At 42.0% G+C, this 144,179-nt stretch overlaps 2 protein-coding genes and 1 long non-coding RNA gene across 65 annotated transcripts; 2 read left to right on the top strand and 1 right to left on the bottom strand.

The window, feature by feature from the left end:
• Positions 1–9,744: 9,744 nt before the first annotated feature.
• Positions 9,745–24,495, bottom strand: LOC118372737 (macrophage mannose receptor 1-like). Of its 50 annotated transcripts, none has more exons than XM_052520267.1 (11): positions 24,007–24,495; positions 23,692–23,936; positions 23,587–23,656; positions 23,377–23,481; positions 23,027–23,201; positions 22,292–22,816; positions 21,890–22,256; positions 20,223–20,600; positions 19,488–19,856; positions 18,945–19,301; positions 9,745–15,065 (listed from the first exon to the last, which is right to left on the bottom strand). In XM_052520267.1, exons 7-11 carry the CDS (start codon positions 21,924–21,926, stop codon positions 15,058–15,060), a joined length of 1,149 nt encoding a protein of 382 aa, XP_052376227.1. In that variant the 5' UTR covers positions 21,927–22,256; positions 22,292–22,816; positions 23,027–23,201; positions 23,377–23,481; positions 23,587–23,656; positions 23,692–23,936; positions 24,007–24,495; the 3' UTR covers positions 9,745–15,057. The 50 variants fall into 50 exon arrangements, with proteins under 50 accessions (XP_052376227.1, XP_052376207.1, XP_052376203.1 ...); XM_052520247.1 differs by having other exon boundaries at positions 22,292–22,396; positions 22,502–22,816; positions 23,027–23,411; positions 23,482–23,621; XM_052520243.1 differs by having other exon boundaries at positions 23,027–23,131; positions 23,167–23,411; positions 23,482–23,621.
• A 19,293-nt stretch (positions 24,496–43,788) lies between these two features.
• On the top strand, positions 43,789–75,809 carry ufm1 (ubiquitin-fold modifier 1). The gene is made up of 6 exons (XM_052520344.1): positions 43,789–43,895; positions 43,998–44,054; positions 44,734–44,791; positions 54,736–54,775; positions 55,889–55,921; positions 75,116–75,809. Coding segments are annotated over exons 1-6 (306 nt in total). The 5' UTR covers positions 43,789–43,893; the 3' UTR covers positions 75,232–75,809.
• Positions 75,810–98,733: 22,924 nt separating this feature from the next.
• LOC127930632 (uncharacterized) lies at positions 98,734–100,758 on the top strand. 14 transcript variants are annotated; one of them, XR_008138539.1, is made up of 6 exons: positions 98,944–99,073; positions 99,333–99,397; positions 99,463–99,590; positions 99,786–99,888; positions 100,088–100,282; positions 100,417–100,758. It is a non-coding gene; the product is annotated as an uncharacterized LOC127930632 (long non-coding RNA). The 14 variants fall into 14 exon arrangements; XR_008138541.1 differs by lacking the exon at positions 99,333–99,397 and adding an exon at positions 99,139–99,203; XR_008138546.1 differs by lacking the exon at positions 99,463–99,590 and having other exon boundaries at positions 99,725–99,888.
• Positions 100,759–144,179: the final 43,421 nt, after the last annotated feature.

Genomic DNA, 144,179 nt, shown 5'->3' with positions numbered 1-144,179 from the left:
ATTGTCCCCAGCACAAGGTGCAACTGCGTAACGATCATGCTGTTAAATCATCTACTCGAAATACCGCACTTGTCAGGTGGATGGATTATCTTTACAACGGATGAACACTAACAACGATGTAAACACAATATTTGAGTGAAATAATCATTTTTGTGCTAAGGGATCATTTCTGGGATCTTTAATTTCAGCTCATGAAACATTGGACCAACACTTTACATGTTGCATTTTGTTCAGTGTATTATATTGACAAGTTGAGTGAGAGCTCTAACAATGGAAAAACATAAACATGCCAAATTTGGAAAGCAGGTAGGAAGAGACGAGATCAGATGCGACTATTTTATCCAATAAGGTTAGCAGATGCGTCTATTTTAGCCAATTAGAGGGCAGATGCGCGGCTCTTCCTGTCTGCAACAGTTCAAAACCTAGATGCCTCGCTGGCTGAAGAGACACTAAGATTTAGAAGCAAAGCAAATAGCATAAACATTCATATAACAAGTAAAATACACAGACAGCCCACAACTTCACCTTTAACAGGTTAATTAGCATTATTTAGTATTAATGCAAGGTTTTATTGTAATAGGTCTATAGTACATTGTTGTGTCTTTGGCTATGCCGGATTAAGTGATATGACATGCTATTCTATAAAATCCTTTCTCTGTAATTAATATTACCTGATTGAGCTAATCATGTAAATGTAATTAACTAGAGAGTCGGGGCACCACAAAATAATATTTATAGAGCTGTTATCTTCTGAATAAACTCTTAAAGACCTAGCAATATTTTACATTAATAGCAGTCAATATTAATCGTCACCTTATTTCAGTCTCATCTGAAAGTTGTAAATTCTTGGTTATCTTCACGAACCCTGGCTAACAAAATTGGGTTTAATTATTTATTTACTAAATACCTAACTAATCACACAGAATTACATATACACAGAATGAATCATACGTTGATTACAAATGAACAGATATGACAGCTGGTTATACAAAGAAAAGGGGGTTGGGTTTGAGTGAAAGAGCGGGAAGACTGAAGAACAAAGGGAGAAGCCATGCTATCGTAAATACAGTATCTTATGCATTCTAAATTACCGCCCCATCTGGAAAAGGAAAATGCAATAAATATTTACTCTGAGCTGCGCTTCAGTAGGTTGATGGTAGATGGAAGGCCGTGTTGCCCAACAGAGTCCTTTGAAGAATGTCTCTGGTGGTCAATTGAATACGTTGTAGTAACGTCGTTGTGTGATAGACGGGACACTGTCTGTTCCTTCCTAACCCTCGTTTGCATCTGCTGTTGCGAACTCAACGGCTAGGAGGTATCACTTCTGTAGTGAATAAGAGTTCAAAGTTCATACCATTCACAACCAAAGCTCACGCTGAGGTTGGCTTCGTTCTGTAGTTATTATCTGAACCATTCTGACATCGGCTCATTATCCTAATGTACCCGGAACAGTTGACATGTTAGTCCTTTTATCGTATGGACCGTCGTCCTCACATCCTCGGAACAGGAGGTTACATTTTTGTCAAGGCTTTATATAGTGGAGGGAGAATGGTGTGTTTTCATAGTTTACAGCCCATGTCTCTTCACAGGGGCGGGCCACTGATTGAGCAGAGCCCTAACCTTATGAAAACCCAAATCTCGCATTTGGAAGCTAAAATTACATCCTACATCCTTTTCACCAATAATTTTATATTCAAACATTTCAATTGAACAACAATTCCATGTGAATCCGATAACTCTGATGTGTAGACTTTCCACTGTAGAGTTTGTCATCTTATCATTGATGAGAATGTCTCAGATGACAACCGAACTGACATCATATTCATTAAGTACCAACGCATATGTTCAACTGGCTGGATTACCAGAATATGGTTAATTTCCCCCCACCTTCTGAGTATAGTTCATTTCCCCCCACCTCCCCCCACCAGATTACAATTCCTATGGCTTCCACTAGATGTGAAGAGTCATTGTTCAAGATTTCAGGCTTGTTTGATGTCTCAATGTACTAATTACTGGATTGTGTTGTTCTTTATGGTGATGTAGAGTCTACAGGTACAAACCTCGATGAGCAGCCTTTGTACAATACACTAATGTACATTTACAGTAAGTGGTTTGTAAGGATGGTCAGTTATTACTGCACAGTAAGTGGTTTGTAAGGATGGTCAGTTATTACTGCACAGTAAGTGGTTTGTAAGGATGGTCAGTTATTACTGCACAGTAAGTGGTTTGTAAGGATGGTCAGTTATTACTGCACAGTAAGTATTTGTTTTCCATGTTATTTGATAAAAAACTACAACAACAAAAAAATTAACGTGGATGTTTTGGGTCTTTGCACCTTTGATGTACAATTTGAGGACAGGGTTTTGTTCTTTCTAGATTCCATTAGAATGATGATCTCATTGTGTGATACTCATTTGGAGGATAAGTTACCTTTTATTATTTGTAGTGGTGGAAAGTCTATATTTAACTAATCGATTGTTATGTTCCCCAGCTAGACAACCAAATAATGTCACTCAAACAGAAGGGGGAACTAACAAAGACACTGACAAACACCAAAATGAAACCATTTTAGAGACAATGAAAGACACTCCTTTTTTATTTATTTATTTTATTTAAACTTTATTTAACCAGGTCGGCCAGTTGAGAACACCTTTATTTAACCAGGTCGGCCAGTTGAGACCAAGTTCTCATTTACGACTGCGACCTGGCCAAGATAAAGAAAAGCAGTGCGACAGAGTTACACAAACAAACGTAAAGTCAATAACACAATAAAAAAAAATCTATGTACAGTGTCTGCAAATGTAGAAGAGTAGGGAGGTAGGAAACAAACAGGCCATAGAGGTGAAATAATTACAATTTAGCATTAAAACTGGAGTGATAGATGTGCAGATGATGATGTGCAAGTAGAGATACTGGGGAGCAAAAGAGCAAGAAGATAAGTAACAATATGGGGATGAGGTAGTTGGGTGGGCTACTTACAGATTGGCTGTGTACAGGTACAGTGATTGGTAAGCTGCTCTGACAGCTGATGCTTAAAGTTAGAGAGGGAGATATGAGTCTCCAGCTTCAGTGATTTTTGTAATTCGTTCCAGTCATTGGCAGCAGAGAAATGGAAGGAAAGGTGGCCAAAGGCAGTGTTGGCTTTGGGGATGACCAGTGAAATACATTTGCTGGAGCGGATGCTACAGTTGGTGTTGCTATGGTGACCAGTGAGCTGAGATAAGGTGGGGTTTTACCTAGCAAAGACTTGGAGATGACCTGGAAGCAGTGGGTTTGACAACGAATATGTAGCGAGGGCCAGCCAACTAGAGCATACAGGTCGCAGTGTTGGACACCTCACCCACCTTTAACTGATGTTCTACCTGTGGGAACCTCACCACCTTTAACTGATGTTCTACCTGTGGACACCTCAACACCTTTAACTGATTTTCTACCTGTGGACACCTCACCCACCTTTAACTGATGTTCTACCTGTGGACACCTCACCACCTTTAACTGATGTTCTACCTGTGGACACCTTTAACTGATGTTCTACCTGTGGACACCTCACCACCTTTAACTGATGTTCTACCTGTGGACACCTCACCACCTTTAACTGATGTTCTACCTGTGGACACCTTTAACTGATGTTCTACCTGTGGACACCTCACCACCTTTAACTGATGTTCTACCTGTGGACACCTTTAACTGATGTTCTACCTGTGGACACCTCACCACCTTTAACTGATGTTCTACCTGTGGACACCTCACCACCTTTAACTGATGTTCTACCTGTGGACACCTTTAACTGATGTTCTACCTGTGGACACCTCACCATCTTTAACTGATGTTCTACCTGTGGACACCTCACCATCTTTAACTGATGTTTTACCTGTGGACACCTCACCATCTTTAACTGATGTTTTACCTGTGGACACCTCACCATCTTTAACTGATGTTTTACCTGTGGACACCTCACCATCTTTAACTGATGTTTTACCTGTGGACACCTCACCACCTTTAACTGATGTTCTAGCAGTTATATTTATATTTTTATCTTTAGCATCTGCAGCCTCATGTTGTCAATTTGTAAATGACATTTTTCGATGTGTTTCTCTAAGTAGACCTCGTACAGTTGTTTCACAGGGAGCTATAGGAACACAAAATAAATGACTGAATTTTACAGTGCCAGGTCTAGTTTGTTTCATTGTAAGTCATGGGCCAATGCTGAACAACATCTTACTGAGGTAAGTTGTGTTGTGGAGGTGGATGGACCCTCTTCCTCATTGTAATTTTCCGCATTGCTCTGTTAGAGAAAAAGGTGGGAGTTTTATGATACAACACTAACATCAACGGTTAGATGTTATTTTTTAAGGTGTAAACCTCAATAGGTCTGTATCTTCTCTCTCTGTGGCAGCTGACACGGTGTCTTCCTCCTGTAATGAAAATAACACATTTGTCGTATGAAGCGGACCAATGCGCAGCGTGGTATGGATGCATTCCTTTTATTGAATGACGGAAAACTCGACGTAAACTGAACAGGCTAACAAAACAACAAATGACCGTGACTGCTAATGAAACATCGTGCTAACATGCAACTAGACATAGACAATCACCCACAACCCACAATGACAAAACAGGCTACGTAAATATGGTTCCCATACAGAGACAACGACTAACACCTGCCTCTGATTGAGAACCATATCAGGCCAAACACAGAAACAGACAAACTAGACATCCAACATAAATTGCCCACCCAGCTCACGTCCTGACCAACACTAAAACAAGGAAAACACAAAAGAACTATGGTCAGAACGTGACAATTGTGGTGTTCTACTCTAACCCATTATGAAAAATATGTGGAGTATTAATGAACTTTTTTGGGAGTGGGTTCCGCTGTCGGGATCAAATCAGCGGAAATTTCAAGAGCGCCATGTATAGTTTTTGATAAAACTCAAACTTTCATTAAAACACAAATTCAAGGTACTGAATTAAAGCTACACTCGTTGTGAATCTATCCACCAATTCAGATTTGTAAAATGCTTTTCGGTGAAAGCATGAGAAGCTATTATCTGATAGCATGCACCCCCAAAGTACTGCAACGCCACTTAAAAGGACAGATTTTGCGGTAGCCGGCGCTACCCAAAACGCAGAAATAAAATATAAAACATTCATTACCTTTGACGAGCTTCTTTCTTGGTAGTCCTAGATGTCCCATAAACATCACTATTGGGTCTTTTTTTCGATTAAATCGGTCCATATATAGCCTAGATATCGATCTATGAAGACTGTGTAATCAAGGAAAAAACTGAGTTTGATAACGCAACGTCATTTTTTGAAATTAAAAAAGTTGACGATAAACTTTCACAAAACACTTCGAAATACTTTTGAAATGCAACTTTAGGTATTAGTAAACGTTAATAATCTATCAAAATGATCACGGGGCGATGTATATTCAATAGCTCCACGTCCTGATATCATGTCCAAATATTTCTCAACCAAAACATCCTGTCGGAGACCGGAAGAAATGCGCTGCCTCGTGTCCGTTTGACCAAGAAACAAATCCTAGGCAAATGACAAGACTGTTGACATGGTGTGGAAGCTGTAGGTATTGCAACCTCGGCCTCATTTAATGTGGTTCCCATTCAACAATAGGGTCAAGTGGCGCATGGATATATTTTCCCATTTTCAGTGATCAGATTTTCCTGCGCTTTTCAATGAAACGCACATACTGTTATAGTCACAGCCGTGATTTCACCAGTTTTAGAAACGTCAGAGTGTTTTCTATCCACACATACTAATCATATGCATATACTATATTCCTGGCATGAGTAGCAGGACACTGAAATGTTGCGCGATTTTTAACAAAAAGCTGCGAAAATGCGCATGATCCTTATTAAGAGTGCTTGGAGGTCTGTTTTGGCAGAAGGCTCTACAATATAGATTACATCATCAGTATCTGGTAAAAGATGAAGATTAGACATTTAACTTATAACTTTACCCAGAAAAGTCCCCCACCTAATCTGAACTTTGTTTTTACAACAGTGTCCACGCCACATTAAACATTTCAAATATATAACTGAGTCACCTTCAAATAGATGTGGAAACATACAAGACTAACGGGCACAGAGACAGGAAACACAGGGATAAATATACTGGGGAAAACAAGTGACACCTGGAGGGGGTGGAGACAATAACGAGGACAGGTGATACTGATCAGGGTGTGACAATCACATGTTGAATGTAGCCACTGAATACTGTTTAATAAGGTAGCTTGCAATGTAATTATGTTTGAAGTATATTTTTATATTTCAACTTCAGTTGCTGCCAAGTACTTTTTGTGCCTGTTGGGCTGCACCTGCGTAGATATTAAACATGCGCATGCGGGCACACACACACACACACTATATACATATTGAATAAGTGGAACACTCGAGATTAAACATTTCATTATTTTCAATGACTCAGCAATTTTCTGCTACGCCAGCTCAAGTTCTTTTGCTGCTGCTACTGTATTACCTTTTTTCTTAAATATAAACTCATTTTCTGCATATACATTCATGAATATGTTTAACTCCACTGGGGAGAAGTAGGAGGTTGGAGACCCTTTTTCTCCTGTTTCCATGATGAATTATGTTATCTGTGTTCCATTGATGAGGGCTTTTTATCTCCTGTTTCCATGATGAATCATGTTATCTGTGTTCCATTGATGAGGGCTTTTCATCTCCTGTTTCCATGATGAATTATGTTATCTGTGTTCCATTGATGAGGGCTTTTTATCTCCTGTTTCCATGATGAATCATGTCATCTGTGTTCCATTGATGAGGGCTTTTCATCTCCTGTTTCCATGATGAATTATGTTATCTGTGTTCCATTGATGAGGGCTTTTTATCTCCTGTTGCCATGATGAATCATGTTATCTGTGTTCCATTGATGAGGGCTTTTCATCTCCTGTTTCCATGATGAATTATGTTATCTGTGTTCCATTGATGAGGGCTTTTCATCTCCTGTTTCCATGATGAATTATGTTATCTGTGTTCCATTGATGAGGGCTTTTTATCTCCTGTTTCCATGATGAATTATGTTATCTGTGTTCCATTGATCAGGGCTTTTTATCTCCTGTTGCCATGATGAATCATGTCATCTGTGTTCCATTGATGAGGGCTTTTTATCTCCTGTTTCCATGATGAATTATGTTATCTGTGTTCCATTGATGAGGGCTTTTCATCTCCTGTTTCCATGATGAATTATGTTATCTGTGTTCCATTGATGAGGGCTTTTTATCTCCTGTTTCCATGATGAATTATGTTATCTGTGTTCCATTGATGAGGGCTTTTTATCTCCTGTTGCCATGATGAATCATGTTATCTGTGTTCCATTGATGAGGGCTTTTTATCTCCTGTTGCCATGATGAATCATGTCATCTATGTTCCATTGATGAGGGCTTTTTATCTCCTGTTGCCATGATGAACTATGTTATCTGTGTTCCATTGATGAGGGCTTTTTATCTCCTGTTGCCATAATGAATCATGTTATCTGTGTTCCATTGATGAGGGCTTTTTATCTCCTGTTTCCATGATGAATCATGTTATCTGTGTTCCATTGATGAGGGCTTTTTATCTCCTGTTGCCATAATGAATCATGTTATCTGTGTTCCATTGATGAGGGCTTTTTATCTTCTCGTGCACCTGCTTTACTCAGGGTTAACTTAATTCGGGGTTAACTTAATTTGGGTTTAACTTTACTCAGGGCTAACTTTACTTGGGTTTAACTTTACTCAGGGTTAACTTAACTTGGGTTTAACTTTACTCAGGGTTAACTTAACTTGGGTTTAACTTTACTCAGGGTTAACTTTACTCAGGGTTAACTTAACTTGGGTTTAACTTTACTCAGGGTTAACTTAACTTGGGTTTAACTTTACTCAGGGTTAACTTTACTCAGGGTTAACTTAACTTGGGTTTAACTTTACTCAGGGTTAACTTTACTCAGGGTTAATTGAACTAATTGTTTTCACTTGTTCTGAAACCGAAAACTCTTGAGTTTGACAGCTCAGAGTTAGTCAACCCAGAGTTCAGGTTTAAACATCATGTACAAAACATCATCACATCATGTACAAAACAGTGTTCCTATTGACTCACTGATGATCTGAGGTCAGGTCTGTCATGTCTTTACTATCATTAAATTGAAGATTGGTATTACGTGATCAAACTGATTAATCATGTAACTGTAATTAACTAGGAAGTCGTGGCACCAAGGAAAATATGACAAAGATTACAAAGTTATAATTTCCCAATATAACCTTTCAGATATTTTCATATCTGATCAATAGTCTTCTGATTAATGAATTATTTATTTTACCTCACGTTAGTCTAATTCCAAACGTTGTTAATTTGCTTTTACGAACCCAGTCTTCACTATGAGTCAACCATACACCAATTGTCTTAAATAATTGATTTATTACGAAATAAATGCATAAACAAAACAACAAAGTAAATATGGCTACAAGAAATGATAGGAGAATGTGCCCTAGTGGGCTAAACCGGCATTGCGGCTTGGTGGACAAAAAGGGAAGTGGGGGTCGACTAAGAAGTCACTACAGAGTTAATAATTACAACAATTGAAATGCTAAGCCTTTGCACATGAACGCTCACTCATTCGGGAACAATTGCAATCAATATATATATTTACGATCAGTGTGTCGTGATGATCTCTGGTGAGAAGTTTGTTTCTTTTGTAGAATTGTCCGTCTCTCTCTGTGTCGTGGTTATAGTGGATAGTTCAGAGTGACATTCAATAATGTTGTTGTAGGATGGATGTTTCGGCGGTTGTCGTTCTTCGCTTTCAATGATACCGAATTCCTGGCTGCAGACTAGTAATTAATATCAAAGACTTGTTCTTATTCTGTCGGTATCGATAGTCTAAGAGTTTAACCACGTGGTTAAAAGATTCAGCAATGTTCTGCAACCTTAGTCCTCCTGTGATTGAGAGAAACATGGTCTACCGAGAATTTCTCAAAGTTGAGTTTTATTCGGAATTGCAGAAAAGGGGCTGTCCCAGGATGCCTGACCCTAACTGGGCTCATTGGCGGTCCTCTGATTTAGTTCAACTCAAAAAACAAATTGGAGTTTCCTTCATTAGTCCACATTACACAATTTTACAAACAGTATCATCCTCACTCATTCACCTTATACAACAATTAGATGTAAACCTCATATCTGAGGCTATTATATAAACAGCGTTATGGTAATGTAGCCACACCGTCTCCCATGAGCTTCCCCAAGTTGTACCAACCGGACCAGTTCGTAGCTGGATTCTTCACCGATCTTTTATACCTTCTCCGGGAACGTAAATGTTGTTCAGACCTCAAGTTCTGTGATGTGGAAGAAATTCCTTTGTTCACTATGAAACTTCACTCTATCTCAATACTGTGTGGCCATGAGAGAGGGTCTTCCCTCGGAACTTACGACCTCACTCTGACCACAGCAGTCTGGTTGTAGAAGCAGAGAGTGGGGGATGGTGCTCGCTGTACCCAAAGAGGGCAACGTCATGACAGGTCTAACACTACGTATACAACAGTAGACAGCATTCCTACTGACTTACTGATGATCTGAGGTCAGGTCTAACACTATGTATACAACAGTAGACAGTGTTCCTATTGACTTACTGATGATCTGAGATCAGGTCTAACATCCTAATCAAAATCCTTTCTATTCTTTCCGCTGTTTCTTGAAATAAGTATAAAACAAAAAACTAAACAAACTAGAGGTCTTTTCATAACTTTATTGATTTTTTTTGTACAGTGTAAAGGATGGATGTACCATAGTCAAATAGTTAAAGGGGAAATCTGCAGTTCAACCAATAACAAAGTGTAAACCCCACCACTGTTTTTGGGAAAATCTTTAGGATGGGGCTACAGAAATGTAACCACTCTCCAATTAACAGACATAACAACATATAAAAGGACAGACAGATGTCAACATTATAGTTTAAAGAATGTTTCTGAGACTATACAGGATGACTAACCATGATATCAACATTATAGTTTAAACTATGTTTCTGAGACTATACAGGATGACTAACCATGATATCAACATTATAGTTTAAACTATGTTTCTGAGACTATACAGGATGACTAACCATCATATCAACATTATAGTCTAAACTATGTTTCTGAGACTATACAGGATGACCATCCATCATATCAACATTATAGTTTAAACTATGTTTCTGAGACTATACAGGATGACCATCCATGATATCAACATTATAGTTTAAACTATGTTTCTGAGACTATACAGGATGACCATCTATGATATCAACATTATAGTTTAAACTATGTTTCTGAGACTATACAGGATGACCATCTATGATATCAACATTATAGTTTATACTATGTTTCTGAGACTAAACAGGATGACCATCTATGATATCAACATTATAGTTTAAACTATGTTTCTGAGACTATACAGGATGACTAACCATGATATCAACATTATAGTTTAAACTATGTTTCCGAGACTATACAGGATGACCATCTATGTTATCAACATTATAGTTTATACTACGATTCTGAGACTATACAGGATGACTATCTCTGATATCAACATTATAGTTTAAACTATGTTTCTGAGACTATACAGGATGACCATCCATGATATCAACATTATAGTTTATACTATGATTCTGAGACTATACAGGATGACTATCTCTGATATCAACATTATAGTTTATACTATGTTTTTGAGACTAAACCGTGTTTGTTTACAATTACATTGTTTACAAACACTGGATTAAAAAAAGTTAACATTTTGGGTTCTGATGGGAAATGACAGTTGAACTAAAATCATGAGGCATTTATAAGTTATAATCTTCAAGAATCAATGGGTACATTATTTTAAATCCTAAAATGGAATTCCAGATCACAGATTGCCCCTTTACATGAAGACCACCACCAGCACCAGAACAGATACTGTCATTTAAATGTTACACACTAGTATCATAGAGAAATAACATGTGTACAATATATTTAACACAACTTAAATCACTCAAAAGATCTTAAAACATTTCTGTAATGGAATATAATTAACGGTCGAGATAAAATAATGAATAATGAATAAGTGAAATAGACTCTGGAAACAGTAACAGCAAGTTGTAATAGAAAATAACTAAATCAACTGAATGTTTAGAACAACTAAAATTTCCCCTTTAACATTCATTAACATCAACAAGTATAGTAAATATGGAACCAACAACAGTGTGGTGGGATACAGCTCTATGTTTTATATCCAGTGAGTTCTATGTAGCTCTGTTTTATTTCCAGAGAGCTCTATGTAGCTCTATGTTTTATTTCCAGTGAGCTCTATGTAGCTCTGTTTTATTTCCAGTGAGCTCTATGTAGTTCTATGTTTTATTTCCAGTGAGCTCTATGTAGCTCCATGTTTTATTTCAAGTGAGTTCTATGTAGCTCTATGTTTTATTTCCAGTGAGCTCTATGTAGCTCTATGTTTTATTTCCAGTGAGCTCTATGTAGCTCTATGTTTTATTTCCAGTGAGTTCTATGTAACTCTATGTAGCTCTATGTTTTATATCCAGAGAGTTCTATGTAACTCTATGTAGCTCTATGTTTTATTTCCAGTGAGTTCTATGTTTTATATCCAGAGAGCTCTATGTAGCTCTATGTTTTATTTCCAGAGAGCTCTATGTAGCTCTATGTTTTATTTCCAGTGAGTTCTATGTAGCTCTATGTTTTATTTCCAGTGAGCTCTATGTAGCTCTATGTTTTATTTCCAGTGAGTTCTATGTTTTATTTCCAGTGAGCTCTATGTAGCTCTATGTTTTATTTCCAGTGAGTTCTATGTAGCTCTATGTTTTATTTCCAGTGAGCTCTATGTAGCTCTATGTTTTATTTCCAGTGAGTTCTATGTTTTATTTCCAGTGAGTTCTATGTTTTATTTCCAGTGAGTTCTAAATAGCTCTATGTTTTATTTCCAGTGAGCTGTAAATAGCTCTATGTTTTATTTCCAGTGAGCTCTAAATAGCTCTATGTTTTATTTCCAGTGAGCTCTACATAGCTCTATGTTTTATTTCCAGTGAGCTCTAAATAGCTCTATGTTTTATTTCCAGTGAGCTCTATGTTTTATTTCCAGTGAGTTCTATATAGCTCTATGTTTTATTTCCAGTGAGTTCTATGTTTTATTTCCAGTGAGTTCTATGTAGCTCTATGTTTTATTTCCAGTGAGTTCTATGTTTTATTTCCAGTGAGTTCTAAATAGCTCTATGTTTTATTTCCAGTGAGCTCTATGTAGCTCTATGTTTTATTTCCAGTGAGTTCTATGTTTTATTTCCAGTGAGTTATATGTAGCTTTATGTTTTATTTCCAGTGAGTTCTATGTTTTATTTCCAGTGAGTTCTAAATAGCTCTATGTTTTATTTCCAGTGAGTTCTATGTTTTATTTCCAGTGAGTTCTATGTAGCTCTATGTTTTATTTCCAGTGAGTTCTATGTTTTATTTCCAGTGAGTTCTAAATAGCTCTATGTTTTATTTCCAGTGAGCTCTAAATAGCTCTATGTTTTATTTCCAGTGAGCTCTACATAGCTCTATGTTTTATTTCCAGTGAGCTCTAAATAGCTCTATGTTTTATTTCCAGTGAGCTCTATATAGCTCTATGTTTTATTTCCAGTGAGCTCTAAATAGCTCTGTTTTATTTCCAGTGAGCTCTATATAGCTCTATGTTTTATTTCCAGTGAGCTCTAAATAGCTCTATGTTTTATTTCCAGTGAGCTCTATATAGCTCTATGTTTTATTTCCAGTGAGCTCTATATAGCTCTATGTTTTATTTCCTTTGAGCTCTATGTAGCTCTATGATTTATTTCCAGTGAGCTCTAAATAGCTCTATGTTTTATTTCCAGTGAGCTCTATATAGCTCTATGTTTTATTTCCAGTGAGCTCTATATAGCTCTATGTTTTATTTCCAGTGAGCTCTAAATAGCTCTATGTTTTATTTCCAGTGAGCTCTATATAGCTCTATGTTTTATTTCCTTTGAGCTCTATGTAGCTCTATGATTTATTTCCAGTGAGCTCTAAATAGCTCTATGTTTTATTTCCTTTGAGCTCTATGTAGCTCTATGATTTATTTCCAGTGAGTTCTAAATAGCTCTATGATTTATTTCCAGTGAGCTCTATATAGCTCTATGTTTTATTTCCTTTGAGCTCTATGTAGCTCTATGATTTATTTCCAGTGAGCTCTAAATAGCTCTATGTTTTATTTCCAGTGAGCTCTAAATAGCTCTATGTTTTATTTCCAGTGAGCTCTATGTAGCTCTATGTTTTATTTCCAGTGAGCTCTATGTAGCTCTATGTTTTATTTCCAGTGAGCTCTAAATAGCTCTATGATTTATTTCCAGTGAGCTCTATATAGCTCTATGTTTTATTTCCTTTGAGCTCTATGTAGCTCTATGATTTATTTCCAGTGAGCTCTAAATAGCTCTATGTTTTAGTTCCAGTGAGCTCTATATAGCTCTATGTTTTAGTTCCAGTGAGCTCTATGTAGCTCTATGATTTATTTCCTTTGAGCGCCAACAGTATCGGGGCAGTGACACTATGTTTGTTTTTCTGGCTCTGTACTCCAGCATTTTGGATCTTTAATAATACAATGAGTATGAGGTTAAAGTCCAGACAGTCAGTAATTTCATCCATATCGGGTTAATCGTTTAGAAATGACAGCACTTTTTGAACATAGTCCCCATTTTAGTGGACCAAAAGTATTGGGAGAAATTCACTTCAATATGTACTAAAATAGTCAAAAGCTAAATATTTGGTCCAATATTCCTAACATGCAATGAAAATGTTGGAGTACAGAGCCAAAACTACTAAACATTTGTTACTGTCCCAATACTTTTTGGAGCTCACTGTAAACAAATACAAATATTTATTTAAAATAATGAGTATCCGTCACCTTGTATGATGTACATCTGAGTACATCTGGAACATTCTGGCCTGTAGGGTTCAGCTGGTCTACAGAGCAGGGTCTGGAACAATGTATTGGGCTGTAGGGTTCAGCTGGTCTACAGAGCAGGGTCTGGAACAATGTGTTGGGCTGTAGGGTTCAGCTGGTCTACAGAGCAGGGTCTGGAACAATGTGTTGGACTGTAGGGTTCAGCTGGTCTACAGAGCAGGGTATGGAACAATGTGTTGGGCTGTAGGGTTCAGCTGGTCTACAGAGCAGGGTCTGGAACAATGTGTTGGGCTGTAGGGTTCAGCTGGTCTACAGAGCAGGGTCTGGAACAATGTGTTGGGCTGTAGGGTTCAGCTGGTCTACAGAGCAGGGTCTGGAACAATGTGTTGGGCTGTAGGGTTCAGCTGGTCTACAGAGCAGGGTCTGGAACAATGTGTTGGGCTGTAGGGTTCAGCTGGTCTACAGAGCAGGGTCTGGAACAATGGGTTGGGCTGTAGGGTATAGCTGGTCTACAGAGCAGGGTCTGGAACAATGGGTTGGGCTGTAGGGTTCAGCTGGTCTACAGAGCAGGGTTTGGAACATTCTGGACTGTAGGGTTCAGCTGGTCTACAGAGCAGGGTCTGGAACAATGGGTTGGGCTGTAGGGTTCAGCTGGTCTACAGAGCAGGGTCTGGAACAATGGGTTGGGCTGTAGGGTTCTGCTGGTCTACAGAGCAGGGTCTGGAACAATGTATTGGGCTGTAGTGTTCAGCTGGTCTACTGAGCAGGGTCTGGAACAATGTGTTGGGCTGTAGGGTTCAGCTGGTCTACAGAGCAGGGTCTGGAACATTCTGAACTGTAGGGTTCAGCTGGTCTACAGAGCAGGATCTGTAACAATGTGTTGAGCTGTTGGGTTCAGCTGGTCTACAGAGATTGGTCTGGAACAATGTGCTGGGCTGTTGGGTTTAGCTGGTCTACAGAGCAGGATCTGTAACAATGTGTTGAGCTGTTGGGTTCAGCTGGTCTACAGAGATTGGTCTGGAACAATGTGCTGGGCTGTTGGGTTTAGCTGTTCTACAGAGCAGTTTATGGAACAATGTGTTGGACTGTACGGTTCAGCTGGTCCAGAGAACAGGCTCTGGTCCTAGTAATCTGGATTAGAGAACAAAGGATATAATACTGTAAAAGAATATCATGAAAAACATTTAATATGAGAGAGAACATCAGAAAATACATTTCAGGAGAGCTTGAGAGAGCTTGAGTGAGAGAGAGAGAGAGAGAGAGAGAGAGAGAGAGAGAGAGAGAGAGAGAGAGAGACTGTAAAATTTCCTTACAGACTCACATTAAGCATCTCCAATCCAAAATTACATCTAGAATCAGCTTCCTATTTTGCAACAAAGCATCCTTCACTTATGCTGCCAAACATACCCTCGTAAAACTGACTATCCTTCCGATCCTTGACTTTGGCGATGTCATTTACAAAATAGCCCCCAACACTCTACTCAGCAAATTGGACACAGTCTATCACAGTGCCATCCGTTTGTTTAACCAAAGCCCCAGATACTACCCACCACTGCGACCTGTATGCTCTCGTTGGCTGGCCCTCGCTTCATATTGGTCGCCAAACCCACTGGCTCCAGGTCATCTATACATCTTTGCTAGGTAACATCCCACCTTATCTCAGCTCACTGGTCACCATATCATCACCCACCTGTAGCACGCACTCCAGCAGATATAATTCACAGCTCACCCCTAAAGCCAATTCCTCCTTTGGACCCCTTTCCTTTCAGTTCTCTGCTGCCAATGACTGGAACGAACTGCAAACATCTATGAAGCTGGAGTCTCATATCTGCCTCACTAACTTTAACTTCTTAAGCCTAGGGGGCAGTATTCGGAAGTTCGGATGACTGACATGCCCAAAGTTAACTGTCTGTTACTCAGGCCAGAAGCTAGAAAGATATGCATATAATTGGCCAGATATGCCAGATATGCATATAATTGGTAGTATTGGATAGACTGTGACACTGTGAAGTTTCTAAAACTCTTAAAATAATATCTGTGTGTGTGTGTGTGTGTGTGTCTGTGAGAACTTATACGGCAGGCGAAAACCAGAGGAGAAATCCATCCAGAATTTTTTTTTTCAGGTCACCACCCCTTGAAATGCTTGTCTATGGTATATTCAAAGGAAGTCCTCACAGATTGCAGTTCCTATGGCTTCCACTAGATGTCAACAGTCTTTAGAAAAGGTTTCAGGCTTGAAGAATTCGCTCAAATGTGTAGTTTTCAAGGTGGCTCTCATTTGGATTGTAGTCTTGAGGCGCGTGTGGATGAGGGCACGCACCTCGTTATTTATCTCCGCTATTGAACACACTGTTCTCCGTCTTAAATTGTATCATTTATTTACATATCAGGGTACCTGAGGATTGATTAGAAACGTTGTTTGACTTGTTTGGATGGAGTTTATCGGTAACTTTTGGGATTCCTTTGTCTGCATGTTGAACGAGTGAACGAGTGGAACGGGATTACTGAATCAAACACGACAACTAAACTGACTTTTTTGGGGTATCAAGAAGGACTTTATCGAGCAAAACAACCATTTGTTGTGTAGCTGGGACCCTTAGGATAATAAAAAGAGGAATATCTTCAAAGGTAAGTGATTTTTCTTATCGCTATTTCTGACTTTTGTGACGCCTCTGCTGGTTTGATGCTTTTGTATGCAGGGCGCTGTCCTCAGATAATCACATGGTATGCTTTCGCCCCGAAGCCTTTTGAAATCTGACAAAGTGGCCGGATTAACAAGAAGTTAAGATTTTAAATGATGTAAGACACTTGTATTTTCATGAATGTTGAATAGTATGATTTTTGTATTTTGAATTTCGCGCGCTGCAGTTTCACCGGATGTTGTTGAGATGGGCACCCCATCTATCCCAAATTAAGCACCACACGTCAGAGCAGCTCACAGATCGCTGCACCTGTACATAGCCCATCTGTAAAAAGCCCATCCAACTACCTCATCCCCATACTGTTATTTATTTTGCTCCTTCACACCTCAGTATCTTTATTTGCACACTCATCTTCTGCACATCTATCACATTGTAATTATTTTGCCACTATTGCCTATTTAATGCCTTACCTCCCTTATCCTAACTCATTTGCACACTTTTTCTACTGTATTATTGGCTGTGAGTTTGTTTATTCCATGTGTAACTCTGTGTTGTTGTTTGTGTCGCACTACTTTGCTTTTTTTCATAGTTGTGATGTCTTCACTATTATTCTACAATGTAGAAAATAGTAACAATAAAGAAAAACCCTTGAATGATTAGGTGTGTCCAAACTTCTGTACTGTAGATCTTCTGCACAGATTCTGTCAGACCTGGGCCCTGACAGGAGTGGAGGAGGAGAGGAGGAGAGGAGAGGAGTGGAGGAGGAAGTGTTAAACTCTGACAGACCTGGGACCTGACAGACCTGGGACCTGACAGACCTGGGACCTGACAGACCTGGGCCCTGACAGACCTGGGACCTGACAGACCTGGGACCTGACAGACCTGGGACCTGACAGACCTGGGACCTGACAGACCTGGGCCCTGACAGACCTGGGCCCTGACAGACCTGGGCCCTGACAGACCTGGGACCTGACAGACCTGGGACCTGACAGACCTGGGCCCTGACAGACCTGGGACCTGACAGACCTGGGACCTGACAGACCTGGGTACCTGACAGACCTGGGTACCTGACAGACCTGGGCCCTGACAGACCTGGGCCCTGACAGACCTGGGACCTGACAGTAAATCTCAGTAAGACAAAAATAATATTATTCTAATAAAGGTCCAGTTGTCAGGACCACAAATACAAATTCTATCTAGACACCGTTGCACGAGCGCACAAAAAAACTATACATACCTCGGCCTTAACATCAGCGCAACAGGTGACTTCTATAAATCTGTGAATGATACCAAGTAGGGCCCTCTACGTCATCAAAAGGAACATAAACTTCGACATCCCAATTAGGATCTGGCTAAAAATATTAGAATCAGTTATAGAACCCTTTTGCCCTTTATGCTTGTGAGGTCTGGGGTCCGCTCACCAACCAGGAATTCACTAAATGGAACAAACACCAAATTGAGACTTTGCATGTAGAATTATGCAATATCACTCTCAGTGTACAACGTAGAACAAAGCCATCACCAACAGATGGTAAGAGTCCCCTAAGTCCCCTTCTTTTACAAGCACAAAAAGACCCCACAGAGCCCCAGGACACAATTAGACCCAACCAAATTGTGAGAAAACAAGAAGATAGACCTGGGCCCTTGACACATTGGAAAGAATTTACCAAAAAACAGAGCGAACAAGAATGCTATTTGACCCTAAACAGAGAGCAGACCGTGGCAGAATTCCTGACCACGATGACTGACCCATTATTAACGAAAGCTTTGATTATGTACAGACTCAGTGAGCGTAGCCTTGCTATTGAGACTGTGCAGACTGCCCACAAAATGAGGTGGAAACTGAGCTGCACTTCCTGACCTCCTGTCAAATGAATGACCATATCAGTGACACATGTTTGCATCAGATTACACAGACCCACATTATTAAAATACATTTTAATAAACTCTCACATCTACTGGGTGAAATACCACAGTGTGCCATCAAATCAGCAACATTTGTGACCTGTTGCACAAAAGAAAAGGGCAACTAATAAAGAACAAACACCATTGAAAATACAACCCATATTTATGTTTATTATGATTTTTGTACTTTAACTATTTGCACATTGTTGCAACACTGTACAAAAACGCCAGGGTAGTGGGTTCGATTCCCGGGACCACCCATACGTAGAATGTATGCACACATGACTGACTGTAAGTCGCTTTGGATAAAAGCGTCTGCTAAATGGCATATATTATTATTATTATGATAATATGACATCTGTTCTTCTATTCCACTGAAACTTTTGTGAGTGTAATATTGAGAGAGAGAGAGAGAGAGAGAGACAGATATTCAACACATCAAAACAAAGAGATCAAATCTCACCAGTACTGTTGCTGCAGATGAAGTTGAATCTCTCAGTCTCAGACTTGCCGACCCACTGTCCCCCGTCTCTCTGTATGGCCCCTGTGTTCTCACACTGCTCCTTAATGGTGTTGTAGCCCTCCCCGACAGCCCAGTTGTGGTAGCAGGACTCTTCTCCATTCACCCAGAACCAGATGTCCAGGGTGCAGGTGTACCTCAGGCCCAGCCAGACGAAGGGAGTGGAGGCCTTCTTGGCTCTCTGTTGAACCCAGTGCTGGATGTTCTGGTTGTGGGCAGACACCAGCTCCATGTCCAGTTGTCTGCAGTGCCACAGGGCTTCTGACCACGTCTTGTTCTCTGAGACCAGGACCAGTTCATCTGGAGGAAGAAGAGGGGGGACAGAAACTCACGCTAAGAAAAATAAGGAAAAGTAATGTTATTCAGTCAACATTCACCCCAATCTCCACCCAATACCCAAAATGTTCAGTCCCTCTCATCAATACTTTACAGTAATATTGATTGTTAAATGTAGATCTGTATTGAGGATTTATTTCGGCAGCTCACCATCGTAGCAAATAAAGGGTTGTTCGTGAGTACATCCTTTATCGTTCCATTTTCCAGACAATTTTACTTCTCCACAGAAATATCCTTCCTTTCCCATACCTGCCCCATTCGGCTCGTTTGAATCCCAGTTTCTGTAGGAGGAGCCACTCTGGTCGGACCACCTCCAGACACCAAGAGGTTTATGCAGGCCAATCCACGCTCTGTATGTTGGATTGTTGTCATGTGTTAGTGTGATAGTCTTTATGGCCTGCATCTCTGTTGTGTTCCTCACACTGGCCAGGTCTGTGTGTTTCTCCCGACAGTAGCTCTGAGCATCACTCCAAGTCTTAGATTCATTGATGTGAATGTACTTATTGGTCGCATTTTTGTCTATTTGAAGAAAAAAAAATCTATATATAATATAAACAAATACAGAATGAATGTTTGTAAATAAACTCAATAAATTCAATCATATCTGAATCTCTTATCTGAATAAAACAATGTGGTATTGCAGGTGCTGCAGTGACGCCTCTAAGCCACTGCATCTCAGTGCAAGAGGCATCACTACAGTCCCTGGTTCGAATACAGGCTGCATTACATCCGGTCGTGATGGGGAGTCCTATAGGGCGGCACACAATTGGCCCAGCGTTGTCCAGGGTAGGCCGTCATTGTAAATAAGAATTTGTTCTGAACTGACTTGCCTATTTAGGTAAAGGTTAAATTAAAAAGGGAAAATAAATGGACATGGGAACTCACCATAGCAGACGAAATTCCAAGTCGTGTTACAGTTGTTATTAAACCAAGACCCATTTTGCATCATACACACACATACATCTTTGCTGTTGGGATCAATATTTGTTTGTCCTTGGGCCCAAAACCCCTCCACCTCTAACTCTCTGTTTCCCAGAGACCACCTCCAGATGTCCATGATGTTGTATAGTCCTATCCAGGCTGATTCTATCCAACCAGCTGCTGATACTGTGTTATTGAGCTTCTTCATATCTGCCATGTCGTCATCTATGGTGACCAGGTCAGTGTAGTTCTGTCTGCAGAAACTCTGAGCTTCAGTCCAGGTCTTTATCAAGTTCACAAAGTGGAACTGATGAGGGAGGGATGAGGGGAGGATGGACAGCCCTGTGGAGAACAAACCAACACTATGAGGGGAGGATGGACAGCCCTGTGGAGAACAAACCAACACTATGAGGGTAGGATGGACAGCCCTGTGGAGAACAAACCAACACTATGAGGGGAGGATGGACAGCCCTGTGGAGAACAAACCAACACTATGAGGGGAGGATGGACAGCCCTGTGGAGAACAAACCAACACTATGAGGGTAGGATGGACAGCCCTGTGGAGAACAAACCAACATTATGAGAGGAGGATGGACAGCCCTGTGGAGAACAAACCAACATTATGAGAGGAGGATGGACAGCCCTGTGGAGAACAAACCAACATTATGAGAGGAGGATGGACAGCCCTGTGGAGAACAAACCAAACCATCAACATTATGAGGGAGGATGGACAGCCCTGTGGAGAACAAACCAACATTATGAGGGGAGGATGGACAGCCCTGTGGAGAACAAACCAACATTATGGAGGGGAGGATGGACAGCCCTGTGGAGAACAAACCAACATTATGAGGGGAGGATGGACTGTGGAGAACCAACCCATTGATGGAGAACAAACCAACATTATGAGAGGAGGATGGACAGCCCCGTGGAGAACAAACCAACATTATGAGAGGAGGATGGACAGCCCTGTGGAGAACAAACCAACATTATGAGGGGAGGATGGACAGCCCTGTGGAGAACAAACCAACATTATGAGGGGAGGATGGACAGCCCTGTGGAGAACAAACCATCATTATGAGAGGAGGATGGACAGCCCTGTGGAGAACAAACCAACATTATGAGGGGAGGATGGACAGTCCTGTGGAGAACAAACCAACATTATGAGGGGAGGATGGACAGCCCTGTGGAGAACAAACCAACATTATGAGAGGAGGATGGACAGCCCCGTGGAGAACAAACCAACATTATGAGGGGAGGATGGACAGCCCTGTGGAGAACAAACCAACATTATGGGAGGAGGATGGACAGCCCTGTGGAGAACAAACCAACATTATGGGAGGAGGATGGACAGCCCCACTGGTATACCTAATAAACTGTTCACTGGTATACCTAATAAACTGGCCACTGGTATACCTAATAAACTGACCACTGGTATACCTAATAAACTGGCCACTGGTATGTATATAATATTGCTGTCAATTCTGCACACAGTTCTCCAGTTAGGGTTCAGCACACACGGACAAACATTCAGAGACGCAAACACACACAGGCGCGCACACACACACACACACACACATACACACACACGAGCACACACACACATGGAAGCAGACACAGAAATAAACACCAACCTGAGAACAACAGGATGAGGAACAGAGATTGGTCCATCCCTGGAGATTGGAGAGGAAAACCTATTGGATTCACACAATCCACAACAAGGCTATTAACCTAAAGTTGGCCACATCTGCTGTTTAGAGAGATCAAATATACTCAGTTTTCATATCTGAAATAACCAGTTGGGGGGGAATTCACCATCGTTTAAAATTACATTTTGTGTTTCCATTTCACTTAAAACATAATTGTTCTCCTGAATAATTGCTTTATACACATTTACAGTAAACATTTATTAGAAAGATATATAGACATAATATAATATACAATATATATTTATGATATATAATCTCACTCTGTTGAAGTAAACACAGAGGACTCTGTTACCTGCTGTTGATGGTGTTGTTGAAGGACTCTGTTACCTGCTGTTGATGGTGTTGTTGAATCACTCTGTTACCTGCTGTTGATGGTGTTGTTGAAGGACTCTGTTACCTGCTGTTGATGGTGTTGTTGAAGGACTCTGTTACCTGCTGTTGATGGTGTTGTTGAAGGACTCTGTTACCTGATGTTGATGGTGTTGTTGAAGGACTCTGTTACCTGCTGTTGATGGTGTTGTTGAAGGACTCTGTTACCTGATGTTGATGGTGTTGTTGAAGGACTCTGTTACCTGATGTTGATGGTGTTGTTGAATCACTCTGTTACCTGCTGTTGATGGTGTTGTTGAAGGACTCTGTTACCTGCTGTTGATGGTGTTGTTGAAGGACTCTGTTACCTGCTGTTGATGGTGTTGTTGAAGGACTCTGTTACCTGCTGTTGATGGTGTTGTTGAAGGACTCTGTTACCTGCTGTTGATGGTGTTGTTGAATCACTCTGTTACCTGATGTTGATGGTGTTGTTGAAGGACTCTGTTACCTGCTGTTGATGGTGTTGTTGAATCACTCTGTTACCTGCTGTTGATGGTGTTGTTGAAGGACTCTGTTACCTGATGTTGATGGTGTTGTTGAAGGACTCTGTTACCTGATGTTGATGGTGTTGTTGAAGGACTCTGTTACCTGATGTTGATGGTGTTGTTGAATCACTCTGTTACCTGATGTTGATGGTGTTGTTGAATCACTCTGTTACCTGATGTTGATGGTGTTGTTGAAGGACTCTGTTACCTGCTGTTGATGGTGTTGTTGAATCACTCTGTTACCTGATGTTGATGGTGTTGTTGAAGGACTCTGTTACCTGATGTTGATGGTGTTGTTGAAGGACTCTGTTACCTGATGTTGATGGTGTTGTTGAATCACTCTGTTACCTGATGTTGATGGTGTTGTTGAAGGACTCTGTTACCTGCTGTTGATGGTGTTGTTGAAGGACTCTGTTACCTGCTGTTGATGGTGTTGTTGAAGGACTCTGTTACCTGCTGTTGATGGTGTTGTTGAAGGACTCTGTTACCTGATGTTGATGGTGTTGTTGAATCACTCTGTTACCTGCTGTTGATGGTGTTGTTGAATCACTCTGTTACCTGATGTTGATGGTGTTGTTGAAGGACTCTGTTACCTGATGTTGATGGTGTTGTTGAAGGACTCTGTTACCTGCTGTTGATGGTGTTGTTGAAGGACTCTGTTACCTGCTGTTGATGGTGTTGTTGAATCACTCTGTTACCTGCTGTTGATGGTGTTGTTGAATCACTCTGTTACCTGATGTTGATGGTGTTGTTGAAGGACTCTGTTACCTGATGTTGATGGTGTTGTTGAATCACTCTGTTACCTGCTGTTGATGGTGTTGTTGAATCACTCTGTTACCTGATGTTGATGGTGTTGTTGAATCACTCTGTTACCTGATGTTGATGGTGTTGTTGAAGGACTCTGTTACCTGCTGTTGATGGTGTTGTTGAAGGACTCTGTTACCTGCTGTTGATGGTGTTGTTGAAGGACTCTGTTACCTGATGTTGATGGTGTTGTTGAAGGACTCTGTTACCTGCTGTTGATGGTGTTGTTGAATCACTCTGTTACCTGATGTTGATGGTGTTGTTGAAGGACTCTGTTACCTGCTGTTGATGGTGTTGTTGAATCACTCTGTTACCTGATGTTGATGGTGTTGTTGAAGGACTCTGTTACCTGATGTTGATGGTGTTGTTGAAGGACTCTGTTACCTGCTGTTGATGGTGTTGTTGAATCACTCTGTTACCTGATGTTGATGGTGTTGTTGAAGGACTCTGTTACCTGATGTTGATGGTGTTGTTGAATCACTCTGTTACCTGCTGTTGATGGTGTTGTTGAAGGACTCTGTTACCTGCTGTTGATGGTGTTGTTGAATCACTCTGTTACCTGCTGTTGATGGTGTTGTTGAAGGACTCTGTTACCTGCTGTTGATGGTGTTGTTGAAGGACTCTGTTACCTGCTGTTGATGGTGTTGTTGAAGGACTCTGTTACCTGCTGTTGATGGTGTTGTTGAAGGACTCTGTTACCTGCTGTTGATGGTGTTGTTGAAGGACTCTGTTACCTGCTGTTGATGGTGTTGTTTGTCGTGGTTGTTGTCAGCTGTCCCTCTCCCTCTGAGTAGCTCTGTCTTCTCTGAGACAGGTGTGTTATACATGTCACTTAACCCCTCCTCCTTCACTTACTCCTTATCTTCATGATGTCACTAAACCCCTCCTCCTTCACTTACTCCTTATCTTCATGATGTCACTAAACCCCTCCTCCTTCACTTACTCCTTATCTTCATGATGTCACTTAACCCCTCCTCCTTCACTTACTCCTTATCTTCATGATGTCACTAAACCCCTCCTCCTTCACTTACTCCTTATCTTCATGATGTCACTAAACCCCTCCTCCTTCACTTACTCCTTATCTTCATGATGTCACTAAACCCCTCCTCCTTCACTTACTCCTTATCTTCATGTTGTCACTAAACCCCTCCTCCTTATCTTCATGATGTCACTAAACCCCTCCTCCTTATCTTCATGATGTCACTATGTTTAATGTAGGTTTGGTGTCAGAGGAACATGCAAAATAAGAATGTGAGGTTTATTATCTTGTTGTCATACACTGTGTACATACACACACACACACACACACACACACACACACACACACACACACACACACACACACACACACACACACACACACACACACACACACACACACACACACACACACACACACACACATCAAGTAATCAAATTAACTATGTAACCGCCAGGACATGGTGACGCTAACAGAACCATATAAGATCCTGTAATGACTAGCAGGCAAATGGGAGACAGACACAAAGCTGAACTTTCACCCCACATATATTTTAAGTTTGTGGGGTGAAAGTTTAAGTTTCAACAAAAAAAGAAACGTCCTCTCACTGTCAACTGCGTTTATTTTCAGCAAACTTAACGTGTAAATATTTGTACGAACATAACAAGATTCAATAACTGAGACATAAACTGAACAAGTTCCACAAACAAACAAACAAAAATGGAATAACCTGTCCCTGAACAAAGGGGGGGGGGGGTCAAGATCAAAAGTAACAGTCAGTATATTGTGTGGCCACCAGCTGCATTAAGTACTGCAGTGCAGGAAAAAGAGACCATATGCAACGTAAAGCCAGCAGGACTGCAGAGCCGTTCTCCTGGTGGCCTACTGTATACGAATATAGATGCATCCCAAAAGTAGCATCCTATTCCCTATGTAGTGCACTATTTTAGATCAGAGGCCTATGGCACCCCATTCCCTATTTAGTGCACTACTTTAGACCAGAGTCCTATGGCACCCCATTCCCTATTTAGTGCACTATTTTAGACCAGAGCCCTATGGAACCCTATTCACTATTTAGTGCACTACTTTAGACCAGAGCCCTATGGCACCCTATTCACTATATTTAGTGCACTACTTTAGACCAGAGGCCCTATGGAACCCTATTCACTATTTAGTGCACTACTTTAGACCAGAGGCCCAATGGAACCCTATTCACTATTTAGTGCACTACTTTTGACCAGAGGGATTAGAGAATAGGGTGTTATTTGGGACGAAGGGTATCAGTCAAAGCCTTTTTAAAGTTATTCTTGGCTTGTTATTCGTGCTGCTTGTGTGTGTCTGTGTGTGTGTGTTTGTGTGTGTGTGTATGTGTATATGTGTGTGTGTGTCAAACTTTATTTGTCACATGCGCCGAATACAACAAGTGTAGACTAAACCGTGAAATGCTTTACTTACAGGCCCTTAATAACCAACCATCTCATTCTTTTCAAAGATAAATAACATACATTTTCTTAAACTATGTCAATCAGTTAGTTTTTTTGTTGTTGTTGCTAACGTAAGTGAAATGGTCGTTCCAGTTTAAATGGCTTGGGTACTCTACTCACAAGGTTCCTCACCCTGGCAGGCATTCTAAATGCAAGCTTGATTCCAATAGGAATTACACCTTTTGCAAGCCAGTATAAGGTGATTTACAGATAGGGTTGCAAAATGTTGGCAACTTCGCCATAATTCCCAGGGTTTTTCAAGAAGTCCAGGTTGGAAGATTCTTTGGAAATGGGAGGGAAGAAGCAGGAAACCTGGAATCCTTCAACCGGGATATCTGGGAATTTGGAGAAAGTAACCAGAATTTTGAGGGTTATTATAATATAGTAGTTAAAAATGGCACATGCTATTGCATAATACCATTGTTTCAAACTGTATAGACTTCCTAGTATAAAAAATATAATATAAGCTCTTATTACACTGAAAGTGTTCATTTCCTTGACACTGACAAAGTACCTCGTCAAATCAAATCAAAATGTATTTGTCACATGCGCCGAATACAACAAGTGTAGACCTTAGCGTGAAATGCTTTACTTATTAAAAGCCCTAAACCAACAGTGCAGTTCAAGCACTAAGAACAGTGTTAATATAATACTGAAAAGTGTGGGCTCATGTACACACTGGCCCAGTGTTAATATAACACTGTCTGTGTTGATACACAGAATTCGCTGTGTAGGAGCCACTCCAAACTGACGGCTGACAGCGGGAAAGCTGCTTCTGACCACTAGTGTATGTAACGTTGTGTTATTGAAACATGTCATCGTGAACTGAATCAATAACATGTTGTCGCGAACTGAATCAATAACATGTCAATATGAACTGAATCAATAACATGTTGTCGCGAACTGAATCAATAACATGTTGTCGCGAACTAAATCAATAACATGACAATATGAACTGAATCAATAACATGTCGTCGTGAACTGAATCAATAACATGTCAATATGAACTGAATCAATAAATGTTATGAACTGAATCAATAACATGTTGTCGCGAACTAAATCAATAACATGTCAATATGAACTGAATCAATAACATGACATTATGAACTAAATCAATAACATGACATCGTGAACTGAATCAATAACATGTCAATATGAACTGAATCAATAACATGTTGTCGCGAACTGAATCAATAACATGACAATATGAACTGAATCAATAACATGTCGTCGTGAACTGAATCAATAACATGTCAATATGAACTGAATCAATAACATGTCAATATGAACTGAATCAATAACATGTCAATATGAACTGAATCAATAACATGTCAATATGAACTGAATCAATAACATGACATTATGAACTGAATCAATAACATGTCATCGTGAACTGAATCAATAACATGTCAATATGAACTGAATCAATAACATGTCAATATGAACTAAATTAATAACATGTCAATATGAACTGAATCAATAACATGTCGTCATGAACTGAATCAATAACATGACATTATGAACTGAATCAATAACATGACATTATGAACTGAATCAATAACATGACATTATGAACTGAATCAATAACATGTCATTATGAACTGAATCAATAATGAATGAAACATCACAGCGAATATTAGACGTAATTCCTTTGATTTGTGTCTGATGAACCCTTATGGGAATTATGAACCCTTATGAACCCTTATGAACTCTTATGAACCCTTATGAACCCTTATGAACTCTTATGAACCCTTATGAACCCTTATCCAATATTGGACCCAGCTTATTTCACTTGGGTTGTGACTTTGAAGTGGAATGGAGTCCAACTGTAAATCAGAGGACGGGCTGATTGTAATGTCTGGAACAGAGTCACTGGAATGGCATCAAAACACACCGTTTCCATGTGACCACTAACTCCATTCACACTAACTCCATTCACACTAACTCCATTCACACTAACTCCATTCACACTAACTCCATTCACACTAACTCCATTCACACTAACTCCATTCACACTAACTCCATTCACACTAACTCCATTCACACTAACTCCATTCACACTAACTCCATTCACACTAACTCCATTCACACTAACTCCATTCACACTAACTCCATTCACACTAACTCCATTCACACTAACTCCATTCACACTAACTCCATTCACACTAACTCCATTCACACTAACTCCATTCACACTAACTCCATTCACACTAACTCCATTCACACTAACTCCATTCACACTAACTCCATTCACACTAACTCCATTCCAGCCTTTCCTATGAGGCGTCCTGCCCACCAGCCTCTTCTGGAACGGAGGGAACACATGTCTTACGACCAGCTCCTACAACACAATCAATCACTTATACGGTATGGGGTTAACAGGAACATTAGAACACGTGTCTTACAACACAATCAGCAACTTATACGGTATGGGGTTAACAGGAACATTAGAACACGTGTCTTACAACACAATCAATCACTTATACGGTATGGGGTTAACAGGAACATTAGAACACGTGTCTTACAACACAATCAATCACTTATACGGTATGGGGTTAACAGGAACATTAGAACACGTGTCTTACAACACAATCAATCACTTATACGGTATGGGGTTAACAGGAACATTAGAACACGTGTCTTACAACACAATCAATCACTTATACGGTATGGGGTTAACAGGAACATTAGAACACGTGTCTTACAACACAATCAATCACATACACGGTATGGGGTTAACAGGAACATTAGAACACGTGTCTTACAACACAATCAATCACTTATACGGTATGGGGTTAACAGGAACATTAGAACACGTGTCTTACAACACAATCAATCACTTATACGGTATGGGGTTAACAGGAACATTAGAACACGTGTCTTACAACACAATCAATCACATACACGGTATGGGGTTAACAGGAACATTAGGGCCCATATGTAGGCCTATCGCCTCAAAGTAGGAATGCTGATCAGTTTTGCAGATTATAATGAATGGAGAGGGGGGGGCTGATCTTGGATCAGCACTCCTACTCTGAGACCCTTTGTGAATGCAGGCCCAGACCTATGGAGCTGGAGGGTATTTGATGGTGGTCTTGAGATACAGATGATAACACACAGATTACAAGAAAAAAAACACACTTCAACCGACCGTGTGCTGGAAAAAAAAACCTTGATTGTGCCAACGACACACAATCACCTTTTGATGTTACACAAAACACTCTCTCTCTATCTTTGCATAATTTCCACTGCCTGCTTGTTTGATGTGTATTCAACAGGGCTATAGTTGATATTTGAATATGAGGCCATGCAAACCTGCCCTACTCTAGGAAAAGCTACAGGTAACAACAGTGTGTATTTGCCTGTGTTGTTAGATAACTTTAGCTCCTCGTGCAGAACTGTTTCTAGGTCCACTGGTAACAATAACATACTGTAATACAATCCCTATTTTCAATCATTTATAGCATGTGTGTTTCAAAGGAATGGAAGAGTGTCGCACTCTGTGAACCGAATGGAACTGGTGCTGGTTCTCTGTGTTCTAGAATGTCTCTCCAATGGCATGGTAACTCTGAGAGGCTGTGACAAGGCTGTTTCTCACCACCCACACACACTCTCTCTCTCTCTCTCTCTCTCTCTCTCTCTCTCTCTCTCTCTCTCTCTCTCCTCTCTCTCTCTCTCTCTCTCTCTCTCTCTCTCCAAAGTGATGGTCCACTCATCTCCTCCCTGCGTACTGTACGTGCTTGTGCATGCTTGTGTGGGGGGCAGTGCTGAATCATTATCATGAGTCTGCTCCCACTCCCTGCATGTCTCTCTCTCTCTCTCTCTCTCTCTCTCTCTCTCTCGCTCTCTCTCTCACCTCTCTCTGTACTGTCTCCAACAATCTCACTCTCTAGGTCTACCTCACACATACTCTCAAATAGATTGCCATACCAATCACAATCCCTATGGGCGATTCCATACCTGCGTAGGCGGAAAATACATTTAGTATCTCAGATTGTTCTGGTAATTCTCACATAGGAATTTCATCTGTGATTGTGATTCATTTACTATCATCCTAAATGGAAACGTAGAATTATTTTGACACTGTGAACTATTTTAGCCACCCTAATCATAGACTGTTCCCTCTGCTACTGCACGGCAAGTGGTACTGGAGCGCCAAGTCCAGGTCCAGAAGGCTTCTTAACAGTTTCTACCCCCAAGCCATAAGACTGCTGCATTTGCATTGCACCCCCCCTCATTGTTTTACGTTAATGCTACTCGCTGTTTATTATCTATGCATAGTCACTTCACCCCTACCTACAGTTGAAGTCGGAAGTTTACATACACTTAGGTTGGAGTCATTTAAACTTGTTTTTCAACCACTCCACACATTTCTTGTTAACAAACTATAGTTTTGGCAAGTCGGTTAGGACATGACACAAGTAATTCTTCCAACAATTGTTTACAGATTATTTCACTTAGAATTCCCTTTATCACAATTCCAGTGGGTCAGAAGTTAACATACACCAAGTTGACTGTGTCTTTAAACAGCTTGGAAAATTATATTAAATGATGTCATGGCTTTAGAAGCTTCTGATAGGCTAGTTGACATCATTTGAGTTGATTGGAGGTGTACCTGTGGATGTATTTCAAGGCCGACCTTGAAACTCAATGCCTCTTTGCTTGACATCATGGAAAAATCTAAAGAAATCGAGATGTTTGGCCCAAGTTAAAGTATTTAAAGGCAATGCTACCAAATACTGATTGAGTGTATGTAAACTTCCGACCCACTGGGAATGTGATGAAAAAAACAAAAACTGAAATAAATCATTCTCTATACCATTATTCTGACATATCACATTGTTAAAATAAAGTGGTGATCCTAACTGACCTAAGACAGGGAATTTTTACGAGGATTAAATGTCAGGAATTGTGAAAAACTGAGTTTAAATGTATTTGGCTGAGGTGTATATAGACTTCCGACTTCGACTGTACATGTGAATATTACCTCAATGACCTTGACTAACCTGTACCCCTCATATTGACTTTGTACCGGTACCCCCTGTATATAGCCTCATTAATGTTATTTTATTGTACTTAAAAAAAAAAAACGTTTGTTTATTTAACTACTTTCTTAAAACACTGTAGTGTTTAGTAAGTAAGCATTTGATGGTAAAGTCTACACGCTCTGGATAAGAGCGTCTGCTAAATGACTTAAATGTAAATGTAAATGTACACCTGTTGTATTCAGCTCTTTTGTCAAATAATATTTGATTCATATTACGCTAATTTCCCTATGATGGACAGAACATGTGACTGTCATAAGCGCCAAACTGTAATGACTGTCAGCTTGTTATTTTCAGACCACGGTGGCTAGAAAACAAATCCTGCGCTCCTCTCATAAATACCTTTCAGCCTCACATTTATGAATTTGAGGGTTAAGCTATCATTCAAATGAAAGCCAACGACCCCTATCGCTATCGAGGTGGTGATTGGTTGAAATGATCCATTAAAAAAAAACGTTGTTTCATTTTCCATATTGGCAATTTACCAAAATGATTTTCTCACAGAGATACATACTGAAGAAAAATATAAAACGCAACATGCAACAATTTTCAACGATTTTACTAAGTTACAGTTCATATAAGGTAATCAGTTATTTGAAATACATTCATTAGGCCCTAATCTATGGATTTCTCATTACTGGGCAGGGCATCAGTTTCATCAGTTTTCCGGGTGGTTGGTCTCAGATGATGCTGCAGACGAAGAAGCCGGATGTGGTGGTCCTGGGTTGGCATGGTTACACGTGGTCTGTGTTTGTGAGGTCGGTTGGAAGTACTGCCAGATTCCTCAAAAATGATGTTGGAGGTGGCTTACGGTAGAGAAATTAACATAGAATTCTCTGACAACAGCTCTGGTGGACATTATTTTAGTCAGCATGCCAATTGCACACTTCCTCAAAACATGAGACATCTGTGGCATTGTGTTGTGTGACAAAACTGCACATTTTAGAGTGGCCTTTCATTGTCCCCAGCATAAGGTGCACCTGTGTAATGATGATGCTGTTTAATCTGCTTCTTGCTATACCACACCTGTCAGGTGGATGGATTATCTTGGAAAATGAGAAATGCTCACTAACAGGGATGTAAACAAATGTGTGCACAACATTTAAGAGAAATAAGCTTTTTGTGCATACAGTGCCTTCTGAATGTATTCACTCCCTTGGCATTTTTCCTATTTTGTTGCATTACAACCTGTAATTGAAATAGATTTTTATTTGGATTTAATGTAATGGACATACTAAAAAATTGTCAAAATTGGTGAAATGTAATATGAAAAAAATATATGTGTTTAAAAAAAAAACAGAAAAGTGGTGTGTGCATATAAACTCACCCCTCTTTGCTATGAAGCCCCTAAATAAGATCTGGTGCAACCAATTACCTCCAGAAGTCACATAATTAGTTAAATAAAGTTCACCTGTGTGCAATCTAAGTAGCACATGATCTGTCACATGATCTCAGTATATATACACATGTTCTGAAAGGCCCCAGAGTCTGCAACACCACTAAGCAAGTGGTACCATGAAGACCAAGGAGCTCTCCAAACAGGTCAGGGACAAAGTTGTGGAGAAGTACAGATCAGGGTTGGGTTGTAAAATATAATAAACTTTAACATTCCACGGAGCACCGATAAATCCATTATTAAAAAAATGGAAAACGGAGGGCATTAATCAGGGAGGCAACAAAGAGACCAAAGATAACCCTGAAGGAGCTGCAAAGCTCCACAGCGGAGATTGGAATATCTTGTTCATAGGACCACTTTAAGCCGTACACTCCACAGAGCTGGGCTTTACGGAAGAGTGGCCAGAAAAAAAGCCATTGCTTAAAGGAAAAAAATAAGCAAACACGTTTGGTGTTCGCCAAAAGGCATGTGGGAGACTCCCCAAACATATGGAATAAGGTACTCTGGTCAGATGAGACTAAACGTGAGCTTTTTGGCCATCAAGGAAACACTATATTTGGCGCAAACCCAACACCTCTCATCACCCTGAGAACACCATCCCCCACAGTGAAGCATGTTGGATGTTTTTCATCGGCAGGGACTGTGAAATTGGTCAGAATTGAAGAAATGATGGATAGCACTAAATAGAGGGAAATTCCTGAGGGAAACCTGTTTCAGTCTTCCAGAAATGTGAGACTGGGACAGAGGTTTACCTTCCAGGAGGACAATAACCATAAGCGTACTACTAAAGCAACACTTGAGTGGTTTTAAGGGGAAACATTTAAATGTCTTGGAATGGCCTTGTCAAAGCCCAGACCTCAATACAGCTGTAATTGATGCAAAAGGTGGCTCTACAAAGTATTGCCTTTGGGGGGTGGGTGAATCGTTATGCACGCTCAAGTACTTTTGTCTTATTTCTTGTTTGTTTCACAATAACAAATATTTTGCGTCTTCAAAGTGGTAAGTTGTGGAAATCAAATGATACAAACCCACCAAAAATCTATTTTAATTCCAGGTTGTAAGGCAACAAAATGGGAAAAATGCCAAGGGGGGGTGAATACTTTCGTAAGCCGCTTTATTGAACATTTCTGGGATCTTTTATTTCAACTCATGAAAAATGTGACCAACACATTACACGTTGAGTTTATATTTTTGTTCAGTATGCGTTGATAAATGGCTATGACAGGTTGTCATCTATCGACAGACACATGTATTATAGTATACACAAGTTCATTGAGGTTTGTCTGTTAGAGAATCTCAAACAGTAGGTGTCGCAACGGTTATGCTTCCAATTGCATTGATTTCAATACATTATTGATGCGAGTGATTTAATTTGCTCGAGCTATTGATTACAGTAGAATAATCATATTCAGTCATGAGTGACCGCTTGGTAAATAGTACTGCATGTTCAGTTTAGAAGGTACAAATTTCGCAAAATTACAAGTAGTCAGAACACAAGTGTGACTTGTGTTGTGAGTAACTTTTCTCTATTGGTCTTTAAATATCACCACATATTTCAGCATATTTATTATGAATTTGGACATCTGAAACAAGTGTGTTGTGAGTAACTTTTCTCTATTGGTCTATAAAATATCACCACTTATTTCAGCATATGAATTATGAATTTGGACATCTGAAACTCGGCTTTTGACACTCGGCCATGAATCAAAAAGCCATGACTGTAACGGCGTTCTTCGTTTGTAGAAAGAGAGTCGGACCGAAATGCAGCGTGGTAGTTACTCATGTCTTTAATAAACGAAGAGCGATACATGAAATAACTTAATACAAAAGCAAAACAACAAACGGAACGTGAACCTAATTACAGCCTATCTGGTGAACACTACACAGAGACAGGAACAATCACCCACGAAATACAAAGTGAAACCCCGGCTACCTAAATACGGTTCCCCATCAGAGACAACAAGAATCACCTGACTCTGATTGAGAACCGCCTCAGGCAGCCAAGCCTATACTAGACACACCCCTAATCAACCACAATCCCAATGCCTACAAAAACCCCAATACGACAATACAATAACCCCATGTCACACCCTGGCCTGAACAAATAATAAAGAAAACACAAAATACTAAGACCAAGGCGTGACAATGACAACAGGAAGCAGCAATAGTATAATTTTTAATTGATGTTTTAGGAATATATATATAGTCCTTTTAACATTTTTTAATAATAATAATAATAATATATGCCATTTAGCAGACGCTTTTATCCAAAGCGACTTACAGTCATGTGTGCATACATTCTACGTATGGGTGGTCCCGGGAATCGAACCCACTATCCTGGCGTTACAAGCGACATGCTCTACCAACTATTTTATCTGGAAAAAACGTGCTATGATTGATTGATTTGGATGATACTAGTGTTTGTCCATGCTATTGTTTAGAACAATACTCAACAAATACATCACATTTACAGACTGGGCTGGACTCTGCTCATTCTAAAGTTCTGATACATGTTATGAGCACCACCAATACAGTGAATGGGAAAATGGATCCAAAGGGAGCTGCATCTGCTGGTGATTTGCTGAATGTGCAATTATAAAAGAGGGCTGTGATTGGTTATTGACCTATAATGTCATATAATTAAGAGTATATTGCTTAAAAATAAGCTCAAGCAAAAATGGTAGTTTTGAGATATTAATGTTTTATTGTGAATTATATTAATATTTTATAATTTTATTATGAATTATATTAATATTTTATAATTATATTATTATTATATTAATATTTTTTTATGATTAATAAATTAATGTGAAAAATAGTATTTCATATTCTAGCGTGTGCACATATATAGGAGTACCCATATCGGGAAGAAATTATATCTACTTTCGCCACCGATGACACCAAGATGTTGTCTGTATCACGTCTGGTTCACAGGTCATAGGGTCTTACAGAAGGCATGTACAGGTCTGGTTCACAGGTCATAGGGTCTTACAGAAGGCATGTACAGGTCTGGTTCACAGGTCATAGGGTCGTACAGAAGGCATGTACAGGTCTGGTTCACAGGTCATAGGGTCGTACAGAAGGCATGTACAGGTCTGGTTCACAGGTCATAGGGTCTTGCAGAAGGCATGTACAGGTCTGGTTCACAGGTCATAGGGTCGTACAGAAGGCATGTATAGGTCTGGTTCACAGGTCATAGGGTCTTACAGAAGGCATGTACAGGTCTGGTTCACAGGTCATAGGGTCTTACAGAAGGCATGTACAGGTCTGGTTCACAGGTCATAGGGTCTTGCAGAAGGCATGTACAGGTCTGGTTCACAGGTCATAGGGTCTTGCAGAAGGCATGTACAGGTCTGGTTCACAGGTCATAGGGTCTTACAGAAGGCATGTACAGGTCTGGTTCACAGGTCATAGGGTCTTACAGAAGGCATGTACAGGTCTGGTTCACAGGTCATAGGGTCTTACAGAAGGCATGTACAGGTCTGGTTCACAGGTCATAGGGTCTTACAGAAGGCATGTACAGGTCTAAAACAAGACTGAAAGGGTCACTTTAATCATGATCTTCGATAACAACAACAACAACAACAACAACTAAACGTGTGTGATACAGATGTTTATGTGTAGGTAATTTCCAAAACAATCTGAGATATCAAAAATATTTGCTGCCTCTGCTGGCCTGCAATCGCCCTGACATAGCACTTGAAAAGAAAACATCCACTTGTTCATGCCCTTTCATGGCAGGAAAAAATATATGTTAAAACGTGTTCTGTTCTTTCACAATGCATACATGCTTGTTTTGCATTTCGGCTATTGAAGTTATTTTGAACATATCAGTGAAATAACCAGGCCTGTTCTCAACTTCACTGCAATGGGTTTTCAACATACTGCATCACTGTAAGGGGTTTTCAACATACTGCATCACTGGAAGGAGTTTTCAACCTACTGCATCACTGCAATGGGTTTTCAACATACTGCATCACTGTAAGGAGTTCTCAACCTACTGCATCACTGTAAGGAGTTCTCAACCTACTGCATCACTGTAAGGAGTTCTCAACATACTGCATCACTGTAAGGGGTTTTCAACATACTGCATCACTGTAAGGGGTTTTCAACCTACTGCATCACTGTAAGGAGTTCTCAACCTACTGCATCACTGTAAGGAGTTCTCAACCTACTGCATCACTGTAAGGGGTTTTCAACATACTGCATCACTGTAAGGGGTTTTCAACATACTGCATCACTGGAAGGAGTTTTCAACCTACTGCATCACTGCAATGGGTTTTCAACATACTGCATCACTGTAAGGAGTTCTCAACCTACTGCATCACTGTAAGGAGTTCTCAACCTACTGCATCACTGTAAGGAGTTCTCAACCTACTGCATCACTGGAAGGAGTTTTCAACCTAATGCATCACTGTAAGGAGTTCTCAACCTAATGCATCACTGTAAGGTGTTCTCAACCTACTGCATCACTGTAAGGAGTTCTCAACCTACTGCATCACTGTAAGGAGTTCTCAACCTACTGCATCACTGTAAGGGGTTTTCTACCTACTGCATCACTGTAAGGGGTTTTCAACATTCTGCATCACTGTAAGGGGTTTTCAACATACTGCATCACTGTAAGGAGTTCTCAACCTACTGCATCACTGCAATGGGTTTTCAACATACTGCATCACTGTAAGGGGTTTTCAACCTACTGCATCACTGTAAGGAGTTCTCAACCTACTGCATCACTGTAAGGAGTTCTCAACCTACTGCATCACTGTAAGGAGTTCTCAACCTACTGCATCACTGGAAGGAGTTTTCAACCTAATGCATCACTGTAAGGAGTTCTCAACCTAATGCATCACTGTAAGGTGTTCTCAACCTACTGCATCACTGTAAGGGCCCTGTTCTCAGCCTACTGCTTCACTGTAAGGGCCCTATTCTCAACCTACTGCGTGACTGTAAGGGCCCTGTTCTCAGCCTACTGCTTCACTGTAAGGGCCCTATTCTCAGCCTACTGCTTCACTGTAAGGGCCCTATTCTCAACCTACTGCTTCACTGCAAGGGCCCTATTCTCAACCTACTGCTTCACTGCAAGGGCCCTATTCTCAGCCTACTGCTTCACTGTAAGGGCCCTATTCTCAACCTACTGCTTCACTGCAAGGGCCCTATTCTCAACCTACTGCTTCACTGTAACGGTCCTATTCTCAACCTACTGCTTCATTGTAAGGAGTTCTCAACCTACTGCATCACTGTAAGGAGTTCTCAACCTACTGCATCATTGTAAGGAGTTCTCAACCTACTGCTTCACTAGAAGGGCCCTATTCTCAACCTACTGCTTCACTGTAAGGGCCCTATTCTCAGCCTACTGCCTCACTGCAAGGGCCCTATTCTCCACCTACTGCTTCATTGTATAAGGAGTTCTCAACCTACTGCACCACTGTAAGGAGTTCTCAACCTACTGCATCATTGTAAGGAGTTCTCAACCTACTGCTTCACTGCAAGGGCCCTATTCTCAACCTACTGCTTTACTGTAAGGACCCTATTCTCAACCTACTGCTTCACTGTAAGGGCCCTATTCTCAACCTACTGCTTCACTGTAAGGGCCCTATTCTCAGCCTACTGCTTCACTGCAAGGGCCCTATTCTGAACCTTCTGCTTCACTGTAAGGGCCCTATTCTCAAACTACTGCTTCACTGTATGGGCCCTATTCTCAACCTACTGCTTCACTGCAAGGGCCCTATTCTCAACCTACTGCTTCACTGTAAGGGCCCTATTCTCAGCCTACTGCTTCACTGTAAGGGCCCTGTTCTCAGCCTACTGCTTCACTGTAAGGGCCCTATTCTCAACCTTCTGCTTCACTGTAAGGGCCCTATTCTCAACCTACTGCTTCACTGGAAGGGCCCTATTCTCAGCCTACTGCTTCACTGCAAGGGCCCTATTCTCAACCTACTGCTTCATTGTAAGGAGTTCTCAACCTACTGCATCACTGTAAGGAGTTCTCAACCTACTGCATCATTGTAAGGAGTTCTCAACCTACTGCTTCACTGTAAGGGCCCTATTCTCAACCTACTGCTTCACTGTAAGGGCCCTGTTCTCAACCTACTGTAAGGGCCCTGTTCTCAGCCTACTGCTTCACTGTAAGGGCCCTATTCTCAACCTACTGCTTCACTGTAAGGGCCCTATTCTCAGCCTACTGCTTCACTGTAAGGGCCCTATTCTCAACCTACTGCTTCACTGTAAGGGCCCTATTCTCAACCTACTGCTTCACTGTAAGGAGTTCTCAACCTACTGCATCATTGTAAGGAGTTCTCAACCTACTGCTTCACTGTAAGGGCCCTATTCTCAACCTACTGCTTCACTGTAAGGGCCCTGTTCTCAACCTACTGTAAGGGCCCTGTTCTCAGCCTACTGCTTCACTGTAAGGGCCCTATTCTCAACCTACTGCTTCACTGTAAGGGCCCTATTCTCAGCCTACTGCTTCACTGTAAGGGCCCTATTCTCAACCTACTGCTTCACTGTAAGGGCCCTATTCTCAACCTACTGCTTCACTGTAAGGGCCCTATTCTCAGCCTCCTGCTTCACTGTAAGGGCCCTGTTCTCAGCCTACTGCTTCACTGCAAGGGACCTATTCTCAACCTACTGCATCACTGTAAGGATTTCTCAACCTACTGCTTCACTGCAAGGGCCCTATTCTCAACCTACTGCTTCACTGTAAGGATTTCTCAGCCTACTGCTTCACTGCAAGGGCCCTATTCTCAGCCTCCTGCTTAACTGTAAGGGCCCTGTTCTCAGCCTACTGCTTAACTGTAAGGGCCCTGTTCTCAGCCTACTGCTTCACTGTAAGGGCCCTATTCTCAACCTACTGCTTCACTGTAAGGGCCCTATTCTCAAACTACTGCTTCACTGTAAGGGCCCTATTCTCAGCCTACTGCTTCACTGTAAGGGCCCTGTTCTCAACCTACTGCATCACTGACCATGCACACAGTATTCCGGATAGTAGCTCATATCCCGCTTAAGGTCTTACTCGGGATAGGCTGTTTACATGCACCTTTGATATCCCACTCATGAGTATCCCTGTAACCATGAATAAACAGACTTTTCCTCATTTAAATTCATATGGGTTAAATGGAATAGTAACTGAAATATGGACACTGAGCGTAGGCCTATATTCTATCACCTGTAACGTAATATAATATAAATTCCTGTACAATTTTATATTTCTTTCAGTTCAATTATACAACACATGTTCATTTTGTCTCTGGAACAGGAGTGGAGAAATATGATTTCTTTAGAAAATGTGAATGTGCGTGTAATGTGTTATCTTTTGACACTGTTAAGCAGGCAGACAGTATTTCAACCACATAAAATAATACACCCAAAACTCCCCGAAGTCTTATCAGAAATAGGTTTCGACATTTTCATAGTCTTTCATTTACTTAAAACCGGTCAAACTGATAACATTTGAACATTTTTGCACATCAAAAATCTTTCCACTGTTTTTGGAGTCAATGAGTTTTCTCCCGCGGGTCCCTAAACGAAACAGACAACATTACCAGTGTTAACTAGATTACTAATAATTATTACGCATTCATTCTAACACTGTAAGACACTGTTCTGGTGAGCACTACTTTACTGAATAATGACTTTATTTAGTCTTATGAGGCAACAAGTTATGGCAGAAGAGAAGCTGCAGGGACAGCAACCCAAGGGGGGGGGGCCAACCCAGACAGGAAGATCACGTCAGTGACTCAACCCACTCAAGTGACGCATCCCTCCTAGGGACGACATGGCAGAGCACCAGCAAGCCAGTGACTCAGCCCCTGTAATAGGGTTAGAGGCAGAGAATCCCAGTGGAGAGAGGGGAACCGGCCAGACAGAGATAGCAATGGCGGTTCGTTGCTCCAGTGCCTTTCCGTTCACCTTCACACCCCTGGGCCAGACGACACTCAATCATTGGACCTACTGAAGTGATGAGGCTTCAATAAAGACTTAAAGGTTGAGACCGAGTCTGCGTCTCTCAAATGGGTCGGCAGAACCATTCCATAAAAATACAGGAGAAAGCCCTGCCTCCAGCTGTTTCCAAAGAAGTTCTAGGGACAGTAAAGAGCGTCTTGTGACCGTAGCGTACGTGTGGGTATGTACGGCAGGACTATTTTCTGGGTCAAGGTTTGGCTTTTTCAAGAGAGGCTTTATTGCTGCCACTTTTAGTAAGTTTGGTACACATCCGGTGGATAGAGAGACGTTTATTATGTTCAACATAGGAGGGCCAAGCACAGGAAGCAGCTCTTTCAGTAGTTTAGTTGGAATAGGGTCCAGTATGCAGCTTGAAGGTTTAGAGGCCATGATTATTTTCAGAAATATGTCAAGAGATATAGTACTAAAACACGTGTCTCCCTTAATCCTAGGTCCTGGCAGAGTTGTGCAGACTCAGGACAACTGAGCTTTGGAGGAATACGCAGATTTAAAAGAGGAGTCCGTAATTTGCTTTCTAATGATCATGATCTTTTCCTCAAAAAAGTTCATGAATTTATCACTGCTGAAGTGAAAGCCATCCTCTCTTGGGGAATGCTGCTTATTAGTTAGCTTTGCGACAGTATCAAAAATACATTTGGGATTGTTCTTATTTTCCTCAATTAAGTTGTAAAAATAGGATGGTCGATCAGCAGTGAGGGCTCTTCGATACGGCACGGTACTGTCTTTCCAAGCTAGTCGGAAGACTTCCAGTTTGGTGTAGCAGCAGTAAGAGCTCTTAGATACGACACGGTACTGTCTTCCCAAGCTAGTCGGAAGACTTCCAGTTTGGTGTAGCAGCAGTAAGAGCTCTTAGATACGACACGGTACTGTCTTTCCAAGCTAGTCGGAAGACTTCCAGTTTGGTATGGCGCCATTTCCGTTTCAATTTTCTGGAAGCTTGCTTCAGAGCTCGGGTATTTTCTGTGTACCAGGGAGCAAGTTTCTAAAAACAAATGTTTTTTGCTTTTAGGGGTGCGACTGCATCTAGGGTATTGCGCGAGGTTTAAATTGAGTTCCTCAATTAGGTGGTTAACTGATTTTTGTACTCTGACATCCTTGGGTAGATGACGGGGATCTAGGAATCTTTGGGTTGTCTGAGAATTTATAGCACGACATTTGATGATCCTTGGTTTGGGTCTGAGCAGATTATTTGTTGCGATTGCAAACGTAATAAAATGGTGGTCCGATAGTCCAGGATTATGAGGAAAAACATTAAGATCCACAACATTTGTTCCACGGGACAAAACTAGGTCCAGAGTATGACTGGGGCAGTGAGTAGGTCCAGAGACATGTTGGACAAACCCACTGAGTCCATGATGGTTCTAAAAGCCTTTTGGAGTGGGTCTGTGGACTTTTACATGTGGATATTAAAGTCACCAACAATTAGAATATAATCTGCCATGACTACAAGGTCTAATAGGAATTCAGGGAACTCAGTGAGAAATGCTGTATACTGCCCAGGAGGCCTGTAAACAGTAGCTATAAAAAGAGATTGAGTAGGTTGCATAGATTTCATGACTAGAAGTTCAAAAGACGAAAATATTATGTTTTTTTGGAAATTAAAATTTGCTATCGTAAATGTTAGCAACACCTCCTCGGGACGCTCGGGGGATATGGTCACTAGTGTAACCAAGAAGTAAGGCCTCATTTAACACAGTAAATTCATCAGGCTTAAGCCATGTTTCAGTCAGGCCAATCACATCAAGATTATGATCAGTGATTAGGTCATTGACTATAACTGCCTTGGAAGTGAGGGTTCTAACATTAAGTAGCCTTTATTCCAGTGAGATTGCTAAAATGAACACCGCCATGTTTAGTTTTGCCCAACCTAGGTCGAGGCACAGATGGGGATAGCTGAGCTGACTACACTGACTGTGCTAGTGGCACACTGTGCTAGTGAACTCCACTAAGCTGTCAGGCTGGCTAACAGTCTATGTTCGTAGATGAGATGAGAGCACCCCTCATGCTAGGATGGAGTTCGTCAGGCCAGGACTGGTCCTGTTTGTGGATGTCCCAGAAAGAGGGCCAATTATCTACACATTCTATTGTTTGGGAGTGTCAGAAAACAGTTTTCAACCAGCGATTGAGATGTGAGACTCTGCTGTAGACCTCATCACTCATCACTTCCCCTAACTGGTATAAACCCTAAACGACTGACAAAAACATTTTCCTCAAAGTATTTTATTTATTTATTAAGAGTACTGATGTTACTGTCCCCTCTACAACAACAAAAACTTATTTTAAATACATGTAATTTTGTCCTTCAAACATTTAAATGAAATAGTGTAGAATTCCATTCTTTCCTATAGAGGACTGCTCCTAGTGGGGAGAGACAACATGGCCGCCCGGTGGCTTCAATGCCTCTCAATTGCCAATACACAGCATCAGCTATCCAGGGTTTACATACATCATTGGTTAGAGACACCTGCACTACATAGTGCACTACTTGTTATGGGCCCTGGTCAAATACTGCCTATTGCACTGACCAATCTGCACTATCTGCACTGACCTATCTGCACTGACCTATCTGCACTGACCTATCTGCACTGACCTATCTGCACTGACCTATCTGCACTGACCTATCTGCACTGTCCTATCTGCTCCAGAGAGCAAACCTCAGCACATTGTAGAGGAAAAGGCTATTGGGGATTTTTTGATCAATTAATCAATAACCTCAAATGAATGAGAGCAAGGGAATGTACAGCACCTTCTGAACGTATTCTCACCACTTAAGGGGGTATAGTGTGTAACAGGCCAGTGACACAACATCTCAATCTAATCTATTTTAAATTCAGGCTGTTAACAACAAAATGTGGAAAAGGTTAAGGGGGTGTGAATACTTTATGAATGCACTGTACATTCTGACCTTACAAATGCATGAGATGACTTTATACATGCATGAGAGCAAAGCAACATACATTCTGCAAATCACTGCACACTTTACTTCTAGTGTAATGTCATGGAAAAAAGTTATCGCTACCCTACATTTTCTGTATATAGTGATGGTATATTAATAGTTGATTCTTCAAACAAATAAATCATCAGTCACTTGGGCTTTGTCGTTCTACAAATGTACAAATAGGTGTGCGCATGTGGTCGTATGTTACGGTAAATTGACAAGCACTCTGTCAAAGACGCCTATCTTTTAATAGCACAACTTTTTCTGTTTTGTTACTTGTTCCAAGACTGTACTATTCAAATAAATTAATGGAACACAATTTCTTAAGTATTTCTATTAAAAAAAAACATTTAACTCATTCGGCGAGGCTGTTAAAACCTTATCGAACTGATGACGTGTCCACGGAGTCCTTCTGACTTCCGGGTCTACGTTAACGGTGTGGAGTACAGACCACAGTCACCAAGAAAATGTAAGTTTACCTCTCATTCTGTCCTATAATACACATTTAATAAATTACTATTATTTAGCAAAAAAGCAGTGTGATGATAACTGTGTTTGTTTCCTCCTTCAGGTCTAAAGTCACGTTTAAAATCACTCTGACGTCGGATCCCCGGCTCCCCTACAAAGTGTAAGTGACAGATCAGCATTAACGTTAGCTAAAAAAAAAATCAATGAATACTGACGCTTACCGTCACACCCATGCATGTAGCTTCATTATATTCGTCTGCAGCTAGCTAAGTATTGAAGCTATCTAGCTACTAGTAGAAGCTAATTGCAAGATGCTAGCTGGCTAGCTGCTACCTCTTGGAAGCATGTTGTTCCTTTGAACCATAACACAGCTGTCACTGGCCAGCAAGTTAGTTAGCGTGCCAATTCACTATGACGGTAGTCAGTTTTGCCGATGCGTTCGTTGTTGCCATTAGCACTGTCATTTGCTTAGGATCTTGGCATACCATAAACCTCTTGCAATGTGTTTGCAGACATTTCCAAATAACGTTTAATGACAACATTGCTTAACTAGCTAGCCTATGTGTTCCAGGCGTTGAGCCAGTTTACCACACGTCACCACTTACCTCGATGACTGGCTGTTTTTGCACTTTATGAAATGTGACGTCGAAGTTGAACAATCACCACAGAACAGGGACTCTGCAGCGCCACAGCAAATTGGCCCATGAAGCCTTTCCTTACTGATTACACGAGGAAGATAAAGGGGAGGGAGAGGAAAGGAAGTATTGAAGGGGGGGTCGTTCCATGGAGAGCAGAGAGTTGGAGTGATGTATAAAATAGATGTGTATTTCTTGTTTCAGACTCAGCGTCCCAGAGAGCACGCCGTTTACAGCCGTGTTGAAGTTTGCAGCGGAGGAGGTTAGTTCATCTCATACTGGGTATTGCAACAACACAAAATACTAGTAGTTGGCTATAATACAACAAGTCAAGTGAAGGCATTTTTAAGGGGTCACAACCCACTTTACAAGATGTAGCCCCCCAAAAAAAGAGGAACAAAAGCACAGAGTATGGATATGAGGATTGAGTCTCTCTTCAGTCTCCTTTCATACATTGAGTCTCTTCAGTCTCCTTTCTACATGTGAGGGATGAGTCTCTTCAGTCTCCTTTCTACATGTATGGATGTAAGGGTTGAGTCTCTTCAGTCACTCATACATGTATGGATGTGAGTGCTTTCTGGGGATGAGTCTCTTCAGTCACTCATACATGTATGGATGTGAGGGATGAGTCTCTTCAGTCACTCATACATGTATGGATGTGAGGGATGAGTCTCTTCAGTCACTCATACATGTATGGATGTGAGGGATGAGTCTCTTCAGTCTCCTTTCTACATGTATGGATGTGAGGGATGAGTCTCTTCAGTCTCCTTTCTACATGTATGGATGTGAGGGATGAGTCTCTTCAGTCTCCTTTCTACATGTATGGATGTGAGGGATGAGTCTCTTCAGTCTCCTTTCTACATGTATGGATGTGAGGGATGAGTCTCTTCAGTCTCCTTTCTACATGTATGGATGTGAGGGATGAGTCTCTTCAGTCTCCTTTCTACATGTATGGATGTGAGGGATGAGTCTCTTCAGTCTCCTTTCTACATGTATGGATGTGAGGGATGAGTCTCCTCAGTCTCGCATACATGTATGGCATAGCAATGATATAATACTAGAGTTGGCTACAGCACATAGGCTTTGCTGTAGGCTTTGCCTACAGTATGGAGTCCTCCTCTGTTGCATGGTGACTATCAAAGATTAGATACAGCACCTCTAGTAAGGGTAAGGCTAGAGTCTCTCCTCAGTCTCCTCTCTTACATGTACGACATCGCAACAATACACGATATACCATATAGATAGCAGGCTTGAGCATTTCCTCTCTGTTTAGCCTGGTCCCATCCTGCCTGCTTCCGTAGCTGGAGCTGTCATTCCACATGATATTAAGTCAATGACCTATTTCTAGTAGATGGTAAGCTGGGAGAGGACCATCGTTTATAATACCGATCAGACCTCCTTGAATCAATGGATCCCTTTCCTTTTAATATTTAGATTTATGAATGCAACCTATTACAATTAATCATCATCCAAATAATGGACAGAGTGAATTAGCCTAGAGATGAAATGAGACAGACGGGTAATGCTTTGAGGGTAGAGCAGTAATTCATTTGTATCTTTCCTACCCTCCCTCTTCAACCCCATTGTCCATTCCCAGCTACATAATGCGTTTCTCTTTCTCTCCTCATTCTCCTGCTCATCTGTGATTGATTTAGAATGCAAGTGCTGCTCTGTGCTCGCTTAGCCATCCTTATCTCCCTGACTTCAGACTAGTGGCATCTCCTCTGTCTCTCTGTGTGACAATAACAGGGGCATTCTCTTGAGATGTGTTCCTCTGTAACCCCATAGAAAACTCATGAGGCTCCTCATGATTCAAGCAGACGTGAGTGATGGCTGTTTCTGCTGCTATATGCTTTGTCCTCTTTATGCAAAGTAGAATCCTCACAGAGACAATTATGTTTTTGATCAATTAATCAATAACCTCAAAAATGAATGAGAGCAAGGGAATGTACAGCACCTTCTGAACGTATTCCACATAGCCTGGTTCCTCTCTAGGTTTCTTCCTAGGTTTTGGCCTTTCTAGGGAGTTTTTCCTAGCCACCGTGCTTCTACACCTGCATTGCTTGCTGTTTGGGGTTTTAGGCTGGGTTTCGGCACTTTGAGATATCAGCTGATGTACGAAGGGCTATATAAATAAAATTTGATTTGATTTGTCCTTAGAATGTTGAGGCTGATTTTGATGGTTGACAGCAGAGTAATTTTCTTTGCTCTCCTGCGAACAAAATCTCAATTATTAGTATTTTTGCCTTCAGGCTGTTTCTCATAGATAGCGGAATCTTTCATTAATGATTAGCTTCCCCTCCCTTCCCCCTTGATGACTTTGTGTGTGTGTGTGTGTGTGCGTGTGTGTGTGTGTGTGTGTGTGCGCCACCACCGTTTCCTTTTAGGAAAATGTAGGGCCGGACATTTGACCGGAAACATTTTAATTAATCAGACATTTGAGAAATGTACTGTACCCATATGCATTAGGTGTGTAACCTGATTAGGGTGTCCACCCACTGTGATCTGAATGACTAGAAATGACATCTAGAAGAAGGTAATTCGTCTTAACAGAACATTCAAGTCGAGGATGCAACGGCGTGTGGTCCTTAACGAATTCCGATGAAACGCACTTTGATGATGTTTTAGAAAAACTATCAACATTTACTTTTCCACAGCCAACAAGACGAGTATAACGAACAGCAAAACCACTCAACTATGTCAGTCTACTATTCCTCCATGCTAGAAAGTTGACCTATTCTGTTTTGTCAGCTTGTCATTCTGTGCGGAAAAAAATCAATTGCCTATTCCAAACTGACTCTGGGACAGTTGCAGGATGAAAGATCCCAAATTCATTCAACCAGTACATAAAAAAAAAAAAACTTTTAGCTTAAACATTTGATAAACTATTATTTCTTCACATTATAAGCACTGCAATGAGCACATGGCAAATGTTTGTTCCATAATGCAATTAGCCGGAAAAGAGTTGTTACAAGTACATTGCAAATGAGAGCTGTTTCATGTGACAGAGATGAACATATCCATTCCACATTTAGAAAGGGGGGAGATGTAAAGATGCATCAACTAGCATGGGATGCTAATACGACAAGGGTTATCACCAACTAGCATGGGATGCTAATATGACAAGGGTTATCACCAACTAGCATGGGATGCTAATATGACTAGGATTATCAACAACGAGCATGGGATGCTAATATGACTAGGATTATATGACTATGGGATTATCACCAACTAGCATGGGATGCTAATATGACTAGGATTATCACCAACTAGCATGGGATGCTAATATGACTAGGATTATCACCATCTTGTTCCCTTAAGGTATGTAAGAGTTGAGGTCTCCTTTCATACTAGCATGGGATGCTAATATGACTAGGATTATCATCAACTAGCATGGGATGCTAATATGACTAGGATTATCATCAACTAGCATGGGATGCTAATATGACTAAGGATTATCACCAACTAGCATGGGATGCTAATATGACTAGGATTATCACCAACTAGCATGGGATGCTAATATGACTAGGATTATCAACTAGCATGGGATGCTAATATGACTAGGATTATCATCAACTAGCATGGGATGCTAATATGACTAGGTTATCACCAACTAGCATGGGATGCTAATATGACTAGGGTAATCAACAACTAGCATGGGATGCTAATATGACTAGGATTATCACCAACTAGCATGGGATGCTAATATGACTAGGATTATCACCAACTAGCATGGGATGCTAATATGACTAGGATTATCATCAACTAGCATGGGATGCTAATATGACTAGGATTATCACCAACTAGCATGGGATGCTAATATGACTAACATTATCATCAACTAGCATGGGATGCTAATATGACTAGGATTATCATCAACTAGCATGGGATGCTAATATGACTAGGATTATCACCAACTAGCATGGGATGCTAATATGACTAGGATTATCATCAACTAGCATGGGATGCTAATATGACTAGGGTTATCACCAACTAGCATGGGATGCTAATATGACTATGATTATCATCAACTAGCATGGGATGCTAATATGACTAGGATTATCACCAACTAGCATGGGATGCTAATATGACTAGGATTATCACCAACTAGCATGGGATGCTAATATGACTAGGATTATCACCAACTAGCATGGGATGCTAATATGACTAGGATTATCATCAACTAGCATGGGATGCTAATATGACAAGGGTTATCACCAACTAGCATGGGATGCTAATATGACTAGGGTTATCACCAACTAGCATGGGATGCTAATATGACTAGGATTATCATCAACTAGCATGGGATGCTAATATGACTAGGATTATCACCAACTAGCATGGGATGCTAATATGACTAGGATTATCACCAACTAGCATGGGATGCTAATATGACTAGGATTATCACCAACTAGCATGGGATGCTAATATGGGTTTTGAAAACCAATAGATAATAGAACATGAGAGAAAAAGGCTACTAGTTTCAATGGCATAATGGAGGTCTTTATAAAAAATAATTGACTCCACGTTTATAGAAACAGATTTTGTCTAGGCTACTTTGAAGCAAGGTAAGACTTGCCTTATAATACGAAGTGAAATGTTCAGGTTTCACATCACATTGTACGGTGTGACACTTGCACTTGAACGGAAAGCCCACTTCAATGACCAGTTTTATAAGTAAAAATATATATATTTTTTTCAATCATGGCCATCAGAACTGTTTTTAACACGCAATTAGAATTTAGAATTGTTGCACAATTTATTCGGGCTTCTAAAATAATGTTTCATGCCAGCAGCAACAGGAACTGCAGCAGCAGCTCTCTCACAGTCTGACATATTTTCATCTTAAACTCTGTATCGGTATGCTTTACACTTTTTATAAAGAAGAATCATAACAACTAACGAAAAATACACACACCACTTTATTTCCACCAAATGATGTAAATGAACCCGTAGACCGATATGCATGACCGACCGGTCGACTGTATTTACACCGACTGGTATTTTCATCAATTAATAATAATAATAAATCATTTTTAAGCGTTATTTTTTTTTGCAATGGACTTGGTGCGTCCTTTTGTTTTATTTACCAAAACTTCGCTAGAAAACAAAACCCGAAGTGCCCAGTTAGGAGAACTCAATAGAACAGATTAGACATTCCTCTGGAACATTCAGTGTTTTTCACAGTTTTTACATTTTATTAGGACAAATCCTTTAATCTCTACTGCAGTTACAGAGCGTGAAGATGATCCTCCGTCATTTTCTCTCTGTGTCGAAGCTCAGCAGCCTCCCTGATAACTAGTGATGCGCGGGGTTGACTCATGACCAGCAGGCCCTGCGGTTTTATCCGCAGGACGGGCAGGTTCAGGGTTGAATAATGGGAAAATAATGCGGCAATAAATATGTCAATGTGCAATTCATATCTATAGGCTACATTTGAGGTTTTTCTTTCATAATTTGTATTTGTTGTTGCTTTAGTTTTCGGCCTAACTGTAGGCAACACAGCAAATCATTTTGGGAACATTTTACATCAATCCACTGAGGCAAAAAGGGACAATTTCAGAGTTTTTTTAATTCAGTAAGAAAAGGAAAAAAAATATGTGAAATGTAGAGTTGAAAATAAAGACAAGGGAGGGCCAGAACAGTAGTCTAATGTTTGGGAAAGATTTGGTGAAAGTAGTGAAACTGGTTGATTGCAGTGTGCCGGCTCTATTATGTATAAAGATGTGTGAGGCGCTATACAAATTCCACAGTCACATGACGGGGGACTTCAAAATGGCCCGTCAAGGGAACTATACTGTTCAGATGCGTTAAATGTAATAGTAGCCTGTCTGGACACTGACTGTAGATCTATAACCTCTTACATAGCCAATATACTATTAACTCCTGCTCTATGCTATTAAGCATTTCTTGCAGTAAAATGATACACCGAATGTACATTTTGACTCCGGAATAGTAGTGGAGAACTGATTTCTTTCAGCATCTTGTGAGAATGACTGCTTGGTTAGGGACCGTCTGTAAAGGTGCTGTCTTTATTAGTACTTAGTACTTCAACCACACAAAATATGCATCCAAGCCGAACTGAAATCATATTAAAAAAATATATGTTGAGTCTTTTGAACAGCTTTTAATTTCCTTTAAAAACCTTTCAAACTGATCTCACTTCAACATTTTTGCACAGAAAATCTTTCCCATTCTTTTTAGTTATTGCATTTTATTCCCCCCGGTCCCTAAACATCTTTGCTGTGTGAGAGAAGCAGAGATGAATGAGAAAACAAATTTGACCAATGTCAACTAGATTGAAGTGTTAATTCTATAGATTTATGACATTATTCTGGTGAGCAAGGATTTGTTTATTCCTCTGGGGCAACATATAATGACAGAAGAGAAGCTGCATGTATCTAATTATGGACAGGTTGACAAACAAATAGCCTACCAAAATGTGGGACATTATAAGCACCATCTCATCACACATACAGAGTTGTGGCAGTGCATGTCTCTCTCTCCCTGTGAGCCCAACTCCCCTCTCTCCCTGTGGGCCCAACTCCGCTCTCTCCCTGTGGGCCCAACTCCCCTCTCTCCCTGTGGGCCCAACTCCCCTCTCTCCCTGTGGGCCCAACTCCCCTCTCTCCCTGTGGGCCCAACTCCCCTCTCTCCCTGTGGGCCCAACTCCCCTCTCTCCCTGTGGGCCCAACTCCCCTCTCTCCCTGTGGGCCCAACTCCCCTCTCTCCCTGTGGGCCCAACTCCCCTCTCTCCCTGTGGGCCCAACTCCCCTCTCTCCCTGTGGCCTGCCCAACTCCCCTCTCTCCCTCTGGGCCCAACTCCCCTCTCTCCCCGTGAGCCTGTAAACCCAAGTCCCCTCTCTTTGAGTCCCCTCTCCCCTGCCTGTAAACCCTCCCCTCTCTCTGGGTCCCTCTCTCCCCGTGAGCCTGTAAACCCTCCCCCTCTCTGAGCCCCCGTGAGCCTGTAAACCCAAGTCCCCTCTCTCCCCCCGTGAGCCTGTAAACCCAAGTCCCCTCTCTCCCCGTGAGCCTGTAAACCCAAGTCCCCTCTCTCCCCGTGAGCCTGTAAACCCAAGTCCCCTCTCTCCCCGTGAGCCTGTAAAAACGTGAGCCTGTAAAAGTCCCCTCTCTCCCCGTGAGCCTGTAAACCCAAGTGAGCCCCCAAGTCCCCTCTCCCCGTGAGCCTGTAAACCCAAGTCCCCTCTCTCCCCGTGAGCCTGTAAACCCAAGTCCCCTCTCTCCCCGTGAGCCTGTAAACCCAAGTCCCTCTCTCCCCGTGAGCCTGTAAACCCAAGTCCCCTCTCTCCCCGTGAGCCTGTAAACCCAAGTCCCTCTCTCCCCGTGAGCCTGTAAACCCAAGTCCCCTCTCTCCCCGTGAGCCTGTAAACCCAAGTCCCCTCTCTCCCCGTGAGCCTGTAAACCCAAGTCCCCTCTCTCCCCCCGTGAGCCTGTAAACCCAAGTCCCCTCTCTCCCCGTGAGCCTGTAAACCCAAGTCCCCTCTCTCCCCGTGAGCCTGTAAACCCAAGTCCCCTCTCTCCCCGTGAGCCTGTAAACCCAAGTCCCCTCTCTCCCCGTGTAAACCCAAGCCTGTAAACCCAAGTCCCCTCTCTCCCCGTGAGCCTGTGAGCCTGTAAACCCAAGTCCCCTCTCTCCCCGTGAGCCTGTAAACCCAAGTCCCCTCTCTCCCCCCGTAAACCCAAGCCTGTAAACCCAAGTCCCCCCCTCCCTCTCCCCGTGAGCCTGTAAACCCAAGTCCCCTCTCTCCCCGTGAGCCTGTAAACCCAAGTCCCCTCTCTCCCCGTGAGCCTGTAAACCCAAGTCCCCTCTCTCCCCGTGAGCCTGTAAACCCAAGTCCCCTCTCTCCCCGTGAGCCTGTAAACCCAAGTGAGCCCCCTCTCTCCCCGTGAGCCTGTAAACCCAAGTAAACCCCCCTCTCTCCCCGTGAGCCTGTAAACCCAAGCCTGTAAACCCAAGTCCCCTCTCTCCCCGTGGGCCGGGCCTGTAAACCCAAGTCCCCTCTCTCCCCGTGTAAACCCAAGAGCCTGTAAACCCAAGTAAACCCCCCTCTCTCCCCGTGAGCCTGTAAACCCAAGTCCCCTCTCTCCCCGTGGGCCTGTAAACCCAAGTCCCCTCTCTCCCCGTGAGCCTGTAAACCCAAGTCCCCTCTCTCCCCGTGAGCCTGTAAACCCAAGTCCCCTCTCTCCCCGTGAGCCTGTAAACCCAAGTCCCCTCTCTCCCCGTGAGCCTGTAAACCCAAGTCCCCTCTCTCCCCGTGAGCCTGTAAACCCAAGTCCCCTCTCTCCCCGTGAGCCTGTAAACCCAAGTCCCTCTCTCCCGTGAGCCTGTAAACCCAAGTCCCCTCTCTCCCCGTGGGCCTGTAAACCCAAGTCCCCTCTCTCCCCGTGAGCCTGTAAACCCAAGTCCCCTCTCTCCCCGTGAGCCTGTAAACCCAAGTCAAGTCCCCTCTCTCCCCGTGGGCCTGTAAACCCAAGTCCCCAAGTCCCCTCTCTCCCCGTGAGCCTGTAAACCCAAGTCCCCTCTCTCCCCGTGAGCCTGTAAACCCAAGTCCCCAAGTCTCTCCCCGTGAGCCTGTAAACCCAAGTCCCCTCTCTCCCCGTGTAAACCCAAGTCCCCTCTCTCCCCTGTAAACCCAAGTCCCCTCTCTCCCCGTGAGCCTGTAAACCCAAGTCCCCTCTCTCCCCGTGCCCAAGCCTGTAAACCCAAGTCCCCTCTCTCCCCGTGGGCCTGTAAACCCAAGTCCCCTCTCTCCCCGTGGGCCTGTAAACCCAAGTCCCCTCTCTCCCCGTGGGCCTGTAAACCCAAGTCCCCTCTCTCCCCGTGGGCCTGTAAACCCAAGTCCCCTCTCTCCCCGTGGGCCTGTAAACCCAAGTCCCCTCTCTCCCCGTGGGCCTGTAAACCCAAGTCCCCTCTCTCCCCGTGGGCCTGTAAACCCAAGTCCCCTCTCTCCCCGTGGGCCTGTAAACCCAAGTCCCCTCTCTCCCCGTGGGCCTGTAAACCCAAGTCCCCTCTCTCCCCGTGGGCCCAAGTCCCCTCTCTCCCCGTGGGCCCAAGTCCCCTCTCTCCCCGTGGGCCCAAGTCCCCTCTCTCCCCGTGGGCCCAAGTCCCCTCTCTCCCCGTGGGCCCAACTCCCCTCTCTCCCCGCCCAAGTCCCCCCTCTCTCCCCGTGGCCTCCCCGCCCAACTCCCCGTGGGCCCAAGTCCCCCTCTCCCCGTGGGCCCAAGTCCCCTCTCTCCCCGTGCCCAAGGTGGGCCCAAGTCCCCTCTCTCCCCCAAGTCCCCTCCGTGGGCCCAAGTCCCCCCCGTGCCCAAGTCCCCTCTCTCCCCGTGGGCCCAAGTCCCCTCTCTCCCCGTGGGCCCAAGTCCCTCTCTAAAGTCCCCCAAGTCCCCTCTCTCCCCTCTCTCCTCTGGGCCCAACTCCCCTCTCTCCCCGTGGGCCTGTAAACCCAAGTCCCCTCTCTCCCCGTGGGCCTGTAAACCCAAGTCCCCTCTCTCCCCGTGGGCCTGTAAACCCAAGTCCCCTCTCTCCCCGTGAGCCTGTAAACCCAAGTCCCCTCTCTCCCCGTGAGCCTGTAAACCCAAGTCCCCTCTCTCCCTCTGGGCCCAACTCCCCTCTCTCCCTGTGAGCCCAACTCCCCTCTCCCCCTGTGGGCCCAAGTCCCCTCCCTCTCCCCGTGAGCCTGTAAACCCAAGTCCCCTCTCTCCCCGTGAGCCTGTAAACCCAAGTCCCCTCTCTCCCCGTGAGCCTGTAAACCCAAGTCCCCCTCTCTCCCCGTGAGCCTGTAAACCCAACTCCCTGGGCCTCTCCCTCCCCGTGGGCAAGTCCCCTCTCTCCCCTGGGCCCAAGTCCCCTCTCTCCCCGTGGGCCTGTAAACCCAACTCCCCTCTCTCCCCGTGGGCCTGTAAACCCAACTCTCCTCTCACCTGGCTGTCCTTCGGGGTTTTCAAACCTCTTCACAGGGACCCGTAGACATTTCACACATTTGTTGTAGCCCTGAAATAGTTCACCTGATTCACCTTAGTCATGAGGTTGAGGATGAGTTGACAAGTTGAATCAGGTGGGCTCGGTCTGGAATAGATCAAATGCATGGAACGGTTGGGGGTCACAGAGGAGAGGTCTGAACACCCCTGGACTACTGAGAGGCAGGTGTATAGCATGATCATTCTGTCTGTTTCCTCTCACAGTTCAAAGTACCAGCAGCCACCAGTGCCATCATTACTAACGGTGAGTCTGTTACATTGTGTCAGTATAATTAGAAACAACAGGTGATTCTGTTACATTGTGTCGGTCTTATTAGAAACAGGTGATTCTGTTACATTGTGTCGGTCTTATTAGAAACAGGTGATTCTGTTCCATTGTGTCAGTGGGTCCCATAATGCCTGGCGAAAACCAAACACTGCCTTCCACATTAAGAACCTCATACCAACGGTCAAGCATGGTGGTGGTAGTGTGATGGTTTGGGGATGCTTTGCTGCCTCAGGACCTGGACGACTTGCCTTAATAGAACGAACCATGGAATTCTGCTCTATTAGGTCATTCTAAAGGAGAATGTCAGGCCTAAAGGCCCTAACTCCCTATCCATCTATGAGCTGAAGCTGAAACACAGCTGGGTCATGCAGCAATACAAGTATCTAAAACACACAATCAAGTCCACATGAAAATTGTTAAAAATAAACAAATTTGAAGTTCTGGCTTGGCCTAATCAAAGTCCAGACCTAATCTCAATTGAGATGTTGTGGCAGGACTTGAAACGGGCAGTTCAGGCTTGAAAACCCACAATTGTTGCTGAGTTAAAGCAGTTCTGTAAGGAAGAGGGGGCCAAAATTCCTCCACAGCGAAGTGAGAGACTGATCAACAACTACAGGAAGTGGTTGGTTGGAGTCATTGCAGCTAAAGGTGGCACAACCAGTTATTGAGTGTAAAGGGGCAATCATTTTGTTCACACAGGGGATTTGGGTGTTTGTAAACTTGGGTTACCTTTAATCTAAGATGTGGTTTTGGTTGAAGATCTGATAACATTCAGGATCAATAATATGTAAAAGTAGAGAAAATCAGAAAAGGGGGGGCTGTGCTTTTTCTGTATCTGTAATATCTCTGACAAAAAAAAGGTCCTTGAAAAAGATGTCTGTCTATGTAACACATACTGTTAAATGTGGTTGTTTTTGTTGTCTAGTGCAGCAGTGTTACCATGTGACAGTCTTACTCATCAGAACCCCCCTCTCTCTCAACCACTCTTTTTTTGCATGTTTTAATTCTTAGTTTTATTTATTCATGTTTTGGTGTTTTATTGATTCATGTATTGCTATTTATGCTAATCCCTGTTCTCACTCATGACAGACGGTATCGGCATCAACCCAGCTCAGACAGCAGGTGAGTCTTCCGTCTTCTCGTCCACATTGATGACAACAATAACTTGATTTATAAAACTGTTTGTTACAAGGTGGGATTAAAATGGTTTTAATTGTAATTTTTTTTTGTCAACAATCTACACATAATACTTTAATGTCAAAGTGGAAGAAAAATCCTAATTTTTTTAAATAAAAGATTTATGAAAAATTAAACACTAATATATTTTTTAATTACATAAGTATTCAACCCCAAGTCAATACATGTTACAATCACCTTAGGCAGCGATTACAGCTGAGAGTCTTTCTGGGTAAGTCTCTAAGAGCTTTGCACACTTGGATTGTACAATATTATTTTTCTAATTCTTCAAGTTGGTTGTTTTAAATGTTTTATTTAACTTTTATTTGACAGGGAGTCGATGCTGAGACCAAGGTCTCTTTATTTAGACAGGGAGTCGATGCTGAGACCAAGGTCTCTTTATTTAGACAGGGAGTCGATGCTGAGACCAAGGTGTCTTTATTTAGACAGGGAGTCGATGCTGAGACCAAGGTGTCTTTATTTAGACAGGGAGTCGATGCTGAGACCAAGGTGTCTTTATTTAGACAGGGAGTCGATGCTGAGACCAAGGTGTCTTTATTTAGACAGGGAGTCGATGCTGAGACCAAGGTGTCTTTATTTAGACAGGGAGTTGATGCTGAGACCAAGGTGTCTTTATTTAGACAGGGAGTCGATGCTGAGACCAAGGTGTCTTTATTTAGACAGGGAGTCGATGCTGTGACCAAGGTGTCTTTATTTAGACAGGGAGTCGATGCTGAGACCAAGGTGTCTTTATTTAGACAGGGAGTCGATGCTGAGACCAAGGTGTCTTTATTTAGACAGGGAGTTGATGCTGAGACCAAGGTGTCTTTATTTAGACAGACATGGGAGGTGTCGATGCGATGCTGAGACCAAGGTGTCTTTATTTAGACAGGGAGTCGATGCTGTGACCAAGGTGTCTTTATTTAGACAGGGAGTCGAAGCTGAGACCAAGGTGTCTTTATTTAGACGGAGTCGATGCTGAGACCAAGGTGTCTTTATTTAGACAGGGAGTTGATGCTGAGACCAAGGTGTCTTTTCCAGATTAGCCCTATGAAGTACCACAATACACATCAACATACCATAAACACATTCATACACACATTTAAATGTTATTATACACAATACACGGAAAGCAAAACACAGACATAAAACAGACACATTCTTCAGTAAAAAGTTTCCCTAACAACCATCTGAAATGCCCTAGAGTCACCAATTGCTCCAATTTTAAAGTACATTGCGCAAAGAAACAAAAGGCTTATATCTACCTAACGTTCTAGACACCAAAGGCGTCTCCAGAGTTAACCAACCCTGTGAGTCGGAAGCTTGTGGAGCAGGGCTTTGTAAACAAAACAGTGTAATGATGTGACTTCAGAGGTCCAGCCAACCTTTTGGTAAAGAATACAGTGATGAGTAATTAAAAGTTTACCAACACCTGCATTGCTTGCTGTTTGGGGGTTTTAGACTGGGTTTCTGTACAGCGCTTTGTGACATCAGCTGATGTAAGAAGGGCTTTATAAATACATTTGATTTGATTGATTTCCTTTGATAAAGCAAAGGGTGCTATGAAAAATGGCATCCAGGGGTTTAAGAGTAGAAGCAGCTGCACTTTGTCGTTTAGTATCACCATAATTGAGAACCGGTAGAAAGGTTGACTGCGCAATCTGCTTCCTGCTGACGACAGAGACTATCTGTTTCTGTAAAAAAAAAAAAAACACTTTTTAAATCTTAGTTTCTTAACACGCTTAGTCGTAGGTTGTTTTTTTAAATTGATTTTTTTACGATAAATCATTGTCAATCCAAATACCAAGGTGTAAGTATTCAGGGAATCGTTCTATTTCTAGAACTATCCGATGAGCGAAGATGTCATCCATCTGAGACACGTTTTAAATCAGTAAGGACTTCCTGCACAACTGCAAAATCTGACTGTTTCCTTGTGACAGCCAGGACAGCAGTTGGGGAAACACATTTTTACTCCTGAAACATATGGCCATGAAAGGGGTTGAAGGAGTTGAATACTTTTCTCAATACATTTCAGGTTTTCATTAAAAAAAAAAGTTTTTTTAATGAATTTCCCAATGTTTAGAAAACGTAATTCTACTTTGACATAATGGGGTATTGCATTAGTATCATACAGTCTGTTTTATCCCTGGTCTACAATCTAAATAACGCAACAAAATGTGCAGAAAGTCAACGGTTGTGAATACCTTGAAGCCACTGTATGATACTAATGCACATACCCAGATAACAACAACAACAACCGTGGATACATACCTTCTGTTGGTAACAGGGCTTTATGGCAGTAGAGGACTGTGGTGGATACCAGATCGTTATTTGAATAGAGGACTGTGGTGGATACCAGATCGTTATTTTAATAGAGGACTGTGGTGGATACCAGATCGTTATTTTAATAGAGGACTGTGGTGGATACCAGATCGTTATTTTAATAGAGGACTGTGGTGGATACCAGATCGTTATTTTAATAGAGGACTGTGGTGGATACCAGATCGTTATTTTAATAGAGGACTGTGGTGGATACCAGATCGTTATTTTAATAGAGGACTGTGGTGGATACCAGATCGTTATTTTAATAGAGGACTGTGTGGTACCAGATCGTTATTTTAATAGAGGAGATCGTTATTTTAATAGAGGACTGTGGTGGATACCAGATCGTTATTTGAATAGAGGACTGTGGTGGATACCAGATCGTTATTTGAATAGAGGACTGTGGTGGATACCAGATCGTTATTTTAATAGAGGACTGTGGTGGATACCAGATCGTTATTTTAATAGAGGACTGTGGTGGATACCAGATCGTTATTTTAATAGAGGACTGTGGTGGATACCAGATCGTTATTTTAATAGAGGACTGTGGTAGATACCAGATCGTTATTTTAATAGAGGACTGTGGTGGATACCAGATCGTTATTTTAATAGAGGACTGTGGTGGATACCAGATCGTTATTTTAATAGAGGACTGTGGTAGATACCAGATCGTTATTTTAATAGAGGACTGTGGTAGATACCAGATCGTTATTTTAATAGAGGACTGTGGTAGATACCAGATCGTTATTTTAATAGAGGACTGTAGAGGACTGTGGTGGATACCAGATCGTTATTTTAATAGAGGAGATCGTTATTTTAATAGAGGACTGGATACCAGATCGTAGGAGATACCAGATCGTTATTTTAATAGAGGACTGTGGTGGATACCAGATCGTTATTTTAATAGAGGACTGTGGTGGATACCAGATCGTTATTTTAATAGAGGACTGTGGTAGATACCAGATCGTTATTTTAATAGAGGACTGTGGCCGATACCTTATGTTGGTACCGAGGCTTTGTCAATATCAAATGTAATTTTTGTACATGCGGCGAAGACAGCAGGTGTTGACCTTACCGTGGAAGGCTTACTGACGAGCCCTTAACCAACAGTGCAGTTTCAAGAAAATAAAGCTAGTTGAGGGTACAGGTTAGTTGAGGTAATTTGTACATGTAGGTAGGGGTAAAGTGACTGTAGGGGTACAGGTTAGTCTGGGTAATATGTAGATGTAGGTAGGGGTAAAGTGACTATGGGGGTACAGGGCAGTCTGGGTAATATGTAGGTAGGGGTACAGTGACTATGGGGGTACAGGGCAGTCTGTGTAATATGTAGATGTAGGTAGGGGTACAGTGACTATGGGGGTACAGGGCAGTCTGGGTAATATGTAGATGTAGGTAGGGGTACAATGACTATGGGGGTACAGGGCAGTCTGGGTAATATGTACATGTAGGTAGGGGTAAAGTGACTATGGGGGTACAGGTTAGTCTGGGTAATATGTAGATGAAGGTAGGGGTACAGTGACTATGCATAGATAAGAAACAGCAAGTAGCAGCAGTGTAAAAACAATGGTCGTGGTGGTGGGGGGGTCAATGCAAATAGTCCGGACTGTGGTTGATAACCTTCTGTTGATACCAGGGTCATTATGTAAATAGAGGACTGTGGTTGATGCCATCTGTTGATACCAGGGTCGTTATGTAAATATTGATAATAACAGAATAGACCCAACGTAAGCTTGTATGTAAATGTGGTTTATTATATTTCTTCATGGATATTGATGTGATGCTCCAAGGAGGCATACTAACACATTATTATGTGAGTATGAAGTCCAGTCTTACCCTAACCAGATACTTCTGCATCGCAAATGACGACACACATTTACATTTAAGTCATTTAGCAGACGCTCTTATCCAGAGCGACTTACACACTATTCCCTATATATGGTGCACTACTTTCGATCAGAGCCCTATGAGCAGTGATCAGAAGTAGTGCACTATATGGGGAATAGGGTGCTATTTTGGGACACCGTGTTGTCATAATAATGAATAGTGTTATTTTAGTTACAACCTATTCCTGGTTGTATTATTCTCGATCTATGCTAATATTTTTCTAATCTCAAATCTCATTCGTCTCTGCTTTGTTTTTATAGAATACCACAGTATGAGTCATAATACCCATAAAACCTAGCGGTCAAACAAGGATTTTTTTTTTTTTTTCACCATAAATGTTTTTCGCATATGGGATTTTTAGAAACACTTAACAGAAGGGCTGTGATTCGTCTAGGCTTCACCCTAACGTGATGTTTTGGTCACCGTGTAAATCTCTCTAGGACTAGGTGACTTTTATCTATATATTCACCTGTATTTACCCCCTCCCCAAACATGTAATACTAACTAGCTGCTAATGTGACTATCATAAAGACCTACAAATGATCTGGATGAGACTGCCGAATCATGGCCTTAGGTAATAATCTCGATTAACGATCTAATGTTACCTATGGACGAGATAATAAGACGGTACTGAAAACCATAGAAAAGTATGACAGCTCTGGGAAACCAGGCCTGGTACTCATAGCTGACTTTGAAAAGGCTTTTAACCCCTTGTGTTCATGTTTTTTGTTATTCAATTTTTGTAAAAATACATAGTACTTAGATGTTGACTTAGAGCAATATAGACACTATATATACGTGGTTAATATAGACACTATACATGGTTAATATAGACGGTATACATGGTTAATATAGACAGTATACGTGGTTAATATAGACGGTATACATGGTTAATATAGATGGTATACGTGGTTAATATAGACGGTATACGTGGTTAATATAGACGGTATATGTGGTTAATATAGACGGTATACGTGGTTAATATAGACGGTATACGTGGTTAATATAGACGGTATACGTGGTTAATATAGACGGTATACGTGGTTAATATAGACGGTATACGTGGTTAATATAGACGGTATACGTGGTTAATATAGACGGTATACGTGGTTAATATAGACGGTATACGTGGTTAATATAGACGGTATACGTGGTTAATATAGACGGTATACGTGGTTAATATAGACGGTATACGTGGTTAATATAGACGGTATACGTGGTTAATATAGACGGTATACGTGGTTAATATAGACAGTATACGTGGTTAATATAGACGGTATACGTGGGTATACGGTATACGTGGTTAATATAGACGGTATACGTGGTTAATATAGACGGTATACGTGGTTAATATAGACGGTATACGTGGTTAATATAGACGGTATACGTGGTTAATATAGACGGTATACGTGGTTAATATAGACGGTATACGTGGTTAATATAGACGGGTTAATATAGACGGTATACGTGGTTAATATAGACGGTATACGTGGTTAATATAGACGGTATACGTGGTTAATATAGACGGTATACGTGGTTAATATAGACGGTATACGTGGTTAATATAGTATACGTGGGTATAGACGTGGTTAATATAGACGGTATACGTGGTTAATATAGACGGTATACGTGGTTAATATAGACGGTATACGTGGTTAATATAGACGGTATACGTGGTTAATATAGACGGTATACGTGGTTAATATAGACGTGGTATAGACGTGGTTAATATAGACGGTATACGTGGTTAATATAGACGGTATACATGGTTAATATAGACAGCATGGTTAATATAGACAGTATACATGGTTAATTTTTAATTTTTACTTCACCTTTATTTAACCAGGTAGGCAAGTTGAGAACTCATTTACAACTGAGACCTGGCCAAGAATAAAGCAAAGCAGTTCGACACAAACAACAACAGAGTTACACATGGAGTAAAACAAACACAGTCAATAATACAGTAGAAAAATAAGTCTATATACAATGTGAGCAAGTGAGGTGAGATAAAAAAAGGCCATGGTGGTGAAGTAAATACAATATAGAAAGTAAAACACTGGAATGGTTGATTGGCAGTGGAAGAATGTGCAAAGTAGAGATAGAAATAATGGGGTGCAAAGGAGCAAAATAAATAAATACAGTAGGGAAAGAGGTAGCTGTTTGGGATAAATTATAGATGGGCTATGTACAGGTGCAGTAATCTGTGAGCTGCTCTGACAGCTGGTACTTAAAGCTAGTGAGGGAGGTAAGTGTTTCCAGTTTCAGAGATTTTGTAGTTCGTTCTAGTCATTGGCATTTTGGGGGTGACCAGAGAAATATACCTGCTGAAGCGCGTGCTACAGGTGGGTGCTGCTATGATGACCAGTGAGCTGAGATAAGGGGAGACTTTACCTAGCAGGGTCTTGTAGATGACCTGGAGCCAGTGGGTTTGGCGACGAGTATGATGCGAGGGCCAGCCAACGAGAGGGCACAGGTCTGTTTTTGATTTGACACACTGAACTCGATCAGAGAAGTAGTTGGTGAACCAGGCGAGGCAATCATTTGAGAATCCAAGGCTATCAAATCTGCCGATGAGGATGTGGAGATTGACAGAGTAGAAAGCCTTGGCCAGATCAATGAACACAGCTGCACAGTATTGTTTCTTGTCGATGGCGGTTAAGATATCGTTTAGGACCTTGAGCGTGGCTGAGGTGCACCCATGACCAGCTCTGAAACCAGATTGCATAGCGGAGAAGGTGCGGTGGAATTCGAAATGGTCAGTTTTTTTGTTGACTTGGCATCTTTTTGTTGACTTGGCTTTCGAAGACCTTAGAAAGGCAGGGTAGGACAGATATAGGTCTGTAGCAGTTTGGGTCAATTGTCCCTCCCTTTGAAGAGGGGTATGACCGCAGCTGCTTTCCAATCATTGGGAATCTCAGATGACACGAAAGAGGTTGAACAGGCTAGTAATAGGGGTGGCAACAATTTTGGCAGATAGAAAGAAAGGGTTCAGATTGTCTAGCCCGGCTGATTTGTAGTGGTCCAGATTTTGCAGCTCTTTCAGGACATCAGCTGACTGGATTTGGGAGAAGGAGAAATGGGGAAGGCTTGAGCGAGTTTCTGTGGGGGGTGCAGTGCTGTTGACCGGGCTAGGGGTAGCCATGTGGAAAGCATGGCCAGCCGTAGAAAAATGCTTATTGAAATTCTCAATTATAGTGGATTTATCGGTGGTGACAGTGTTTCCTATCCTTAGTGCAGTGGGCAGCTGGGAGGAGGTGTTCTTATTCTCCATGGACTTTACAGTGTCCCAGAACGTTTTAGAGTTTGTGTTGCAGGAAGCAAAATTCTGCTTGAAAAAGCTAACCTTGGCTTTTCTAACTGCCTGTGTATATTGGTTTCTAGCTTCCCTGAAAAGTTGCATATCACGGGGGCTGTTCGATGCTAATGCAGAACGCCATAGGATGTTTTTGTGTTGGTTAAGGGCAGTCGGGTCTGGAGAGAACCAAGGGCGATATCTGTTCCTGGTTCTAAATTTCTTGAATGGGGCATGCTTATTTAAGATATTGAGGAAGGCATTTAAAAAAAATAACCAGGCATCCTCTACTGATGGGATGAGGTCAATATCCTTCCAAGATACCCGGGCCAGGTCGATTAGAAAGGCCTGCTCGCTGAAGTTTTTCAGGGAGCGTTTTAGATCGTTTGACCTCTTACCCATTACGTATGCAGGCAGTGATTGCTGAGATCTTGGTTGAAAACAGCAGAGTTGTATTTCGAGGGCAAATTGGTTAGGATGATATGAGGGTGCCCGTGTTTACGGCTTTGGGGTGGTACCTGGTAGTGTCATTTGATAATTTGTGTGAGATTGAGGGCATCAAGCTTAGATTGTAGGATGGCTGGGGTGATTTGCTGCAAGAGAGACTGGTGTACTTCACAAAATAGATGGAATCATGAGAAGGAAAATTATGTGGATATATTGAAGCAACATCTCAAGACATCAGTTAAAGCTTGGTTGCAAGTTAAAGCTTGGTTGCAAATTGGTCTTCCAAATGGACAATGACCCCAAGCGTACTTCCAAAGTTGTGGCAAAATGGCTTAAGGACAACAAAGTCAAGGTATTGGAGTGGCCATCACAAACCCCTGACCTCAATCCTATAGAACATTTGTGGGCAGAACTGAAAAATCGTGTGCGAGCAAGGAGGCCTACAAACCTGACTCAGTTACACCAGCTCTGTCAGGAGGATGGGCCAAAATTCACCCAACTTAATGTGGGAAGCTTGTGGAAGGCTACCTGAGACGTTTGGCCCAAGTTAAAGTATTTAAAGGCAATGCTAACAAATAGTAATTGAATGTATGTATACTTCTGACCCACTGGGAATGTGATGAAAGAAATAAAAGCTGAAATAAATCATTCTCTACTATTATTCTGACATTTCACATTCTTAAAATAAAGTGGTCATCCTAACTGACCGACAACAGTGAATTTTTACTATGATTAAATGTCAGGAATTGTCAGAAACTGAGTTGAAATGTAGTTGGCTCAGGTGTATGTAAACTTCTGACTTCAACTGTACGTGGTTAATATAGACAGTATTCATGGTTAATATCTGTCCTTTACCTCTGCTAGATTATTTTTTATTTTTTATCAAATGTGATTTTTGTAAACAAATAATCAATTGTAGTCAAGACATGGATGGATTTAAATCATGTTTATCTTGACCAAATATCAATGAAACAAGGTTTTCATCACTTTGTTTTTTGCTTTGAACTGAACACATTTTACATACAGCGTTTTATGCAAATGAAAACAAATTAAGGTCGGTGTACACACCACATGAGGGACAGAGTTTTACTGTCTGTGTCGCAATGTATTTGCATGTATTTCTTTGGTCCACACACATCGTTGCGCCTCTTCTTGACGCTACCGGCTGCAATCTAGAATGATGAAAACACTTTGTTCAGGAATTTGACTAGCATCTCACTCACATATATAGTTACAGCAGGCCAAGGTAGGAGATTCAGACACACACACACACATGCAACAACATCACACTTTCGGTATTGGAGTTGTTGGTTCTGTGGGTCAGGTGCACGGGAGTCCAGCATCATCCTGAATCCTCCTCACGATGGCTGCAGAAGCTGGGGTCTTTGGGATATGACACCTCCTCTGGATTTGAGGTCTTACCAATGTTTTGCCCATCTCCTCGAGAAAGATCCATCTCCTCTGGAGCTTCCCTCTGTTCCAATCTGGGTTCAACGCCATCCAGATGACAAACGTGTTGTACGCCGAGATGTCCAAGATGTTGAAGAATATCACAAGATGCCAGCGTAGGGTTCTTCTTTGGCAGCTGTAGTCAGTCACCAGCTTGTCTAAATTGTCCACCCCTCCTTTTGTGATGTCCATTGTGATTTAATTTGTTTTAATGTTCCTGGCCACAGATTCTCCCATCCCTATACAGCGTGGTCATGAGTACCCCCATTTGTGCCTTTCTTTGGCACGTAGGACACTGGGGACGTGTCGGCCGTGAACACAAACTTAGAGGAATTGAAAGGCCTGTTCCGTGTATTCAGCTGAGGTGGGAGCTCTGGCTTGTTGTTTTTTTTCTTACTGTTCCTACCATTGTCAGCTTCCTCTTGAGGAGCTCCTGTCCCAGCTTGTGCGAAATAAAAAAGTTAAAATGTGATGTGGCCACAGAGTCCCTGTGTCACGTCCAGAACAACCCGTATCCCTTGGTTCTTCTCAGGGGCTCCTCCATCTGGCTTCCCTGTATACACTTGCAAGTTCCACACATATGATGAAGCAGCATCACAGGCAGCCCAGATCTTGTTTCCATATTTTGTAGGTTTAGACTGTATGTACTGTCTGAATGGGCAGCAGCCCCTATATGGCATAAGCTGCTCATCAACAGTAACGTTGGGCCCAGGGATGTAAAACAGGGGCAGACGGTCCACCCACATGTTCCACGCTGACCTGATTGCAGCTAGCTTGTCTCTCTGCACTGACCCAATTGCAGCTAGCTGGTCTCTCTGCACTGACCCGATTGCAGCTAGCTTGTCTCTCTGCACTGACCCGATAGCAGCTAGCTTGTCTCTCTGCACTGACCCGATTGCAGCTAGCTTGTCTCTCTGCACTGACCCGATTGCAGCTAGCTTGTCTCTCTGCACTGACCCGATTGCAGCTAGCTTGTCTCTCTGCACTGACCCGATTGCAGCTAGCTTGTCTCTCTGCACTGACCCGATTGCAGCTAGCTTGTCTCTCTGCACTGACCCGATTGCAGCTAGCTTGTCTCTCTGCACTGACCCGATTGCAGCTAGCTTGTCTCTCTGCACTGACCCGATTGCAGCTAGCTTGTCTCTCTGCACTGACCCGATTGCAGCTAGCTTGTCTCTCTGCACTGACCCGATTGCAGCTAGCTTGTCTCTCTGCACTGACCCGATTGCAGCTAGCTTGTCTCTCTGCACTGACCCGATTGCAGCTAGCTTGTCTCTCTGCACTGACCCGATTGCAGCTAGCTTGTCTCTCTGCACTGACCCGATTGCAGCTAGCTTGTCTCTCTGCACTGACCCGATTGCAGCTAGCTTGTCTCTCTGCACTGACCCGATTGCAGCTAGCTTGTCTCTCTGCACTGACCCGATTGCAGCTAGCTTGTCTCTCTGCACTGACCCGATAGCAGCTAGCTTGTCTCTCTGCACTGACCCGATAGCAGCTAGCTTGTCTCTCTGCACTGACCCGATAGCAGCTAGCTTGTCTCTCTGCACTGACCCGATAGCAGCTAGCTTGTCTCTCTGCACTGACCCGATAGCAGCTAGCTTGTCTCTCTGCACTGACCCGATAGCAGCTAGCTTGTCTCTCTGCACTGACCCGATAGCAGCTAGCTCGTCTCTCTGCACTGACCCGATAGCAGCTAGCTCGTCTCTCTGCACTGACCCGATTGCAGCTAGCTTGTCTCTCTGCACTGACCCGATTGCAGCTAGCTTGTCTCTCTGCACTGACCCGATTGCAGCTAGCTCGTCTCTCTGCACTGACCCGATTGCAGCTAGCTTGTCTCTCTGCACTGACCCGATTGCAGCTAGCTTGTCTCTCTGCACTGACCCGATTGCAGCTAGCTTGTCTCTCTGCACTGACCCGATTGCAGCTAGCTTGTCTCTCTGCACTGACCCGATAGCAGCTAGCTTGTCTCTCTGCACTGACCCGATAGCAGCTAGCTTGTCTCTCTGCACTGACCCGATAGCAGCTAGCTGGTCTCTCTGCCACCGAGCTGGTCTGGTGTCTCGGTTATCGAAGCGGATAATCCTGGAAATAACGTGGTGTTCCAGAGACGTTGTTGCACTGAAAAGTTTTCTGCCAGTTTCTGCATCCCACAGGGATTCTGTGGATTCCCCCATTGGACCTGAAAACACCAGCAAGGATAAGAACCCCAAAGTATGCATGTAAATGAGTTTGGTCCATCTCCTTCCATCTCTCCAAAAACACTTCTTCCCTCCAAATTAGTGCAGTACAGAATTGTTTTCTGGATGGTGTCTGGGATGAACGGTTGAAAAGAAGACTATGTCCTGCACATGAGTAACCACCATCTGCGCTGTCCCTGGTTGCATCCTTATCACATTGGCAGCCATGCTGGGTGGCTCATTCCTTGGGCAAGAAGACCATTCAATTCCACCATTTTTTTACATCCATATTTCTCCTCCGGCTGCTGCTGAGCTGGTTGCTGATGGGCTGGTCCTAGATCTGGCTGAGGGTCAATCTTACCTTCTTCCAACTCACTGTCAGACTCCGAATTGACAGACATCATATTCTGAAAATTCTTCATCTTCCAAAGTGGAAGACGCTTCTTCCAAACCAGCTTCTCTCTCTGCAAAAAAAAAACATTTTCTAAGGCCCTCTGAGCAGAGATTATGTTTGCCATACTGATTGAATGTGGTAAGGAACCACACATGCAAAGCTATTTATTTGCAATTTGGCTTCGGTAGTAGAGTGTAAAAATAAAATAAAAAATCTGTATTTTCCCACAACTTATTGTAATCACATTGTGCAGGTTCCCGCAAGACATTGTGTAGTTCTACACAATACAACGGGTAAAGATTGCGAGAAAAGTTGGACAGACCAGTTCTTGGTGATATGTTGAAACAGCAGGCCCAGGGAGGAGGAACACCGAGTGAAGGCACACAGCAAAAAAAATGTTGGTTTCATTTTTACTTATTTTCACATACACACACACTTTTCCTCACTTTTATTAACCGGGTCGAGTGGACCCGAGCACCACATATGTAATATAAATGTGTAGGGGGTGCACAATGAAAATGGCTCATTTTCTGTGAAAAACATGTAAAATAACACAAGGCCAATTAGTCTTCGCGAACATTTGAAATGGGTCCCACAGACCCGGACATCACACAAGGGTTACAGTACGACTGGAATTGATATAAAAATGCCAGGAATATTTCAATTTTGGAGAATCTCTTGTAAAATATGAAATAATAACAACATCTCAAAGTATTAAACCCTCAAGTGGAGTAAAACAAGGTTGTCCACTATCGGCATATTTATTTATAATGGCCATCGAAATGTTCTCTATTAAAATCAGATCCAACCATTTTCAAAGGGCTAGAAATCTAGAAGTGTATGCTGATGATTTATGTTTTCTTTTAAATCCACAATGTGGATCCCTCCACAGCCTCATAGATGATCTAGATAGATATATGTATATGGGGGATACAACCATCCCAGCTCTGCAGATTTTGCAGAATCATTAGATCATATGTTTTGGTACTGTCCAGATGTGGCTTGGTTTTGATTGCAGGTTCAGGAATTATCTGCACCAATTACCTGGAGGTAACTCTGCAAATAGCACTGCTGGGTGATTTTGAAAAAGTCATAGTCAATCAATTGATACTGTAAATGTGTATCTTTTTCATTTGGAGTCTGTAGAAACTGAGAATAGAAAAGTTTAGAATGGTTGTGAAACATCATAGCACAATTGAACAAATATTTTCAAGTAGAAATCAAAACTGGTGTTCAGAGGTTGAATGTAGCTGAAGGGTGGCATTTAAAACAAGATATAAATGTGAAGTATACTGTCTGTAAAATGGATATGCGGTCAGAACTTTTGTGACACAGCAAATTTGGAAAATATGGCAAATTGAAATAAACTATTTTAAAAACGAATCATAAATAATAATAAATCAGTGACTTCAGACAACCTCATTCTAAAATTCATTAAATTGTATCGTTCCCTCAATCTACACACAAAACCCCACAATGACAAAGCAAAAACAGTTTTTTATAAACTTTTACTAAGTTATTACAAAGAAAAAAATGAAATCATATTTACATAAGTATTCAGACCCATCAGACTCAGTACTTGTCCTGAAGCCACTGCTGCATTGTCTTGGCTGTGTGCTTAGGGTCGTTGTCCTATTGGAAGGTGAACCTTCGCCCCAGTCTGAGGTCCTGAGTAGGTTTTCATCAAGGATCTACTTTGCTCCTTTCATCTTTCCCTCGATCCTGACTAGTCTCCCAGTCCCTGCTGCTGAAAAACATCCCACAGCATGATGCTAACACCACCATGCTTCACCATAAGGATGGTGCCAGGTTTCCTCCAGACAACACGCTTGGAATTCCGGCCAAAGTGGTCTCTTAGTTTCATCAGACCAGAGAATCTTGTTTCTCATGGTCCGAGAGTCTTTAGGTGTATTTTGTGTGTATATATATATTTTGTGTATATTATAAACTCCAAGCAAGCAGTCATGTGCCTTTTACTGAGGAGTAGCTTCTGTCTGTCCAATCTACCATAAAGGCCTGATTTTGTGGAGTGTTGCAGAGATGGTTGTCCTTCTGGACAACTTCTTCTCCCATTTCCACAGAGGAATGTCAGAGTGACCATTGGGTTCTTGGTCACCTCCCTGACCATGGCCCTTTAAGCTGTCTGGGAACGGGGTTCCGTTCCGCTAACAGCCAATGAAATTGCAGCGCGCCAAATACAAATTAACAGAAATCTCATACATCAAATTTCTCAAAAAAACAAGTATTAGTATTAGCCACAGTGTCTGATTTCAAAAATGCTTTACAGCGAAAGCTCCACAAATGATTGTTCGGTCACCACTAAGTCACAGAAAAACCCAGCCATTTTCCAGCCAAAGAGAGGAGTCACAAAAAGCACAAATAGAGATTAAATTAATCACTAACCTTTGATGATCTTCATCAGATGACACCCATAGGACTTCATGTTACACAATAGATGTATGTTTTGTTCGATAAAGTGCATATTTATATCCAAAAAATCTCATTTTACATTGGCGTGTTACGTTCAGTAATGTTTTGCTTCCAAAACATGCAGTGATTTTGCAGAGAGCCACATCAATTCACAGAAATATTAATTTTAAATGTTGATAAATTCAAGTGTTATACATGGAACTTTATCTAAACTTCACCTTAATGCAACCGCTGTGTCAGATTTCAAAATTTTACGGAGCTCAGAGCCCAAACCAGCCAAAATAAATCTCTGCCATGTTGCGGATATTAATTTACCTTTGATGATCTTCATCAGAATGTCCTGTAATCACCGTGCCCTGTACTCACCATCTGCTGTAATCACTGTGTCCTGTACTCACCATCTGCTGTAATCACTGTGCCCTGTACTCACCATCTGCTGTAATCACTGTGCCCTGTACTCACCATCTGCTGTAATCACTGTGCCCTGTAATCACCGTGCCCTGTAGTCACCGTGCCCTGTAGTCACCATCTGCTGTAATCACCGTGCCCTGTAGTCACTGTGCCCTGTAGTCACTGTGCCCTGTAGTCACTGTGCCCTGTACTCACCATCTGCTGTAATCACCGTGCCCTGTAGTCACCGTGCCCTGTAGTCACCGTGCCCTGTAGTCACCATCTGCTGTAATCACCGTGCCCTGTAGTCACTGTGCCCTGTAGTCACTGTGCCCTGTACTCACCATCTGCTGTAATCACTGTGCCCTGTAATCACCGTGCCCTGTAATCACCGTGCCCTGTAATCACCGTGCCCTGTAATCACCGTGCCCTGTAATCACTGTGCCCTGTACTCATCATCTGCTGTAATCACTGTGTCCTGTAATCACTGTGCCCTGTAATCACTGTGCCCTGTAATCACTGTGCCCTGTACTCACCATCTGCTGTAATCACTGTGCCCTGTACTCACCATCTGCTGTAATCACTGTGCCCTGTAATCACCGTGCCCTGTAGTCACCGTGCCCTGTAGTCACCGTGCCCTGTAGTCACCATCTGCTGTAATCACTGTGCCATGTAATCACCGTGCCCTGTAATCACTGTGCCATCTGCCCTGTAATCACTGTGCCCTGTACTCACCATCTGCTGTAATCACTGTGCCCTGTACTCACCCCTGTAATCACCGTGCCCTGTAATCACCGTGCCCTGTAATCACCGTGCCCTGTAATCACCGTGCCCTGTAATCACCGTGCCCTGTAATCACCGTGCCCTGTAATCACCGTGCCCTGTAATCACCGTGCCCTGTAATCACCGTGCCCTGTAATCACCGTGCCCTGTAATCACTGTGCCCTGTAGTCACCGTGCCCTGTAGTCACCATCTGCCCTGTAATCACTGTGCCCTGTAAGTCACCATCTGCTGTAATCACATCTGCTGTAATCACTGTGCCCTGTAATCACCATCTGCTGTAATCACTGTGCCCTGTAATCACCGTGCCCTGTAGTCACTGTGCCCTGTAGTCACTGTGCCCTGTAATCACTGTGCCCTGTAATCACTGTGCCCTGTAATCACTGTGCCCTGTAGTCACCGTGCCCTGTAGTCACCGTGCCCTGTAATCACTGTGCCCTGTAGTCACCGTGCCCTGTACTCACCATCTGCTGTAATCACCGTGCCCTGTAATCACTGTGCCCTGTAATCACTGTGCCCTGTACTCACCATCTGCTGTAATCACTGTGCCCTGTACTCACCATCTGCTGTAATCACTGTGCCCTGTAATCACCGTGCCCTGTAGTCACCGTGCCCTGTAGTCACCATCTGCTGTAATCACTGTGCCATGTAATCACCGTGCCCTGTAATCACCATCTGCTGTAATCACCGTGCCCTGTAATCACTGTGCCCTGTAATCACTGTGCCCTGTACTCACCATCTGCTGTAATCACTGTGCCCTGTACTCACCATCTGCTGTAATCACTGTGCCCTGTAATCACCGTGCCCTGTAGTCACCGTGCCCTGTAGTCACCATCTGCTGTAATCACTGTGCCATGTAATCACCGTGCCCTGTAATCACTGTGCCCTGTAATCACTGTGCCCTGTAATCACCGTGCCCTGTAATCACCGTGCCCTGTAATCACCGTGCCCTGTAATCACTGTGCCCTGTAATCACCGTGCCCTGTAATCACCGTGCCCTGTAATCACCGTGCCCTGTAATCACTGTGCCCTGTAATCACTGTGCCCTGTACTCACTGTGCCCTGTAATCACTGTGCCCTGTAATCACTGTGCCCTGTAATCACTGTGCCCTGTAATCACCGTGCCCTGTAATCACTGTGCCCTGTAATCACTGTGCCCTGTACTCACCATCTGCTGTAATCACTGTGCCCTGTAATCACTGTGCCCTGTAATCACTGTGCCCTGTAATCACTGTGCCCTGTAATCACTGTGCCCTGTAATCACTGTGCCCTGTACTCACCATCTGCTGTAATCACTGTGCCCTGTAATCACTGTGCCCTGTAATCACTGTGCCCTGTAATCACTGTGCCCTGTAATCACTGTGCCCTGTACTCACTGTGCCCTGTAATCACTGTGCCCTGTACTCACCATCTGCTGTAATCACCGTGCCCTGTAGTCACCGTGCCCTGTAGTCACCGTGCCCTGTAGTCACCGTGCCCTGTAGTCACCGTGCCCTGTAGTCACCGTGCCCTGTAGTCACCGTGCCCTGTAGTCACCGTGCCCTGTAGTCACCGTGCCCTGTAGTCACTGTGCCCTGTAGTCACCGTGCCCTGTACTCACCATCTGCTGTAATCACTGTACCCTGTAAACACTGTGCCCTGTAAACACTGTGCCCTGTAATCATCGTGCCCTGTAATCATGTGCCCTGTAATCACTGTGCCCTGTAATCACTGTGCCCTGTAGTCACTGTGCCCTGTAGTCACTGTGCCCTGTAGTCACTGTGCCCTGTAGTCACTGTGCCCTGTACTCACCATCTGCTGTAGTCACCGTGCGCTGTAGTCACCGTGCGCTGTAGTCACCGTGCCCTGTACTCACCATCTGCTGTAGTCACCGTGCGCTGTAGTCACCGTGCGCTGTAGTCACCGTGCCCTGTACTCACCATCTGCTGTAATCACTGTGCCCTGTAATCACTGTGCCCTGTAATCACTGTGCCCTGTACTCACCATCTGCTGTAATCACTGTGCCCTGTACTCAACATCTGCTGTAATCACTGTGCCCTGTACTCACCATCTGATGTAATCACTGTGCCCTGTACTCACCATCTGATGTAATCACTGTGCCCTGTACTCACCATCTGCTGTAATCACTGTGCCCTGTAATCACCGTGCCCTATAGTCACCGTCTGCTGTAATCATTGTGCCCTGTACTCACCGTGCCCTGTAGTCACCGTGCCCTGTAGTCACCGTGCCCTGTAGTCACCGTGCGGCCCTGTAGTCACCGTGCGGCCCTGTAGTCACCGTGCGGCCCTGTAGTCACCGTGCGGCCCTGTAGTCACCGTGCGGCCCTGTAGTCACCGTGCGGCCCTGTAGTCACCGTGCGGCCCTGTAGTCACCGTGCGGCCCTGTAGTCACCGTGCGGCCCTGTAGTCACCGTGCGGCCCTGTAGTCACCGTGCGGCGCTGTAGTCACCGTGCGGCGCTGTAGTCACCGTGCGGCGCTGTAGTCACCGTGCGGCGCTGTAGTCACCGTGACCTGTAGTCACCGTGACCTGTAGTCACTGTGCGTTCCCCTTAAGTCTTCCGTATTGTTATGCTAATGTTTTGCCTCTGGCTAGTTGTTAGTAGTATAGGTTAACGTTGTTAGTAGTATAGGTTAACGTTGTTAGTAGTATAGGTTAACGTTGTTAGTAGTATAGGTTAACGTTGTTAGTAGTATAGGTTAACGTTGTTAGTAGTATAGGTTAACGTTGTTAGTAGTATAGGTTAACGTTGTTAGTAGTATAGGTTAACGTTGTTAGTAGTATAGGTTAACGTTGTTAGTAGTATAGGTTAACGTTGTTAGTAGTATAGGTTAACGTTGTTAGTAGTATAGGTTAACGTTGTTAGTAGTATAGGTTAACGTTGTTAGTAGTATAGGTTAACGTTGTTAGTAGTATAGGTTAACGTTGTTAGTAGTATAGGTTAACGTTGTTAGTAGTATAGGTTAACGTTGTTAGTAGTATAGGTTAACGTTGTTAGTAGTATAGGTTAACGTTGTTAGTAGTATAGGTTAACGTTGTTAGTAGTATAGGTTAGCGTTGTTAGTAGTATAGGTTAACGTTGTTAGTAGTATAGGTTAGCGTTGTTAGTAGTATAGGTTAGCGTTGTTAGTAGTATAGGTTAGCGTTGTTAGTAGTATAGGTTAACGTTGTTAGTAGTATAGGTTAACGTTGTTAGTAGTATAGGTTAACGTTGTTAGTAGTATAGGTTAACGTTGTTAGTAGTATAGGTTAACGTTAACCTATACTTCTATCTGTCAGTACTTGAACACTAGTCTCTGGGATGTTACTACTTGACATATTTTACAACATTTGCTGTGTTTAGTAGCTCAATCTATCAGTTCGTCTTATTTATCTCCTGGAGGTGTCTGTGGATTGGTGATGTGAGTTTTTATAGCGCTAGAGAAATGCCTAGGAAAGACTCTGACAAGGTAAATACTGCAGTAGCGATACTATCAACTGTTTTCAGGGGGGGGGTCTCTTTATCGAGAACGTTTTGTTTTCTTCTATTCTCTGACGTTAGACAATTTATGTTGCTGCTGTTGTTGTTTTCCCCAGGGAATGTGTTCCTGAAGCACGGTTCAGAGTTGCGCATCATTCCCAGAGACAGAGTGGGAGGAAGGGGAGTAGGAACAGACCGGTCTTCCTCATCCTCCTCCTTGAAGACCCAATGACTCAAACACACAAACACCGGCTGAATCATGTTTCACTTCTGACCTGCGGAACACTCAGTGTGTTTGTATATATTTTCTAGACCTGAAATGACCACACACACACACACACACACACACACACACACACACACACACACACACACACACACACACACACACACACACACACACACACACACACAAAGAGACAGCAGCAGATTTATTCTGTCTATCCTGTCTGCACTCTCCAAATGCAACGTCACCCCAGGCTGTCCATAGATACTCTCACACTGAAGTAATTGATGACACACACACACTCTGGCGGCTTCAAGAGAAGGACTTGGCGGAAGCTTAGCAGACAATGTGCTTGTGAAAAGTTGTAGTTTTGTGTACCTATTTTAGTTGTAATGGTAAATGGCTAATATATCTGCCTCTTTTTTTTTTTGCGAACGAAATCTGTGGACATATTTAGAGGATGTATGTACTTACTTTTTGAAGAGGATTAATTAATGAATGTTTGTACTACACCTTCAAATGATTTAGCATGCTTTCAGAGAGCATTGTTATATCACTCGTTTAATAAATGATGCTTGTTTCAAGGAAGCTGTCTGTTTTTAGGTGGTCTCGTCTAGCATCCTTTTCCAGAGACGAATACTGTCCAAGCGAGCATCCATAACTTTTACAATGCAGATCTTTCTGGAATATATTAATGTATTGCATTTCCCATTCGAGCCGAGATTTTGTTAGTGCCATTATTTCAAGTCTGGTTTGGGGTGGTTAAGGAAAACCGTGATGGTTTTTTTCAATATTCTCTGGACATGGGTTTTTTCTGTCTTGTACCCTCCAGAATTGACTTGCCAAGTTAAATAAAATAAAAAATATAAAAAATAAATAAATTGTATTGTCATAAACTGAACATGGAGCTCTGCTGCCGTCTGTCTGATTCCAACAGTACTGCTGGATGTCATTCAGTACAGCAGGCAACACTGGCATGTCGTATAGCAGAGCCTAACGGTTAAAATATCATTAGGCCAGTAACTGAACGGTCGCTGGTTCGAATCCCCGGGGAAAGACACCTAACCCTAATTGCTACTGTACTTGGCTCTGGATAAGAGCATCAGATAAAATGACTCGGAACAGGGGAGAAAAATATAACATTCATGAAAATCAACTAAGGTCTCAAAATTCCCTGGTTGGAAGATTCACAGAATCATCAGGGAATAAGCAGGAGAACCAGAATCCGATAAACAGGATTTCTGGAGAATCAGAGAATTTTGTGGTCCTTCTGTAGCTCAGTTGGTAGAGCATGGCGCTTGTAACGCCAGGGTAGTGGGTTCGATTCCCGGGACCACCCATACGTAGAATGTATGCACACATGACTGTAAGTCGCTTTGGATAAAAGCGTCTGCTAAATGGCATTTATTATTATTATTATTATTTGTGAAAGTTAATGGAATTTTTGCAAACCTAGCATTATCCAAATACACTACACACTGGGATGTAATGCATTGTGTCCCATCAACCAAAAACTGAACTCGTGCATCACGTCAACCAGCAACTAACATCCTCAGGACCGATTACTGCCAGAGAGAGGGAGAGGGAGGGAGGGTGCACATGGAAGAGATTAACCTGCAACTGATACACAGTAGGTACTGATGGTGAAAATGAAGATTCCGAATCAGACTAGTGCCAAGGCGTTAGAAAGAGCTACTGTATCATGGGCCCTGCAATAGACTAGCGTCCTGTCCAGGTAGTGTACTTGTACATCAAGCTGCCTCACACTACAGAAACAGGACATAGGCTCCTGTCCCATGGGCCGTTCTGCCTCGGGACAAGGCCTCTTACTATATCAGTCAGTCTTTAGCTTACTATGTGAAGCGACCACCATGTTGACTTTCCCCCAACCGCCTAGTATGTTCATTCAGGCTTTAGGTCAGAGCACATCAGAAGGATGAAATGTACATGTATTTGAACAGAGCCACATAAACAATAGACCACACACACAGAGAGAGAGAAACAGACCACATGTTTTCCATATCTTGATAACGTCAGGTTTATTCATAACTCCTCAGTGTCAGACCTAGGTCATTAGTTTCCCTGAGGTTCCTCTCACAGAAATGAAATGTGCCATCTCGGTGGTGGGAAGACGGGAGCGAAAAGAGAGAGGGCCCAATAAAGAGAGACGGAAGGAGACGGGCGAGAACACACAGCGGTGGGTAAACAAAGAGAAGCTCATTTGTTTTTCACTCTCCATTAGCCAGAGAACGCAGCCGAGGAGGAGGAATCCAGTGTGTTGCATCGCTAATGGCTCTCGGGATTTGTGTTAATCAATGTGTTCTCCAGTCATTTACCAACCAGTCATATCTGAGAAGAAAAGGGCCATTAGGGACAAAGTGTGGCAGACTGTGTCCCCCATGGCACCCTATTCCCTATATAGTACCCATATGGCACCCTATTCCCTATGTAGTACCCATATGGCACCCTATTCCCTATGTAGTACCCATATGGCACCCTATTCCCTATGTAGTACCCATATGGCACCCTATTGCCTATGTAGTGCCCATATGGCACCCTATTCCCTATGTAGTACCCATATGGCACCCTATTCCCTATGTAGTACCCATATGGCACCCTATTCCCTATGAGGTACCCATATGGCGCCCTATTCCCTATGTAGTACCCATATGGCACCCTATTCCCTATGTAGTACCCATATGGCACCCTATTCCCTATGTAGTACCCATGTGGCACCCTATTCCCTATTGAAGTACCCATATGGCACCCTATTCCCTATGTCGTACCCATATGGCACCCTATTCCCTATTGAAGTACCCATGTGGCACCCTATTCCCTATGTAGTACCCATATGGCACCCTATTCCCTATGTAGTACCCATATGGCACCCTATTCCCTATGTAGTACCCATATGGCGCCCTATTCCCTATGTAGTACCCATATGGCACCCTATTCCCTATGAAGTACCCATATGGCGCCCTATTCCCTATGTAGTACCCATGTGGCACCCTATTCCCTATGAGGTACCCATATGGCACCCTATTCCCTATGAAGTACCCATATGGCGCCCTATTCCCTATGTAGTACCCATATGGCACCCTATTCCCTATGTAGTACCCATATGGCACCCTATTCCTTATGTAGTACCCATATGGCACCCTATTCCCTATGTAGTACCCATATGGCGCCCTATTCCCTATGTAGTACCCATATGGCACCCTATTCCCTATGTAGTACCCATATGGCACCCTATTCCCTATGTAGTACCCATATGGCACCCTATTCCCTATGTAGTACCCATATGGCACCCTATTCCCTATGTAGTACCCATATGGCACCCTATTCCCTATGTAGTACCCATATGGCGCCCTATTCCTATGTAGTACCCATATGGCACCCTATTCCCTATGTAGTACCCATATGGCACCCTATTCCTATGTAGTACCCATATGGCACCCTATTCCCTATATAGTACCCATATGGCACCCTATTCCCTATTGAAGTACCCATATGGCACCCTATTCTCTATGTAGTACCCATATGGCACCCTATTCCCTATGTAGTACCCATATGGCACCCTATTCCCTATGTAGTACCCATATGGCACCCTATTCCCTATGTAGTACCCATATGGCACCCTATTCCCTATGTGGTACCCATATGGCACCCTATTCCCTATATAGTACCCATATGGCACCCTATTCCCTATGTAGTACCCATATGGCACCCTATTCCCTATGTAGTACCCATATGGCACCCTATTCCCTATGTAGTACCCATATGGCACCCTATTCCCTATGTAGTACCCATATGGCACCCTATTCCCTATGTAGTACCCATATGGCGCCCTATTCCCTATGTAGTACCCATATGGCACCCTATTCCCTATGAGGTACCCATATGGTACCCGATTCCCTATGAAGTACCCATATGGCGCCCTATTCCCTATGTAGTACCCATATGGCACCCTATTCCCTATGTAGTACCCATATGGCACCCTATTCCCTATGTAGTACCCATATGGCACCCTATTCCCTATGTAGTACCCATATGGCACCCTATTCCCTATGTAGTACCCATATGGCGCCCTATTCCCTATGTAGTACCTATGTGGCACCCTATTCCCTATGAGGTACCCATATGGCACCCTATTCCCTATGTAGTACCCATATGGCGCCCTATTCCCTATGTAGTACCCATGTGGCACCCTATTCCCTATGAGGTACCCATATGGCACCCTATTCCCTATGAAGTACCCATATGGCACACTATTCCCTATGTAGTACCCATATGGCACCCTATTCCCTATGTAGTACCCTACTTTTGTCCAGAACCCATTTGGGATGTAGCATAATAATGTGGCTGAGTGACTGTTTCTGCCTGACATCCTCTGTTGCGTCCGTCCGTGTCCGTCTTCCTGAACCCTGAAGCCTTTCAATTAGGTTTTTTGGCAAGAAATGAAAGAAGATGATATTCCGTACAAAACCGAAGGTTGGCGTCAGATTGCCGTATGAAAGCGCTGATCGGATTTCTCACATGGACATCATTTTCCCACTTGGGTAAAAGTGTGCAAAGCAGCACAGACTTTTAGATCAAACGGAAGTCAATCGATAGCAACATGTACTCTGCTGGAGTTGATTGTTAATAAAAAAAAAAACTACACAGAAAAGCAGAGAGTTGCTTATGAAAAAAACAAACACCTAGAGTCGATTGACGGACCCGTGTGTCACATGGTGACTGAATATTGAATATCTCCCTGTGTGTTAATGCTAGAGACGTACTGTTTATTGTAGTGGCTGCAGCTTAATCTCCTCTTTCCGCCGACATAACGTTTGCGCCTATTTCATTACATGGGGCTTGTGAAAGCGGCCTTTTTTCTACACATGCGAGGATTCGGACAAGAAAATCGTCACAAAATCGTCTGTAAAACCCGAACTGTCCTCAGTAGACACGTCATAACCCCAAACTATTTCTTAAATTCATCTTCTTAACATGTTTCAAATGTCACCTTTAACCCTTACCTTAAAAACACTGCTAACCTTATTCCTAACCTTTAAATAAAGACCAAAATGCTATTTTTACAATATAGCCAATTATGACTTTGTGATTGGGGTAACTAGTGGAAACCAACCGAAACTATGTGAGCTACAAACTAACAAGACTCTCACAAACACGACAACGGTGGTTGTTTAGCTCAACGACGTCGGCAAGCTGTACAGCAGTCGTCTGAACTCTGTTTCATGGACGTCCATATTTGGAAGAGGTCATTTCACAAAACCGGAGGGGGGGTGTTATGTATAACATTGGTCTCTTTTTATTTTTTTGAGTTAGAGGATAGAGGAAAACACACTTCATTAGAATTGATTTGTTGCTTGTCAATGCGTCTGGGCATGGACTTTACATACATTTACATTACATTTAAGTCATTTAGCAGACGCTCTTATCCAGAGCGACTTACAAATTGGTTTTATTGTGACAAATGTTCCTGTTTGGGGAAGAGGAGGATCAAATGGCTTTTCTCCAGAGGCTAAGACATAGTTTCCAAAAGCTTTCCACAGGGATGCTGTCCCATATTAGGAATGTGTTCCGAATGTTAACGGTACTATACATGGTGACCAGCCAAAGATACAGCAACACCGGCATCAAGTCACATTATGCTGGTTTGCAGAGAGATGTTGAATTCCTAATGGAATCCAGCCCGAGTGGATTCCCACTATCTGCATTCAGAGTGACTGCATTCAGAGTGACTGCATTCAGAGTGACTGCATTCAGAGTGACTTCATTCAGAGTGACTGCATTCAGAGTGACTGCATTCAGAGTGACTGCATTCAGAGTGACTGCATTCAGAGTGACTGCATTCAGAATGACTGCATTCAGAGTGACTGCATTCAGAGTGTGCATTCAGAGTGACTGCATTCAGAGTGACTTCATTCAGAGTGACTGCATTCAGAGTGACTGCATTCAGAGTGACTTCATTCAGAGTGACTGCATTCAGAGTGACTGCATTCAGAGTGACTGCATTCAGAGTGACTGCATTCAGAGTGACTGCATTCAGAATGACTGCATTCAGAGTGACTGCATTCAGAGTGTGCATTCAGAGTGACTGCATTCAGAGTGTGCATTCAGAGTGACTGCATTCAGAGTGACTGCATTCAGAGTGACTGCAATCAGAGTGACTGCAATCAGAGTGACTGCATTCAGAGTGACTGCATTCAGAGTGACTGCATTCAGAGTGACTGCATTCAGAGTGACTGCATTCAGAATGACTGCATTCAGAGTGACTGCATTCAGAATGACTGCATTCAGAGTGACTGCATTCGGAGTGTGCATTCAGAGTGACTGCATTCAGAGTGTGCATTCAGAGTGACTGCATTCAGAGTGACTGCAATCAGAGTGACTGCTTTCAGAGTGACTGCATTCAGAGTGACTGCAATCAGAGTGACTGCATTCAGAGTGACTGCAATCAGAGTGACTGCATTCAGAGTGACTGCATTCAGAGTGACTGCATTCGGAGTGTGCATTCAGAGTGACTGCATTCAGAGTGACTGCATTCAGAGTGACTGCAATCAGAGTGACTGCAATCAGAGTGACTGCTTTCAGAGTGACTGCATTCAGAGTGACTGCATTCAGAATGACTGCATTCAGAGTGACTGCATTCAGAGTGACTGCAATCAGAGTGACTGCATTCAGAGTGACTGCTTTCAGAGTGACTGCATTCAGAGTGTGCATTCAGAGTGACTGCATTCAGAGTGACTGCAATCAGAGTGACTGCATTCAGAGTGACTGCAATCAGAGTGACTGCATTCAGAATGACTGCATTCAGAATGACTGCCACAGATAGAAATATGAATAAATGATACTATCTACTGGAACAACCATTTCAGTAATGGGTGCGATAAATCCGACTCATAGATTGAATTAGTTTAGGAAAATGTATGCTATTTATCTTTGAGTAGCATAAGATACATTTATTGATTTATTTATCAATCATAAACACAGATATTGCAACAAATAATTCAAAATATCTAACTGCAATAGAGCATGTTGGGAAATAAACTCAGCAAAAAAAAGAAACCTTTCGCTGTCAACTGCGTTTATTTTCAGCAAACTTAACATGTGTAAATATTTGTATGATCATAAGATTCAACAACTGAGACATAAACTGAGCAAGTTCCACAGACATGTGACTAACAGAAATAGAATAGGGGTCAAAATCAAAAGTAACAGTCAGTATCTGGTGTGGATACCAGCTGCATTAAGTACTGCAGTACATCTCCTCCTCATGGATTGCATCAGATTTGCCAGTTCTTGCTGTGAGATGTTACCCCACTCTTCCAACAAGTCACCTGCAAGTTCCAAGTTCCCAGGAAATCACGCACAGAGCGAGCAGTATGGCTGGTGGCGTTGTCATGCTGGAGGGTCATGTCAGGATGGGCCTGCAGGAAGGTTACCACATGAGGGAGGAGGATGTCTTCCCTGTAACACACAGCGTTGAGATTGCCTGCAATGACAACAAGCTCAGTCCGATGATGCTGTGACACCACGCCCCAGACCATGACGGACCCTCCACCTCCAGATCGATCCCGCTCCAGAGTACAGGCCTCGGGGTAACGCTCATTCCTTTGACGATAAACACGAATCTGACCATCAATAAATCCCCAACTCCTTTTCTTCATACTGGGAAGAAAACAGAAAACCGTTTCAGACTTTAAGGGCAGTTTTTTGACCGAAAGTGGACACACTCTAATCAGTTTCTAGAGCACAATTTCCCAGACAGTTTAATAGTGCTTAAAACCTCATCTTCATCAAATTATCCATTAAACCGACTCAAAACCTACGTACGTCTACGAATGGGTGGTTTAAATTGTATCTAATTATATTCTCAGCATTACTTTTATCGTTATCGCTAGTAATCGATTATACACACGTACAATTTATTATGTTTTCATATATTCACAGAATCCATATAAAACGTAAGGAAATCTTAGCTACTCACACAGAACTTTAAGGATCACCCACACAGGATTGGTCAGATGTCCACACAGAACTGGTCAGATGTCCACACAGAACTGGTCAGATGTCCACACAGAAAATCAGAACATAATTAAAAGGTTGCCCACACAGAGTCAACCTACCGCGCTCACACAGGGTCACTTAGACAGTCACACAGACACTTTCAGAATGAGGTCCTTCTTCCAATAGGGCTTTACCAAGTACCGTGTTTCACACAGAACGCATAGTCACCCTGGCCCCTCACACCCACAGGCCGCACCAATCCCCACTGTGATCAATTCAGTGTCAGGACGGCTCTAGGTCGCCCGCAACCGCCCGCAACCGACAAATAGTAGAGTATCTTTGAGTCCGCAAACTCTCAGATTACTCTCCTCTGACTCGGCCCAGCTTACGCCTCCAAGGTGCCCTCCTCACAAGGAATACACACTCAGAGCATACCTAACAGAGGCTTATTTTAAAACACGACTTCATGTGTGGTTTGTTCACCTCTTTCTTTAAAAAAAACTAAATTCGAGATGTGGAATCCACTCGGCTCGCTGCCTCTCAGATCAAAGGTGGGTCCATCTGCTTCGTTCGCAAAGTGTGGTTTCCCTGAGATGGTTTCCCTGAAATCCCAAATTTGAGGGATCCCTCGTGCACGATTTGCCCAGATCTTCAGGAGCGGTCACCGAGTGAAGATTCACGTCCCATCCCCATCGCCAAATGTGGTGGCATATTTCTGCTTTACCAAATGAGGAGAGAATTACAAACTTCACACACCAGTCAGAGTTATACTTAAACTACATTTATTTTAATAAGAGCTTTGCCTTTTTTGACTTTCAGTGATGCGCCATCTCTAACAAACCATTGAAAAGTACCAACAGAAAAGTACAAAGATCTTTTATAGCCAAGATACACCCCTCTCAACTTACACTGACGAACCACAGATCTTAGGAACAGTTCACAAAAGGTTACGATTTGTATGAAAGATATCTATAAAACATAGCAGACAGTTACTGCTGTGTCAACAGTTCTCATTGTAAAGACCGGTGTCTGGCCACCTGACTCCAAAGGGGGACCGTCTCTCCCTGGTACGGCATAGAACAGAACCATTAGCTAATGTTATCTGGAATACTCTGTAGGCTTTATTACCCAAAGGCATCGTCAGTGCTCTCTCATAGAGGCCCATCCTCAGGGGAACACACACACACAATACTCTATTCTGTCAAATGTAACAACTATTATAATGTAATACAAGCCTTATTTTATAATTTTCCACGACATATATCATACTAATTGGAGTGTCCTAGATTTACATTTACTATGTTATGTCTAGACTATGAGTCCAGGTTGGTTAAATTAAAGTGTTACACATTGAATTGGTTTTCTTTTATTTATTTAACATGGACCGTGCACATTAAGATTTCTGTAAATGTGCCAGGCAATTTAAATTATGATTTGAGAATATAGAATATTGAGGTTAAACTCTCTTGGATAGGGGGCAGTATTTTCACGTCCGGATGAAAAGCCTGCCCAAAGTAAACTGCCTGTTACTCAGACACAGAGGCTAGGATATGCATATAATTGGTATATATTGGATATTAAACACTAAAGTTTCTAGAACTGTTAAAAAATAATGTATGTGAGTATAACAGAACTGATATGGCAGGCGAAACTCCGAGGACAAACCATCCCCCCCCCAAAAAATTCAGCCTTCCACTATTTTCAATGGCTATCACTTTTATTATAAGGCTAAATCTGCCCAGATTGCAGTTCTTAGGGCTTCCACTAGATGTCAACAGTCTTTAGGAAGAGTTTCATGCTGGTTTTTGGAAAAATGACCCAGAAATGGTGGTTTTTCTAGGTGGCTCCCATTTTGGTTGTAGTGTTTCCGGAAGAGAGCGTGTTCTTTGGGATTTTTCTCCGGTAAAGACAATAACGATTCTCCGTCTCAAATTTGATAGTTTATTTACGTATTAGGGTACCTATGGTTTGATTATAAACGTTGTTTGACTTGTTTGGAAAAGTTTATTAGTTTGGGACTCATTTTGTATGCATTTAGATGGAGGGAAACTGGGTGGATTATTGACTGAAGCGCACCAGCTAAACTGAGTTTTTATGGATATAAAGAAGGACATTATTGAACAAAAGGACCATTTGTGATGTACCTGGGACCTTTTGGAGTGCCAACAGAAGATGATCATCAAAGGTAAGGCATTTATTATATAGCTATTTCTGACTTTCGTGGCGCACCTGCCTGGTTGAAATATGTTTTTCATGCTTTTATGAAGCGGGGTCCTGTCCTCAGATAATCGCATGGTGTGCTTTCGCCGTAAAGCTTTTTTGAAATCTGACACAGCGGCTGGATTAACAAGAAGTTAAGCTTTATTTTGATGTATTACACATGTGATTTTATGAAAGTTAAATATTTATAATTCTGTAGTTTGAATTTCATGCTCTGCAATTTCACTGGATGTTGGCCAGGTGGGACGCTCCCGTCCCAAGAATTTAAGAAGTTAAATTAAGTTCATAAATATTGAACATAATTGTGTTATAATGATACCAAATCAATATACTATTCTGATGTGTCATGAAGTGTTCTACTGTCTACTTCAATAAAGACCAATCTGATGTGTCATAGTGTTTTACTGTCTGCTTCAATAAAGACCAATCTGATGTGTCGTAGTGTTTTACTGTCTACTTCAATAAAGGGGGGTATGTGTTGCTGTTTTTTTTGTGCCTAGTTTGACATTATATTATTTTCCAATAGGGATCTGTCCACACTCACTGTTGTTGGTATGCTGTTTCTGTCCATAAGATGAAGTATATTTGTCATTAGGGTGAACTGTCCCTTTAAACTTCATCACACTGGGCCACACCCACCACCATTCTGATTGACTGTAAATTTGGCAACCTGATTCAGTAGGTGTGCATGCGGCCTATTCAGGAGGGCACACGTTACAAACTGTTCAAATGAAATGTATTGCACATAGCCAACGAGATAGTTAGAGGACTCGAATTGGATATAATCCATTTTAGCATGGACACTGTAATTGTGAGCTTCCATCATTTTAAAGTAGTCAACTGGGTGGGGATTCCCATGAGTTGGGAGCGATCCCCAAAAGTAGCTTAACACTATTTTCAAACCCCAAATAATAATAAAATGGACTACTTTAAAATGGAGATAGCCTCAATGCCGCTGCCCCGGTCACTGATACCTGTACTGTCAGTCTATCCGGGGGGGTGGTAACCATAGAAACCAGAGTTGTTGCTTTGATCATGTTGAAAGTAAACTGATTGTGGTAGATGTATAATTAGTCTCCGCCAACCTCTGGTGAAATTCAATAGATACGAAAGAAAGACAGACAGACAGACAGACAGACAGACAGACAGACAGACAGACAGACAGACAGACAGACAGACATAATGGCCAGTAGGTGGTGGTAATTACTAATTTGTATTCTGATTAAATATATATTTTGATTTGCCATGTTTAGGTATTAAACACAAGATAGACTTCTCCCCGAGGGGAATAAACACTTTTCTACAGTATATGTGTTATTTTATAGACTACTGTGGCAATACTATAGTTGTTACAGGAGCAAAGGGGAGCACAGAGACGCTAGGGCAGGGCTAGACAACCCTGGAGGGCTGCAGGCACTTCATGTTTTTCCTTTAACCGACCTGGAAGAACACCAGGTGTATTGAATTTAGGCTCACTGGACTGATTCATTATCTCAGTTGGTTAGACGAGGTGCCTAGTTGGGACAACATGCTGTAGTACAGTACCTACGGGTCTCCAGGAACGGGGTTGGTTGCCTACCCCTGTGCTAGGGCATGGGATATTCAAATCCTATCCTACCCTATCCTACCCTATCCTACCCTACGATGTCCAGAGCCTGATGATTTTCTGTTATACCCGATCATTAACTCCCACCTGGTGGCCCAGGTTTAGATAAGTTCCTGATTAGAGCGGGAGAATGAAAAAATAGCAGGTCTAGAGATGATTTGAGGGTTCTATGGGAGTCCAACACAAATTAAGCAGCAGGTTCAGAGATTAATTTGAGTGTTCTAGGGGAGTCCAACACAAATTAAACAGCAGGTTCAGAGATTAATTTGAGGGTTCTAGGGGAGTCCAATACAAATTAAACAGCAGGTTCAGAGATTAATTTGAGTGTTCTAGGGGAGTCCAATACAAATTAAACAGCAGGTTCAGAGATTAATTTGAGGGTTCTAGGGGAGTCCAACACAAATTAAACAGCAGGTTCAGAGATTAATTTGAGGGTTCTAGGGGAGTCCAACACAAATTAAACAGCAGGTTCAGAGATTAATTTGAGGGTTCTAGGGGAGTCCAACACAAATTAAACAGCAGGTTCAGAGATTAATTTGAGTGTTCTATGGGAGTCCAATACAAATTAAACAGCAGGATCAGAGATTAATTTGAGGGTTCTAGGGGAGTCCAACACAAATTAAACAGCAGGTTCAGAGATTAATTTGAGTGTTCTATGGGAGTCCAATACAAATTAAACAGCAGGATCAGAGATTAATTTGAGGGTTCTAGGGAGTCCAACACAAATTAAACAGCAGGTTCAGAGATTAATTTGAGGGTTCTAGGGAGTCCAACACAAATTAAGCAGCAGGTTCAGAGATTAATTTGAGGGTTCGAGGGGAGTCCAATACAAATTAAACAGCAGGTTCAGAGATTAATTTGAGGGTTCTAGGGGAGTCCAATACAAATTAAACAGCAGGATCAGAGATTAATTTGAGGGTTCTAGGGGAGTCCAACACAAATTAAACAACAGGTTCAGAGATTAATTTGAGGGTTCTATGGGAGTCCAACACAAATTAAACAGCAGGTTCAGAGATTAATTTGAGGGTTCTAGGGGAGTCCAACACAAATTAAACAGCAGGTTCAGAGATTAATTTGAGTGTTCTATGGGAGTCCAATACAAATTAAACAGCAGGATCAGAGATTAATTTGAGGGTTCTAGGGGAGTCCAACACAAATTAAACAGCAGGTTCAGAGATTAATTTGAGTGTTCTATGGGAGTCCAATACAAATTAAACAGCAGGATCAGAGATTAATTTGAGGGTTCTAGGGGAGTCCAACACAAATTAAACAGCAGGTTCAGAGATTAATTTGAGGGTTCTAGGGGAGTCCAACACAAATTAAGCAGCAGGTTCAGAGATTAATTTGAGGGTTCGAGGGGAGTCCAATACAAATTAAACAGCAGGTTCAGAGATTAATTTGAGGGTTCTAGGGGAGTCCAATACAAATTAAACAGCAGGATCAGAGATTAATTTGAGGGTTCTAGGGGAGTCCAACACAAATTAAACAACAGGTTCAGAGATTAATTTGAGGGTTCTATGGGAGTCCAAAACAAATTAAACAGCAGGTTCAGAGATTAATTTGAGGGTTCTAGGGGAGTCCAACACAAATTAAACAACAGGATCAGAGATTAATTTGAGGGTTCTATGGGAGTCCAATACAAATTAAACAGCAGGTTCAGAGATTAATTTGAGGGTTCTAGGGGAGTCCAACACAAATTAAACAACAGGTTCAGAGATTAATTTGAGGGTTCTAGGGGAGTCCAACACAAATTAAACAGCAGGATCAGAGATTAATTTGAGTGTTCTAGGGGAGTCCAACACAAATTAAACAGCAGGTTCAGAGATGAATTTGAGGGTTCTAGGGGAGTCCAATACAAATTAAACAGCAGGATCAGAGATTAATTTGAGGGTTCTAGGGGAGTCCAACACAAATTAAACAGCAGGATCAGAGATTAATTTGAGTGTTCTAGGGGAGTCCAACACAAATTAAACAGCAGGATCAGAGATTAATTTGAGTGTTCTAGGGGAGTCCAACACAAATTAAACAGCAGGTTCAGAGATTAATTTGAGGGTTCTATGGGAGTCCAAAACAAATTAAACAGCAGGTTCAGAGATTAATTTGAGGGTTCTAGGGAGTCCAACACAAATTAAACAACAGGATCAGAGATTAATTTGAGGGTTCTATGGGAGTCCAATACAAATTAAACAGCAGGTTCAGAGATTAATTTGAGGGTTCTAGGGAGTCCAACACAAATTAAACAACAGGTTCAGAGATTAATTGGAGGGTTCTAGGGGAGTCCAACACAAATTAAACAGCAGGATCAGAGATTAATTTGAGGGTTCTAGGGGAGTCCAACACAAATTAAACAGCAGGTTCAGAGATTAATTTGAGGGTTCTAGGGGAGTCCAATACAAATTAAACAGCAGGATCAGAGATTAATTTGAGGGTTCTAGGGGAGTCCAACACAAATTAAACAGCAGGATCAGAGATTAATTTGAGTGTTCTAGGGGAGTCCAACACAAATTAAACAGCAGGTTCAGAGATTAATTTGAGGGTTCTAGGGGAGTCCAATACAAATTAAACAGCAGGTTCAGAGATTAATTTGAGTGTTCTAGGGGAGTCCAATACAAATTAAACAGCAGGTTCAGAGATTAATTTGAGGGTTCTAGGGGAGTCCAACACAAATTAAACAGCAGGTTCAGAGATTAATTTGAGGGTTCTAGGGGAGTCCAACACAAATTAAACAGCAGGTTCAGAGTTTAATTTGAGGGTTCTAGGGGAGTCCAACACAAATTAAACAGCAGGTTCAGAGATTAATTTGAGTGTTCTATGGGAGTCCAATACAAATTAAACAGCAGGATCAGAGATTAATTTGAGGGTTCTAGGGAGTCCAACACAAATTAAACAGCAGGTTCAGAGATTAATTTGAGTGTTCTATGGGAGTCCAATACAAATTAAACAGCAGGATCAGAGATTAATTTGAGGGTTCTAGGGGAGTCCAACACAAATTAAACAGCAGGTTCAGAGATTAATTTGAGGGTTCTAGGGGAGTCCAACACAAATTAAGCAGCAGGTTCAGAGATTAATTTGAGGGTTCGAGGGGAGTCCAATACAAATTAAACAGCAGGTTCAGAGATTAATTTGAGGGTTCTAGGGGAGTCCAATACAAATTAAACAGCAGGATCAGAGATTAATTTGAGGGTTCTAGGGGAGTCCAACACAAATTAAACAACAGGTTCAGAGATTAATTTGAGGGTTCTATGGGAGTCCAACACAAATTAAACAGCAGGTTCAGAGATTAATTTGAGGGTTCTAGGGGAGTCCAACACAAATTAAACAGCAGGTTCAGAGATTAATTTGAGTGTTCTATGGGAGTCCAATACAAATTAAACAGCAGGATCAGAGATTAATTTGAGGGTTCTAGGGGAGTCCAACACAAATTAAACAGCAGGTTCAGAGATTAATTTGAGTGTTCTATGGGAGTCCAATACAAATTAAACAGCAGGTTCAGAGATTAATTTGAGGGTTCGAGGGGAGTCCAATACAAATTAAACAGCAGGTTCAGAGATTAATTTGAGGGTTCTAGGGGAGTCCAATACAAATTAAACAGCAGGATCAGAGATTAATTTGAGGGTTCTAGGGGAGTCCAACACAAATTAAACAACAGGTTCAGAGATTAATTTGAGGGTTCTATGGGAGTCCAAAACAAATTAAACAGCAGGTTCAGAGATTAATTTGAGGGTTCTAGGGGAGTCCAACACAAATTAAACAACAGGATCAGAGATTAATTTGAGGGTTCTATGGGAGTCCAATACAAATTAAACAGCAGGTTCAGAGATTAATTTGAGGGTTCTAGGGGAGTCCAACACAAATTAAACAACAGGTTCAGAGATTAATTTGAGGGTTCTAGGGGAGTCCAACACAAATTAAACAGCAGGATCAGAGATTAATTTGAGTGTTCTAGGGAGTCCAACACAAATTAAACAGCAGGTTCAGAGATGAATTTGAGGGTTCTAGGGGAGTCCAATACAAATTAAACAGCAGGATCAGAGATTAATTTGAGGGTTCTAGGGGAGTCCAACACAAATTAAACAGCAGGATCAGAGATTAATTTGAGTGTTCTAGGGGAGTCCAACACAAATTAAACAGCAGGATCAGAGATTAATTTGAGTGTTCTAGGGGAGTCCAACACAAATTAAACAGCAGGTTCAGAGATTAATTTGAGGGTTCTATGGGAGTCCAAAACAAATTAAACAGCAGGTTCAGAGATTAATTTGAGGGTTCTAGGGGAGTCCAACACAAATTAAACAACAGGATCAGAGATTAATTTGAGGGTTCTATGGGAGTCCAATACAAATTAAACAGCAGGTTCAGAGATTAATTTGAGGGTTCTAGGGGAGTCCAACACAAATTAAACAACAGGTTCAGAGATTAATTTGAGGGTTCTAGGGGAGTCCAACACAAATTAAACAGCAGGATCAGAGATTAATTTGAGTGTTAAGGGGAGTCCAACACAAATTAAACAGCAGGTTCAGAGATTAATTTGAGGGTTCTAGGGGAGTCCAATACAAATTAAACAGCAGGATCAGAGATTAATTTGAGGGTTCTAGGGGAGTCCAACACAAATTAAACAGCAGGATCAGAGATTAATTTGAGTGTTCTAGGGGAGTCCAACACAAATTAAACAGCAGGTTCAGAGATTAATTTGAGGGTTCTAGGGGAGTCCAATACAAATTAAACAGCAGGTTCAGAGATTAATTTGAGGGTTCTAGGGGAGTCCAATACAAATTAAACAGCAGGTTCAGAGATTAATTTGAGGGTTCTAGGGGAGTCCAACACAAATTAAACAGCAGGTTCAGAGATTAATTTGAGGGTTCTAGGGGAGTCCAATACAAATTAAACAGCAGGTTCAGAGATTAATTTGAGGGTTCTAGGGGAGTCCAATACAAATTAAACAGCAGGGGTCAGAGATTAATTTGAGGGTTCTAGGGGAGTCCAATACAAATTAAACAGCAGGATCAGAGATTAATTTGAGGGTTCTAGGGGAGTCCAATACAAATTAAGCAGCAGGTTCAGAGATTAATTTGAGTGTTCTAGGGGAGTCCAATACAAATTAAACAGCAGGTTCAGAGATTAATTTGAGGGTTCTAGGGGAGTCCAATACAAATTAAACAGCAGGTTCAGAGATTAATTTGAGGGTTCTAGGGGAGTCCAATACAAATTAAACAGCAGGTTCAGAGATTAATTTGAGGGTTCTAGGGAGTCCAATACAAATTAAAGAGCAGGTTCAGAGATTAATTTGAGGGTTCTATGGGAGTCCAATACAAATTAAACAGCAGGTTCAGAGATTAATTTGAGGGTTCTAGGGGAGTCCAACACAAATTAAACAGCAGGTTCAGAGATTAATTTGAGGGTTCTAGGGGAGTCCAATACAAATTAAACAGCAGGTTCAGAGATTAATTTGAGGGTTCTAGGGGAGTCCAATACAAATTAAACAGCAGGGGTCAGAGATTAATTTGAGGGTTCTAGGGGAGTCCAATACAAATTAAACAGCAGGTTCAGAGTTTAATTTGAGGGTTCTAGGGGAGTCCAATACAAATTAAAGAGCAGGTTCAGAGATTAATTTGAGGGTTCTATGGGAGTCCAATACAAATTAAACAGCAGGTTCAGAGATTAATTTGAGGGTTCTAGGGGAGTCCAACACAAATTAAACAGCAGGATCAGAGATTAATTTGAGGGTTCTAGGGGAGTCCAACACAAATTAAACAGCGGGTTCAGAGATTAATTTGAGGGTTCTAGGGAGTCCAACACAAATTAAACAGCAGGATCAGAGATTAATTTGAGGGTTCTAGTGGAGTCCAATACAAATTAAACAGCAGGTTCAGAGATTAATTTGAGGGTTCTATGGGAGTCCAACACAAATTAAACAGCAGGTTCAGAGATTAATTTGAGGGTTCTAGGGAGTCCAATACAAATTAAACAGCAGGTTCAGAGATTAATTTGAGGGTTCTAGGGGAGTCCAACACAAATTAAACAGCAGGTTCAGAGATTAATTTGAGGGTTCTAGGGGAGTCCAATACAAATTAAACAGCAGGTTCAGAGATTAATTTGAGGGTTCTAGGGGAGTCCAACACAAATTAAACAGCAGGTTCAGAGATTAATTTGAGGGTTCTAGGGGAGTCCAACACAAATTAAACAGCAGGTTCAGAGATTAATTTGAGTGTTCTAGGGGAGTCCAATACAAATTAAACAGCAGGTTCAGAGATTAATTTGAGGGTTCTAGGGGAGTCCAACACAAATTAAACAGCAGGTTCAGAGATTCATTTGAGGGTTCTAGGGGAGTCCAATACAAATTAAACAGCAGGTTCAGAGATTAATTTGAGGGTTCTAGGGGAGTCCAATACAAATTAAACAGCAGGATCAGAGATTAATTTGAGGGTTCTAGGGGAGTCCAATACAAATTAAGCAGCAGGTTCAGAGATTAATTTGAGTGTTCTAGGGGAGTCCAATACAAATTAAACAGCAGGTTCAGAGATTAATTTGAGGGTTCTAGGGGAGTCCAATACAAATTAAACAGCAGGTTCAGAGATTAATTTGAGGGTTCTAGGGGAGTCCAATACAAATTAAACAGCAGGTTCAGAGATTAATTTGAGGGTTCTAGGGGAGTCCAATACAAATTAAAGAGCAGGTTCAGAGATTAATTTGAGGGTTCTATGGGAGTCCAATACAAATTAAACAGCAGGTTCAGAGATTAATTTGAGGGTTCTAGGGGAGTCCAACACAAATTAAACAGCAGGTTCAGAGATTAATTTGAGGGTTCTAGGGGAGTCCAATACAAATTAAACAGCAGGTTCAGAGATTAATTTGAGGGTTCTAGGGGAGTCCAATACAAATTAAACAGCAGGGTCAGAGATTAATTTGAGGGTTCTAGGGGAGTCCAATACAAATTAAACAGCAGGTTCAGAGTTTAATTTGAGGGTTCTAGGGGAGTCCAATACAAATTAAAGAGCAGGTTCAGAGATTAATTTGAGGGTTCTATGGGAGTCCAATACAAATTAAACAGCAGGTTCAGAGATTAATTTGAGGGTTCTAGGGGAGTCCAACACAAATTAAACAGCAGGATCAGAGATTAATTTGAGGGTTCTAGGGGAGTCCAACACAAATTAAACAGCGGGTTCAGAGATTAATTTGAGGGTTCTAGGGGAGTCCAACACAAATTAAACAGCAGGATCAGAGATTAATTTGAGGGTTCTAGTGGAGTCCAATACAAATTAAACAGCAGGTTCAGAGATTAATTTGAGGGTTCTATGGGAGTCCAACACAAATTAAACAGCAGGTTCAGAGATTAATTTGAGGGTTCTAGGGGAGTCCAATACAAATTAAACAGCAGGTTCAGAGATTAATTTGAGGGTTCTAGGGGAGTCCAACACAAATTAAACAGCAGGTTCAGAGATTAATTTGAGGGTTCTAGGGGAGTCCAATACAAATTAAACAGCAGGTTCAGAGATTAATTTGAGGGTTCTAGGGGAGTCCAACACAAATTAAACAGCAGGTTCAGAGATTAATTTGAGGGTTCTAGGGGAGTCCAACACAAATTAAACAGCAGGTTCAGAGATTAATTTGAGTGTTCTAGGGGAGTCCAATACAAATTAAACAGCAGGTTCAGAGATTAATTTGAGGGTTCTAGGGGAGTCCAACACAAATTAAACAGCAGGTTCAGAGATTCATTTGAGGGTTCTAGGGGAGTCCAATACAAATTAAACAGCAGGTTCAGAGATTAATTTGAGGGTTCTAGGGGAGTCCAATACAAATTAAACAGCAGGATCAGAGATTAATTTGAGGGTTCTAGGGAGTCCAACACAAATTAAACAGCAGGTTCAGAGATTAATTTGAGGGTTCTAGGGTAGTCCAACACAAATTAAACAGCGGGTTCAGAGATTAATTTGAGGGTTCTAGGGGAGTCCAACACAAATTAAACAGCAGGATCAGAGATTAATTTGAGGGTTCTAGGGGAGTCCAACACAAATTAAACAGCAGGTTCAGAGATTAATTTGAGGGTTCTAGGGGAGTCCAATACAAATTAAACAGCAGGTTCAGAGATTAATTTGAGGGTTCTAGGGAGTCCAATACAAATTAAACAGCAGGTTCAGAGATTAATTTTAGGGTTCTAGGGAGTCCAACACAAATTAAGCAGCAGGTTCAGAGATTAATTTGAGGGTTCTAGGGGAGTCCAATACAAATTAAACAGCAGGTTCAGAGATTAATTTGAGGGTTCTAGGGGAGTCCAATACAAATTAAACAGCAGGTTCAGAGATTAATTTTAGGGTTCTAGGGGAGTCCAACACAAATTAAGCAGCAGGTTCAGAGATTAATTTGAGGGTTCTAGGGGAGTCCAATACAAATTAAACAGCAGGTTCAGAGATTAATTTGAGGGTTCTAGGGGAGTCCAATACAAATTAAACAGCAGGTTCAGAGATTAATTTGAGGGTTCTAGGGGAGTCCAATACAAATTAAACAGCAGGTTCAGAGATTAATTTGAGGGTTCAATGGGAGTCCAATACAAATTAAACAGCAGGATCAGAGATTAATTTGAGGGTTCTAGGGGAGTCCAACACAAATTAAACAGCAGGTTCAGAGATTAATTTGAGGGTTCTAGGGGAGTCCAACACAAATTAAACAGCGGGTTCAGAGATTAATTTGAGGGTTCTAGGGGAGTCCAACACAAATTAAACAGCGGGTTCAGAGATTAATTTGAGGGTTCTAGGGGAGTCCAATACAAATTAAACAGCAGGTTCAGAGATTAATTTTAGGGTTCTAGGGGAGTCCAACACAAATTAAGCAGCAGGTTCAGAGATTAATTTGAGGGTTCTAGGGGAGTCCAATACAAATTAAACAGCAGGTTCAGAGATTAATTTGAGGGTTCTAGGGGAGTCCAATACAAATTAAACAGCAGGTTCAGAGATTAATTTTAGGGTTCTAGGGGAGTCCAACACAAATTAAGCAGCAGGTTCAGAGATTAATTTGAGGGTTCTAGGGGAGTCCAATACAAATTAAACAGCAGGTTCAGAGATTAATTTGAGGGTTCTAGGGGAGTCCAATACAAATTAAACAGCAGGTTCAGAGATTAATTTGAGGGTTCTAGGGGAGTCCAATACAAATTAAACAGCAGGTTCAGAGATTAATTTGAGGGTTCTAGGGGAGTCCAATACAAATTAAACAGCAGGATCAGAGATTAATTTGAGGGTTCTAGGGGAGTCCAACACAAATTAAACAGCAGGTTCAGAGATTAATTTGAGGGTTCTAGGGGAGTCCAACACAAATTAAACAGCGGGTTCAGAGATTAATTTGAGGGTTCTAGGGGAGTCCAACACAAATTAAACAGCAGGATCAGAGATTAATTTGAGGGTTCTAGGGGAGTCCAACACAAATTAAACAGCAGGTTCAGAGATTAATTTGAGGGTTCTAGGGGAGTCCAATACAAATTAAACAGCAGGTTCAGAGATTAATTTGAGGGTTCTAGGGGAGTCCAATACAAATTAAACAGCAGGTTCAGAGATTAATTTTAGGGTTCTAGGGGAGTCCAACACAAATTAAGCAGCAGGTTCAGAGATTAATTTGAGGGTTCTAGGGGAGTCCAATACAAATTAAACAGCAGGTTCAGAGATTAATTTGAGGGTTCTAGGGGAGTCCAATACAAATTAAACAGCAGGTTCAGAGATTAATTTGAGGCTTCTAGGGGAGTCCAACACAAATTAAGGGATAGAAACAACAGGTTGCAGATAAAATATTATTTATTTATTTATTTTTACAAATTAAGGTCTGAAGAGCAATGTTACATTTCTTAGAGAGCATTCAATAGGAATATATTTAATAGATAAAAATTAGAATCAGTTGCCAGAGATGGATATAAGGTAGGCCAGACAGATCTTAATAATAATAATAACAACAATAATAACAATAATAATAATAATGGTAATAATAATAATATGTTTATATTTGTATTTAAAAAAAAAATGTAATTCACAAAAAGTTTATATATTTTATAGATGCCATTTTTGTTCTTTATTAATAATAATAATAATAATTATTATTATCTAAACAATCCAATGATGTTAACATTTTATAACTAAATATGTACAGTGTATCTTATTATGCAGTGTTGCAGTGTGTTTAAGGAATATGTGTGAAGTTTTGAATTAAATACCATGCATGGAAATGTAATGATTTTGTTTGTCCTGTAGTTGGACAAACCCATCCTGAGCTGAGCAGCATTTTTTTTCAATTTTTCACATTCACAGAAATAAAATCAAACCACTTGGCTTTGAAAATTCAATTGACTACTAGGTTTTAATCAGTTTGGTCCACTAGGACATAATAATAATAATAATATGCCATTTAGCAGACGCTTTTATCCAAAGCGACTTACGTATGGGTGGTCCCGGGAATCGAACCCACTACCCTGGCATTACAAGCGCCATGCTCTACCAACTGAGCTACAGAAGCTCCACATTGTGGAGGGGGTTGTGTGTTGGTAGCAGGGAGTGACATGAAGATAACCCTGGTTTAAAACAAAAGACAATTGAAAATAGACATCTCCAGCCCATCCTGTGTTCTGTATTTCTGTTCCTCTAGGGTTCTACCATGATTGGTTCCACCTTCCCTCCATGTTCTGCTGTGGTTTCTTCTGTTGTTGCCTCGTTGGCCACTCGATTGTTCTGGTACACAAAGACAGAGAGGGAAGGGCTGTGTGTTTGTGTCTGCGCTGAGAAAAGGGGTGAAGTTGAGAAGTGTAACCAATGGCATCTTTTGGTTGCCAGCAAACTGATATGTTCTTGTTACACCACAAACATTGTGACAAAGACCAGATTTATGTATATTTATGTTTATATTTATGTATCTTTTTACTACCCAATATTTTGAATATAAGGTACAATCATCACTGCACTTTGAAATGTAGGTGGGGTCAATGTACCAGTTGGGCTCATTAGCATCTTTGGGGGAGTGATCTAATAAGATGCATATTTGTGCCCACCGTCAGTGGATGTGTTGTACCAGTTTAAGTGTTTGGATGGTTATGTTGTTCAGGTAGAGCACCTCTTTTACACTGTTAGTTTTGCAATATTTCTAAGACCATGTTACAATAAAGAGCCGCATTCTGCATTTCATAGAAAAATTAATGGAAGTTCATTTTCTGGAGGTTGATGTAAATTTTGCATTACTTAACTGGCAACCGTCTTTCAGTGAGTTATGGCCAGTAACTGCTAATACTACACTGGCAACTAACTGCCAACAACTTACTGGCAACCAGATGTCAGTAAATTATTGTAAAATGTATTAAATTAACTGCCAGTAACTTACTGTACCTTTAATTAACTTTTCTGATTATAAGATAACATATAACATGATTTGACAGATAGTAAGCATTCTTTGTAGTCAGTACTTTTTAGGATACATGTACACTATACCCTAGCTGTACCCATATTCTTGTGAGTGTAAATACATGCTCTTGATATAAATATGTATCTGATGTCATTGCGGAAACATTAACGCAATCCTGACCAAAAGGTTTCAAATCAAAACCTCCATAGTGTATATCCATACGTGATGCCAAGGCTCCCTGAGCACTGACCAAAAGGTTTCAAATCTCCATAGCGTATATCCATACTTGATGCCAAGGCTCCCTGAGCACTGACCAAAAGGTTTCCAAATCTCCATAGCGTATATCCATACTTGATGCCAAGGCTCCCTGAGCACTGACCAAAAGGTTTCCAAATCTCCATAGCGTATATCCATACTTGATGCCAAGGCTCCCTGAGCACTGACCAAAAGGTTTCCAAATCTCCATAGCGTATATCCATACTTGATGCCAAGGCTCCCTGAGCACTGACCAAAAGGTTTCCAAATCTCCATAGTGTATATCCATACTTGATGCCAAGGCTCCCTGAGCACTGACCAAAAGGTTTCCAAATCTCCATAGTGTATATCCATACTTGATGCCAAGGCTCCCTGAGCACTGACCAAAAGGTTTCCAAATCTCCATAGCGTATATCCATACTTGATGCCAAGGCTCCCTGAGCACTGACCAAAAGGTTTCCAAATCTCCATAGTGTATATCCATACGTGATGCCAAGGCTCCCTGAGCACTGACCAAAAGGTTTCCAAATCTCCATAGTGTATATCCATACTTGATGCCAAGGCTCCTGAGCACTGACCAAAAGGTTTCCAAATCTCCATAGCGTATATCCATACTTGATGCCAAGGCTCCCTGAGCACTGACCAAAAGGTTTCCAAATCTCCATAGTGTATATCCATACGTGATGCCAAGGCTCCCTGAGCACTGACCAAAAGGTTTCCAAATCTCCATAGCGTATATCCATACTTGATGCCAAGGCTCCCTGAGCACTGACCAAAAGGTTTCAAATCTCCATAGTGTATATCCATACTTGATGCCAAGGCTCCCTGAGCACTGACCAAAAGGTTTCAAATCTCCATAGTGTATATCCATACTTGATGCCAAGGCTCCCTGAGCACTGACCAAAAGGTTTCAAATCTCCATAGTGTATATCCAAACGTGATGCCAAGGCTCCCTGAGCACTGACCAAAAGGTTTCAAATCCAAACCTCCATAGTGTATATCCATACTTGATGCCAAGGCTCCCTGAGCACTGACCAAAAGGTTTCCAAATCTCCATAGTGTATATCCTTGATGCCAAGGCTCCCTGAGCACTGACCAAAAGGTTTCCAAATCTCCATAGTGTATATCCTTGATGCCAAGGCTCCCTGAGCACTGACCAAAAGGTTTCCAAATCTCCATAGTGTATATCCATACTTGATGCCAAGGTTCCCTGAGCACTGACCAAAAGGTTTCCAAATCTCCATAGTGTATATCCATACTTGATGCCAAGGTTCCCTGAGCACTGACCAAAAGGTTTCAAATCCAAATCTCCATAGTGTATATCCATACTTGATGCCAAGGCTCCCTGAGCACTGACCAAAAGGTTTCAAATCTCCATAGTGTATATCCATACTTGATGCCAAGGCTCCCTGAGCACTGACCAAAAGGTTTCCAAATCTCCATAGTGTATATCCATACTTGATGCCAAGGCTCCCTGAGCACTGACCAAAAGGTTTCCAAATCTCCATAGTGTATATCCATACTTGATGCCAAGGCTCCCTGAGCACTGACCAAAAGGTTTCCAAATCTCCATAGTGTATATCCATACTTGATGCCAAGGTTCCCTGAGCACTGACCAAAAGGTTTCAAATCCAAATCTCCATAGTGTATATCCATACTTGATGCCAAGGCTCCCTGAGCACTGACCAAAAGGTTTCAAATCTCCATAGTGTATATCCATACTTGATGCCAAGGCTCCCTGAGCACTGACCAAAAGGTTTCCAAATCTCCATAGTGTATATCCATACTTGATGCCAAGGCTCCCTGAGCACTGACCAAAAGGTTTCCAAATCTCCATAGTGTATATCCATACTTGATGCCAAGGCTCCCTGAGCACTGACCAAAAGGTTTCCAAATCTCCATAGTGTATATCCATACTTGATGCCAAGGCTCCCTGAGCACTGACCAAAAGGTTTCCAAATCTCCATAGTGTATATCCATACTTGATGCCAAGGCTCCCTGAGCACTGACCAAAAGGTTTCCAAATCTCCATAGTGTATATCCATACTTGATGCCAAGGCTCCCTGAGCACTGACCAAAAGGTTTCTAAATCTCCATAGCGTATATCCATACTTGATGCCAAGGTTCCCTGAGCACTGACCCTTTTACTTTAATTTGTCAGAGCTTCGCACAATTATTGATTGGATTTTGGACAACTTTTAGCAAATTGCAGAAATGTATTCTTGCCATTAAATCTGTGGCCAATCTTTATCAATGCCACAGACCTGATGGTGCAGCAGGGAATTCAGGTCACTGTTAACCAAGTTCAAATCCCAATGGAGATTTAGTCCCAATTGTGCTCAGAATAGGTTATACAGGTAGCCTAGTGGTTAGAGCATTGTAACTGCAAGGTTGCTAGATCAAATCTCTGAGCTGACAAGGTAAAAATCAGTAATTCTGCCCTTGAACAAAGCAGTTAACCCACTGTTCCTAGGCTGTCGTTGTAAATAAGCATTTTTTCTTAACTGACTTGTCTAGTTAAATAAAGGTTTTTAAAAAATCCTGTAAAATTACAAAATTATATTCCTGGCTAGTAAATATTCCTGCAGTAAAAATACATAAAATATTTTTTAAACAATGAGAAATCAGCAGCATAATGTCATGTTACAACAACTATACAAATACAGTTCAGTTTTAAAAATACCGTATAAGTTGTTACTGAATATTTACTGCGACTCTAGTTGGTAACAAATTACAGATCAATTTTTACAGTGTGTGCCATAAGCGCATCTGAAGTATCCTATAACTGTAGAATCTGTAATTGGTTCTACCTGGAACCAGAGGGTTTTTCATGACAGGGTTCTGCGTAGAACCCAGAAGGGCTCCTCCCTACAGGGATGGAACCACAAACCCACGTGTGTTTACAGCAACATACTGTTCTTTCCAGCTTTAATACTTTAATAGTAAAATACAGTAACTTTGTATATATTAACTGTATGTTCACTGTAACCAGTTGGCAGGAAATGTTTAACTGTATTATTTGACCATGCTGGTCATTTATGAACATTTGAACATCTTGGCCATGTTCTGGTATAATCTCCACCCGGCACAGCCAGAAGAGGACTGGCCACCCCACATAGCCTGGTTCCTCTCTAGGTTTCTTCCTAGGTTCTGGCCTTTCTATGGAGTTTTTCCTAGCCACCGTGCTTCTACACCTGCATTGCTTGCTGTTTGGGGTTTTAGGCTGGGTTTCTGTGCAGCACTTTGACATATCAGCTGATGTACGAAGGGCTATATAAATACATTTGATTTGATTTGTAATGAAGAACCCTCTTGTTCCTGGTAGAACCGTCCTGAATTCAACAAATGGTGATACAAATAGTTATTCAAAGAACCGCTATAAAAAGGCTCTTCACAGCCCAAGAAAGGCTTCTCCTACAGGGGAAAATGAAAAACTCGTAACCTTTTTGTGTGTGTATTGAAACTCACCCAGTATGTTACTATGACTTCTGGTGTGTCCTCCGGATTTAAATTCCATGGCCACTTGACATGCATTCTCCTGAGGGCATAACAAAACCTTACAGGCAGTTTTATCAACCCAACCTCCTGAAATCGTCAAACTTTCAAACAGCCAAATAAACAGGGATGAAGCCATATTTACTATATGTAGCTAAGTTACGAAGCAACTTTAAAACATAAAGACTGATGTTTGATCTATGTGTCTGACCTGTAGGTTAGCGCTAGGACCGCGAGGAGACCCATTCCAGCAGCACCAGCCCCGAGCAACACAGACAGGTCACCTGAAGTCACACGAAGTGAAACATAAAGTGAAACAAGTGTGTCTGACATTTCCCTAGTCTTCTCCTACCTGTGGAGGTGTGTCTACCTGTCCCTAGCCTACTCCTACCCGTGGAGGTGTGTCTACCTGTCCCTAGTCTTCTCCTCAATTATACCATGTTAAGGTATCAAACGTGGCTAAGAGAAGTATACCATGTTAAGGTATCAAACGAGGCTAAGACAAGTATACCATGTTAAGGTATCAAACGAGGCTAAGACAAGGATACCATGTTAAGGTATCAAACGAGGCTAAGACAAGTATACCATGTTAAGGTATCAAACGAGGCTAAGACAAGTATACCATGTTAAGGTATCAAACGAGGCTAAGACAATTATACCATGTTAAGGTATCAAACGAGGCTAAGACAATTATACCATGTTAAGGTATCAAACGTGGCTAAGAGAAGTATACCATGTTAAGGTATCAAACGAGGCTAAGACAAGTATACCATGTTAAGGTATCAAACGAGGCTAAGACAAGTATACCATGTTAAGGTATCAAACGAGGCTAAGACAAGGATACCATGTTAAGGTATCAAACGAGGCTAAGACAAGGATACCATGTTAAGGTATCAAACGAGGCTAAGACAAGGATACCATGTTAAGGTATCAAACGAGGCTAAGACAAGTATACCATGTTAAGGTATCAAACGAGGCTAAGACAAGTATACCATGTTAAGGTATCAAACGAGGCTAAGACAAGTATACCATGTTAAGGTATCAAACACGGTTGTATAATAGTTAACCCAATCTAACATTGACTGTGGGTACTGTATGTCTCATATAATTTGCTATTGTCATTCATTTGTAATTTTGCTCTGGTACTCTTGGACATCTCTATGCTTTGTACTCACCATCCGAGTCTGCACTTTGGTCTGTCTCATTGTCTGCCTCTTCCACCCCATCAATGAAGAGGACACCTGGAACAAAGATAATCACTATTAGGACTGGGAAGAGGGTTAGTCAGAGATAGATAATTATTTTGCGATGTGGGAGAGGGTTAGTAGAAATGTATGTGAAATTAAGAAAACCACCATCATTTCTGAAATAATGTAACTTAATTTAAAATGGTGTGAAAGCATCAACGGAATTGCAACTCTATGTAGAAACTCTGCACAATTCAATTGAGAAGAAGTTTTACATAAGTATTCCTACCCCCTGTAGAAGCACCTTCGGCAGTGATTACAGCTGTGAGTCTTACTGGGGAAGTCTCTTTCCACACCTTGATTGTGGAACATTTACTTATTATTCTTTTCAAAACTCTTTAACTCTTTAAGCTCTGTCAAATTGGTTGCTGATCCTTGCCAGACATCCTTCTTCAGGTCTTGCCAAAGACTTTCAAGTAACTCTGCCACTCAGGAACATTCACGGTCGTCTTGGTAAGCCCACTCAAGTGTAGAATTGGTCTTGTGTTTTTGATTATCGCCCTGTGTCTTACCTGTCCCTAGCCTCCTCCTATCTGTGGAGGTGTGTCTGACCTTTCCCTAGCCTCCTACCTGAGGAGGTGTGTCTGAACTGTCCATAGCCTCCTCCTACCTGTGGAAGTGTGTCTTACCTGTCCCTAGCCTCCACCTACCTGTGGAGGTGTGTCTTACCTGTCCCTAGCCTCCACCTACCTGTGGAGGTGTGTCTTACCTGTCCCTAGCCTCCTCCTATCTGTGGAGGTGTGTCTGACCTTTCCCTAGCCTCCTCCTACCTGTGGAGGTGTGTCTGAACTGTCCATAGCCTCCTCCTGCCTGTGCTGATGTGTCTTACCTGTCCCTAGCCTCCTCCTACCTGTGGAGATGTGTCTTACCTGTCCCTAGCCTCCTCCTACCTGTGGAGATGTGTCTTACCTGTTCTTAGCCTGCTGAAAGGTGAATTCATTTACCAGTGTCTGGTGGAAAGCAGACTGAAACAATTGTTTCTATAAGTTCCATTCTGTTTCTTATGTTTTATTCTGAAGTTAAGTGCTTGGCCACATGTTTTGCAATAATAGTTTAGTGTCTTGTTTTAAACTGTTGATCACATGGTGAAATCCTTGAGCGGTTTCCTTCCTCTCCGGCAACTTAGTTAGGAAGGACACCGGTATCATTGTAGTTTGAATTGATACACCATCCAAAGTGTAATTAATAACTTCACCATTCTTCATAGGAGATTCGTTTTTTTTTAACCATCTACCAATACGTGCCCTTCTTTGAAAGGAAAACCTCCCGGTGTATGTTGTTGAATCTGTGTTTGAAATTCACTGCTTGTCATTGATCCGACACCATAAAAACATTTGATTGAAAGTTACACCCATTCATCTGTCAGTGCTGTCTGACAAACAGTAACTTCTATCTCGGACGATCCATTCCAATCCCTACACTGAGCGAGCGACACTTCCCCTTTGTATGAGTCAAACTGTGTTTACACAGCACATTTCTTGCATTAAAAAAAAACAATCTAATAGAAGGTAGAAAAATAAAGACACATGTTGCTACACAAATATAAAATGAAGATAGACAAGAATAAAATGTAAATAGCAAAACAATGGTACAATAACAGCGGACATGAGAGAGTAACGCAACAATACAATAAATAGAAGGCGATAAAATAAAGAAGAAATATAGAATGGGGTTATATAAATAAAGTAGATAATGGGGTCAAGACAACTGTAACCTTGTTAAGGGATCAAATGAGGCAAAGACAACTAAACCATCGGCTTCTTATTTCGCAAACAAAGCCTCCTTCACTTATGCTGCCAAACATACCCTCGTAAAACTGACTATCCTAGCGATCCTTGACTTCGGCGATGCCATTTACAAAATTGCCTCCAACACTCTACTCAACAAATTGGATGTAGTCTATTACAGTGCCATACGTTTTGTCACCAAAGCCCCATATACTACCCACCGCTGTGACCTGTATGCTCTCGTTGGCTGGCCCTCGCTTCATATGTCGCCAAACCCACTGGCTCCAGGTCATCTATAAGTCTTTGCTAGGTAAATCCCCACCTTATCTCAGCCCCCTGGTCATCATAGCAGCACCCACCCGTAGCATGCGCTCCAGACGTATATCTCACTGGTCACAACAAAACTCAGTTCCTCCTTTGGCCGCCTCTCCTTCCAGTTCTCTGCTGCCAATCACTGGAACGAACTGCAAAAAACACTGAAGCTGGAGACTCGTATCTCCCTCACTAACTTTAAGAACCAGCTGTCAGAGCAGCTCACAGATCACTGCACCTGTACATAGCCCATCTGCAAATAGTCCATCCAACTACCTCACCCCCCATACTTTTAATTATTTTATTTATTTTGATCCTTTGCACCCCAGTATCTCTACTTGCACATCTACCTCTCCAGTGTTTCATTGCTATATTGTAAATATTTTGCCACTATGGCCTATTTATTGCCTTTACCTCCCTTATCCTACCTCATTTGCACACACTGTATATAGACTTTTTCTATTGTATTATTGACTGCATGTTTGTTTATAACATGTGTATCTCTGTGTTGTTGTTTTTGTCTACTACTACTTTCCTTGACCAGGTCGCAGTTGTAAATGAGAACTTGAAATAAATAAAAATAACAAATAATGTCAAGGGATCTAACGAGGCTAAGCCAACTGAATCGTTAAGGGATCTAACGAGGCTAAGACAACTGAATCGTTAAGGGATCTAACGAGGCTAAGACAACTGAATCGTTAAGGGATCTAACGAGGCTAAGACAACTGAATCGTTAAGGGATCTAACGAGGCTCAGACAACTGAATCGTTAAGGGATCGAACGAGGCTAAGACAACTGAATCGTTAAGGGATCGAACGAGGCTAAGACAACTGAATCGTTAAGGGATCTAACGAGGCTAAGACAACTGAATCGTTAAGGGATCTAACGAGGCTCAGACAACTGAATCGTTAAGGGATCGAACGAGGCTCAGACAACTGAATCGTTAAGGGATCGAACGAGGCTAAGACAACTGAATTGTTAAGGGATCTAACGAGGCTAAGACAACTGAATCGTTAAGGTATCAAACACGTTTGTATAATATTTAACCCAATCTAACCTTGACTGTGGGTACATAAAATTTGCTAATGTCATCCGTTTGTAATTTTGCTCTGGTACTCTTGGACATCTCTATGCTTTGTACTCACCATCCGAGTCTGCACTTTGGTCTATCTCATTGTCTGCCTCTTCCACCCCATCAATGAAGAGGACACCTAGAACAAAGATCATCACTATTAGGACTGGGGAGGAGGGTTAGTCAGAGATAGGGTTAGTTATTTTGAGATGGGGGAAGAGTGTTAGTCAGAGATAGGGTTAGTTATTTTGAGATGGGGGAAGAGGGTTAGTCAGAGATAGGGTTAGTTATTTTGGGATGGGGGAAGAGTGTTAGTCAGAGATAGGGTTAGTTATTTTGAGATGGGGGAAGAGGGTTAGTCAGAGATAGGGTTAGTTATTTTGGGATGGGGGAAGAGTGTTAGTCAGAGATAGGGTTAGTTATTTGGAGATGGGGGAAGAGGGTTAGTTAAAATGTATGTGAAATGAAGAAAACCTCCATATCTGAAATGATGTACCTTAACAGGTGTCAAATCATCAACAGAATTGCATCCCCGTGTATAAACTCTTCTTTAAATTGACAGGAATGTTTACCTGCTTTTACATTGAACTAAAACTGGTCAATCTAAGTGGTAAACTGTACAACACTGTAACTTCATCAATATATTTGTCTTGCTTTTTTATTTGTGAAAACAATAGGCAAAGGGACCAAGTGCAGCAAACCTTGCTTGCAGAATTTAGTGTAAAAATGGAATATGAAACTAAATAGTAGAACATATTGAATTCAATATTTTTCCACACATGTTTGGAAGCATTACAGCGAAGGCTGAATGATAAAGAAGAGATATAGAATGGGGTTATATAAATAAAGTAGATAATATTGTTAATACAACTGTAATCCTTGTAAGATATCAAATGCTTCTAAGACAAGTAAACCATGTTAAGGTATCAAAGGCAGCTAAGAAACCTAAACAATGTTAAGGGATCAAACGTGGCTAAGACAACTTATCCATGTTAAGGTATCAAACATGGCTAAGACAACTTAACCATGTTAAGGTATCAAACGTGGCTAAGACAACTTAACCGTGTTAAGGTATCAAACGAGGCTAAGACAAGTATACCATGTTAAGGTATCAAACGTGGCTAAGACAACTTATCCATGTTAAGGTATCAAACGTGGCTAAGACAACTTAACCATGTTAAGGGATCAAACGTGGCTAAGACAACTTATCCATGTTAAGGTATCAAACGTGGCTAAGACAACTTATCCATGTTAAGGTATCAAACGTGGCTAAGACAACTTAACCATGTTAAGGTATCAAACGAGGCTAAGAAACCTAAACAATGTTAAGGTATCCAACGTGGCTAAGACAATTATACCATGTTAAGGTATCAAACGAGGCTAAGACAAGTATACCATGTTAAGGTATCAAATATGGCTAAGACAATTATACCATGTTAAGGTATCAAACATGGCTAAGACAACATGTTAACCATGTGAAGGTATCAAACGAGGCTAAGACAAGTATACCATGTTAAGGTATCAAACGAGGCTAAGAAACCTAAACAATGTTAAGGTATCAAACGAGGCTAAGACAAGTATACCATGTTAAGGTATCAAATGTGGCTAAGACAAATTATACCATGTTAAGGTATCAAACGTGGCTAAGACAAGTATACCATGTTAAGGTATCAAACAAGGTTGTATAACAAGTTGACCCAATCTAACATTGACTGTGGGTACTGTATGTCTCATATAATTTGCTACTGTCATTCATTTGTAATTTTGCTCTGGTACTCTTGGACATCTCTGCTTTGTACTTACCATCCGAGTCTGCACTATGGTCTATCTCATTGTCTACCTCTTCCAACCCATCAATAAAGAGGACACCTAGAACAAAGATAATCACTATTAGGACTGGGAAGAGGGTTAGTTGTAATGAAGAGAACCACCATCGTATCTGAAATGAGGTATCATAACTGGTGTCAAATCAATCAACAGAATTGCATCCCTGTGTGTTTGTACAATTATATTGACAGGAATGTTTTACCTGCTTTTACATTGAATTAAAACGTGTTCATCTCGGTGGTATACAAGGCTAGTATTTTCTCCATTGCTACTTCTGTTCGGTTTGTCCTTTATTTAAAGGAATCATTAATCGATCAAGCTGATCTTAACTATTAAAAGGCTTATTTCTATTTTTCCCTCACTAACTGTTACAGACCTATATCCATCCTGCCCTGCCTATCTAAGGTCTTCGAAAGCCAAGTCAACAAACAGGTCACTGAACCATCTCGAATCCCACCCACCGTACCTTCTCCGCTGTGCAATCTGGTTTCCGAGCCGGTCACGGGTGCACCTCAGCCACGCTCAAGGTACTAAACGATATCATAACCGCCATCGATAAAAGACAGTACTGTGCTGCCGTCTTCATCGACCTTGCCAAGGCTTTCGACTCTGCCAATCACCATATTCTTATCGGTAGACTCAGTAGCCTCGGTTTTTCGGATGACTGCCTTGCCTGGTTCACCAATTACTTTGCAGACAGAGTTCAGTGTGTCAAATCGGAGGGCATGCTGTCCGGTCCTCTGGCAGTCTCTATGGGGGTGCCACAGGGTTCAAACCTCAGGCCGACTCTTTTCTCTGTATATATCAATGATGTTGCTCTTGTTATGGGCGATTCCCTGATCCACCTCTACGCAGACGACACCATTCTATATACTTCCGGTCCGTCCTTGGACACTGTGCTATCTAACCTCCAAACGAGCTTCAATGCCATACAACACTCCTTCCGTGGCCTCCAACTGCTCTTAAACGCTAGTAAAACCAAATGCATGCTTTTCAACCGTTCGCTGCACCCGCCCGCCCGACTAGCATCACCACCCTGGATGGTTCCGACCTTGAATATGTGGACATCTATAAGTACCTAGGTGTCTGGCTAGACTGTAAACTCTCCTTCCAGACTCATATCAAACATCTCCAATCGAAAATCAAATCAAGAGTCGGCTTTCTATTCCGCAACAAAGCCTCCTTCACTCACGCCGCCAAACTTACCCTAGTAAAACTGACTATCCTACCGATCCTCGACTTCGGCGATGTCATCTACAAAATTGCTTCCAACACTCTACTCAGCAAACTGGATGCAGTTTAATACAGTGCCATCCGTTTTGTCACTAAAGCACCTTATACTACCCACCACTGCGACCTGTATGCTCTAGTCGGCTGGCCCTCGCTACATATTTGTCGCCAGACCCACTGGCTCCAGGTCATCTACAAGTCCATGCTAGGTAAAGCTCCGCCTTATCTCAGTTCACTGGTCACGATGGCAACACCCATCCGTAGCACTCGCTCCAGCAGGTGTATCTCACTGATCATCCCTAAAGCCAACACCTCATTTGGCCGCCTTTCATTCCAGTTCTCTGCTGCCTGTGACTGGAACGAATTGCAAAAATCGCTGAAGTTGGAGACTTTTATCTCCCTCACCAACTTCAAACATCTGCTATCTGAGCAGCTAACCGATCGCTGCAGCTGTACATAGTCTATTGGTAAATAGCCCACCCATTTTTACCTACCTCATCCCCATACTGTTTTTATTTATTTACTTTTCTGCTCTTTTGCACACCAATATCTCTACCTGTACATGACCATCTGATAATTTATCACTCCAGTGTTAATCTGCAAAATTGTAATTATTCGCCTACCTCCTCATGCCTTTTGCACACATTGTATATAGACTCCCCTTTTTTTTCTACTGTATTATTGACTTGTTAATTGTTTACTCCATGTGTAACTCTGTGTTGTCTGTTCACACTGCTATGCTTTATCTTGGCCAGGTTGCAGTTGCAAATGAGAACATGTTCTCAACTAGCCTACCTGGTTAAATAAAGGTGTAATAAAAATAAAAATAAATAAATATCAAAAGTGTTGGAAAAACTTGTCAATAATCAACTGACTGGCTTTCTTGATGTCTATAGTATTATCTCAGGTATAGAATCTGGTTTCCACTCAGGTTATGGATGTGTCACTGCAACCTTAAAGGTCCTCAATGATGTCACCATTGCCCTTTTTTGTATTTGCATTTGCCCCAAACATAACACTTTGTATTGAGGACAAAAAAAATATTCAATGTCTGCTTTTTTATTTATTTCCATGTGCCAAAAGGTACCCTTCTATGTGAGGCATTGGAAAATCTCCCTGGTGTTTTGTCGTTGAATCTATGTTTGAAATGCACTGCTCGACAGAGGGACCTTAAAGATAATTGGGGTACAGAGATGAGTTATTCACTCAAAAAGTATGTTTGCCTTGCATGTTTAAGTGTGAAAACAATAAGCAAAGTATATCAAAGAGAGGACCAAGCACAGGCTATACCTTGCAGCAGCCAAAACAGGAAGATGAGTCTCTCTATTCCTCTCATCTGTGTACTAGGGGAGAAAAACACACACAAACACACACATGAATACAAAATCTCACAATTTTACTGTTTCTTTTAATTTCTTTGGTACTCTGTGGTGAATTTTCAAAACTCTTAGTACAAAACTCCAAACTGGTATCACTTCTAATGCAGGCAGTCTGACATTCAACACCTTTCATGTTTCATTGTTTGTCCTCACATTTTAGTTTGACATGTTTTGTGCCATCGGGAAAAGCCTCCATCAACCCTTGATACAATTTGGAAATCAACTTCAGAAGTTTGTCAGACTGCCTTAAAATAGTTTACATCTTTGAAGCTTCTTGCTTATCCAGTGTTTGCTCCACAGAGTAAATAAACCGGGTTCGTACAGACAGTGGCAAGTCAAATTCAAGGACTTTCAAGTACTTTTTCAAGCACTGATATGTCTTTTCAAGGACCATCAATTTGTAGTAGATAGTAGTTATGCAACTATTTCTAGTTGCCAGCAGATGGCAGTATATCGCCACAACCTCATGAAGAAAAACAACAAGTATTCATCACTACCTTACAAGTTCTTCTCTATAATACCTTGTTTCCCTAGATATTTACTACATTTACATGAGCGGTAACTTAAGTCACTACTGATGACACATGAATAGTAACTTAAGGTAGTACTGATGACACATGAATAGTAACTTAAGTCACTACTGATGACACATGAATAGTAACTTAAGTCACTACTGATGACACATGAATAGTAACTTAAGGTAGTACTGATGACACATGAATAGTAACTTAAAGGTAGTACTGATGACACATGAATAGTAACTTGCAGTTTAGTACTGATGACACATGAATAGTAATCTTAAGGTAGTACTGATGACACATGAATAGTAACTTAAGTTAGTACTGATGACACATGAATAGTAACTGAAATTAGTACTGATGACACATGAATAGTAACTTAAGGTAGTACTGATGACACATGAATAGTAACGGGAAAAGGTAGTACTGATGACACATGAATAGTAACTTAAGTTAGTACTGATGACACATGAATAGTAACTGAAGTTAGTACTGATGACACATGAATAGTTGCTCCAAGGTATAAACTGATGACACATGAAAGTAACTTAAGTCAGTACTGATGACACATGAATAGTAACTGAAGGTAGTACTGATGACACATGAATAGTAACTTAAGGTAGTACTGATGACACATGAATAGTAACTTAAGGTAGTACTGATGACACATGAATAGTAACTTAAGTCACTACTGATGACACATGAATAGTAACTTAAGGTAGTACTGATGACACATGAATAGTAACTTAAGTCACTACTGATGACACATGAATAGTAACTTAAGTCACTACTGATGACACATGAATAGTAACTTAAGTCACTACTGATGACACATGAATAGTAACTTAAGTCACTACTGATGACACGTGAATAGTAACTGAAGTTAGTTAGTGATGCTGTAATTTGACTAGTGATTTTTACAGCGTTTGGGGACATGCGTAATGGTGAACAAATTATTTATATTTACATTACTACACAATTCCAGTTTAATGACCGTTTTAAATTGGGCATTTTGGGAATCTACTAATTAATAGTTACGAAAAGCGTCTTGCTTTCGACTGGCAGCTTTCGTGTCGCCAGTCGGGAGAAGGGCTGGTAGGGCTGTGTGAACGGACACCAGAAACAGTGTGATGTACTGAAACAGTGTGATGTACTGAAACAGTGTGATGTACTGAAACAGTGTGATGTACTGAAACAGTGTGATGTACTGAAACAGTGTGATGTACTGAAACAGTGTGATGTACTGAAACAGTGTGATGTACTGAAACAGCGTGATGTACTGAAACAGCGTGATGTACTGAAACAGTGTGATGTACTGAAACAGTGTGATGTACTGAAACAGCGTGATGTACTGAAACAGTGTGATGTACTGAAACAGTGTGATGTACTGAAACAGTGTGATGTACTGAAACAGTGTGATGTACTGAAACAGTGTGATGTACTGAAACAGTGTGATGTACTGAAACAGTGTGATGTACTGAAACAGTGTGATGTACTGAAACAGTGTGATGTACTGAAACAGTGTGATGTACTGAAACAGCGTGATGTACTGAAACAGCGTGATGTACTGAAACAGTGTGATGTACTGAAACAGTGTGATGTACTGAAACAGTGTGATGTACTGAAACAGTGTGATGTACTGAAACAGTGTGATGTACTGAAACAGTGTGATGTACTGACTGTTCACCACGACAATGAAGCTTGTAGAGCCGTTTATATCATCTCAGTGTGAAAAGTAATGGGAATGGCCAAGGAAGCTGACAGATCAATAACGTTACATTGATATAGTGACTATTAAAATCTCAGATGGCTCTTAAAAATGTCAGAATATTGGTCCACAATGGTTTGGCCGCTGGTTTCATCGTTTCATTCAGGTCTAGTGTGATTGAGGCAAAAAAGTAATAGCTAAAAATTGTCAAAGACTCCAGCCACCCAAGTCATAGACTGTTCTCTCTGCTAACACACGGCAAGCTGCACCGGAGCGCCAAGTCGAGGTCCAAAAGGCTTCTTAACAGCTTCTACCCCCAAGTCATAAGACTCCTGAACAGCTAATCAAACCCCCCCACGAACATTAACTCTGTACCGGTACCCTTGTATATAGCCTTGTTACTGTTATTTCACTGCTGCTCTTTAATTACTTGTTACTTTAATTTTACATTCTTTACTTTATCTATTTTTAACTGAACACTTATTTTTCTTAAAACTGCATTGTTGGATAAGTGTTTGTAAGGAAGCATTTCACTGTAAGGTCTACTACACCTGTTGTATTCACCATTTCACTGTAAGGTCTACTACACCTGTTGTATTCAGCATTTCACTGTAAGGTCTACTACACCTGTTGTATTCAGCATTTCACTGTAAGGTCTACTACACCTGTTGTATTCAGCATTTCACTTTGAGGTCTACTACACCTGTTGTATTCACCATTTCACTGTAAGGTCTACTACACCTGTTGTATTCAGCATTTCATTGTGAGGTCTACTACACCTGTTTTATTCAGCATTTCACTGTGAGGTCTACTACACCTGTTGTATTCAGCATTTCACTGTGAGGTCTACTGCACCTGTTGTATTCAGCATTTCACTGTAAGGTCTACTACACCTGTTTTATTCAGCATTTCACTGTGAGGTCTACTACACCTGTTGTATTCAGCATTTCACAGTGAGGTCTACTACACCTGTTGTATTCAGCATTTCACTGTGAGGTCTACTACACCTGTTTTATTCAACATTTCACTGTAAGGTCTACTACACCTGTTGTATTCAGCATTTCATTGTGAGGTCTACTACACCTGTTGTATTCAGCATTTCACTGTGAGGTCTACTACACCTGTTTTATTCAGCATTTCACTGTGAGGTCTACTACACCTGTTTTATTCAGCATTTCACTGTGAGGTCTACTACACCTGTTTTATTCAGCATTTCACAGTGAGGTCTACTACACCTGTTGTATTCAGCATTTCACTGTGAGGTCTACTACACCTGTTTTATTCAACATTTCACTTTAAGGTCTACTACACCTGTTTTATTCAGCATTTCACTGTGAGGTCTACTACACCTGTTGTATTCAGCATTTCACTGTGAGGTCTACTACACCTATTGTATTAAGCATTTCACTGTAAGGTCTACTACACCTGTTGTATTCAGCATTTCACTGTAAGGTCTACTAAACCTGTTGTATTCAGCATTTCACTGTAAGGTCTACTACACCTGTTGTATTCAGCATTTCACTGTAAGGTCTACTACACCTGTTGTATTCAGCATTTCACTGTAAGGTCTACTAAACCTGTTGTATTCAGCATTTTACTGTAAGGGCAACTACACCTGTTGTATTCAGCATTTCACTGTAAGGTCTACTACACCTGTTGTATTCAGCATTTCACTGTAAGGTCTACTACACCTGTTGTATTCAGCATTTCACTGTAAGGTCTACTACACCTGTTGTATTCAGCATTTCACTGTAAGGTCTACTACACCTGTTTTATTCGGCATTTCACTGTAAGGTCTACTACACCTGTTGTATTCAGCATTCCACTGTAAGGTCTACTACACCTGTTGTATTCGGCATTTCACTGTGAGGTCTACTACACCTGTTTTATTCAGCATTTCACTGTAAGGTCTACTACACCTGTTGTATTCAGCATTTCACTGTGAGGTCTACTACACCTGTTGTATTCAGCATTTCACTGTGAGGTCTACTACACCTGTTGTATTTGGCGCATGTGACAATTTTTGGGATTTGATGTCAGTTACACTACTAGCTCAGCGCTGGGAATAAATATTGCTTTTCTTCTGTCAAACAGCAGTTACCTTGACAGCTACATCAGTCAACTAAATAGTAGTCAGTTTCTGCTCCGCTTGTTGTTACAACTCAGAGAAAAAAATCACAATCCCCAAACTCAGGGGCGCAACTTTCAGACATGATTAAAAAAACAAGATAGGAAGGAAGTTGTGTTGGGGAGAGAGTTGAGTTATTGACTAGACTAGTGCGGGTTGGGCGTGCAGGCGGCTCGGGCTGACATTTGAGGATGTCCTAATAAAGACAAATGTTATTGGATCATGGATCTAGTTCAGTCTTATCAATCACTTAAACATATGTAATAATGATCTAATATAATATATAATAATATATGCCATTTAGCAGACGCTTTTATCCAAAGCGACTTACAGTCATGTGTGCATACATTCTACGTATGGGTGGTCCCGGGAATCGAACCCACTACCCTGGCGTTACAAGCGCCATGCTCTACCAACTGAGCTACAGAAGGACCACTCTCTCTTACCTAGCTTGATGACTGTGGGCATTTTCTCTTACTTCATGTTGTTTTACGTAGCGACGGCTCGAAGGGCCATGGGTCATATTAGACTGTGTAGAAATGCAGGAAATGTGCTTTAGATGCACCCCCAAAAATGGGAGACCCCCTCCAGACCCACCACTAAGTTTAGATTGATGAGGGATTTATTTTTATACATTTTAGAATACGGCTGTAATGTAACGTAACAAAATGTGGGGTCTGAATACTTTCCAAATGCACTGTATATCTTAATGTTTCTACTTTGCAGAGTTTACATTTTCAAAATGTAGTTGTCAAAATATGTATAAGACAAACGAGTCGACATGTAAAATCTATAAGTTTACCAACTGTTTAAAAGCAGTCAGAGACAAATGTATTTTAAGAAAAGAGAAGAGAATCATATTAAAAGTAATGTGAGCATTACATGTCTTACAATGTGAAACGTGAAACGTATATTTCTAGATGAAACCCCGATTAAGTTTGGTGATAAAGTGACAAATTATTATGTGTGTTGTACTTTAGTCAATTGAAAATGTGCTTTGGAGTTTTAAAACAACTGCCTTTTAGATTGTCTGCTGTAAGAGTTGTGAAAATGTACCTCATACTTGTGAAAATTGCACCAAAGCGATAAAAATAAGTGTACAGTAGAGTGCAACTCATTCAGTGTTAAAGAGTTTACAAAGAAATTATACTAATTCAGTATTAAAAGAGTTTACAAAGAAATTATACTAATTCAGTATGAAATACTTTACCATGCAGTTATGCTAATTCAGTATTAGAGTATTATGTTTACAATTATACAATATAAGGATGCTTAACCATCTGAATATAAGGAACAATTAACACATAAGATACACATATTTATAAGCAATTAAAGTCCAAGTTAATGGTAGAACCTACCGCGGTGTCCGATACCTCAACATCCTCACGAAAGGAATGTTTCAGTCCAAAATATTTCACCCTCAATTATAATGGAGAAGCTGTCGATTCCGGTACCCTGGGCTGGTTTTGGTTCTGGTATCCAGGGCCATTTATAAAGTAAATGGGGCGGCAGGTAGCCTAGTGGTTAGAGCGTAGAGGCGGCAGGTAGCCTAGTGGTTAGAGCGTAGAGGCGGCAGGTAGCCTAGTGGTTAGATCGAATCCCTGAGCCGACAAGGTAAAAATCTGTCTTTCTACCCCTGAACAAGGCAGTTAACCCACTGTTCCCCGGTAGGCTGTTTTTTAAACATTTTTTAAAATGTTGATACTTCACAGTATGTCTGGTAAGTGGAAGGAGGAGACCAGCACAACCAAACATTAGAACTGATGGGGTACTCAAACTTAAGATTAGTTGTATTTTTTTTGGTTGACAAGGTGAAAGATTGAAACGTGACAACTCTGCAACTCAGTAAAAAAGTTTCGTAATTATAACTTGGAGGGTCGTTTAAGTGAAGCTTCACAGTCGGAAATGACAAACTTCCGATAACTCTGACAGAATTTGAACGCCCCAAAAGAGATCCTCGATATAAATAGACCTAACTTCAATGAGATATAAATAATGGATGCTGTAAAAAGCAGGAAAACACCCTTGAGGTCAGAAATCTCTTTTGGGAGGGGGTCCTTGCAAGAGGACATAATACCAGAGCACATGCAGGAACAATACACTAAAAACACAGTTAATCACGTTGTTGTCAGGATGAAAGACATGTATAACAAACATCTTTAATCCGTTCTCTCTAAATACAACACCTACAGACCTGTCCTGATGGTGTCAACATCAGTTCTCTCTAACTACAACACCTACAGACCTATCCTGATGGTGTCAACATCAGTTCGCTCTAACTACAACACCTACAGACCTATCCTGGTGGTGTCAACATCAGTTCTCTCTAACTACAACACCTACAGACCTATCCTGGTGGTGTCAACATCAGTTCTCTCTAACTACAACACCTACAGACCTATCCTGATGGTGTCAACATCTGTTCTCTCTAACTACAACACCTACAGACCTATCCTGACCTACAGACCTATCCTGATGGTGTCAACATCAGTTGTCTCTAACTACAACACATACAAACCTATCCTGATGGTGTCAACATCAGTTGTCTCTAACTACAACACATACAAACCTATCCAGATCCTGGTGGTGTCAACATCAGTTCTCTCTAACTACAACACCTACAGACCTATCCTGGTGGTGTCAACATCAGTTCTCTCTAACTACAACACCTACAGACCTATCCTGGTGGTGTCAACATCAGTTCTCTCTAACTACAACACCTACAGACCTATCCTGATGGTGTCAACATCAGTTCTGATCCACTCTGACTACTACATTTCTCCTCACACAGGACCACCTGTTGACACGGACCACTCATGAGCCAGCAGGCTATGAGTAGGCTCCATCTATATTAAAAGGTCGATGTCCACGCCACTGCGGAAATCTAAGTAGCGTAATAAAAAAATCTACATAAAAATCGGTAAATTTAAGATAGAGATATCTCATTTTTGCATTGGATTCGTCTCAATCATTTTCACTTCCGCATCTGCTGGTGAAGGTGAAAGGTGACAGCGCTAGAGCAGTGTTTGTCAGACAAGTAGACATCTCAAAAATCGGTTGATGATAATGAGAAAGCTTATAGGGAGGAGGTCAGAGACCTGGCAGAGTGCTGCCACGATCACAACCTCAATGTCAGCAAGACAAAACGAGCTGATTGTGGACTACAGGAAACAGAGGGCCCGAGCATGCCCCCCATCCACACTGACAAGGCTGTAGTGGAGAGGGTTGAGAGCTTCAAGTTCCTCGGTGTCCACATCACTAAGGAATTATCATGGTCCACACAAACCAACACAGTTGTGAAGAGGGCACGATAACGCTATTCCTCTTCAGGAGGCTGTAAAAAATGTGGCATGGGACCTCAGATCCTCCAAAAAAATTCTACAGCTGCACCATTGAGAGCAACTTGACTGGCTGAATCACCGCCTGGTATGACAAATGCTCGGGAATCCGACAGCAAGGCGCTACAGAGGGTAATGCGTCCGGCACAGTACATCTCTGGTGCTGAGCTCCCTGCCAACCAGGGGCCTCATTCATAACTGTTGCATAAATTTAACTCTAAATATAAACTCAGCAAAAAAAGAAACGTCCCTTTTTCAGGACCCTGTCTTTTATAGATAATTCGTAAAAATCCAAATAACTTCACAGATCTTCATTGTAAAGGGTTTAAACACTAATTCCTATGCTTGTTCTATGAACCATAAACAATTTATGAACATGCACCTGTGGAACGGTCGTTAAGACACTAACAGCTTACAGACGGTAGGCAATTAAGGTCACAGTTATGAAAACTTAGGACACTAAAGAGGCTCTGACTCTGAAAAACACCAAAAGAAAGATGCCCAGGGTCCCTGCTCATCTGCGTGAATGTGCCTTAGGCATGCTGCAAGGAGTAATGAGGACTGAAGATGTGGCCAGGGCAATGAATTGCAATGTCCGTACTGTGAGGCGCCTAAGACAGCGCTACAGGGAGACAGGATGGACAGCTGATCGTCCTCGCAGTGGCAGACCACGTGTAACAACATCTGCACAGGATCGGTACATCCGAACACCACACCTGTGGGACAGGTACAGGATGGCATCAACAACTGCCCGAGTTACACCAGGAACACACAATCCCTCCATCAGTGCTCAGACTGTCCGCAAAATAGGCTGAGAGAGGCTGGATTGAGGGCTTGTAGGCCTGGCAGGTCCTCACCAGACATCACCGGCAACAATGCCGTCTATGGGCACAAACCCACCGTCGCTGGACCAGAAAGGACTGGCACAAAGTGCTCTTCACTGACGAATCACGGTTTTGTCTCACCAGGGGTGATGGTCGATTTTGCGTTTATCATCGAAGGAATGAGCGTTACACCGATGCCTGTACTCTGGAGAGGGATCGATTTGAAGGTGGAGGGTGCCTTTATTGTCTGGGGCGGTGTGTCACAGCATCATCGGACTGAGCTTGTTGTCATTGCAAACTCAACGCTGTGTGTTACAGGGAAGACATCCTCCTCCCTCATGTGGTACCCTTCCTGCAGGCTCATCCTGACATGACCCTCCAGCATGACAATGCCACCAGCCATACTGCTCGTTCTGTGTGTGATTTCCTGCAAGATAGGAATGTCAGTGTTCTGCAAAGAGCCCGGATCTCAATCCCATTGAGCACATCTGGGACCTGTTGGATCAGAGGGTGAGGGCTAGGGCCATTCCCCCAATAAATGTCCGGGAACTTGTAGGTGCCTTGGTGGAAGAGTCGGGGTAACATCTCACAGCAAAAACTGGCAAATCTGGTGCAGTCCATGAAGAGGAGATGCACTGCAGTACTAAATGCAGCTGGTGGCCACACCAGATACTGACTGTTACTTTTGATTTTGACCCACCCTTTGTTCAGGGACACATTATTCCATTTCTGTTAGTCACATGTCTGTGGAACTTATTCAGTTCATGTCTTAGTTGTTGAATCTTCTTATGTTCATACAAATATTTACACATGTTAAGTTTGTTGAAAGTTAACACAGTTGACAGTGAGAGGACGTTTCTTTGCTCAAGCGTACCCAAAAATATTGAGATTTGTAAACTTGGCGCCATACACACACGTTTCCCGTTATAAATCAGGTCAAAAAAGTGTTGCCGCTTGAGCATTTTAAATCCGCCTGAAAAACACCCATCATTCAACCTTTTACAGTGACACCTTATTTGCTGTATACTGTACTTTGGAAATATTGGAATTAGGCCAAGACAGTATCTACAGACAGTATCTACAGACAGTATCTACAGGAAATAGCAATGGTGAACTTGGTCAATTGTCTTTGGAGGTATTGGCAGAACATTTTCTTTTCCGGTGACATTTGACCATTTCTGAATTGTTGTGGAAAGAAATGAAAACTACAGTAGGTCTACTTACAGTGGTAACCTACACATTTCAATGCAAAAGATCAACTGTTTTAAAGAATTGTACTGTGTGTTATAAACTGCGCTCCATGTTGGATGCATATACTGTAGGCTAGGCTATGCTAGGCTAGAGCGAAAACTATAAAATATAATAGCCTATCTAATAGGCCCAATTAAATGAGATGCACATGTTAATTTGTTGTATGTCTACCTCAGGTATAAAACTCATCAAGGCCAGAAAAAGGTAAGTAATTTATTCTAAAATAGTTGTGATATGTATTATGTTGATAAATTAAATATTGTCTACTTGAGAAATTTGATATTTCTGTATTCAGACCTACAAACTTCAATGGAAAGGTTTGTTCTACCGTTCTACTTCAGGTCGCAAAGAGGAAAATACTTGAGTTTATACACTACTGTGAAGTACAGTAGGTCCCATGAAATGAGATGGAACGAAGCCCATCATAACTTGTCGTAGGCGATTTCGCAAAATCATCAGTCAGAAAAGGTGAGGAATTTATTCTTAAAATTGTCATGGAAATGAAATAAATAGTAGGAAATAGATGACTATATCTAAATATTTCAGATGTTTAAAAAATATATATATATTTAACTCGGCACATCAGTTAATAAAAACACATTTCTTATTTTACAATGATGGTGCTGAGTTAGCACCCTGCTGCTGCTGATCCCTATTTCTAATTATTTTACAATCCAAAGATACAAATACATATATTTTCACTCTTCTCACTAATGTTGCATCTTGTTATAATATTTATCTACCTTATTGTTCTGAATAAGAATGCCGTCGTATATTTTCATCTGCTCGTCGAACATCTCATTCCAAAATCCTGGGCATTAATATGCAGTTGGTCCCCCACTTTGCTGCTATAACAACCTCCACACACACACACACACACACACACACACACACACACACACACACACACACACACACACACACACTAATATGGAGTTGGTCCCACTCTTTGTTGCTTTAACAGCCTCCACTTGTAACGGTTGTCTTCTTCTTCGTCGGATGAGGAATTTGAAGGATCGGACCAGAATGCAGCATAGTCCACGTTAAATTTATTAAACAATGAAATCAAAATAACAAAGGTGAACAAACGAAACAGTCCTATCAGGTGAACAACACAAAACAGGAAACAACAAACACCAGGTGGGAAAACAGGCTACCTAAGTATGGTTCTCAATCAGAGACAACGATAGACAGCTGCCTCTGATTGGGAACCACACCAGGCCAAACACATAGAAATACAAAACATAGAACAAAAACATAGAATGCCCACCCCAACTCATGCCCTGACCAAACCAAAAATAGAGACGTAAAAAAAAGGAACTAAGGTCAGAACGTGACACCACTCTTCTGTGAAGGCTTTGCACTAGATGTTGAAACATTACAGTGTGGACTTGCTTCCATTCAGCATTAGTGAGGCCTGGCTTGCAGTCGGCGTACCAATTCATTCCAAAGGTGTTCGATAGGGGTTGAAGTCAGGGCTCTGTGGAGGCCAGTCAAGTTCTTCCACCCAGATCTCGACAAACCATATCTTTATGGACCTAGCTTTGTTCACTGTGCCATTGGCATGCTGAAACAAACTATAGCCACAAAGTTGGAAGCACAGAATTGTCTAGAATGTCATTGTATGCTGTAGCGTTAAGATGTCCCACTGGAACTAAGGAGCCTGGCCCGAACCATGAAAAACAGCCCCAGACCATTATTCCTTTTCCACCAAACTTTACAGTTGGAACTATGCATTCGGGCAGGTGGCGTTTTCCTGACATCCGCAAAACCCAGATTCGTCCGTCGAACTGCCTTGAGGAATGCGTTTACATTGCTCCAGAGTCCATTGGCTGCGAGCTTTACACCACTCCAACCATTGCTTGGCATTGCAATTCTATGAAATTACTTGCCAATTTTTGCCAGTAAGGTACTGTACATTTTACAGGAAATGTTTTACAGTGTAAAAAGACAAAATATGTCCTGTTTGGAACACTGACAAGCATTAAAATAAACAATATATTTTTTGGGGGGGTTCAATCTGACTGGATGGGTTTGACTCCCCAGTGGGTTGTGTTTCTCTGACCCTGCCTGGACAAGAGGGAGAGAGGAGGGAGGACAGGCCACCCCCAGGTGGTGAAGGTAGGAAACAACACCTCCACTTTGCTGATCCTCAACACTGGGGCCCCACAAGGGTGCATGCTCAGCCCCCTCCTATACTCCCTGTTCACCCATGACTGCGTGGCCAAGCACGCCTCCAACTCAATCATCAAATTTGCAGATGACACAACAGTATTATGCTTGATTACCAACAATGACAAGAAGAGGTCAGGGCTCTGGGAGTGTGGTGCCAGGAAAATAACCTCTAATCAACGTCAACAAAACAAAGGAGTTAATCGTAGGCTTGATTACCAACAATGACGAGCAGAGGAGACGGCCTACAGGGAGGAGGTGAGGGCTCTGGGAGTGTGGTGCCAGGAAAATAACTTCTCACTCAACGTCAAGAAAACAAAGGACATAATCGTGGACTTCAGGAAACAGCAAAGGGAACACCCCCCCTATCCACATCATTGGGACCGCATTGGAGAAGGTGGAAAGCTTCAAGTTCCTTGGACAAACTGAAATGGTCCACCAACACAGACAATATGGTGAAGAAGGCGCAACAGTGCAAACTTTTATAGATGCCCAAGAGAGAGCATCCTGTCGGGCTGTATCACCGCATGGTACGGCATCGGCACAGCTCACAACCGAAGGGCTCTCCAGAGTGGTCTGCCCAACGCATCACCGGGGGCCTGCACTCCAGGACACCTACAGCACTCAAAATAATGCCAAAAAGATAATGAAGGACAACAACCTAGTCACTTTAATAATGCCTACATATTTTGCATTACTCATCTCATATAGTGCCTTGCAAAAGTATTCATCCCCCTTGGTGTTTTTCCTATTTTGTTGCATTACAACCTGTAATTTAAATGGATTTTAATTTGGATTTCATGTAATGGACAAAATAGTCCAAATTGGTGGAGTGAAATTTAAAAAATAACTTGTTTAAAAAAACATTTAAAAATTAAAAACTGAAAAGTGGTGTGTACATATGCATTCACCCACTTTGCTTTGAAGCCTCTAAATAAGATCTGGTGCAACCAATTACCTCCAGGAGTCACATAAGTAGTTAAATAAAGTTCACCTGTGTGCAATCTGTCACATGATCTGTTACATGATCTCAGTGCATATATGACAGTTCTGGTAATGCACCAGAGTCTGCAACACCACCAAGCAAGTGGCACCATGAAGACCAAGGAGCTCCAAACAGGTCAGGGACAAAGTTGTGGAGATCAGGGTTGGGTTATAAAAACAGAACTTTGAACATCCCACAGAGCACCATTAAATCTATTACTAAAAAATGGAAAGAATATTGCACCACAACAAACCAGCGAAGAGAGGGCCGCCCACCAAAACTCACAGACCATGCAAGGAGGGCATTAATCAGAGAGGCAACAAAGAGAGCAAAGTTAACCCTGAAGCAGCTGCAAAGCTCCACAGCGGAGATTGGAGTATCTGTCCATAGGACCACTTTAAGCTGTACACTCCACAGAGCTGGGCTTTACGGAAGAGTGGCCAGAAAAAAAGCCATTGCTTAAAGAAAAAGGCATGTGGGAGACGCCCCCAACATAAGGAAGAAGGTACTCTGGTCAAATGAGACTAAAATTGAGCTTTTTGGCCAGCAAGGAAAACGCTATGTCAGGCGCAAACCCAGCACCTCTCATCACCCCGATAATACCATCCCCACAGGGAAGCATGGTGGTGGCAGCATCATGCTGTCGGGATGTTTTTCATTGGCAGGGACTGGGAAACTGGCCAGAATTTAAGGAATAAGCTAAATACAGTGAAATTATTGAGAGAAACCTGTTTCAGGATTCCGGAGATTTAAGACTGGGACGGAGGATCACCTTCCAGGAGGACAATGACCCTAAGCATACTGCTAAAGCAACACTTGAGTGCTTTAACAGGAAACATTTAAAGACCAGACCTCAATCCAATTGAGAATCTGTGGTATGACTTAAAGACTGCTGTACACCAGTGGAACCCATCCAACTTGAAGGATGTTCCAAGCTTATAGAGACATACCCCAAGAGACTTGCAGCTCTAATTGCTGAAAAAGGTGGCTCTACAAAGTATTGGCTTTGGGGGGGGTGAATAATTATGCACGCTCAAGTTTTCTGTTTTTTTTGTGTGTCTTTTTTCTTGTTTGTTTCACAATCTTTAAAGTAAATCAAATGATACATACAAACCTAAAAAATAAAAAAAATGTAATTCCAGGTTGTAAGGCAACAAAATATGAAAAATGCAGAGGGGGGTGAAGGCTTTCGCATGTCACTCTGTACAGTATTTGTTATTTTTTTATAACTAGGCACAAACAAATTCTCATTTTACAATGACGGCCTACCCCGCCCAAACCCTAACAAAGCTGGGCCAATTGTGTGCTACCAATCACTGCCGGTTGTGATACAGGCTGGAATCGAACCAGGGTCTGTAGTGACACCTCTAGCACTGAGATACAGTGCCTTAGAACGCTGCGCCACACAGGAGCGCCAAAGCTACAGTAAGCTATGGGAATATCCCAATAATATCTCCATTCTCCTAAAGTAAGTGTGCACTCGTTCACTACTTCCCACAAGCCTAAAAAGCGTTGGATTGGTAGAGGCGTTGGCTAGGAGGAGTTTGCACCATACAGCGGGGCAAAAAAGTATTTAGTCAGCCACCAATTGTGCAAGTTCTCCCACTTAAAAAGATGAGAGAGGCCTGTAATTTTCATCATAGGTACACTTCAACTATGACAGACAAAATGAAGAAAAAATATCCAGAAAATCACATTGTAGGATTTTTTATGAATTTATTTGCAAATTATGGTGGAAAATAAGTATTTGGTCACCTACAAACAAGCAAGATTTCTGGCTCTCACAGACCTGTAACTTCTTCATTAAGAGGCTCCTCTGTCCTCCACTCGTTACCTGTATTAATGGCACCTGTTTGAACTTGTTATCAGTATAAAAGACACCTGTCCACAACCTCAAACAGTCACACTCCAAACTCCACTATGGCCAAGACCAAAGAGCTGTCAAAGGACACCAGAAACAAAATTGTAGACCTGCACCAGGCTGGGAAGACTGGATCTGCAATAGGTAAGCCGCTTGGTTTGAAGAAATCAACTGTGGGAGCAATTATTAGGAAATGGAAGACATACAAGACCTACAAGACCACTGATAATCTCCCTCGATCTGGGGCTCCACGCAAGATCTCACCCCGTGGGGTCAAAATGATCACAAGAACGGTGAGCAAAAATCACAGAACCACATGGGGGACCTAGTGAATGACCTGCAAGAGCTGACACCAAAGTAACAAAGCCTACCATCAGTAACACACTGCGCCGCCAGGGACTCAAATCCTGCAGACGTGTCCCCCTGCTTAAGCCAGTACATGTCCAGGCCCGTCTGAAGTTTGCTAGAGAGCATTTGGATGATCCAGAAGAAGATTGGGAGAAAGTCAAATGGTCAGATGAAACCAAAATATAACTTTTTGGTAAAAACTCAACTCGTCGTGTTTGGAGGACAAAGAATGCTGAGTTGCATCCAAAGAACACCATACCTACTGTGAAGCACGGGGATGGAAACATTATACTTTGGGGCTTTTTTTCTGCAAAGGGACCAGGACGACTGATCCGTGTAAAGGAAAGAATGAATGGGGCCATGGATATCGTGAGATTTTGAGTGAAAACCTCCTTCCATCAGCAAGGGCATTGAAATTGAAACGTGGCTGGGTCTTTCAGCATGACCACGATCCCAAACACACCGCCCGGGCAACAAATGAGTGGCTTCGTAAGAAGCATTTCAAGGTCCTGGAGTGGCCTAGCCAGTCTCCAGATCTCAACCCCATAGAAAATCTTTGAAGGGAGTTGAAAGTCCGTGTTGCCCAGCAACAGCCCCAAAACATCACTGCTCTAGAGGAGACCTGCATGGAGGAATGGGCCAAAATACCAGCAACAGTGTGTGGAAACCTTGTGAAGACAGAAAACGTTTGACCTCTGTCATTGCCAACAAAGGGTATATAACAAAGTATTGAGATAAACTTTTGTTATTGACCAAATACTTATTTTCCACCATAATTTGCAAATAAATTCATTAAAAATCCTACAATCTGATCCATACAGCGCATTACGATCCACACAGCGCAGGACGATCCACACAGCGCATTACGATACACACAGAGCATTACCATCCACACAGCGCAGGATGATCCACACAGAGCATTACGATCCACACAGCGCATTACGTTCTACACAGCGTATTACGATCCACACAGCGCAGGACGATCCACACAGCGCAGGACGATCCACACAGAGCATTACGATACACACAGAGCATTACCATCCACACAGCGCATTACGATCTACACAGCGCATTACGATCTACACAGCGCATTACGATCTACACAGCGCATTACCATCTACACAGCGCAGGACGATCCACACAGAGCATTATGATCCACACAGCGCAGGACGATCCACACAGCGCAGGACGATCCACACAGCGCATTACGATCCACACAGCGCATTACGATCCACACAGCGCATTACCATCTACACAGCGTTACGATCCACACAGCGCAGGACGATCCACACAGAGCATTATGATCCACACAGTGCAGGACGATCCACACAGCGCAGGACGATCCACACAGCGCATTACCATCTACACAGCGCAGGACGATCCACACAGAGCATTATGATCCACACAGTGCAGGACGATCCACACAGCGCATTACGATCTACACAGCGCATTACGATCTACACAGCGCATTACGATCTACACAGCGCATTACGATCTACACAGCGCAGGATGATCCACACAGCGCATTACGATCCACACAGAGCATTATGATCCACACAGCGCATTACCATTCACACAGCCTGGATCTTTCCATATGGTCAGGATTTTAGGATTCCTGGTTTTCACCCAGATGTTCAACTCCCATTATGCGATATCTTGTCATTTGGCAAGCACGTTAGCCAGCAGGAAACCACCCTGCATCCCACTGCTGGCTTGCTTCTGAAGCTAAGCAGGGTTGGTCCTGGTTGGTCCCTGGACGAGAGACCAGATGCTGCTGGAAGTGGTGTTGGAGGCCCAGTAGGTGGCACTCTTTCCTCTGGTCAAAAGAAAATATACCAATACCCCAGAGCAGTGATTGGGGACATTGCCCTGTGTAGGTTGCCTTCTTTCAGATGGTCACTAAAGATCCCATGGCACTTATCGTAAGAGTAGGGGCGTTTATCCCGTTGTCCTGGTTAAATTCCCAATCTGATCTTCATGGTCACCTAATCATCCCCAGCTTCCAATTCACTCATTGTTCCCCCTCCACTCCCCTGTAGCTATTCCCCAGGTTGTTACTATAAATGAGAATGTGTTCTCAGTCAACTGACCTGGTAAAATAAGGGTTAAATAAAGAGTAGGATGATCCATACAGCACATTACGATTCACACAGCATAGGATGATCCACACAGCACATTACAATTCACACAGCGTAGGATGATCCACACAGCACGTTACGATTCACACAGCATAGGATGATTCACACAGCACATTACGATTCAGTGTAATGGAGACCAGATACAGCTGTAAAGATTTTTAACTGCTGGTTAGACCAATTAAACTATTAATAGTGTACCAATTTTGCTCCCCAACACTCCAATGTCCTTTAACCTATCAGTATCAGTTACTTTTAGGCTTGCAGCATAGCAACTTCTGGACAGGGCCTTGTGTTCATCCATACACCCATTAAGATAGATCACATGGAGCTCAGGAGGGTTCTTCCTACTTGTTAGGTTCTATGTTCTGGAGCTCAGGAGGGATCTTCCTACTTGTTAGGTTCTATGTTCTGGAGCTCAGGAGGGATCTTCCTACTTGTAAGGTTCTATGTTCTGGAGCTCAGGAGGGATCTTCCTACTTGTTAGGTTCTATGTTCTGGAGCTCAGGAGGGATCTTCCTACTTGTAAGGTTCTATGTTCTGGAGCTCAGGAGGGATCTTCCTACTTTTTCGGTTCTATGTTCTGGTACAAATCCAGTTGGACACCAAAGGAAGCTGGGCCTAAATGTGTTACACCCAAACTGGATGCTGCAGCTCCATAACACACATACAGGTCACACAGAATAGATTTATGCCTTCCGACTAAATCACCTCCTTCGGTGTCAAGGATAAACAATCCGTCTCTGTTGCTATGCAGGAACTGAGTCTTTTCCTCCTCTTTGTGTTATCGTGGCCCAGCCTGAGTCCAGAACCTTGTTGGGCAGGGACGTGTGTGTGTGTGTGTGTGTGTGTGTGTGTGTGTGTGTGTGTGTGTGTGTGTGTGTGTGTGTGTGTGTGTGTGTGTGTGTGTGTGTGTGTGTGTGTGTGTGTGTGTGTGTGTGTGTGTGTGTGCGTGCGTGCGTGCGTGCGTGCGTGCGTGCGTGCGTGCGTGCGTGCGTGCGTGTGCGTGTGTGTGTGTGAGATAAGACAACAGTTAGATTGTTGTTGGGATACAACCCTTTAACCGCCTTTTTTCCTGAGGTTTCTTCTCTCTTCCATTGCCAACATCCTAACCAATGCCAAGTTATTACTACAATATCTCAGTCCAGTGTCCTCACCTCAATGTTGAACTGAAACTAGCCTGGCCTTACCAGGAACTGAGACTTGACCGTAGCTCTTTACCTACTTCCTTAGACATGTTAATCGACAGCAATAACATATCTGGACGTAGACACTTTCTGGGCTTCCCTTTGTCGTTGCAATATCTCTCCAGTGCCAACATCCTAACCAATACCAAGTTATTACTACAATATCTCTCCAGTGCCAACATCCTAACCAATACCAAGTTATTACTACAATATCTCTCCAGTGCCAACATCCTAACCAATACCAAGTTATTGCTACAATATCTCTCCAGTGCCAACATCCTAACCAATACCAAGTTATTGCTACAATATCTCTCCAGTGCCAACATCCTAACCAATACCAAGTTATTACTACAATATCTCTCCAGTGCCAACATCCTAACCAATACCAAGTTATTACTACAATATCTCTCCAGTGCCAACATCCTAACCAATGCCAAGTTATTGCTAGTAATACCAAGTTATTGCTAGTAATACCAAGTTATTGCTAGTAATACGCGGGAATATGCAGTTATAAACTGACTCATTATGCAACTAAAACTCAAGTCCAATAGTCTGCAGCATACAAATCACAAGAATTTAAAACTACTTAATAATTGTAACTGCAATACTGACAATCAAAGACTACCATGCATTAGTCCATCCCAATGGGAACCCAAGCTGCTGTCAGTGTCTCATATGACGCAGAACTAAACTCCCAAGGACTGTGTTTCCTTTACTGCGTGTAGGTTTCATGTGGCAGGGACAGATAATGTAAGAAAACATGAGCGTACAGCTTTTAAAGTAATTAAGTAAGAATTCAACATAGTTCTAAAAAAAACAGGAGATGGAGGATCAAACATCAAAGACAATTGAGTAAATTCAAAACATTGTAGACCGCTGACTGACAGCAGCAGGAGACCCAAAGACAGATCACACAAAACTTCATGAGAACAACTACAATACTGACAAATACATGTTTTACTTATATGTACCAGACAGCCCATGCCCTAGACAACTTTATTTACTACCTAAAATCCATAAAACTACCAATACTCATCATGCCCTCTCAAATCTAGCGTTCATCCAAAACACAAACAGAGGATAATCACAGTTGATCATATTTCACAAGATTTGTACACAGGAAAAACATGTGAAATAGGCTACAGGAATGATTTGTAAGGCTGTTAGGCCCAGAGGCCTCCGCACCATAAGACCAGAGGCAGACATTATGTTAAGAACGGAACCTGTGCATGAGGGGACCACTAATTATGTACATATCATCCCATTTGTCACCATTACCCAGTCATTTATAACGTTGAACCCTGTAGTTAAAGCTCATTTCCAATTTCCAAACTCTACAGTGACGGGTAATTTCCTGGTTCTATGAAGTTTAACTCTACAGTGAAGGGTCATTTCCTGGTTCTATGAAGTTTAACTCTATAGTGAAGGGTCATTTCCTGGTTCTATGAAGTTTAACTCTATAGTGAAGGGTCATTTCCTGGTTCTATGAAGTTTAACTCTATAGTGAAGGGTCATTTCCTGGTTCTATGAAGTTTAACTCTACAGTGACGGGTCATTTCCTGGTTCTATGAAGTTTAACTCTACAGTGAAGGGTCATTTCCTGGTTCTATGAAGTTTAACTCTACAGTGACGGGTCATTTCCTGGTTCTATGAAGTTTAACTCTACAGTGAAGGGTCATTTCCTGGTTCTATGAAGTTTAACTCTATAGTGTCTATCACATAGGGAAAGAGACTAGAACAACCCAACACCTGTATCATATAGGACAAGAGTCTAGAACAACCCAAAACCTGTATCATATAGGGAAAGAGACTAGAACAACCCAACACCTGTATCATATAGGACAAGAGTCTAGAACAACCCAAAACCTGTATCATATAGGACAAGAGACTAGAACAACCCAACACCTGTATCATATAGGGAAAGAGTCTAGAACAACCCAACAGCTGTATCATATAGGGAACGAGATTAGAACAACCCAACACCTGTATCATATAGGGAAAGAGACTAGAACAACCCAACACCTGTATCATATAGGGAAAGAGACTAGAACAACCCAACACCTGTATCATATAGGGAAAGAGATTAGAACAACCCAACACCTGTATCATATAGGGAACGAGACTAGAACAACCCAACACCTGTATCATATAGGGAACGAGACTAGAACAACCCAACACCTGTATCATATAGGGAAAGAGATTAGAACAACCCAACACCTGTATCATATAGGACAAGAGACTAGAACAACCCAACACCTGTATCATATAGGGAAAGAGACTAGAACAACCCAACACCTGTATCATATAGGGAACGAGACTAGAACAACCCAACACCTGTATCATATAGGGAACGAGACTAGAACAACCCAACACCTGTATCATATAGGGAAAGAGTCTAGAACAACCCAACACCTGTATCATATAGGGAACGAGACTAGAACAACCCAACACCTGTATCATATAGGGAAAGAGACTAGAACAACCCAACACCTGTATCATATAGGGAAAGAGACTAGAACAACCCAACACCTGTATCATATAGGGAAAGAGACTAGAACAACCCAACACCTGTATCATATAGGGAACGAGACTAGAACAACCCAACACCTGTATCATATAGGACAAGAGACTAGAACAACCCAACACCTGTATCATATAGGGAAAGAGACTAGAACAACCCAACACCTGTATCATATAGGGAAAGAGACTAGAACAACCCAACACCTGTATCATATAGGGAAAGAGACTAGAACAACCCAACACCTGTATCATATAGGACAAGAGTCTAGAACAACCCAACACCTGTATCATATAGGACAAGAGACTAGAACAACCCAACACCTGTATCATATAGGACAAGAGTCTAGAACAACCCAACACCTGTATCATATAGGGAAAGAGATTAGAACAACCCAACACCTGTATCATATAGGGAAAGAGACTAGAACAACCCAACACCTGTATCATATAGGGAACGAGTCTAGAACAACCCAACACCTGTATCATATAGGACAAGAGTCTAGAACAACCCAACACCTGTATCATATAGGAAAGAGATTAGAACAACCCAACACCTGTATCATATAGGGAAAGAGACTAGAACAACCCAACACCTGTATCATATAGGGAACGAGACTAGAACAACCCAACACCTGTATCATATAGGGAAAGAGACTAGAACAACCCAACACCTGTATCATATAGGGAAAGAGACTAGAACAACCCAACACCTGTATCATATAGGGAAAGAGACTAGAACAACCCAACACCTGTATCATATAGGACAAGGGTCTAGAACAACCCAACACCTGTATCATATAGGGAACGAGATTAGAACAACCCAACACCTGTATCATATAGGGAAAGAGATTAGAACAACCCAACACCTGTATCATATAGGGAAAGAGACTAGAACAACCCAACACCTGTATCATATAGGGAAAGAGACTAGAACAACCCAACACCTGTATCATATAGGGAAAGAGATTAGAACAACCCAACACCTGTATCATATAGGACAAGAGACTAGAACAACCCAACACCTGTATCATATAGGGAACGAGATTAGAACAACCCAACACCGGTATCATATAGGACAAGAGACTAGAACAACCCAACACCTGTATCATATAGGGAAAGAGATTAGAACAACCCAACACCTGTATCATATAGGGAACGAGACTAGAACAACCCAACACCTGTATCATATAGGGAAAGAGTCTAGAACAACCCAACACCTGTATCATATAGGGAAAGAGACTAGAACAACCCAACAACTGTATCATATAGGGAAAGAGACTAGAACAACCCAACACCTGTATCATATAGGGAAAGAGATTAGAACAACCCAACACCTGTATCATATAGGACAAGAGACTAGAACAACCCAACACCTGTATCATATAGGGAACGAGATTAGAACAACCCAACACCTGTATCATATAGGACAAGAGACTAGAACAACCCAACACCTGTATCATATTGGGAAAGAGACTAGAACAACCCAACACCTGTATCATATAGGGAACGAGACTAGAACAACCCAACACCTGTATCATATAGGGAACGAGACTAGAACAACCCAACACCTGTATCATATAGGGAACGAGACTAGAACAACCCAACACCTGTATCATATAGGGAAAGAGACTAGAACAACCCAACACCTGTATCATATAGGACAAGAGACTAGAACAACCCAACACCTGTATCATATAGGGAAAGAGACTAGAACAACCCAACACCTGTATCATATAGGGAACGAGATTAGAACAACCCAACACCTGTATCATATAGGGAAAGAGTCTAGAACAACCCAACACCTGTATCATATAGGGAACGAGACTAGAACAACCCAACACCTGTATCATATAGGGAACGAGACTAGAACAACCCAACACCTGTATCATATAGGGAAAGAGATTAGAACAACCCAACACCTGTATCATATAGGACAAGAGACTAGAACAACCCAACACCTGTATCATATAGGGAAAGAGACTAGAACAACCCAACACCTGTATCATATAGGGAACGAGACTAGAACAACCCAACACCTGTATCATATAGGGAACGAGACTAGAACAACCCAACACCTGTATCATATAGGGAAAGAGTCTAGAACAACCCAACACCTGTATCATATAGGGAACGAGACTAGAACAACCCAACACCTGTATCATATAGGGAAAGAGACTAGAACAACCCAACACCTGTATCATATAGGGAAAGAGACTAGAACAACCCAACACCTGTATCATATAGGGAAAGAGACTAGAACAACCCAACACCTGTATCATATAGGGAACGAGACTAGAACAACCCAACACCTGTATCATATAGGACAAGAGACTAGAACAACCCAACACCTGTATCATATAGGGAAAGAGACTAGAACAACCCAACACCTGTATCATATAGGGAAAGAGACTAGAACAACCCAACACCTGTATCATATAGGGAAAGAGACTAGAACAACCCAACACCTGTATCATATAGGACAAGAGTCTAGAACAACCCAACACCTGTATCATATAGGACAAGAGACTAGAACAACCCAACACCTGTATCATATAGGACAAGAGTCTAGAACAACCCAACACCTGTATCATATAGGGAAAGAGATTAGAACAACCCAACACCTGTATCATATAGGGAAAGAGACTAGAACAACCCAACACCTGTATCATATAGGGAACGAGTCTAGAACAACCCAACACCTGTATCATATAGGACAAGAGTCTAGAACAACCCAACACCTGTATCATATAGGGAAAGAGATTAGAACAACCCAACACCTGTATCATATAGGGAAAGAGACTAGAACAACCCAACACCTGTATCATATAGGGAACGAGACTAGAACAACCCAACACCTGTATCATATAGGGAAAGAGACTAGAACAACCCAACACCTGTATCATATAGGGAAAGAGACTAGAACAACCCAACACCTGTATCATATAGGGAAAGAGACTAGAACAACCCAACACCTGTATCATATAGGACAAGGGTCTAGAACAACCCAACACCTGTATCATATAGGGAACGAGATTAGAACAACCCAACACCTGTATCATATAGGGAAAGAGATTAGAACAACCCAACACCTGTATCATATAGGGAAAGAGACTAGAACAACCCAACACCTGTATCATATAGGGAAAGAGACTAGAACAACCCAACACCTGTATCATATAGGGAAAGAGATTAGAACAACCCAACACCTGTATCATATAGGACAAGAGACTAGAACAACCCAACACCTGTATCATATAGGGAACGAGATTAGAACAACCCAACACCGGTATCATATAGGACAAGAGACTAGAACAACCCAACACCTGTATCATATAGGGAAAGAGATTAGAACAACCCAACACCTGTATCATATAGGGAACGAGACTAGAACAACCCAACACCTGTATCATATAGGGAAAGAGTCTAGAACAACCCAACACCTGTATCATATAGGGAAAGAGACTAGAACAACCCAACAACTGTATCATATAGGGAAAGAGACTAGAACAACCCAACACCTGTATCATATAGGGAAAGAGATTAGAACAACCCAACACCTGTATCATATAGGACAAGAGACTAGAACAACCCAACACCTGTATCATATAGGGAACGAGATTAGAACAACCCAACACCTGTATCATATAGGACAAGAGACTAGAACAACCCAACACCTGTATCATATTGGGAAAGAGACTAGAACAACCCAACACCTGTATCATATAGGGAACGAGACTAGAACAACCCAACACCTGTATCATATAGGGAACGAGACTAGAACAACCCAACACCTGTATCATATAGGGAACGAGACTAGAACAACCCAACACCTGTATCATATAGGGAAAGAGACTAGAACAACCCAACACCTGTATCATATAGGACAAGAGACTAGAACAACCCAACACCTGTATCATATAGGGAAAGAGACTAGAACAACCCAACACCTGTATCATATAGGGAACGAGATTAGAACAACCCAACACCTGTATCATATAGGGAAAGAGTCTAGAACAACCCAACACCTGTATCATATAGGGAAAGAGACTAGAACAACCCAACACCTGTATCATATAGGGAAAGAGACTAGAACAACCCAACACCTGTATCATATAGGGAAAGAGATTAGAACAACCCAACACCTGTATCATATAGGGAAAGAGACTAGAACAACCCAACACCTGTATCATATAGGGAAAGAGTCTAGAACAACCCAACACCTGTATCATATAGGGAAAGAGACTAGAACAACCCAACACCTGTATCATATAGGGAAAGAGTCTAGAACAACCCAACACCTGTATCATATAGGACAAGAGACTAGAACAACCCAACACCTGTATCATATAGGGAACGAGATTAGAACAACCCAACACCTGTATCATATAGGGAACGAGATTAGAACAACCCAACACCTGTATCATATAGGACAAGAGTCTAGAACAACCCAACACCTGTATCATATAGGGAAAGAGTCTAGAACAACCCAACACCTGTATCATATAGGGAACGAGATTAGAACAACCCAACACCTGTATCATATAGGGAACGAGATTAGAACAACCCAACACCTGTATCATATAGGGAAAGAGACTAGAACAACCCAACACCTGTATCATATAGGGAACGAGACTAGAACAACCCAACACCTGTATCATATAGGACAAGAGACTAGAACAACCCAACACCTGTATCATATAGGGAACGAGACTAGAACAACCCAACACCTGTATCATATAGGGAAAGAGATTAGAACAACCCAACACCTGTATCATATAGGGAACGAGACTAGAACAACCCAACACCTGTATCATATAGGGAAAGAGTCTAGAACAACCCAACACCTGTATCATATAGGGAAAGAGACTAGAACAACCCAACACCTGTATCATACAGGGAACGAGATTAGAACAACCCAACACCTGTATAATATAGGGAAAGAGTCTAGAACAACCCAACACCTGTATCATATAGGACAAGAGACTAGAACAACCCAACACCTGTATCATATAGGGAAAGAGATTAGAACAACCCAACACCTGTATCATATAGGGAAAGAGATTAGAACAACCCAACACCTGTATCATATAGGGAACGAGACTAGAACAACCCAACACCTGTATCATATAGGGAACGAGACTAGAACAACCCAACACCTGTATCATATAGGGAAAGAGATTAGAACAACCCAACACCTGTATCATATAGGACAAGAGACTAGAACAACCCAACACCTCTATCATATAGGGAAAGAGTCTAGAACAACCCAACACCTGTATCATATAGGACAAGAGTCTAGAACAACCCAACACCTGTATCATATAGGACAATAGACTAAGAATAGCAGGGTTGGAATCTAACCTAGAGTGGTTGCTAGCACAGAGACAGACTCAGAATAGCTGGGTTGGAATCTAACCTAGAGTGGTTGCTAGCACAGAGACAGACTAAAAACAGCAGGGTTGGATTCTAATCGAGGGTGGTCACTAGGTGACAAAGGAGCATTTTTAGATTAACAAATGTAGTACAATTGATCCCAATTGTCTGAATGAGAAGTATTAGAGAAAGGCACGGACACATAGGGAGCATTTGTCTCCATCTCCTGGACAGTTTGGAGATGACGGGTGGACTGGTTGTTTTTCTCTGTGACATCAGCACTCATTAACGGAGAATTGTGTAGAATGTTTGCATTATAATGTCATAAAAAGTACATAATATATCTGTAGTAACAGTGTTATTTGTATTTGTTAGGGATTCCCCCCACCCCATTATGATGATGACAATTTATTTATTTGAATGCTTGGGGCCCTTACAAAAGTGCCTTCAGAATATCTGTTTTCCCATTGGACAAGAAAAGCCAGTTTCCTGTGAGCAGAGTCACTCAGAGGCGTGGTCATCTTCTTCCGAGCCCAATCAACATTGGCGGATTTCTTAAGCAAGCATCCCGCCCCACTGGTTGCGGATACAGGTGCCCAAAAAATAAGATTTTTTTTTATTTAACTTGTCAAGTCAGTTAAAGAACACATTTTTATGTACAGTTTCCTGGCCATAGACGGACGACGCTGGGCCAATTGTGCACCGCCCAATCACGGCCGGACGATAAAGGCTTTCTGGAAGAAGAAAAAAGAGATTGAAATATAGGTAACATTTTGAATCACTGGAGAGAAGTTATGACCCTAAAAGGGAAGTCAGATGCATAGATGGCCTGTTTTCTGCTTGACAGGTAACGTTATCAAGTTGTTGCCCAAGGTACAGTAGCTAGCTAGTTAATAAAAGCTGTGATGTTTGTGAATGGACAATCCGGGTTGGCTTTATGCTTTCTAAATGATATGGCTGTCCTGATAAATAACTAAGGTGTGTACATGGTATTTACGATCTAAAACCAGTCAGGATATTGATATAAGCATGTATGTTTTTGAGAGTCATAGTCATTTAGTGAAAGCTGAAGGCAGGAATATCAGGTAGACTTGCATCAGATCTCAGAGTGAGTTATAACAAAGCCAGTAGGAGATGATTCCTATGCATCGGTACGCTAAAGAAACCCAGGTTGCGACCCACATACAGACAAACCGTTTTACACCAAGTACATTACAATGACAGAATTTGAAAGAAGCGGTGTCCTTTCGTTTTTTTTCCACAACAGAATTCTTTGCTCCTCCATAATAACAGATTATTGTTTCTTCTGACATATCTCTTGGAGTACATCTCGAGATTGACTGTAAAAGACCCTGATGGACCAAGACCCCTTCTGCTCGACCTCTCTGAAGACCTCTCTAAAGACCTCTCTAAAAACCTCTCTGAAGACCTCTCTAAAGACCTCTCTGAAGACCTCTCTAAAGACCTCTCTGAAGACCTCTCTAAAGACCTCTCTAAAGACCTCTCTAAAGACCTCTCTGAAGACCTCTCTAAAGACCTCTCTGAAGACCTCTCTAAAGACCTCTCTGAAGACCTCTCTAAAGACCTCTCTGAAGACCTCTCTAAAGACCTCTCTAAAGACCTCTCTAAAGACCTCTCTAAAGACCTCTCTGAAGACCTCTCTAAAGACCTCTCTAAAGACCTCTCTGAAGACCTCTCTAAAGACCTCTCTAAAGACCTCTCTGAAGACCTCTCTAAAGACCTCTCTGAAGACCTCTCTAAAGACCTCTCTGAAGACCTCTCTAAAAACCTCTCTGAAGACCTCTCTAAAAACCTCTCTGAAGACCTCTCTAAAAACCTCTCTGAAGACCTCTCTAAAGACCTCTCTGAAGACCTCTCTAAAGACCTCTCTAAAAACCTCTCTGAAGACCTCTCTAAAGACCTCTCTGAAGACCTCTCTAAAGACCTCTCTGAAGACCTCTCTAAAGACCTCTCTAAAGACCTCTCTAAAGACCTCTCTGAAGACCTCTCTAAAGACCTCTCTGAAGATTCTCTGAAGACCTCTCTGAAGACCTCTCTAAAGACCTCTCTGAAGACCTCTCTGAAGACCTCTCTAAAGACCTCTCGAAAGACCTCTCTAAAGACCTCTCTGAAGACCTCTCTGAAGACCTCTCTAAAGACCTCTCTAAAGACCTCTCTGAAGACCTCTCTGAAGACCTCACTGAAGACCTCTCTGAAGACATCTCTGAAGACCTCTCTGAAGACCTCTCTGAAGACCTCCCTGAAGACCTCTCTAAAGAACTCTCTGAAGACCTCTCTAAAGACCTCTCTGAAGACCTCTCTGAAGACCTCTCTAAAGACCTCTCTAAAGACCTCTCTGAAGACCTCTCTAAAGACCTCTCTGAAGACCTCTCGAAAGACCTCTCTAAAGACCTCTCTAAAGACCTCTCTGAAGACCTCTCTGAAGACCTCTCTAAAGACCTCTCTAAAGACCTCTCTGAAGACCTCTCTAAAGACCTCTCTGAAGACCTCTCTGAATACCTCTCTAAAGACCTCTCTAAAAACCTCTCTGAAGACCTCTCTAAAGACCTCTCTAAAGACCTATCTAAAGACTCTGAAGACCTCTCTAAAGACCTATCTGAAGACCTCTCTGAAGACCTCTCTAAAGACCTCTCTGAAGACCTCTCGAAAGACCTCTCTAAAGACCTCTCTGAAGACCTCTCTAAAGACCTCTCTGAAGACCTCTCTAAAGACCTCTATGAAGACCTCTCTAAAGACCTCTCTAAAGATCTCTCTGAAGACCTCTCTGAAGACCTCTCTGAAGACCTCTCTGAAGACCTCTCTAAAGACCTCTCTAAAGACCTCTCTGAAGACCTCTCTGAAGACCTCACTGAAGACCTCTCTGAAGACATCTCTGAAGACCTCTCCGAAGACCTATCTGAAGACCTCTCTGAAGACCTCTCTAAAGACCTCTCTAAAGACCTCTCTGAAGACCTCTCTAAAGACCTCTCTGAAGACCTCTCTGAAGACCTCTCTGAAGACCTCTCTAAAGACCTCTCTGAAGACCTCTCTAAAGACCTCTCTGAAGACCTCTCTGAAGATCTCTCTGAAGACCTCTCTAAAGACCTCTCTAAAGACCTCTCTAAAGACCACTGCATCTAGCATCCACTGTCAAGCAACTAGGGGGAGACCTTCCAGTCCAAGCCCCTAAAAATGATGCAATATTTTTCACAAAGACTGATGACAGGAAAACATACAGCTGAAGCACTATGGTTGGCTGACATAGTGAAGGAATGGGATGAAATTAGCCTTGATATAATCCTGTGCAGGTGGGTACCAGACAATTTTCAAAGGTTAACTTTTCTCTGTGAACATGGCTTTACTTTTGAAATTACTTCATTAAAGGCCCACCATCATCACATGGAAAGAGTCTACAAAAACCCTTCGGTGTGTGTCTATTTGTAAATAACAGCTGGTGCACGGAGTCTAATCGCCTGAGGTAGAGTATCTCATGATAAACTGTAGACCACACTATTTACCAAGAGAGTTTTCAAAGCTGTCTATTTACCACCCCAGTCCGATGCTGGCACTAAGATAGCACTAAAATAACTGTATAGGGCCATACGCAAACAGGAAAATGCTCATCCAGAGGTGGCGCTCCTAGTGGCCGGGGACTTTAATGCTGGGAAACTTCAATCTGTTTTTCCTCATTTCTATCAACATGTTAAATGTGCAACCAGAGGAGAAAAAAACTCTAGACCACCTTTACTCCACACACGGAGACGCGTACCAGGCTCTCCTTTGCCCTCCATTTGGCAAATCTGACCATAACTCTATCCTCCTGATTCCTGCTTACAAGCAAAAACTAAAGCAGGAAGTACCAGTGACTCGCTCTATAAGGAAGTGGTCAGAGGACACAGATAATAAGCTACAGGACTGTTTTGCTAGCACAGACTGGAACATGTTCCCGGGACTCTTCCGATGGCATTGAGGAGTATACCACCTCAGTCACCGGCTTCATCAATAAGTGCATTGATGACGTTGTCCCCACAGTGACTGTACGCACATACCCCAAACAGACGCCATGGATTATAGGCAACATCCTCACTGAGCTAAAGGGTAGAGCTGCCACTTTCAAGGTGCGGGACTCTAACGGGACTCTAACGGAAGCTTACAAGAAATCCTGCTATGCCCTCCGACGAACCATCAAACAGGCAAAGCGTCAATACAGGATGAAGATTGAATGGTACTACACCGGCTCCTGACGCTTTTCGGATGTGGCAGGACTTGTAAACTATTACAGACGTCAAAGGGAAGCACAGCCACAAGCTGCCCAGTGACATGAGTCTACCAGACCAGCAAAATAAATGTGATGCTCACTTTGAGGCAAGCAACACTAAAACATGCATGAGAGCATCAGCTGTTCCGGACGACTGTGTGATCACGCTCTTTGTAGCCGATCTGAGTAAGACCTTTAAACAGGACAACATTCACAAGGACACAGGGTCAGACTGATTACCAGGACATGTACTCCGAGCATGCGCTGACCAACTGCCATTTTCAACCTGTCCCTAACCGAGTCTGTAATACCAACATCTTTCAAGCAGACCACCATAGTCCCTGTGCCCTAGAACACCAAGGTAACCTGTCTAAATGACTACCGTAGCACTACCGTAGCACTCGCATCTGTAGCCATGAAGTGCTTTGAAAGGCTGGTCTCATTCTCATCGACAGGGCTGAAGTGGAGCAGGTTGAGAGCTTCAAGTTACTTGGTGTCCACATCACCAACAAACTCATGGTCCAAACACACCAAGACAGTCCTGAAGAGGGCATGACTCAAAAGTTATACAGCTGCACCATTGAGAGCATCCTGACTATGCCTGGTATGGCAACTGCTCAGCCTCTGACCACAAGGCGCTACAGAGTACTGCCCAGTACATCACCGGGGACAAGCTTCCTGCCATCCAGGACCTCTATACCAGGCGGTGTCAGAGGAAGGCCCAAAAAATTGTCAAAGACTCCAGCCACCCCAGTCATAGACTGTTCTCTCTGCTACTACACGGCAAGCGGTACTGGAACACCAAGTCTAGGTCCAAAATTCTTCTTAACAGCTGCTACCCCCAAGCCATAAGACTCCTGAACTATTTGCATCCCACCCCCTCCCAATTTTTATGAGGCTCTTACCCTTTGTTCACTAACCATGCATCGTCACTTTACCTCTACCTACATATTACCTCAGTTATCTCAACTAACTGCACATTGACTCTGTGCCCGAAGCCCCTTGTATACAGCCTCGCTACTGTTTATTCATTGTTGCTCCTTAATTATTTGTTATATATTTAATTTTTTTATTAAAATGCAATGTTGGTTAAAGGGCTTGTTAAGTAAGCATTTCAAGGTCTACACATGTGACAAATACAATTTGATTTGAACCAAACCAAACACTTACTTCTTTTTCTCACTTCTCTTTTGGGTGTTGATATAGATCCAATACCAATGATGATGATGTAGATGACGATGGTTGTTCAGTAGAACACTTGTGAAACACTTTGTCCCTGCTACCACAACTGTTTATCTCCAACTAGCTATCAGTTGATTACTCTGCTGTTTACATTCTATCTCTCTCACTCAGTTGACTATTCTGCTGTTTACATTCTATCTCTCTCACTCAGTTAACTACTCTGCTGTTTACATTCTAGCTCTCACTCAGTTGACTACTCTGCTGTTTACATTCTATCTCTCTCACTCAGTTAACTACTCTGCTGTTTACATTCTAGCTCTCTCACTCAGTTGACTACTCTGCTGTTTACATTCTAGCTCTCTCACTCAGTTGACTACTCTGCTGTTTACATTCTATCTCTCTCACTCAGTTGACTACTCTACTGTTTACATTCTAGCTCTCTCACTCAGTTGACTATTCTGCTGTTTACATTCTATCTCTCTCACTCAGTTGACTACTCTGCTGTTTACATTCTAGCTCTCTCACTCAGTTAACTACTCTGCTGTTTACATTCTAGCTCTCTCACTCAGTTGACTACTCTGCTGTTTACATTCTAGCTCTCTCACTCAGTTGACTATTCTGCTGTTTACATTCTAGCTCTCTCACTCAGTTGACTACTCTACTGTTTACATTCTATCTCTCTCACTCAGTTGACTACTCTGCTGTTTACATTCTATCTCTCTCACTCAGTTGACTACTCTACTGTTTACATTCTAGCTCTCTCACTCAGTTAACTACTCTACTGTTTACATTCTAGCTCTCTCACTCAGTTCTCTACTCTGCTGTTTACATTCTATCTCTCTCACTCAGTTGACTACTCTACTGTTTACATTCTAGCTCTCTCACTCAGTTGACTACTCTACTGTTTACATTCTATCTCTCTCACTCAGTTAACTACTCTACTGTTTACATTCTAGCTCTCTCACTCAGTTGACTACTCTGCTGTTTACATTCTAGCTCTCTCACTCAGTTGACTACTCTGCTGTTTACATTCTATCTCTCTCACTCAGTTGACTACTCTACTGTTTACATTCTAGCTCTCTCACTCAGTTGACTACTCTACTGTTTACATTCTAGCTCTCTCACTCAGTTGACTACTCTGCTGTTTACATTCTAGCTCTCTCACTCAGTTGACTACTCTGCTGTTTACATTCTAGCTCTCACTCAGTTGACTACTCTACTGTTTACATTCTAGCTCTCTCTCTCTCACCCTCATGCAGTGCTCCCTCTTTAACTGTTGTTTTGAGGGTGACATTTCAATCGTATGATTATGGTAACCCATTTTTAATATAGATAAACGTTGTCTAAAATTTGTAAAATTGTACCTTTTTGAAACTTTATATCCAAAAAGAAAACAAATATGAATGCAAACTAATGTAC

The sequence above is a fragment of the Oncorhynchus keta genome, chromosome 6 (assembly GCF_023373465.1).
Source record: "Oncorhynchus keta strain PuntledgeMale-10-30-2019 chromosome 6, Oket_V2, whole genome shotgun sequence".
Lineage (NCBI taxonomy): Eukaryota > Metazoa > Chordata > Actinopteri > Salmoniformes > Salmonidae > Oncorhynchus > Oncorhynchus keta.
The sequence above is the reverse complement of the archived record's forward strand: the minus strand, read 5'-3'. Positions and strand labels throughout refer to the sequence as shown.

Excerpts from the sequence above, each read along its gene's own strand:
- LOC118372737 (XM_052520281.1), bottom strand. The coding sequence starts at position 21,926 with ATGGACCAATCTCTGTTCCTCATCCTGTTGTTCTCAG. Across the intron at positions 20,601-21,889 it reads CCTCATCCTGTTGTTCTCAG|GGCTGTCCATCCTCCCCTCA; the intron begins GTTGGTGTTTAT and ends TGTTCTCCACAG. Across the intron at positions 19,302-19,487 it reads ACCCTTTATTTGCTACGATG|ATGAACTGGTCCTGGTCTCA; the intron begins GTGAGCTGCCGA and ends TTCTTCCTCCAG.
- ufm1 (XM_052520344.1), top strand. Across the intron at positions 44,055-44,733 it reads CCCCGGCTCCCCTACAAAGT|ACTCAGCGTCCCAGAGAGCA; the intron begins GTAAGTGACAGA and ends TTCTTGTTTCAG. Across the intron at positions 44,792-54,735 it reads TGAAGTTTGCAGCGGAGGAG|TTCAAAGTACCAGCAGCCAC; the intron begins GTTAGTTCATCT and ends TTCCTCTCACAG.